Raw genomic sequence first — 123,122 nt, forward strand, 5'->3', positions numbered from 1 at the left:
TGCTGTTCTGTATATCAGAATTCCCCACTAAATTACTTTTCCACTTTCCCAGCCCAACTGATTCTGTGGGATCAGCTTTATTTTGTTGCTGTTCTGTATTTCAGCCTCTCCAGTGGATCTGTATCCAGGGAAGGGGGCAGTGATGGGGATTTGGGGAATGATTGCTGCTGGCCTTGGCTTCCATCAGGATGGATCCTGGGGCAATTCCCCTCACAAGAGAGCCCCCAGCTGTTCTCCAGAGCACTGAAATCCTTCCCAAAAATCTGTCTGGAGATAGGTTACTGAGGGATGAAGTGAGGAGAAGGGCCTGAGGGTGCTGGTGGACAATGAGCAATCCCTGAGCCAGCACAGTGTCCTGGGGGCACCTTCAGGAGGAGCATTCCCAGCAGGTCAGGGGTGATGCTGGAGAACAGCTGGGGCTCTCTTGTGAGGGGAATTGCCCCAGCATCCATCCTGATGGGGGCCAAGGCCAGGGCATCGTCCCTCTTCCTCACCCAGCAGCAATCATTCCCCAAATCTCCATCACTGCCACCTTTCCTGGGCACAGATCCAGCAGGTCAGGGGGGATCCTGCCCTGGGGACACCTCTGGGTGCTGTGTCCAGCCCTGGGGACACCTCTGGGTGCTGTGTCCAGCTCTGGATCCTCAGCACAGCAGGGACAGGAGCTCCTGGAGCTGAGCAAGGGCCTGGAGCATCTCGGTGCCCAGGAAAGGCTGAGGGAGCTGGGGCTGCTCAGCCTGGAGAGGAGCCCCATCGAGAGGGACCTCAGCCCTGGGTGTCCCTGTGTGTCCCTGGCTGTCTGTCCCTGTCTGTCCCTGTGTGCAGGGAGGCGCAGAGCATGGCCCAGGTTCTGTCCCGGGCCCCAGCGCTGGCACCAGAGGAGCGGGCAGGAACCGACACCAGGGAGTTCCCCTGGACAGGAGGCAGAATTTCTTCACTGAAAGAAGGGTGACAGATTGTCCAGAGAGGCTCAGGAGTCTCCTCACTGGGGCTACTCCAGACCCGTCTGGACACAATCCTGTGCCATGTGCTCTGGGATGACCCTGTCTGAGCACGGCGCTCGGACCCGTTCTGTGAAATTGCCGCTGCGTCCCGTTCATCCCGCACACCCCCCGGACCTCCGTTACGGGCAGCGCCGAGCCCGCCCCCAGCCCGCTGGGCTGTCCCGTGTCGTTCTGGGGCTCGGCGGGCCGGGGTCGGGCAGCCGTGAGGGGCCGGGCCCGGGGGCTCCCTCAGGCTGCCCCGGGCGGGGCAGGGCGGGGGCGGCCCCAGCGCCGCGCTCCCCCCGCGGTCCCCGGCGCGCTGCAAGATGGCGGCGGGAGCCGAGCGCGGCGCGGCGCTGCCCGCGGAGCCGCCGCCGCTGAGCGCCGAGGAGGTGGCGAGGCGGCTGGCGAGCACCCGCCGCGAGCTGGGCAACCGCCGCAAGATCCTGCTGCGGAACCTGCCGGCCGAGAGCAGCAGCCAGGTACGGCCGCCAGCGCTGCCCGCAGCCGCCCGGCGGCGTGGCACGCTCCCGCCCGCGCCTCAGGCGGGGGCCGGCAGCGGGGAGGGAGGCGCGGGGCAGCCCCGGGTCCCCCGCGGGGCTCGGCGGCCGCGGGGCGCTGCCTCCCCTCAGAGCCGCCCCTCACGGCGCCGGCTGCGTGGGGCGGCTTTGTTACCTGCGGAGAGCGGCTCCGGCTCGCCCGTCCACGCCTTCACCGGGGGCCACGCCGGGCTGGCCAGGCTGCACTCCCCGGGGAACGGCGGGGGTCGCGGCTCGGGCCGTGAGGGAGCGAGCGGGGCTCGCTGTGGGGCTCGCGGGTAACGGGAGCGGGGCTGGAGAGGCGGCACCTGTGTGCGCACAGGTAGGGAGGGCACTGCAGCACAGCCGCTTTCCGTGCGAAATCTGGAAGAAAAAGCTTCCAGACTGGCTTTTTTTTTTTCATTATTATTGTGAGGTGAGCCAGACGTAGAGAGGGAAAGCGGTTTTCCGCAGTCTGACGGTGGTTTAGGAAAATTCCGCTCAAATTGCTGCTGTTGGTAGATGATCGCTGAACTCTTCAACCGAGTGCTGTGAGTCAGATGCTGAGGTGATTTAGCTGCACAGTCACTTCAGCAGCTCCAAGCACTCAACTTGATGCACGAGTATTAAAAAAAAAAAAAAAAAAACAAACTAGAAAAGTAACAGCGCCTTTTGTTCTGCTCTGCTGATGGTGTGCCTCCCCCCTGTGTGAAGCACAGGTGGTTTTAGTACCTGCGGCTGAGAGCAGACTCTCAGTTTCTGCATAGAAAGGGACTATTCATTTTGGAGAGGCTCTGGGGCGCTCGCAGTAACCCGAGCCGCAGCGCCCAGCTGGCCGCTGCACTTCGCGTTGTTTTGTTCTCTCTCGGCGTGTCTGGCCCGGCTCTAGCAGGTTAAAAGTTTGGAGCTGACAGCTTTGTTAGGGTGCTTTGGGCACCTCTGTTGATAGCGGCCCGATGAGCTGATCTACAGCAAACTCGCAGCTTGGCGAGCGCTGCTAATCTTCGTCTCTTCACGAAGCGGCGGTGTTGACAGAGAGGCTTTGCTGGTGTGTCACCAGATGCTCGCCCTGGATGGAGCACTCTGTGACACTGTGACACTCCGGGTGTGTCCCCTGCTCCCCCTGCATGGGCTCCCATGTGGGAATTCGCCTCTCAGGTTTGGCGGTGCTTGCTCAGCCCGTGTGTGCTACAGGGAAATACCAACGTTAAGGTCAAGTTTGGCAGCCACGGAGTCTTCTGGAAGTTTGCCTTTTTGTTTTGAGGGCTTCAAAGCAGCGCTTAGATGCCTTTTTCTCCTATGTGTCAGATTCTAATGTTGCCCTGGACACCGTGTACAGATCCTGAAGTGCACTTTATAAACTGTCATTTTTATTTTTAACGTTGATGAGCTGCTGGTGGTGGTAACAAAGGCAGAAGAACTGTGCTGTAGAGAGAAAGTTTCTGTCCTGGAGCAGTTTTGGAAAGAAGGGTGTTTGTGGTCAGGCATGTTAAGTCTACCTGTGTATTCGGCTTCAAAATTACTATGAAATTTAACTTCTTTTTTGTTGCCAGTTAACACCCATGGTAAACACGGGTTTGTCTTCTCCTTGCAGTAATTGGTGAGCCAAGTAAAATCAGATAAACTGTTTCTGACCTGGCCAGTTTTATTCACTGTCAAGAGGGAGGCGAACATCACTGAAATGCAGCCAAGTCTCCCAAAATAGGTTTTCATAAATGTAACTATTCATCTCTGAGCGTTGGGGTGTTGGCTTTGCTGCCATTTGTTGTTAAGTGAAGAGTGAGGCCAAGATTTACCAAAATAGTTTTGAAATGAAAAATGATTGTTTTGCTGATAGAGAGATTGGTGGAGATACTCAGTTTTGCCAGAAAAGTAGGAAAAAACTAATTTTATTAATATGAAGTTACATAACGAATATGATTCCTCTACCAGTTGTAGCTACATATTAACTTTATTATTGTACTTGTAATCTTCAATTACCTTTGGAGCCCCACCTGTGTTAAACTAAATTTAAAAAAATAAATTGCCCTTGGGGCCACAGAAGAAATGTCCCTTGGCCATGAGGTTTCTGAAGCAGAAACAGGTTTAGAAACCAGAGCTCACCCTGCAAATAGATGCCTGCAGGATCAGTGTTCCTTCAGGCAATTCCCTCACTACAGCCATGGAGAAAGGATTTTTTGTGGCAGATCTGTTTTCCATCTTCCCTGCTCTTGAGGGCAGAGTCTGCATTTGCTGTTCAGCTGGCAAGTCAGTGGATGCTGAACTCTTCAGAGCTGCCAGCTAGTTCCCAAATTCACCCTCATGGGATTCCTCCAGCACAGTACCAACGTGTGGTGTGGTAATGACCCAGCAATGGCCACAGGCTGCTGCTGGCCTTTGTAACTCTTCAGGGCTTTGGTACCTGCAGCAGTGACTGCGCCTTAAAGGCAGAATTCAGAGCTGGGGGATCATGGGAGGCTTCCCTGTCTCTGCATGGAGCTTCCCTGGGATACGTGCTTGGAGCAGGGGTCCACTCTGCTGCCTTGGCAGGTCCCACTGCTCCAGTTCTTGGTGCCAGAGGAGATATTTCATGTTTCATGTCATACAAATACTGGGATGTGTCCTGTGCTCTTGCAGCAGGCACTTAATGGCTTCATTAGGGCAGGGCAGGGATGTGGGATGTTCTGCACCAAGATCACCCCTGGGTGTCGGTCCTCTGAGGAGCAGCAGGTACTGGCTCTGTCCTGGTGGCACTAACAGCCTCTGATGTGGTGCTGTGGTCAGGCTGATGCTTGCAGAGCAGTCTCTGCCAGGAGACTTTAAAAGGAGCGTGGTTGTGGTGACGGCTTTCATCGTGATCCGCCTGGCGCTGCACCGGGGATCTCTTGGCTTGCCTTGTGTGTGCATCCCCCTGAGCCACATCCCTGATCCGTCATCCGCTCCAGCAGCAAGGAGCACGGCCCCCTGCGATGTTGTGAGAGCAGAAATTGCAACCAGAAGGTCCCAGAACAATCCTAAAGCTGTTCCCAGTGCTCTGCAGGAGGGGCACTGCTCTGAGCAGAGGGAGGGAAGGAAACACCACCTCCTTCTCTCCTTTTCTGCTAAAGAGATGCCAAGAACATCAGGATGACCGGAGTGGAAGTGAAGTTGTACCTCACTGAACAGGAAGTTTTGTTTTGAGTTTGTATTGGTTTTACCCCAGCCAGAAAATAAGCACCACACAGCCACTTTTTCACTTCTTCACTGCCCTGGTGCTGGGGAGAATCAGGGCAAAAGTAAAACTTGGGAGTTAAGAACAGTTTAACTATTGAAACAAAATAAAACATATCTAAAATTAGTATAACACTAATAAAACTAATATGAATTGTAATAATTAATAATTAATTTGTAGCCAGATCTCCAGTGTTCTGTGCCAAGATCAGCTGCCCAGCAAGGGCTGTTGGTTTTTTGCTTCCCCTTTTTGCAGAGAAGATGCTATGGAAGATGCAATTGCTGCCAGCCATTTTTGGGTTGATTGTGTTGATTATCCCTAAATGCAAGCATGTTGCAGCTCTACAAAATAAATCTGGTGGAGGGGATGCTCTACTTTAATGTAGAGCGTGCAGCAAGTAGGGCTGGGTAATTATTTTTACACCCCGTGGTTCTGGGGTGGGACAGAATCAGAGAACAATGAAGCACTGAGATGTTGATCCAAACCTGCTGCAGTCCACCTGGGACAGGGATTTATTTGGCATTTTGGAACCTCGTGGACCCATCCAGTTTTCTCTCTGCTGTGTGTTCCTGGTCAAAAGCCAAATCCCTGCTTAGCATGGTGCTGTTTCTGGTGGGGTTGTGGCATTTTTCCCCCTTTCTCCCTGGATTAGCCATAATTTTCCCTGTTAGATGGAAAGCCTCTAATGAGGTGTGATGGTTTGAGGAAGTGCTCTCTCAAATCTGTTGGATGCCAGAGCTTTAAGTAGAGGGGCCTTTGTGTTCTCATTCCTCCTCTGTCACACTGCCTGAACATGAAAGGCACATTGTGGAGAGGGAGCTGCTCTCATGCCTTAAGATGGAATTTTAAATTTTTCTTTATTACTTTGCTTTTGCTTTGAGCTCTTGCTCTCTCAAGTTACTTCTTTCTATGTCTTTTCCCTCTTTCATTTAGCTCTCACACCATCCAGTATACCCAGGATGATGGAATTAATTTCCAGTCCCATAAAGATCCTCTTAGCAACACTCCCAAAAATCTCTGGAAGATCAGAGGAAAAAGTCTTTCATTCCATGAGAAATTGTTGTTTTCCTGTCTTCACATTTTCTTACATTACTTCACTAAGATCTTTGAGGGCTCTGATCTTACAAAAGTGAGAATCAATTCCCAAACACAGAGGTTTGCCCCAAAAGCAGTTTATGGCCTGGAATGAATGCATTTCGGGTTTCCTGGTTTGGGATTGTGGAGGTGAAGAGGGAATGAGCTGGGCAGGAGCTTTGGGACGCTCCCCAGTGCTCGCTGTTCCTGGCGGGTTTGAGCCCTGAGCCTCCAGCCTTGCCCCCCTGAGAACTCCTTACCTCAGCACTGCAAACCACCTGGGAACCGGGAGGGAAGAGCTGTGCTGAGCCCAGTGTCTGAAATGTAACTTTTTAGGGGATTTATCCAGCAATTAATGACATTTCGAGGCCCTCCTACCTCTCTGATCTCTGGTGGTCAAAATTGCACTTTGCATCAGTCCTTTTGTTTTTTATTAACCTCTTGTTGGTGCTGAGTGCTGCACTTGCTCTCCAGCACAGCTCTGGGTTTTCCCTTTATATTATTTAAACTGTGTCCAAATTTTCTTCTTTACTACTTATTTATTTAATATCTGCAGTGAAATCCATGTGTCATGTCATGAACTCACATATTTAGCAGTCTAAAATCTGAATCAAACGAACACCCTGTTATATCATTTTGTAAATGCAAAGCTTTTTTTCTGAGAAGATCTCATTTTCCTACCCTGCCTGCACAAATGGAACAAAGCCTTTTTCAGCTGGGAGATGATTTAAAACTTCTTGCTTAGCCAAGTAGCTACTTTAAACTTAATTGATTCTCATTTCAAGGATATTCATGTGAAGTTCAGGCCTTCAGCTGCTCAGTGAGAGCCAAGTTATGGACCAGGCTTGGAGAGTGTTTATATTGGAGACTTCCCTAAAGCTCACTGCAGACATCTGGCCAGGCACCCTCAGAATTGTTAAATATTCTCTTGCCAGAACAGCACAATTATTACATTTCATATCAAGTCTAGTTTTGCTTCCAGAGAGAGAACAGTGCTTAGATTTGGTGTGCTGTAGGCTTTATATACATTATTATTTATATCTTATGTATTGTTCCAGGTGAGTACTGAGAATTTCTTGGGTACTTTTCCCTTACACTGTGGCAGTCTGGGTAGGACAAGCTGCCTTAATTAGAAATAAACCACTGAGCTTTGCTAATTTGATAAATGTGCCTGTGAATAAGTCCCTTTCTAATTTGTGTTTAAAACAATGCAGGTACTAAACACAAAGTTTGAGGTGCAGATCTCAAATTGATAATAAAAGCTGAAAACTCAGGTTGCCAGTTTTTCTACCCAAGAGAGGACAGGGCAAGAACTGTGGTATTTCATGACCACATTAACAATAGTAAATAATACACTTCTTTAAAGGATAAAGGGTAATTTCTCTTAAACTCCTTTATTAGATTTGATTTTGCTTTTCCTGCTAATTTGCACGTATAACCAATTATTTCCTAATTACAATTTTAATTTGTATTGATGACAAGATTATCTGCTTTAAAAATTCTAAGGGGCTGTAGAGTGGCTATGCTTTATTGGTTATATTTCTGTTATTTTCTATATATTCTGTATATCTACATCTATCTGTCTATCCATTCTGTTATTTCTATATATTGGTTATATTTCTGTTATTTTCTATATATTCTATATATCTCTATCTATCTATCTGTCTGTCTATTTATCTATCTATCTATCTATCTTCTGTTATTTCTATATATTGGTTATATTTCTGTTATTTTCTATATATTCTATATATCTCTATCTATCTGTCTGTCTATTTATCTATCTATCTTCTGTTATTTCTATATATTGGTTATATTTCTGTTATTTTCTATATATTGGTTATATTTCTGTTATTTTCTATATATTATCTATCTATCTATCTATCTATCTATCTATCTATCTATCTATCTTCTGTTATTTCTATATATTGGTTATATTTCTGTTATTTTCTATATATTATCTATCTATCTATCTATCTATCTATCTATCTATCTATCTATCTATCTATCTATCTATCTAATCTTCTGTTATTTCTCTATATTGGTTATATTTCTGTTCCAGGAGCACAAAATCCTGGAATGGTTTGGGTAACCAACTGGGGGAAGCTGGGGGTGGAACACAGGCAGGGAATACAATGTTTAAACCAAGAGGGGATTACAGGGGAGGAGAACAACTTCAACAAACCAATGGGGCCTCGAAGGATACAAAATGGATGGAGAAGTTTCTAGAGAAAGGGGCAGGCTTGGGGAGGGATTGGTGTTCAGTGGGAGGAGGAACAGGGGAAGGTCTTTGGGAACCTGGACACCTAGGGCAGAACTGACAACACAGAGGGGAAGGAGCAACCCATTGAGAATAAAATGTGCCATAACAGTACAAAATAGGAGGGGCTGTAAAACTGCCTGCTAGGACTGAATTACAGTCAGAACCTCCCACCAGAGCAGGGGCGAGCAGCAGCAGTGGGAGCAGGCAGCTGCTGTTTGTTTGTGCCGTTCTCACGGAAACATCCCCGTGCTTACATTCCTCACAAGGGAGCGGGGTCACAGCAGAGATCTACCTGCCTTGGCTGACCCCAGAGCAAGCATTCCCTCCTGGCCCGGCCTGGGGAGCTGCAGAGGATCCACCTGCCTTGGCTGACCCCAGAGCAAGCATTCCCTCCTGCCCCGGCCTGGGGAGCTGCAGAGGATCCACCTGCCTTGGCTGACCCCAGAGCAAGCATTCCCTCCTGCCCCGGCCTGGGGAGCTGCAGAGGATCCACCTGCCTTGGCTGACCCCAGAGCAAGCATTCCCTCCTGGCCAGGCCTGGGGAGCTGCAGAGGATCCACCTGCCTTGGCTGACCCCAGAGCAAGCATTCCCTCCTGCCCCTGGGGAGCTGCAGAGGATCCACCTGCCTTGGCCGACCCCTTCTCCAGAGCAAACATTCCCTCCTGCCCCTGGGGAGCTGCTTGGAGCACCAGGATCAGAGCTGTCGTTCCCATTGCTTCCTGACACTTCTGCCCTGAGCTGTGGGGAGTGAAACTGGGAACAGCAGCACAATGGGAGCTCTGTTCCTTCTTTTCCACCAGACCTGAGTGCTGGGAGATGCTGGAGGTGAAGTTTAGAGAGGTGCCTGGCTTAGCAAGCAGAGAAATCTCAGTGTAGCACACAGATATTTACAGCTGTTTAATGGAAAGGAATACACGTTTCCTTGGAGTTTGCAGGCTGTGTTTTATCTTTGTAAATCCTCACAAAATGTGTTTATGTGAGAAATGCTTTCACTGAAACAATGCCCAACCCCAGCTCCACAGGTGAAGGTCTCAGCCCTGCCAGGAGCCCACAAGCACCAGAACCTTCCTGGAAGAGCCCTTTGCACAAACCTGGCAGTGTTGGCAGCCCCCTGTGGGAGTTGGTGTTAAAACCTTTACCAGATTTCTATGCTTAAATCAGGCTTTATTTTAAATCTCCCTTACATTCTCATCAGTTTTTATATGAGATCTCATCATTATCCCCCAGACTTGTTCAGTAGGGGCTGTTTTCCTCTCAAAGTTTCAGGGGAATCATGTGGAATCATCTGATGCACAGATGACTTTCAGAAGAGTGTGCAGAGCTGTTTGAAATCCAACTTCCTGCTACCTAATCATCATAGAAAACTTGCAGTGGTGCTCTTGTAGAATAATACAGGAAATCAAAAGGGCAAATATGTCCCTCTTTTGCTGAGTGGGACAGAAACAAATTTTTGGAGTCTTCAGGGGCACAGCACAACAGAACTGCCAGAAGTGTACAGAAAGTGTCTTCTCAGTCTCTTGTGTCTGAGGCAGAACCATCTCATTGTTGTTTGAGAGGTGTCCACACTCTCATCCCCTGCCTGGCTGGAATTCTGGGCATATCTTGCATTTCAGAAACCCCATCCTTATCACACCTTATTAGAGGATGTGTGGTGGCTGCAGAAATGCTGCCATATTTTATTAATGCAGTATTTGACAGCTGTTAAACAGTGAAACCAGAGATTGGTGCTCTCCTGACTAAAAGGTGTGCACCTGATACCCCTCACAGAGAACCCAATTAACCTTTAGGCTCCATATATTCAGTTACCAAACTGGCAGCTCCCCTCAGCTGCTGGAAATCAGCTGCAATTCAACTTTCAGACAAAGCTGCTTGATTATTTTGCTTGCAGAAATCACCTTGCACTCTTGTGTATGGGATTTGTCCAGCTAAAATAATGTAAATATCCAGGTTATTACTCCTGGTTTTTCCTTGGGGTGGTGAGTGCTCAGCTCTGCTTTCTCATCCCTGAACTGACAATAATTTGTGGGGTTTTTGGGGGATGTGCACCTTGGTTTTTTGGAGATAGCTGTAGCAAACTCCTCTTAGACTTGCTCTCAGCCACCCCTCCTCTCTTCCCATTAATTAGTGAGAGCAAATAACACTCTTGGGGTTGATTCTCTGTTGAGCAGCTGTGCAGTAATTGATAGAGGATACTTTCCAGGGGGTGCTCTGGCCACAGTTATCTGCTGGGTGAAAGAATATCCATTATTAAGGGTGAAAATCTATTAAAGTGAACTTGAGCAGGACACCAAAGCAACTGTTGGGTTTTGGGGCAGCATTGTGCCCTCAGTAAGTTTGGTGATGTGATGCTGCAGTGTTCCTTGTCCATGTGGCATTTTAGCTATGCCAGTTGTACTTCAGAGAAATGGAGAGGGTTTTGCTATTTAATGAGCTGTGATGTTATTTGTCTTTATCAAAAGGCAGTTACAGGACAGCCTTTTGTGTTTATGTCACCCCAGAGAATGAAAAGCAAATTAATCAAATTCTGCAAGCCAGTTTTTTATGGGAGATTAAAACATCGCTGCAGCAATGTGTAACCAACTCCTTTAAAAACAAATATTTGATAGTGTTTCTATGGTGAAATTTTCTGTTTGTTGGGAAAGTTTTTGGTTTTGTTTGAAATGAGGATGAATTTATCCACTTGCTTGGTTTGGGGACTTATTTATGTGATGTTATTTGTACTCTTCCCTTGCAGGAAATCCATGACTTGTTTAAAGATTATGAAATCAAGTACTGTTATGTGGACAGGAATAAAAGAACAGGTGAGAAGTTCACACTTCATTTATTTCAATTCTGTGAAGGACATCAAGTGCTGTGTGTGACATCATGGACTGTCACAGCTTGTCTGGCTCCCTCAGTGCCTTTTTTGTCACCTGCTGCTGAAGCCGGTGAAAGCTGGAAACTTTGTGGTGTTGATGTGATTTTTGGTCCCCTCTGGTCTCTCTCAGGAGCATTCCTCAGTGAATGTCCCTTTGGGACAGAGCTGACCCCAGCTGGCTGAATTCCTTTGGAAAACTGGCCCTGAGGCCTCTCTTGGGACAAACCCCAGGTGCCTGAGAGGAAAACCTGCCCAGCCCCATCTGCATTTGCAGTTTGCTCACATCAGGGAGCACTTCTGCCCTGCCAGGGTCACCCAGCGCTGTTGCAGCGTGTCCAGAGAGATCCCCATCCCTTGGGATCCTGGGACCCCATCTGGGTGACCCTGCTTGAGGAGCAGGAGGTCCCTGCCACCCTGATCCAGCATGGGACTGTGTGAAATGCCTGTGGACTGAAAAGCACAAAAAGAGATCTGTTAACCCCAAAGGGAGAGCTTGTGGATGTTGTCATCAAAGAGATTCCATGGAATCTGTGATGTGTGTATTCCACTTCAGTGGAATATTTAATTTACCAAAGAACGGTCTGCTAGTAGAATATTTAATTTGGTAAAGAGCAGTCTGCTAGTAGAATATTTAATTTTGTTCCCCAGATACAGAATTGGTTGGGTTCCAGGTAGTGAAGTTGTGAGCATTGCAACATAGTCACTTTTTGAGCTAATTGCTCATGATGTTCAATTGATAATTGAACAGATTTTAGGTATTATCTATAATAGATATATTTATTTGTTGGATCTTTGGGGTGAATCTGTGGTTTCAGGGGAGGGAGAGGTCTGCTAGTATAATATTTAATCTAGTAAAGAACAGTCTGCTAGTAGAATATTTAATTTTGTTCCCCAGATACAGAACTGTGTTGGGTTACAAGTAGTGAAGTTGTGAGCATTGCAACACAGTCACGGAGTTAATTTTAGTTAATCACTGCTCATGATGTTCAGTTGAGATTTTCGGTATTATCTATAACAGATACATTTACCTGTTGGATCTTTGGGTGAATCTGTGGTTCCAGGGGAGGGAGAGGTCTGCTAGTATAATATTTAATCTAGTAAAGAACAGTCTGCTAGTAGAATATTTAATTTTGTTCCCCAGATACAGAATTGGTTGGGTTCCAAGTAGTGAAGTTGTGAGCATCACAGCGTAGGCACTGAGTTAATCACTGCTCATGATGTTCGGTTGAGATTTTCGGTATTGTCTGTAACAGATACATTTACCTGCTGGATCTTTGGGTGAATCTGTGGTTCCAGGGGAGGGAAGGTGTGGCTGCAGCCCAGCTGGGGTGGGTGGCTGATGTCCCCGTGCTCGCTCTCTCCTGCAGCGTTTGTCACGCTGCTGAACGGGGAGCAGGCGCAGAGCGCCATCAGGAGGTTCCACCAGCACTGCCTGCGTGGCAAGGAGATCTCGGTGCAGCTGCAGCCCACGGATGCTCTGCTGTGCATCACCAACCTGCCCCCTTCCCTGGGCATCGAGGAGTTCGAGGAACTGGTGCGTGCCTATGGCAATGTGGAGCGCTGTTTCCTGGTGTACAGCGAGCTCACCGGCCGCTCCAAGGGCTACGGCTTCGTGGAGTACATGAAGAAGGACTCTGCTGCCAAGGCCAGGCTGGAGCTCCTGGGCAAGCAGCTGGAGGAGAGCACTCTGTTTGCACAGTGGATGGATGTGAACCAGCTCACCACAAACCTCATTCACTCCAAGTGCCTTTGTGTGGATAAACTGCAAAAAGACTGCGCTGATTCCAAGGAGCTGCTCCAGGCTTTCTCCCTGAAGTACAAACCTGTCTTCTGCCAGGTAGGCTGGCTTCCTGTCTGATGGAAAACCAGGGCTGGGATTGCAGCATTGCCTCACTTCACTCTTGCTGTCTTCCAGTTTATTTTTCCTATTTAATTTCCTATTTTTCTTATTTATTTTTATTTTCCTATTATTTTTCCTATCGACTGTTGTGCCATCTGCACAGTGATGGGAGCAGTGATGCTGAACTGCTCTGGGTGAGCAGTGTGATCCATGTTCTCTGGGAATTCTGGGATTTTTGAAGGATATCACTCCTGAACTGCTCTGGGTGTGCAGTGTATCCATGTTCTCTGGGAATTCTGGGATTTCTGAAGGATATCACTCCTGAACTGCTCTGGGTGTGCAGTGTATCCATGTTCTCTGGGAATTCTGGGATTTCTGAAGGATATCACTCCTGAACTGCTCTGGGTGAGCAGTGTATCCATGTTCTCTGGGAATTCTGGGAATGCTGTAGGATATCATTCCAGCAGTGCTCTGGGAGTGCAGTGTGATCCATGTTTCTGGGAATTCTGCAGGAAATCACCACTCCAGTGAAATGCCAGCAAAATGTTTGGAGGACATCCCTCTATATAATTTATTGAAAATAATTTGGTTTTTGAGAGCTTTTGAAGTAAATATTACTGAAAGTTTTATTGCTCAAAGACAGCCAGAGTGTATGGATACCACAAGTGCAACAGTTCAGATGATGCAAAATGCATCATATAATTAATATATTAGTATTTAACATGTTTTTCCCTCACTGAGGAAGGCTTGGGTTCTTGGCTGTTGTCAGGGATGGAAGTGCCACATCTTTTGGAAAGCTGGGAAGCACAGAGGTGGTGGATCCTTGCAGAGGTTTCCTTCTCATCCCTGTGACTTGTGAGATGAGGCCACAAATCAAAGTGGCACAGATAGACCACCATTGTAGTCACACAGATTTCAGTGGCAGGGCTGGTTTTGTGTTGGTTTTGTCCCTTGAGTCTCTGAAAGGCTGCTCAGGGCTCAGCCTGAGGGATGAGCACCCAGATTCCCAGCCCAGGGAGCAGAAATCCCTCAGGATCTGCAGCCTGACCTCCTGCAGGCTTTCCCTTCCTTAGGGCTCTTTCCAGCCCCAGCAGTCTGTACCTGGCCACAGGAAATCCTCACACTTGCCTGATCCAGATCCACCAGGAGATGAATAAACTGGAATTAACTCTTCCCATTCCTGCCTGTTTTGGTCTGGAGCCTGGGAATGTGTCTGCCTTCAGCCTCACCTCACTGATGCCTGAACTAAGGAGTTTTAGCTCCCATTATTTTCCTCCTGTAAGAAGGTATTAAGTGCTGGACTCAAGTCTCCTGCCCAATCTTTGTTTCATTAGCTCAACAGATTGATCCTTTAAAGTCTTTTCCTTCAGGGCTTTTTTTTTTCCCAGCTGTCAGATAATCTGGGGTTGTTATCAGCTCCCCCAACATTTTTTCACCATCCTTTAAAAATTCTGAGCTTCAAAGAACAACAGACTTCTTGGGGAAAGATGAGTTTCACTGACTGGCAGTTAGAAGCACTCAAAAATTGACTTTTTACCTTTTAAATCATAATAAATCTTGGGTAATACTTGGTGTGCGTGAGGAGAGTGTCTGCATTAGGTCAGTTCCTATAAAATACAGGAGGGTGGAGGTAGGAAAAGAAATAGTTCAGATTTGATAGGTGAAAAAGGGAAGAGAATGGATGCTAATTAATTAGGGGTTTATGAGTGAGACAGCCTGAAAATTGAGGGCAAAGAAAGGAGGAGGAGGAGGAAGACCCAAGAAAAGGTGGAAAAAGCAAAGAGGGGGGATGTGATTGGTAGAGACAGAAAAACTGAGAGAATAGGGAAGCAAAAACCTCAGTTTGGGGAGAATTTCTACAGAGAATGACTGAGAAAAGTTGTTTTTTTCTGGAAACTTTAGTGCAGCTCTTGTGGTGCTGCCATGCCTTAGTTCTGCTGGGAGCTCATGCAATATTTCATCACAATCCTTTGCCCAAAATTCTTACCTCAACTCATGAAATAAACTTTGGGTTTTTTCATCTTACTGCAAAGTTACCTTTTTTTTTTTTAAATCATTTTGATTTCTCCTCTACTGACAACAGAAATGTTCTGTCAGGAGGAGCTGAAGCTAAATACTTGCACATGGATATTGGGAAAAATGTGTTTTGTCCTTTGTTTCAACAAAATGGACCAGAAAACCTCATTGCTTTCTTCTGTCAACTTTAAATTGTCACTAAAAGGTCTCCAGCCTGATCTGGAGAGGAGTAAAGAGCTTTTTTCAGTAGCTGTTTACTTAAGGAGTTGAAAAGTTCCTGAATTCTTTGCAAGGATATTGGTGGCTGCACTTGGGACATGTTAGGGGAGTTTTGAACTGTGTTTCATTGCAGCTGAAACTAAAATACAAATGTTCCATAGCTTCAATCCCTTCTTTTCAGCAGTACCTCAGGTCTTTGCTAAACTGGTATCAAAATAGGAAAATAAAATGTGTTTATGTATGAAATATCTGTTCTGCAGAGCTGTGCCCAGAAGCCAGGCAGTAAAGCTCTGACCACCCTCTTTTTCTTCCAAATCTTTGACATTTATATTTCAGTTGTCAGGGGAGGTTTGTGGGGCTGAGCTTGTTTTTATCCAGTGCAATCTGGAGGAGGTTTTGTCTCTTCCACACCAGAGCTGGTATCAGTTTATCATCCCCATTCATCTGGGGACTGGAGATTTTTGCCTAAGCTTCATCCCTCCCTTCCCAGCCTGTTTTTTTGTTTGATTTAAATCTGCTCATTCTCTCCCAAAGTCTGCACACAAAGGCCAGGGCAGTGTTTGCCACGTAAGCCCTTTTCCAGTCTGCTTGATTGATCAGTCTGGCATCTTCTCTTGGCATTCCCCACAGGCACAGCCTTCCCCTGCTCCCAAAAGGCACCAGATCCTGCTGGAATTTGCATTGTTGCATGTTTCAGCAGCTGTCATGCACCCTGGTGAGCAGCACTTGGAATATGGCAGCCTGAAAAAAATGAAGAAGAACGAGTTTATAATTACCCTGCAAAACAAAACTGGCTGTAGCATCCAGCTGTATTTACAGTTTGCTTCTCATTGCTGCTTTGTTGTTTGAGTGTGTGATAAATGCACTCCATGGCTGAGGTGGGAATGGAGGAGATAATGGAAAGGATGAGCAGATAACATGGAGAGGTAACCATGAGACTGTAAACATGAATGCCAAATAGATGAAGATGTGATTTCCAACTTATTTCCAGTGTTTATAGAAAACAACCTCATCCTTTGGGGGAAATACTGACCTTGGTTGTGTCAGCTGTGCAGGATCTTGCAAGGGACAGGTGCAACATTGCAGGGCAGCTGCTGGAATTCCCATTTTCCATGGGGGCTGGGAGCTGTTACTGCTGGAATTCCCATTTTCCACAAGATTTGTTGTTGATGGAATTCCCATTTTCCATGGAGTGCTAGGACCTGTTATTGCTGGACTTGCCATTTCCCTGGCTCTGGAGCTGTTCCATTGCTGCAATTCCCCTTCCCCTGCCTCTGGAGCTGTTCCTTTGCTGCAATTCCCATTTCCCTGGGATCTGGAGCTGTTTTACTCCTGCAATTCCCATTCCCTGCCTCTGGAGCTGTTTTATTGCTGCAATCCCCCTTCCCCTGCCTCTGGAGCTGTTCCATTGCTGGAATTCCCATTCCCTGGTCTGGGAGCTGCTCCATTGCTGCAATTCCCCTTCCCCTGCCTCTGGAGCTGTTCTATTGCAGGAATTCCCATTCCCTGGGCTCTGGAGCTGCTCCCTTGCTGGAATTCCCATTCCCTGCCTCTGGAGCTGTTTTTACTCCTGGAATTCCCATTCCCTGGCTCTGGAGCTGTTCCTTTGCTGCAATTCCCATTTTCCATGGGCTCTGGAGCTATTTTACTCCTGCAATTCCCATTCCCTGGCTCTGGAGCTGTTTTATTGCTGCAGTTCCCATTTTCCATGGGCTCTGGAGCTGTTTTATTGCTGCAATTCCCATTCCCTGGCTCTGGAGCTGTTCCATTGCTGCAATTCCCATTTTCCATGGGCTCTGGAGCTATTTTACTCCTGCAATTCCCATTCCCTGGCTCTGGAGCTGTTTTATTGCTGCAGTTCCCATTTTCCATGGGCTCTGGAGCTGTTCCATTGCTGCAATTCCCATTCCCTGGCTCTGGAGCTGTTTTATTGCTGCAATTCCCATTCCCTGGCTCTGGAGCTGTTTTATTGCTGCAGTTCCCATTTTCCATGGGCTCTGGAGCTATTTTACTCCTGCAATTCCCATTCCCTGGCTCTGGAGCTGTTTTATTGCTGCAGTTCCCATTTTCCATGGGCTCTGGAGCTGTTTTATTGCTGCAATTCCCATTCCCTGGCTCTGGAGCTGTTCCATTGCTGCAATTCCCATTCCCTGGCTCTGGAGCTGTTTTATTGCTGCAATTCCCATTCCCTGGCTCTGGAGCTGTTTTATTGCTGCAGTTCCCATTTTCCATGGGCTCTGGAGCTATTTTACTCCTGCAATTCCCATTCCCTGGCTCTGGAGCTGTTCCATTGCTGGAATTCCCATTCCCTGGCTCCTGAGCTGTTCCCTTGCAGTTTGCCCAGGACGAGGACGGCGGCAGCGGGGACTTTGCGGTGCTGGAGTATGAGAGCGCGGAGCAGGCGGAGAGCGTGCGGGGCGCCATGGACGGGGCCACCATCCACGGCAGGAGGCTCCAGGTGTCCTTCTGTGCCCCTGGAGCCCCGGGCAGGAGCACCCTGGCAGCCCTGATAGCAGCACAGAGGATGGTGAGATCCCTGGGAGGATATTTGGGATGGGCTCCTCACACCTGAGCTGGGAGAAGGAGCCGGGCTTGGGGAGCATTTTGGGGTTTATCAAAGCCAGCTTGGAGCACCTGGGACAGTGGGAGGTGTCCCTGCCATGGCAGGATGGGGTGGGATATAAGGTCCTTCCCAAGCCAAACCAGTCTGGAATTCCATGGGGTCAGCACTGTTGGATCCCTGCCCATGATTAAGGGCTTTAGCCAACCCAAACCATTCTGGAATTCTGTGATTCCATGGGGTCAGCACCATTGGATCCCTGCCCATGATAAAGGGCTTTAACCAACCCAAACCATTCTGGAATTCTGTGATTCCATGGGGTCAGCACTGTTGGGTCTCTGCCCATGATAAAGGGCTTTAACCAACCCAAACCATTCTGGAATTCTGTGATTCTGTGGAGTCAGCACTGTTGGGTCTCTGCCCATGGTAAAGGGCTTTAGCCAACCCAAACCATTCTGGAATTCTGTGATTCCATGGGGTCAGCACTGTTGGATCCCTGCCCATGATTAAGGGCTTTAACCAACCCAAACCATTCTGGAATTCTGTGATTCTGTGAAGTCAGTGCTGTTGGATCCCTGCCCATGGTAAAGAGCTTTAACCAACCCAAACCAGTGTGGAATTCTGTGATTCCATGGGGTCAGCACCATTGGATCCCTGCCCATGATAAAGGGCTTTAACCAACTCAAACCATTCTGGAATTCTGTGATTCTGTGAAGTCAGCGCTGTTGGATCCTTGCCCATGGTAAAGAGCTTTAACCAACCCAAACCATTCTGGAATTCTGTGATTCCGTGGGTCAGTGCTGTTGGATCCCTGCCCATGGTAAAGGGCTTTACCCAACCCAAACCAAACCATTCTGGAATTCTGTGATTCTGTGAAGTCAACACTGTTGGATTCCTGCCCATGGTAAAGAGCTTTAACCAACCCAAACCATTCTGGAATTCTGTGTTCTGTGAAGTCAACACTGTTGGATTCCTGCCCATGGTAGAGGGCTTTAACCAACCCAAACCATTCTGGAATTCCATATAATCAGCCCAGTTCAGGCTCCTTCCCAAGCAGAGATGGCCAGGAAGAAGATTAATAAATATCCATAAAATCCCACAAAGTTGCACCCACGTAGCTCTGGGATTTATTAAATGTAATCTCCTGTAAGAGAAATCATCCCGGCTCAAAACAAAAGTGACTGGGAATGAGTCATTGGACAAGCTGAAACTTGGTTTCAAACAGAGAGGCAAGAATTTGTCAGCTTTAAGATAAATTTCAAGGCAGGAGAAATAGGTTCATTTCATGCTCGAGGTAGAAGAAAGCTCTTTACACCCACATGTCTTATCACATTGTTTCCTAGAAAATTGGATGTGATCAGTGTTCCATGGAGAGGCAGCAGAGTTCCCTCTCCTCAGCCTGCTCAGGCCACAGCTCTGTAAGATGATATGGTGCTCATGGCAACGTTCCTTATTCTCCACTACTGATAACTCTGGGGTTAAAGGAAAAAAAGAAATGTGCTTGAAATTTTGTTGGAATCGTTTGTTAGGTGTTTCATTTGAGGGGAAAAAAAGCAGGAAACAGGGAAGGAAATGGTTTTTCTGTGTCAGATGAAATGTGTACATTGCCATTGGAGTTTGAAATGTATTCATTGCTTTTTGTTGCTTCTGACACTTTTTCTCTCTTCATTGGAGATGAGGAACAATAGGAAAGGTTTGCTTCCAGAGCCAAATCCAGTGCAGATCATGAAAAGTTTTAATAATCCAGCAATGCTGCAGATGCTGCTGCAGCCCCAGCTGCGTGGCCACGCTGTTAAACCTGGTAAGCTGCTCTGAAATAATGCAAAACCAAGCCCTGTTCTCAGTGCTGCAAGACTCTTGCAGGGTAATCAAGTAGAAATAATATTTAAAATCTGTGCAGACCCTGTTTCAGTGTGTTTGTGCAGGTAATTTCACTTTTTATGAAAGCAAAAGCAAGAGGTGCTTTGCTACACTCTTGTGTGTGGGTAAAATTCAGTGTTCCTACAAATACCCTTGTATGAACTCTGTAGGCTCTGAATATTCATCTTAGAAATGGGTTTAGAAAGAAATGTCTTTTGCAAGGCTTGGTTAAACTTAAATCTGATTTTAGATCTGAATTTTGCAGCCTGAATCTTTCTCCTGTTGCCAATGTAAATCTTTATTCTTTTGGCTGCTGCCACAGCTGTGCAGAGTATTTATTATAGCATCAGCCAGAAACATTTCTGTGTTCTAATTAGGATGTGAATAAACATAAACCCTAATTAATCACAGTTCAAACGGTGAAAGTGCTCAGAGCAGGAACAGGTGATGGGGAGAGCTGAGAGTGTGGCTACAAAGAAACCCAGAAATGGGTGTGAAGTGACCACTTCAGGGCAGAAACACTCCAGCTAAATCTGAATTAAAAGCACTTCAGACAAAGCTGAGCCAGCAGTCAGCTCAGCAGTGAAACTCTCAGGTGTGGAGGAGCTCTCACATTCTGTAATTTTACATCAAAAGGTTTCATAACCTTTCCCAACCTAAACGAGTCCCTTGTTCCCTTGCAGTGACCTTTGTACAATTGGAAGTTATCTGGAAAGCAAATTAAAAACTGCAGGATAATTCTAAAGACTTTTACTTGCCTAATTTGTAAAATTCACTAATTTCTTGTGTGTTTCTTAAGCAGTTCTTGGAGCATCTGCAGGCTTACCTCACCTCATAAATTCAGCAGTTGGGCCACCTTTTTTGCAGCTGAATAAAGTTCATCAGGTATGTGACAAAAAAACTGTCATCAAAAGAAGTATCTGTGGAGAGATTCTAAAATTTTAAGGAATTTAAAGCTAAAATGAAGTGTTCTTATTTGAGCTCTAAGGAAAGCTATGAGATGGGGAAGCAGGCAGTGCTAACTGTCCAAAATGCAGTTATTTTATCTAAATTTTGGACTTAAAACCTGCCAATGTAGGCAAAACTTGTCATTACTGGCAGAAAAACCCTCTTTAAATGAGCTCTCAAGGAGCCTGGCACATCCCTTTCCCTAGGAGCAGCCCATCCACACTCCTGGAGGGACTTTATGGTTTATCTGATTCAAATCAATGAGTTCAGCAGCCTTGGCTTCATTTTCAAGCTTGCAGGGACCCAAATGTGCTGCATGTGCCATAAAAAAATAGAGATTTGCTGATGTTATTTCTTACTGATGAATCCCCCAAATTCTCCTGTAACTCCAGATGGGCACCAGAATTCCTGAGAGAAAATGGGAAGGATCTCTGGGATGGGTTTGTGCTAGAAACTGAGAGAGAGAAAATGCACCCACAGCCAGAATTTCTGCCTTGAGCTGAGCTGCTCTCAGGGGCCAAAAATTGAATTTAATATTCATGGTAGGGATTTACACAAATACCTACAAGGGACTGGAGTCCATCACTTGGCCTTATTATTTCTGATATTTCAGAAATTTCCATTTTAAAAATAAAATCCCTTCAGCATCAATTATTCCTGCAGCTCTTTGGACAAACACAGGCTTAGAGATCTTTAAAAAGACCCAACTAAAATGCAGAAATATTCCCTTTGTTATGTATATTGAGCTCTTCTGTTTTTTCTCTAAAAACTGGTAGGTTAATATGTTAAATTTAATAAATTCTGCTTAATTTTGCCCTATATAAAATATACATAATTATTTGGGTTTTTTTAAACTGAAATTACATTTTCAGTTGGTCTGTTTAAGTTCCTGCTGCTCTCTCTGCAGCCTGTACTTCCTTGGGAGGCACTGGGAGTGTTTGGTGCTCCCAACTGGAGCCAGGGATGTTTTCCACAATTAACAGTGGGATTGATGATGATCCAAAGGTTTTTCCAGTGGTTTTTGCCTTGGGAGAGCTGCAGCCAAACAACTCTGTGTTTTCTCTGTCCAGAGATTTAAAAGTCTCATCTCCTTCTCTTCCTGGGAGCTTCCTGTCATTTCATGAGCTCTAAACCTGAATTTTAGAAGTATCTGATGATCCCAATTTCTTCTCTAAGGCACATTTTTCTCTTCTTGGTGGTTTGTTTTGGGGTGTTCTCTAAAGCCAGAGAACCAGGTCACTGTTTTATTTATTTGTTTGTTTATTTGTTTATTTATTTATTTTGAAATTCAGTGTTGTGACTGAAACCCCTCCCCAGTCACGCTGGTTTAGCTCCCTGCAGGTCTCAGGTTTCCCTTTTATATTCAGGGCTTTGTGAAGTAACAGAATGAGAATAAATATTTTAAAATAATCATTTAAAAAGGGTTCAACAGAGAGGATTTGAAAGTTATTCACACAGTAATTTTTCAACTTGAGGTATCCTGATTTTCAATTTGTTTCTCTTTATTTCTTTTAATTATAAATTATCCTGCCCCAAAATAATGCATTTTCAGCTTCCTCAGGGATGTTTTCCTCAGTCATCCAGCAATTTGTTAAATCTTGATTAATCCAGAGCCTTTCCCCTGAGGATTCTGACCAAACTGATTTTTCCACTCTTCTATTTCTGAAAGTTTTGCAATTGAGCCACTTTGCTTTGTTGCTGGAGCCAAGTTTAGAAGGAGCAGCCCCTGGCACTGGTGACAATAACCAGCCCTGCATCATTTCTCCTGGAAATCACTGAGACAATTCAAATAGATGCATAACTGATCTAGATATGGCCCATCTTTGTTTGAAAAACCACATTTCTGAGCCCAGAAAATCATATTTTAGTCCAGAAGATCATATTTCAGTCATGAAGGGTTTTTTCTCTAAGGAATTCAAGCCTGCCACCCAGACACAGCCAGGGCTTGGAAATATTTGGGAGATGTTTTGCACTCTTCATCCCCTGGGTTTGGTGATAAAAACAATAAAGGGTGAACTTGGCATGATCACAATGTCCTGTCTGTTTATTTTAGTACAACAACCTATAGAATAACCTGCATTTTACTGGCAGATGATGCTGCCAGGCACTTCCAGGCCTGTAGAATAAATCATGATGTCTTTTAAGGTTTATTTTAAGCCTCAGAGCTGGCCAGAGCTCACAGTGTTGAATATACCAGTGCAGAGTCTGGAGAGGGTGCCCCAAAGTTATTAATTCAGTGGCTCAGTTCTGGTGGCAAACTGATCCAGAATATTCTGAATGAGCAATGTGAATATTTTATAGACTTGCCAATGTGCAGGCACTGTGATTTGTCAGGTTTTAATGCCTCTGGGGTAGGATTTCATGTAGATTGTTGTGGGGGGAAACATATCTGGGTATTTGGCTGAAGCAAAAGGAGTTCTGTGGAGGAAATTATTGTCCTTAACTCAAAATGTTTAATTTCTTCAAACAGTGCTGTGTGAAATGTTTCTGTGGCTGGCAGCTAACCCTTGTTTTACTCCTTTGTCAGAGCTCACTGCTGGGGAGCACGTCCAGCCTGCTGCTGCAGAGCCCTGCTCACCTGCCCCTGCCCCAGCAGCAGCTGCTGAAGATGGAGAACATGCAGGCAAACAGTGTAAGGCCATCCCTGCAGCTCTGCTCTCCCTGAGCACCCTCATCATCCCTAAAATAAATCATTTATAGCATCAGGTGCCTGTGATCTTAAAGTTCCCTTCCAACCCAACCCATTCATGGTTCTGTGATCCTTCAGCGGAGCTGAAGAGGGTTGAGAGTGTGGAAGTTGTAAAAAAGTAGCTGTGAGCAGATAATTTTAATGATTTACACAGTTTTCTCTTCTTCCTTTTAGAAACCAGGTTTGCTGGGAGAGCCTCCAGCAATGCTGCTGCAGACAGTGCTGGGCATAGGGGTGATGCCAGCAGTGAACTCAGGCCTGGCAGCACGAGGAGAAGCTCTCAAGTGTAAATGACATTTCATTTCATCCCACACCACTAGAAATGCCCAGCTTCACATTCTGCACCTGGATTTCTCCCTGTGTAGCAAAAGCAGCTGGTTAAATACCCTGCTGGCTCAGTTATTCCTTTTTTGGTACACTTGGAATATGCTTTTATTTAGACGTGGCATTTTTTGGGGTTTTTCAAAGCAGGTAAATGGGAGTTGCTGGAGAGGCACCACAAATTTGCTCTTTGCCTTCATTTTATTAAGAAATGAGTTTTAGCAGCCAGTCTGTGACAGGTGTCAATTTGGAATGCAAATTTCTGTGCCACTGATGCCCTCAATATTTATGAGGAAGGATCAGTTGGATCCTGGGGTGCTCACCTGGAGAGGAGAAGGCTCCAGGGAGAGCCCAGAGCCCCTGGCAGGGCCTGAAGGGGCTCCAGGAGAGCTGCAGAGGGGCTGGGGACAGGGATGGAGGGACAGGACACAGGGAATGGATTTAAGCTGGAAAAGGGGGGATTTAGGTGAGATATTGGGAAGGAATTTGTGATTGAGAGGGAGGAATAGAATTCCCAGAGCAGCTGTGGCTGCCCCTGGATCCCTGCAGTGCCAAGGCCAGGTTGGACACCCTGGGACAGTGGGAGGTGTCCCTGCCATGGCAATGGATGATCCTTAAGGTCGCTCCCAGCCCAAACCATTGCAGGATTTTCTGCTCTTGTTTCCTCCACTGCTCCCTGTGCTCTGCAATCCTGGCCTTGCTCTGAGCCATGGCAGTGACCAGGAGCAGGGAAAAGGCATCCAGGGAGGGCAGAAAGCTCCTCCAAATACCCAGGTTGTCATTTTGAAGAACATTTCCAGTTTTCAGTGAAAGAAATTCTTCCCAAAGCCAGCTGAGGTGGGGTTTCCCCCTGTGCTCCCATCCAGCATCCTCCAGGATGTTGTTCCCAGTTTTTCTTTGAAAATGCCAGGAAGCACTAAGAAAGTTATCACAGGGAATGTTTAGAAAAGTCAGAGTTTTATTGAATCAGCTTGAAATGGAGCTGTTTGCCTGTGGGATGGGGAAGGAACAAAAAGCAGTGCAGTAGATCTGGAATTGTTCTCCTCCACCCTCGTTAACCCCACAACAAACCCCTGTGTAATAAATCCCACGTAACAGCAAAGTTTCTCCATTTATGGCTGCCTGCAGCATCTAACCCAGCTCCCATTCCAGCAGCAGCAGCGGGGATGGGCGTGCTGCCATTCTTCCCAAACCAGCACATGGTCGGACAGGCCCTGCCCGGGCCCAACGCCGCCGCTGCGGACAAAGCCGAGCCAGCTCCGCCCTTCGCTGCGGCCCTGCCCGGCCTGCCCGGGGCGCTGCCACGGCCCGCCAAGGCTGCGGGGCAGGGCAAGGGCTGCGAGCCCGGCATCGGGGTAAGGGCGTGCTGCACACACACTGCTCCTCTCTCTTCTCTTCTCTTCTCTTCTCTTCTCTTCTCTTCTCTTCTCTTCTCTTCTCTTCTCTTCTCTTCTCTTCTCTTCTCTTCTCTTCTCTTCTCTTCTCTTCTCTTCTCTTCTCTTCTCTTCTCTTCTCTTCTCTTCTCTTCTCTTCTCTCTTCCTCTCCTCTCCCTCTCATCTTCTTCTCTTCTCTCTTCCTCTCCTCTCCCTCTCATCTTCTTCTCTTCCTCTCCCGTCCTCTTCTCTTTCCCTTTCCTTTCCTTTCCTTTCCTTTCCTTTCCTTTCCTTTCCTTTCCTTTCCTTTCCTTTCCTTTCCTTTCCTTTCCTTTCCTTTCCTTTCCTTTCCTTTCCTTTCCTTTCCTTTCCTTTCCTTTCCTTTCCTTTCCTTTCCTTTCCTTTCCTTTCCTTTCCCTCCTCTTCGTCCTTCCGCCACTTCCTTCCTCCCTTCCTTTCCCTCCTTCTCTCCTCTCCCCCTTCCCTCACCTTCCTCCTCCTTTCCTTTAACCCCTCCTGTGTCTCCCCTGTACAATTCCCTTTATTTTAACCCCTCCTGTGTCCCCCCTGTACAATTCCCTTTATTTTAACCCCTCCTGTGTCTCCCCTGTACAATTCCCTTTATTTTAACCCCTCCTGTGTCCCCCCTGTACAATTCCCTTTATTTTAACCCCTCCTGTGTCCCCCCTGTACAATTCCCTTTATTTTAACCCCTCCTGTGTCCCCCCTGTTCAATTCCCTTGCTCCCAGGAGCATCCTGGGGACACGTGGAGCTCTCAGCACTGGTGTTGATGGGGACAGAACAATGCTCTCTCTCCTTGGTGGTCCAGCTGAAGGAACAAAGCAGCTCCTCAGTGCTGCAGGGCTCTCTCCATGTGTCTGCCTCACAGGGCTGGATCGTGGAATTGAACATTTATCTCAGGGCACTGTCTCCTCTAAAGGGCAAACATTGAACTTGGGCTCGAATTTCGTGATTCATCAGGACCAGTTCTGGTGGTTGGGGCCTGTGGGTTTCCAGGTGCTTGTGTGTTTGTATATAAATTTTCCACTTTCAATTACCAGTTTTTAAAAATATTATTTATTCCCTCGAAGGTGAAGTGTGAGACGATGATGGAATGGGATTTAAGTGGTCTCATTCTTTCAGAATTTTTTTCTGCCCTTAAGAAAATTTACCTTTTTAATATATAAATCTAAAATAATTTAGAACAACGATAATATATAATATATATTATTTTCTTATAAAATAATAAATAATAATTTTAAAGTACATCAATACTTAAACATTTTGGGGAAACATGGGCTTAATTCATGATTGTCCTGACATTTGGCCTTTATTTTCTTGTGTCTCCAAGTGAAAAGATTTGATTTTGTCTTGGCCTTGTACTTAATGTTCACTCCCTGCATCTGGAATTGCTCGAGTGATTATTATTCCTTCACTTGCATATAAAAGGTTTTCTTTTGTTTGTTTGTTTTGTAATATCCTTTAGGAACTTGCAGTCTGAAGAGAAACATTCCTACAAAAACTATTTGGAAGAAAAAAGTGTAGTCAATGTGTCCAGATTGCTGAAATAAAATGGAACTTTTGAAGGATTGACTTCAAAAGTTTCATTTTATTTCAAACGGGTTTTTTTCATAGGACTAAGCTTTTCCCAAGACCCTGCTAGGCCACTGAACTTTATTTCTGACCAGTTTTATATGAATTTAATGCAAACTGTCCATTTTTCAGACTCCCTTGAAGAAACAGACTTCTCTGCTTGGGGAGCCCCCAAAAGAAATCCGCCTGAGCACCAACCCCTACTTGAATTTGGCAAGTGTTTTGCCTGGCATCTGTCTGCCAGGTAAGCAAACATTCCATGGATTTCATTGCAAATTTCCACAGCCAGAGCATGGCAAACATTTCTCCTGTTTGCCTGGTAAATCCAGTGCCCACAGCATTTATCCTCAAGGGAATCTTGTAGTATCTCTCAAAACTGAAAGTCACTTATCCTGATGGTGCATTTGCAGAGGCTCACAGACTTCTAGAAGCCTTTCAATTATTAGTAGCACTGATAATTTGGGGCACAAATCTCAGTTTTAATCCTGGAATAGAACCTAATTGGTGTTTTTTACAAGCCAGGTGTTGATCCAAGCTCTGTTTTTGTGTTCCCAGCAGCAATTGCCAGCAAAGCCTCCAGTCCTCCACAGCAGACCAGCCTTGCAAACAGTGTCGTGGATGCTGCTGTGTCTCAGGGAACTGCACCACAACATGCAATGGAAAACTATTTCAGTTATTCCCAGCAGCCTGGGGAGTACCCACAGGTAGGAACAATCCCACAGCTCAGGGTTCTCCCAGAGCTGCTCCTTGTTTTCTCTGAGTGTTCTTCCTGAGTCTCTGCACTGACACTTTATCTGATCATTTCAGTGTCCAGAGCAGATTTAGCACAAAGAACATTCCCTGCTGAAAGCACAACCCTTGAAAAAATCGTTTCCTGAGAGCCTGAACTGTGGGCACTCACTAGAAATGACTTCTCAGCACTCTGCCTTGACTTTTGTCTCCCTTCAAAACCAGGGGTTTTTCTCCTTGCCTTCCCCAGAAGTTTTTAAGTCCTGAACTTTGGCTGGATCCCAGGCAGGGAGCTGCAGTTGCTGCACACTTGGGGATGTTTGCCAGCTGCTCTGAGGCACAGGATGTGCTCCCCATGTGCAGATCAGAGCCTGGCCAGGAGCTGCAGGCCCTGCAGAGTGCTCAGAGCCAGTTCCACAGGACACTGGCAGAGAACACCCCCAGATTTGCATTAACCATCCTGAGTCTGTGAAACTGTGGCTGTGGTCAGAGCTGAGAGCTGCCTCTCCCCAGGGACACACAGACTGTCCTGGGCTGCTGGCAGGGACAGCTGAGAGCCCACCCTCCTGGCAGCAAGGGTTTGGGGTGGGGAGGGGATCTCTGAAATAGAGAGAGCAGCCTGGCCACAGGGTGGGGGACAGGGTCACTGCACAGGGCTTTGCCAGGGGCCACACAGCCTTGGATCAGATCTGCTGCTAAAGGGGCTCCAGGAGAGCTGAGAAGGACTGGGGACAAGGCCCGGAGGGACAGGACAGGACAGGAAGTGGCTCCCACTGCCAGAGGGCAGGGATGGATTGGATAATGGACAGGAATATCCTTGGGAGGGTGGGGTGCACAGAGAAGCTCCCATCCCTGGAGGTGTTCCCATAACAGGAATTGTTGTCCCTGCCTCTCTGCCAGGCCAGAGGTGCCTCCTGTGTGTTTTAAGCACTTACCATAATTTTAACTGTTTGATTTGAGCTTCACCACTGGTGCTGAGGGTGTTTTGGTGCTTCTGGGAGAGCTCTGGGCTGTGAGGATTGTAGGCAGGCATGGGAGAGGGTTTCTGCTCCTCTCTAGGAGGCTGTCCAGCAGTGGTACCAGCATTATGCTCAGGCACATCACTCTACCCAGGCCAGGGTGGATGGCTTAGAAAATGAAGCCTCTGAGGTGAGAAATAATTTCATTTTCTTGCTGTCTCCACTGGCTGTTGCTCCCATCAGCTTTTGGACACCTGCTTTGTGTGTTGGCACAGGAATGAGGGGCTGCAGAGGGCACTGCATGGGCACTGCTGCAGGGCAGCACCCCCAGAGTCACACCCAAAACTCCCCTCTCTAAAATCCCACCACCCAAAAGCATGGAATGCTCAGCAGTGGGTTAAAACACTCCCACCAGGAACAGCACACCATTCATGGCATTTCCCAGTGCTGAATCTCCCACATTGAAGGGCTGGTTCTTGCCCAAGCTGAGGGTTTTGTGAGCAAGGAGAAAGAAAGACACTTTTGAAAGGAATGAAACAAATTAAAGCATCATCCAAACCCCACATTTTGCTCCAGGAATTGCTGCACCCCCGAGCTGCTGTGAATTGCACCTGTGACTGAGGTATTTCCTTACCTGCTGAGAGCTCATCACAATAGCAGAAAAAAAAAGAATTATTAAACCTTTTTTCCTTCTACTTCATGGATCCCTTTCTGGATTCAGGAACCTGCAGGTGGATCTTTCCCAAACTACAGCACCTGCCTGCAGGTGGTGCCTTCCTTTTTGAGTGGAGCCTCGGGAGCGCAGGCGGGCTTGCAGCCTCCTCCAGCCAATCCCTTAAAGCAGGTGAGAGGAGGAGGAGCAGCGCCTGCAGCCGCTTCTGCTGCCCCCGGGTGGAGCCTGCCCTCTGCATCCCTGCTCCACACAGTTCCTGCAGTGGGAGAACAGCTTGGGCCAGCCCCAGAGCCCTGCAGAGCCTGAGCATCGGCTCCTCTCTGTGCCCCAAAGCCACGCGCAGAGCCAGGCTGGGGTTTTGGTGGCAAATCAAGTAGGAAGAGAGGAGGAGGAGGAGGAGGTTGGCACTGGATTGAAATGGGGGTTTGCCTGACTTGCAGATGGTTTGCACTGGGATTGGATTTCTGAAGTAGGGAGAGCAGCTCAAAACTGCCTGGGAAGCAAATTAAAAAACACAGGATAAATCTTAAGTTTTAGGATGAAAACTAGTCCTTCTTCATAAGTTTAAATAGTATAAATAATAGTATAAATAGTATAGATAAAAATGTCCACGTTGCTAGCCACAAGTAGTTAGTTATTCAGTTAAAAATAAAGTATCATTTCTTTAAAAATCTTATAAAGAAAAAAATACAACTCAATTTTTAGTTCATTGAAATAAAGTACTAAAAAACTCACAACTATAACATACAAACTATAACATAAATTATAATGTAAAGCTAGAACATAAATAAAAACTAATATCTCAGGATCTCTGCTGCTCAGAGTGACCCTGAGATGTGTTAGAAAGTCTCTTCTCCCAGGCCAGTGGTCAAAGAAGGAGTCAGAGCTCTTCAGTTCTCCGTCTCAAGGTTGTTTATTGTATCTTATCTATAAAATAATTGTTTTTCTCTCCTGTCCGGCCGAGGTCTGTTCAGCAGCACAGACAGAGGCACTCTGCCTGCCCCAGGGTGGTGTTATCTTTTTATGCTACAAACTACATGTGCAATATTTACCATAACTTCCCAATACCCATCACCTATGTCAGACAGTGAGCTTCTACTCTAAACCAATCCCAAAGTGCCACCATCACAGCAGGAGATGGAGGCCAAGAAGAAGAAGGAGAAAGGCTGGACATGCCCAGATCCCTCCCTTTTGCCCCTGAACCCTCATTCTAAAAACCCAAAAAAAATTACTTTTCACCCTCTAATAAGTTTACTGTTACTCTACTTAAACTTTCGTGATTTTGTAATTCTTCATACAAGGTTGGTAATTGTTTTTCCAAGGGCTAAATCAAAGGCACAGGGTCTTGGGCTCTGTGCTGAGGTCTCTGAGCTCCCTGGGCAGGGGCTGGAGCCCTCCAGAGCAGCCAGAGGGATTTGGGGGTTCTGACACTAATGAACATCTAAGTTCAACCCTAGAATGGCAGCCAGTGAGCAGTGACAGTGCCGTTGTCACCCGCAGGTGGCCCCCAAGCGCAGCTCCTCGTTCCTGGTGTCGTGCCCCGAGCCCGGCCCCGCGGAGCTGCCGGGCCCCGCTCGCTACGCGGAGTCCTCGCTGAAGAAGAAGCGCGTGTACTGAGCCACGGCCCCAGGCTGCCCGGGCAGCTGGGATCCCTCTGCAGGTATTGCCGCCTTAACTCCCCTCCAGGAGCTCCTGCTGAGCGGGGTGAGTGTCCCCGAGCAGCCACTGCAAGCACACAGGTGACACAGGGGGTGGCCGCTCTCGCTTGGACAGGAGGGGACAGTGCTGGCTTTGTCACCTGTGGACGGAGCACAGGACATGGGGAGCTGGGGCAGCTCCAGCTGAAAGCAATAAAAACCCAGAGGAAAGAAAGCTGTTCCTTTCTCCAGTCCTCAGCCTGAGGAAGTTAAAAGAGGAAGTCGTGATAGTAATTATTTTGTATTTTTTTAACTCAGAATGTGGGGGTTTTTTTCCAACTTTCCTTTTTCCAGGATTAAGAGCTCTGCATTTACAGCCTTTCAATTTTTAATATTTCTTCTTAATCCTGGAATGGAGCGATACCAAATGGATTCCCAGAGCCTCAGTGATGTTCTCAATAAATGCCTGTCCAAAGGGAGATGCTGTCCTGGGCTGCCTTGGAATATCCCCTGAGATTTGGAGAGCTGCTCCTTGGACAGTGGAAAATCTTTGTTTTTACAGCTTTCCCTTGGAGGAATTAATTCCCAGTGTGAGGCAGCCTCCTCCTTCCACAGGTGTGGGACAGCTCTTCCTGGGCCACCCCACGTTGTTTCCCACTTTTGAGTGTATTTTCCTTTTAAAGACTTTTTGTATTTTTAGCTTCTTACCAGCTCTGCCTCGAGCTGTTCTCTTCTGCCCTTGGAGCTGGAGATCAGCAATCCTTCCTTTTGAAAGCCCTCAGTGGCAGCAGATGAGGGCCAGCCCTCATTCCAAGGCTGTGCTCCCTGGAATCCTGCTGCAAATCCATCTGGACCGAGGTCACTGAGGCCAGGAGCCACCTCCTTCTCCCTTTTCTTTGCTAGAGAACACTGAAGCCATTTTTCAATACTGATTTTTTTAAATTAAAAGTCTTAAACTTTTGCCTTTCAAGCTTTGGGATGTGACCAGGATCCACATTTTCAAAGCTTAAAAAAATCCCAAGCAAATTCCCTCTTCCCTCAGCTGCTGGAAGTGCTCCACAAACAGGAGCCAGGAGCTTTTCTGGGATTCTGCCTGTATGTATTGATAAATTCACTTGTAATATTTTGTTTCAACTGTTTGTATATGCAACTTTCTCAACTTGTTACACTTTTCAATGAAAATAAATTGTTGGTACTTACTTCAAGTGGATTTTTTTGTGGGAGGAAAACAGCCCTGGACTCCTTTAATCAGGTAAAGTAGGAAAAGGTTTTAAAAGAACACCATACCTATGGAAATGCAATTTAAAAAACTTTTCCTCTGTTTAATGTATGATTAAAAAGGGAGGCACATGGAGAAAAAAAAATTTATTAGACTTGTTTGTATAAAGAGTAACAAAGTGCTTACAGATTAAATTCAGCTTCCTAAGTGACATACAGAAACAATAACACTGTAAAAATAAATCTGATCTCCTTGGAGCTCATAATTACCATTTTTATATATATTTATATATATATATATATATATAGACCTCTTTCTGTTATTGCCAGAACTGGAGGATCTCTTCAGAGCATTTTCCAGCTCCAGGTGTGGTAGGAAACATGATGGCAGCAGAAGGTTCCAGTTAAATCACTCATGGGCTGAGTCAAAATGTTCCTTAAAAAAATGATTGGAGGGGTTCCCAGTGCCTGGGACAGCCCAGGGTGCCCAGGGCTTTTCCTTTAGGGTAATCCTGGGTGCCCAGACCTTTTCCTTTGGGATAATCCTGGGTGCCCAGGCCTTTTCCTTTAGGGTAATCCTGGGTGCCCAGGCCTTTTCCTTTGGGATAATCCTGGGTGCCCAGGCCTTTTCCTTTGGGATAATCCTGGGTGCCCAGACCTTTTCCTTTAGGGTAATCCTGGATGCCCAGGCCTTTTCCTTTGGGATAATCCTGGGTGCCCAGGGCTTTTCCTTTGGGATAATCCTGGGTGCTCAGGCCTTTTCCTTTGGGATAATCCTGGGTGCCCAGGCCTTTTCCTTTAGGGTAATCCTGGGTGCTCAGGCCTTTTCCTTTGGGATAATCCTGGGTGCCCAGGGCTTTTCCTTTGGGATAATCCTGGGTGCTCAGGCCTTTTCCTTTGGGATAATCCTGGGTGCCCAGGCCTTTTCCTTTAGGGTAATCCTGGGTGCCCAGGCCTTTTCCTTTGGGATAATCCTGGGTGCCCAGGCCTTTTCCTTTAGGGTAATCCTGGGTGCCCAGGCCTTTTCCTTTAGGGTAATCCTGGGTGCCCAGGCCTTTTTCCTTTGGGATAATCCTGGGTGCCCAGGGCTTTTCCTTTGGAATAATCCCCTCCAGGTTCTGGGCATGGGCTGGGTTCCTTCCCAGCTCCAGGAATTCCTTCCCTCAGCTCCAGGGATGCACATTCACCCCTCCAGGGGTTCACCCAGGCTGGGGGCTCCAGGGGAAGAATGTGGGAGTGGAGTTAGGAAAAGCAAATTATTTATCCCAAAATTTGGCTTCTCACTGAAATGCACAACAGTGCCCATGCCTCCACGCTGCTGGGGTGGTTTTTATGAACACTTTTCTTTAAATACCTGTAAGAGCTCAGGACTGGGGCCTGCTGAGTTTATAAAGAGCTGAAAATTTCACTTCCCCTGTATTTTTATGCCAAAGTTGTTTTGTTCGTTACTAGGATTTAAGTGCATGTGAAGGATATTTTGTCAGCCAACTTTATAATTATTAATTGAGCCCTTTTAGAGCCACTGGCTGAGGTTGGAGCTGAGAAATGCAGTGGATTTTCCCAGCTCACATCATCCAGCAGGGCAATTCCAATTGTGGCACAGCCAGAATCAGAGCAGGATAAAACTGCCCTGCAAGAACAGCAGCAAAGGGAGCTGGAGCTCATTTTGCCCAAACTTTTTAAATTCTTTTAATCCAACTCTTCAATCTGTTGGCAAAAGAATCCTTTATAACCACATCAGCCCAGCCAGAGTACAAATTACAGGAGTTAAAAAAAAAAAAAAAAAGTAAGAGCCTTGGGCATAGAGAGGTTGCTGGGCATTTAAAGTCCTGACAGGATTAAAAAAATTATTTACATTTTACTCATAATTGTTTCAAATCCTTGGATCAGGTTGTGGAAGGTGGTGCGCTCGTCGTGTTTGTAGATCCAGCACTTCCTCATCAGCTGATCCACCTGGCAACAGAACCAGGGACAGTTTTAAAGGCATCAAACATTTCTTTGGGTTTGCCAGTGAAAACAGTGGAGCAAAATCTCCCTGAATGAACAGAAACACCTCAGGTGCTGGGCAGGGTCAGCAGGGACCTGAGCAGGGGCTTTGGGCAGTTCCACCTGGGGAGCTGCACCCCAGGAATTGCCAAAATCAGGAGGATTCCCAAGGAATTTCCATGGACCCAGGTACTACAGCAAGTCCCTGCTCCCTCTGAAGGGACACCATGGACTTGGGAATGCTAATATCAAAAACATCTTAAAACAATGCTTGAAAACCGTGGCAGTGCCTTTCCCAGCACTCCTGAAGGTTCTCCTACCTGAGTGGCCAGGGAAGTGTCACCCCTCTGAGGCTGAACCTGTGTCCAGCAGGGACAGATGGACAGACCTTCCTTCCTCCATCCATCATCCATCCATCCATCCATCCATCCATCCATCCATCCATCCATCCATCCATCATCCATCCATCCATCCATCCATCATCCATCATCCATCCATCCATCCATCCATCCATCATCCATCCATCCATCCATCCATCCATCCATCCATCCATCCATCCATCATCCATCCATCCATCCATCCATCCATCCATCCATCCATCATCCATCCATCCATCCATCCATCATCCATCCATCCAGCATCCATCCATCCATCCATCCATCCATCCATCCATCATCCATCCATCCATCATCCATCCATCATCCATCCATCCATCCATCCATCCATCCATCAATCATCCATCCATCCATCCATCCATCCACCCATCCATCCACCCATCCATCCATCATCCACCCATCCATCCATCCACCCATCCACCCATCCATCCATCCACCCATCCATCCACCCATCCATCCATCATCCATCCATCCATCCATCATCCATCCATCCATCATCCATCCATCCATCCATCCATCCATCCATCCATCCATCCATCATCCATCCATCATCCATCCATCCATCCATCCATCATCCATCCATCCATCCATCATCCATCCATCCATCATCCATCCATCCATCCATCCATCCATCCATCCATCCATCCATCATCCATCCATCATCCATCCATCCATCCATCATCCATCCATCCATCCATCCATCCATCCATCCATCCATCCATCAATCCATCCATCATCCATCCATCCATCCATCCATCCATCCATCCATCCATCCATCCATCCATCATCCATCTATCCATCCATCCATCCATCCATCCATCCATCCATCATCCATCAATCCATCCATCATCCATCCATCCATCCATCTATCCATCCATCATCCATCCATCCATCCATCCATCCATCCATCCATCCATCCATTCATCATCCATCCATCCATCATCCATCTATCCATCCATCATCCATCCATCCATCCATCCATCCATCCATCCATCCATCCATCCATCCATCCCTCCATCCCTCCATCCCTCCATCCCTCCATCCCCATCCCTCCCTCACCTCCTCAGGACAGGTGGGTGGCCGTGGCAGTCTCTTGTCGTCCTGCAGGACCCTCACCAGCCGTGCCACCGTCATCTGTCCCTGTGTGGGGCCGATCATCTTCAGGAATTCCTGTGGGGACAGCGGGGTCAGCTGGGAGTGCCTGACCCCACTGCCAGGACAGGCCTGGGTGTTTCCCAGGGTAATCCTGGAGGAAGGTTCTCCCCAGGGAAGGGGTGGAAGGAGATGAGCGTTAAGGTCCCTCCCGCCCCAAATGAGCCCGCAATTCTGTGATTGTTGCTCTTGTTGCCCAAACCAGTAATCATTATTTTAAATGAAGGGATTGAAGCAGCCCTGGGAGCTGTTTCTGTCCCGGCAGGCACTCACGGCCATGGGGCTGCACTCGGAGTCGCAGTAGGTGAGGAGCTCATACAGCGTCACCCCGAAGGACCACACGTCGGAGGCGATGTAGAACTTGCTCTGCAGCAAACACTCCGGGGCGTACCTGGGGACACGAGGGGACAGCGTCACACCCGGGGACCCAGCCCTGCCCACACAGCCTGAGCAGCTCCAGAGACACAGCTGTGTTCGTGAGCCTTGCACATAAATTAAACAGTAATACATGAGGTGTGTTCCACAGTGAGGCACGGTGAAAGCAAGGAGACCCAACCCAAAATAGCGGGGAAATGTGAAGTGCGGGAAGAAATAAACAGCACAAGAGGTGAGTGAACAGTTCACCAGGTGCCTTTTCCTGGTGTATCTCCTGGTGTATCTTTACACCACAAGAGGCCTTTTATAAAACCAGGAGAACCCCGGGGAGTGCAGGAGCAGGGGGGTCCCTGTGCCCAGGCCGTACCAGAACACGGGGCTGTCGCGGTCATCCTTGACAGTGTAATATTCCTTGTCTGTCTCGATGGCCTTGGTGAGCCCAAAGTCCCCAATCTTCACCCTGTTCTCACTCTCCACCAGGACATTCCTCGCTGCCAGGTCACGGTGCACGTACTGACAGGAGCCCAGGTAGTCCATGCCCTGAGAGAGGAGAAAAGAAGCCTTTCATTTCCTTCTCCTTTATTCCTCCAGTACTTTAATCCCTTTTTCTCCAGTTACTGCTTCCTGACCGTGCTCTGCACTCTCATCTCCATCCCTTTAGACTTCACCTCGCTCCTTTCCTCTTGCCAGCACATTCCAAGTGCTGCCCTCCCTCCTGATCCTCATAACCTCCCACAGGAACATTTCAGAGTAAACTTTGGAACCTCCTCATCATTCCCCAGCTGATCCTTGTGCCACTGGCACCCAATGCGTGGGAGAGATTGCTTTAGGATTCTGATCCTTGGGGACAGAGCAGGAGAATGGGTTTGTTGCTGATGTTCTCCATCCCCCTCACCCAGCTGATGGAGCTGCAGGCTCAGGCCCAGCTCACCTTGCAGATCTGAACTGCATATCTGAGCAGCTGCTTGAGATTGATCTTGTTCTTGTTCCGTGGGAGATACTCCTTCAGGCTCCCAGAGGGAAGGAATTCCATGATGAGTTTAATCCCACTTCCTCCTAGAAAACAGACCATGTTTGGTTTGCAGACCCTTCTCAACAGCTTTGGTACAAGCCCAGAGCACCAGCAGCATTTTAAACCTCCCACAGCTCATTCCCATCATCCATCCCTGAGCCAATGCACAGGGAAATCTGCTCCAGGCAGGACATTTATAAATTCTAAAGGAAAACCCATATAATTGTTAATATTCTGCAAGATTTACCATCTTCTGTGCAAATCCCCTTGTATTTGACGATGTTGTCATGATAAAGATTCCTCAGGATTTCAATTTCCTTCTTGAGGTCAGCGATGTGATTCCCTCCACTCTCTGGCTTCAGGGATTTCACTGCCACCTGCTCCCCGGTGTTGTCACCTTCTGGGTCATACCTGCACAGCTCCACCTTGCCAAAGTGGCCCTGGGAGGGAGAGAAAGGAGCCTCCTTGAGGACAACGCTCAGACAGCGACACCCAGGCACTGATTTGGGTGTCTGTGACACAGCAGGGGCTGTGGGGACAGCCAGGCACTGATCTGGGTGTCTGTGGGACACAGCAGGGGCTGTGGGGACAGCCAGGCACTGATATGGGTGTGTGTGACACAGCAGGGGCTGTGGGGACAGCCAGGCACTGATCTGGGTGTGTGTGTGACACAGCAGGGGCTGTGGGGACAGCCAGGCACTGATCTGGGTGTGTGTGTGACACAGCAGGGGCTGTGGGGACAGCCAGGCACTGATATGGGTGTGTGTGTGACACAGCAGGGGCTGTGGGGACAGCCAGGCACTGATCTGGGTGTCTGTGACACAGCAGGGGCTGTGGGGACAGCCAGGAGCACTGGCTGTGGTCTGGGGGTGACACTGCTCTTACCTCCCCCAAATCCCGGATCCTTTTCAAGAACCTCTTCTCAAAGAGCGTGGGATCCACCTCGGTGACGGGTTTCTTCTCCGAGACAATATCGGGATCTGGGGGGGGAAACGTCCCAGGTCAGATTCCTGCCTGGTCTGACACTCCAAGGCATCCTCGCTCCATTCCCACTGTCCCACCTTTCCCTCCTTAGATCCCACCTGCTTTGTGACAGGCAATTCTCCATCCCTCATGCCAGTCTGGATCTGCTTCCACACCCAGATTTCTCTGGGTGACCTTCCCACCCTGGAGCAGCTCCTCAGCTCCCACAAGGTTGGAAGGAGATGCTCCTCAAGGTCCCTCCAGCCCAGGATTCCATGATCCCTCCCTCAGTGTCCCAGGCCTTACTCTGCTCCTCCAGTTTGTTGATGTCCCTCATGATGGCCCTGAAGAAGGGTCTCTGGTGGGGGTCGTAGTTCATGCACTGCTTCATCAGGTCTGCCAGCTCCTTGCAGGACGGCGTGGCCAGCACAAAGTGCCCCTCGTAGAACCTCTCCTTCTGTGGGAGCAAACACACATCCCAGCAGTTTTAACTTCCACAGCTCCCACTTCTGAGCTGGGCACTGGCTGGGCTCCAGGATCTCTGAGGTCTCTTCTGACCTGAGCAGTTCTGTGATTCTACATCAGAGGATGTGACCATGAAATCCTTATTTCAGTGTGGGCATTGCCAAGGAAATCCCCCTGCTCAGCTGGAACTTGGATCTTTAGAGAATTCCTCTTGTGCTGGGTCTGGAGCAACCACTTAACCCATGAAGTGTTCAAAATGTGCTGAATTCACTTTCAGGAATCATTTCCTGCCAGGTTTTCCCAGTTATTTATGCACCAGGAAATGTTTGCCAAGGACACCCTGGGTGCTCCTCAGCCCTGGGAGGTCCCAGCTCCAGGGACAAGGCTGGGATGGGCATTCCCAGCCCTGCAGAGCTGTGGCCACAGGCAGGAAGGGCACAGCAAGAGGGACCCCAGTTCTTTAAACTGCACTGAACAGCAGCAGTGTCCCCTGGGAGACCCTTTGGAATCAATCCAAAAGAAACAAGAGATGTTTGGGAAAATCTCACTCAGCTTCTAACTGGACACAGGGATTAGAAATGCTGGGAGAACTGGGATTGTCCAGTCTGGAGAGGAGAAGGCTCCAGGGAGAGCCCAGAGCCCCTGCCAGGCCCTAAAGGGGCTCAGGAGAGCTGAGGGGGACTGGGGACAAGGGATGGAGGGACAGGACAAGGGGAAAACTGAAGGGCCCAAGAGGATGGACCCAAGTTTGTGTAACAGCTTTACCTCTGCTAAGGTCTTTTCTTTCAGAGGAGTTTCTCCATTATAGCAGATTTCCCACAGGGTTGTACCAAAGCTCCACTTGTCTGCAGCAATGCTGAGGTTCTTGGAATCTTCAACACACTCAGGAGCAATCCAGGGGATCCGCTCGACGCGCTCTGGGGTGAAAATCACAGGGAGAAAAACTCAATTATCCTTGTCTGAAATAAACTGGAGCTGCAGAACTTGTCCTGTTTCTTGATTCTCAAATTCCTGTTTGCAGAAGGATTTCACAGGCTCGTGCCTGGAGCCATCCACAAACAGATTCCTTCTGTCTCATCTCACTGGACACAACATTTTGTAAGAGAAACGAACGCTCTGAACAGCCACTGAGTATGTGCAGATCCATGAAAGATGATTCCTGATACACACAAATACAGTGTATTTGTATGAAATGCCATTCCTGGCCATACCTTGCCTGGAGAGCACTGTGATGGGGATTCCTGGGTCACTGAGCTTGATGAAGGGCCCATACTCGCTATCAATGCCCTCTCTGGCCAGCAGGATGTTCTTGGTGCACACATTGCCATGCACCAAATCCTTGTCCTCCTACACAAAAGCAGGGAAAGAACAGTGAGAGGGATGTGAGAGCTCCAGGATTTCCACACCACAGGGATCTCTAAAGTGCTCCAAGCTGAAATCCAAAATTAGAACAGGGAAGAAACTGGAGCTCTGCAAGTGCTCCAGGATATCCAGACCACAGGGGATCTCTGAAATATACTGAGCTGAAATCCAAAATTACACCTGGGAAGAAATTGGAGGAAGAGAAGGAAAGGAGCAGCAGGGAGATGGAATGTTCCCATTATAGGACTTTTCCTGATGGAGAAATGTATTCCCAGCTAGGCCCCAGTGCCTCTGCCAATGTGTCTCTTACCAGGTAGCTCAGGGCACTTGCAAGTTGTTTGGCCACTTTGAATTTCCATGGGGTTGTGAGAAGTTCACTTTTCTTATGCATGAACAGATCCAGAGGCCCACATTCAACAAACTCTTCCACCATGATATCTGCAGAGGAGGTGCAGAAAGTCAGTGCTGCAATGAGTTGTTTGGAGTAATGGAATTTGTGTTCACACCTCCCAACCCAATGGAAAATGTTGGAAAATGTTTTTATTTCACTTTGCCCAAGGTTTCTTTCAGTGCTCAGGGTCCAGATTAAAAGGCTGAGGGGCTTTGTGTGACAAATGAACATTAAACCTGCAACCAGGCATTCCAGAGGTGGAATTTTAATGCACAGAACAGCTCAGAAAAATCAGCAACAGGCTGCCCCGTGCTCTGGTACCAAAATTCCTTCAGCATGGCCCTGTTTAACGCCCACATGTAACTCCAATTCCTTTCCTGAGTCTGGAAGAGCTCAGGCTGGGGCATTAACCAATTTGTCTTTTAATTTTCTAAAGCTTTGCTCTCCTTCTGGTGCCCACCCCACAACATTAGGAATGCCTTGGCTTAGAGAACTCACATAAAGGTGTATTTATGGTATACATTTACATTTTTTATGTGCATATTTATATTTTACATGTATAAACAAAATGTATACATATAAATGTGTACATGCTTTATATGCATCAATATTACAAATATACATTTATTTCATACGAATGAATGTATATTTGCAGTAAATGTAATAAATTTAATTGTGCAAATTTCACGGGGTGCTTTGTATGCACACTGCCCCTGCCCCTCTGGCATTCCAGCCTTAGGGAAGGCTCAAACACAGAATTGGAAAGGGAAATTCATTGGGAGAATTATTTAGAGCTGCTCTGCTGTCCCAGCTCCACCCTGGGAAGTTCCTGAGGCAGCAGCTGCCAGCCATGTCCCTGTGTCCCTTCCACGTGCCATTCCCTGTCCCCATGTCCCTCCTAGGTGCCATTCCCTGTTCCCTCTAGGTGCTAGCCCTGTCCCCGTGTCCCTGGTAGGTGCCATCCCTGTCCCTGTGTCCCCCCCAGGTGCCATCCCTGTCCCCATGTCCCCAGCAGGTCCATCACTCACTCTCCAGGTCGCGCACGCAGACGCCGTGCAGGAGCACGATGTGTTTGTGGGACACCTGTCTCATCATGCTGGCTGTCTCAAAGAATGCCTGGGGAAAGGGCAGAAACACCTCCAGCTGCTGCTCCTGAGCTGCACCCGTGAGCCCAACCCACCCTGAGCAGCAGGAACAGCAGCACAGACAGCCCTGGGTCAGGCACACACACACAGAACAGCAGCACAGAGCCCTGGGTCAGGCACACACACACAGAACAGCAGCACAGACAGCCCTGGGTCAGCACAGACAGCCCTGGGTCAGGCACACACAGAACAGCAGCACAGACAGCCCTGGGTCAGCACACACACACACAGAACAACAGCACAGACAGCCCTGGGTCAGGCACACACAGAACAGCAGCACAGACAGCCCTGGGTCAGCACAGACAGCCCTGGGTCAGCACACACACACACAGAACAGCAGCACAGACAGCCCTGGGTCAGGCACACACAGAACAGCAGCACAGACAGCCCTGGGTCAGCACACACACACAGAACAGCAGCACAGACAGCCCTGGGTCAGGCACACACAGAACAGCAGCACAGACAGCCCTGGCTCAGCACAGACACACAGAACAGCAGCACAGACAGCCCTGGCTCAGCACAGACAGCCCTGGGTCAGCACACACAGAACAGCAGCACTTTAGTTCTATCTCCATCAGGTATCTGAAAACAAACCTAGTTGTTTTCTAAATCAAAATAATACTTAAGTCACTTTAGCTTAATAATTTAACTGCATTAATATAATTACTGAATTTGTTTTTAAAGAGAACTTAGAAAATTGTTATTTAGACATAATTTTCCAATTCTCTAATTTAAAATTTATCAACTGTTACAGACTCTAAGATAACATACAATGCTTTAATACTTGATAATTATCTAATTTCACATGTGTTATCGATTATGTGTATTATCTAATTAATTCCTAATTACTATTAGTTTCTTCTTTATTACACATATTATTTTACTCTGACGTTTCTTTATACTTGTAATTAAAAATGTTAGTAATAACAACTTATGTCATTATCTCACATATCTCTATATAATTTATAAAACAAAATTAATCAATATTTTATGGCTTATATTAAAGAAAAGACAGACAAAAGAAAAAACTTGCCAAGGAAATGTCCCTGTGGCTGGGGTCCAGGACTTTGAGCAGGACTCGGATCTCTCTCTCGTTCTGATACCCTTCGTTCTCATCATCCTTGAGGCTGAGCATCCCTGAGTAAATCTGGGTCCTGGTGCCTCTCCCCAGGTGTTCTCCCTGAGACACAGCAGGGGTTTGTCAGGCAGGAAGCAACAAGATTTACACAAATATTTACTGGAATCTGCACTTCTTTCTGTCTGATCTGGCTACAGACTGAAATTGTTCCTGTGAGAACCCAATGACTGGAGCTGCTTTTGTTCAGTGAGCTTGGGGCCTCCTGCAGGCTGCCCCAAAGCAGAGGCTGGGCAGAGCTCCAGAATAAAGCAGGGATTTATTGCAAGGATCTCCTCCATGGATCCACCTTGGGCAGCACCAGAGCCCAGCCAGGGCTGCACCCAAGATGAACCAAAATGGCCCCAAAATGCACGAGCGGGCACGGGCTCTGTCCCTGGGATCAGCTCTGCTCCATTTGCACCTTGCAGTTCATTGTCCCATTGCAGCTTTAGCCCTGCAGTCCCACCCTGCTTGTTTTTCTCTCTCCAGCCCACGGGGTTTGTGCTCTGGGCTGAGATTTGGGTCATTTGTCCTTGGTGCCCAGCTGGAGCAGGAATTGTTTTGTCTCCCTGCTCTGTGCACAGAGCTCAGCATCCCCTGATGTGAACCCAGACCCACACAGTCTGAAAAGAGAAAAGCCAAACCCTGAGGTATCAAGCTCTGAGCATCCTCCCCATGTGAATCCCTTGGATATTGCACCTCCACATCACCCAACAGGTTCCCTGGGATTGAGCACTCCCAGACTAAACAAAAGAATAAACAACAGCTGGGGCTCTTATTCACAAAGTGCTGCTGAGGTGATCTTTAATGTGTTTCCAAAAGTGAGAGGAAGTAATATTTCACTGCAAGGCTTTGTTTGGGGAAGCAATTTCCTCCAAAATAACATCCTGCCTTGGGATATTTTTGCAGGATGCTGACTGTAAACACCAACCCAAACCCAATCTCTGTCTGCAGTGATGCAACTAAAAAACCCCCAATATCTTTTTATTTCACAGAAGCAGCCAAGGGCATGACTTAAGAGCTCTTTTGGCAACATTAAATCTGATTTAAGTGTATTCAAGGCCCTGTGTGTTTGCTGAGGTTCATTCAGGTTCATGAATAAGTAACTACAAACAAGGGGAAATTTGAAAATTTGGGGTGGCTAAACACAGAATTCTGACTGCTCAGAGCTTTTGAATACTTCACCTTTTTTATTGTATAATATTGTCTCAAACCTCTGTTTCTCTGGTAAGTCAGGCTTTAAAAAATACACCCACAACAAGCCAGCTCTTAAGACTCCCTTTAAAACCCCTGTTTTCCATTAGAAAACTTAAATATCAATTTCATTTCCAGTGAAAGGCATCACTCCTGAGCTCCTCTTTGTCCACACAAAGCCATACAAGCAGCAGGATTCTGCCAGCAGAGGCCTAAATCCAAACAAATCAATAAAAACTAAATCAAGCTGCAGCTGCAGTTTGCTGAGGGGAGCTGGGAGGGGCAGCTGGGCTGGTTTGGGGTCCCTGCAGGGCTCAGGGACAGCCACACTCCTGCCTCCCAGGGCAGCTCAGCACCTGGGGATTGTGGATGAGTTAGAGATGGGACCTCTGAGCTGCTTCAGATGATGGGATTTATTTTTCTTATCTTCTCCACAGGCAGGAAGGGTGAGCTGGGCTCACATCTTCGCTGCATGGCTCAGAGGGTCACAAGCCCTCCAGTCACAATCCTTTTAAGGGTTTATTAACCAATAAAACACTGCCCACAAGGATATTTATGCTTTTGACCCAATCCTCAAATATATGGTCTTATGGACTCCTGTGAGCTTTCTTAGCCAATCATGTTATAGCAAACCTGCAATAGCAAACCTGCATTCTAAACTCCTTGTTACACCTGTAACTACTTTTATTTTTCCTATATCTTAAACTGAACTTTCTTTTATTTAGCCTAACATGTCTCTGCTTTAAAAATACACATTTATTTCAAAAATCCACATTCTCCCTTCTGGCACCTCAGTTTGGGAGCCGTTCCCAAGGTCTCAGGCCAAACCCTGGGTTTGATTCCAAGCTTTAGATGACCCCCCAAGGCTCTGGGGCTCCCTCGTGCCCCCCCAGGCTCCCACCTGCACGATCTCCTCCTTGCGGATGCGGTGGAAGCTCAGCTGCCCCATGGGATACACTGGCTGCCACTCCTGGGCCTTCTTGGTGGCCACCAGCAGGTTGGAGATTTCTGCAAGGCAGGGGCAGAAAATATCCTTAAAGCTTTCCAGAGAAACTGCATTCCCCCCTCCCAGTACCAACATGGATGGAACAGCATTAAAATCCCAAAAAAAAAGGGAAGGAAAGAGAAACTTGGCCTTGATTTCTGCTCCTCATTTGACAGAGAAATCACTAAAGCACAGTTTCATGTTTATATTTAAATGCAGAGTTATTATCAGCCAGATCAGGGTGATTTTGAACAACTGAACAGTTTTTTCTGCACAAAGACTGAAAGAGAAAATACCTGTGCTGCACATGGGATAAAATGGAATAAAACATCCTCCATCCCCTCCTGCAGCAGGGCCATCTCCTCTGCAGCGTGCAAGGGGGAATCTCATTTCCTCTTCATCCCCTTCCAAACTCCCTCTACTCTGGCAAGCACCAGCAGTGCTCCCAGGGCACTGGGATTCAGCTGGGGATGGGGCATGAGCAGAAGGAACAGACTCAAAAATCCACTTCCCACTGCTGCAGGGCAGATGCACAAGTTCTGCACATGAATTCTGCCCTCCTGGCATTATTTACTGGGACTGGGATGGGAGTGGGCATCTGGCCTTCCTCCTGCTGTGAGCAGAACCTGGCACTGGGGCTAAATCATCCTCTGGAATTCTGGAGTCACCAGGAACCACCACACCCTGCTTCAGTCCTGCATCCCCTGCACTTCTTTGTGAATATCTGATGAAATATTCAAAAAGAAGGAAAAAAAACCCACCAGGGAAGGGACAGAACAGGGAACATGCACTGAATCCTGCTGCAACCAAAGCCAGGGAGGAGCTGAAGTGGACAGTCAACTCCCTGACCCATTTTATTTCATTTTATCCCAAATCCAGCCACCAAAATGAAACCAAAATATCAGAAGTGCAGCGTGCCCCTGCTCCAGAGCCTGACCCACGCTCTGGGTGCAGAGTGAGAGCTCAGGGACTCTCCCAAAGCCCAGAGCAGCAGGTGATTGATGTGGCTCAGTTATTCCCCTGCTCTAACAGGAAACCATTATCAGCTCAGCACAATCACCCCACTGTGCTTCCTCTGTCACCCCAAACCCAGTGCAAGGCTCAGAGTTCATAGCAAACAGCTCCAGAGAGGGCTGGCAGCGCCCAACAGCTGCCCCATTGTCCCTCAGATGGCACCTCACAGATGATTTCCTGCCACCAGGCTCTTCAGGACATCAGTTTAGGGACCAAAACCCTTCCCTGCTGCCTGGTGCAGATGAGTTATTGAACAGCAGCTCACAGGGAGAGCAAACCAGGAGATCCCAACCCTCTTTTCCCCTCCTCAAACCTGCTCACGGCATCTGACAAAAATCCTCCCCAGAGAAAGAAAAATCTTTAAATTTTTTTTAAGAACTTCACACCAGGATACAGCACTAAAAATACACTAAAGGAGTCTGGAGATTGATCCCTTGCAACAAGAAAACCCTGCAAGGTCAGGCTACCTCTGGGTCTGGGCTGGCAGCACCTCTTGAGGGTGAAGCTGATGTTGTCTGTGCGCAGGATCTGCCCCTTCAGGTGGTCCATGAGGTCTTTCAGGGATGCAAAGGATTTGTTGGAGCCATGGAGGAAGTACCCCCCCTTCTTCACCTCGATCTGGAAGTTCTTGTAGGGGCCTGAGTTATTCATCACCTGGGAGCGGAGGGAAAAGAAAGGAAATAGGATCACTGGAGTGAAGGAATTGTTTGTAAAGCCATCAAAGCTTCCCAAAACTTTGGCATCACTGCAGCTCATCCCCTGCTCCTAAGTCAAGGTCCTCTAATCAAACTGCAAGAGCAGAAAAAACCCTAAAATTCCTGGAATTTTCACTCCCAGGAAGGCTCAAAAAAAGAGCAACAACATAAAGATGCAATCAAAGCTCAAATTACAGCTTTTTTTTTTCGTTTTTCTGCAGAGCCTGAGGTTATGCAGAAGCATTGCCTCTTCTGGAGAAATTTTCTCTTTGTTTGGTCAAGAATTGCAGAATCTGGAGCAGGGTTTCAAAATCTCAATTTAAAAATAGCAAAACTTCTCTCCCCCCCCAGACTGCTCAACGAGATTTCAGCTGCTGTTGAGATCCTCCAGTTTCACTGGGGAAGGGCTGAACTCCTGAACTTCCCCATCCCAGGAGCTCTCAGGATCTCCCCTCTGCAGCTTTGGGTCACCTCCCCCTTCCCCCTTTTCCAAGACAAAATTCCTTTCTCGTTTTACTGTTAAAACAGAGAGCTGATCATCTTTTTTTAAAAAAAAATCTACAGGAGATACACCCAGTATCAAATATCCCTTCCTGACTCACCACTGATTCCATGACCATTTTTTGCTAAGAAAAGGATTTATTTTGTTATTATTTATTATTTGTTATCTATTATTTACTACTTCATTTATTATGTATTATTTAATTTATTATTTATTATTATTCTTGTGTGAACACTTTAAATATCCTCCCAAAGCACCAAGCCAGCTGCAGGCTTCCAGCTGAGGATGGTGTGGGAATAAAATCCATGAAAGGAATTAAATCCATGCCCAGAAAGGCTCCAGGGAAGCTGAACCACGCTCAAGGCAAGGTGAAGTGACAAATTCTCCATGTCAGGAGTTTAAAATTCTCTATTTTCATCATGTCCCTGCACAGTCTGACTGGGAGGAATGGAGCTGCTCTGGATTTAATCAATCCCATTTGGAGAGAAGGCACAAAGGGCTGGGAGGAAAAGCCAATTCCCTGCCCGGAGCTCAGGGCGGGTGCCCTGAGGACAATCCCCCTCCCCAGGGAGGAGATTCCTGCTGGGAGCAGATCCCTGCCTGTACCTCTGAGCCCTCCAGGCAGGTGACAGTCATCAGGATGTGGTTGAAGTTGGTGCAGCTCCACCTCAGCACGTACATGCCCACCTCGTTGCCCTCCTGCCTCAGCTTGTTGATGGCATATTCCGTGCTGGAAGGGAATGGAGAGGGAGAAATACAGCAAGGAGCAGCCAAAATTCTCATTTTGGGGTGGGACAGGAGAGCAAACCTCTGTTTGGGGGGTAACAGCAACCTAGAAATATTGATTTTGTTATTAAAGTGGGATTTAAGGGTGCATGGCTCACATTGGGCTGCACAGAGCAAGGGAGGAAGGATTTGATAAAGGGAATTCTGCACCCAGCACTGTGCAGGTGAACTCCTGGATTTCTACAGTTTGTAGCTTAAATAAAGGGAATAAAGTGAATAAAGGGAATAAAGGGAAATAAAGGAAAATAAAGTGAATAAAGGGAATAAAGTGAATTAAAGGGAATAATAAATAACAATAAAGAGAATAATAATAAAATTTAAAAAACAAATTAAAATAAATAAAATAATAAATAATAATCAAAATGTTCTCAATAAAGGGGAAAGCCATAAAGGTTGGAATTCTGCATCCAGCACTGTGCAGGTGAACTCCTGGATTTCTACAGTTTGTAGCTTAAATAAAGGGAATAAAGTGAATAAAGGGAATAAAGGGAAATAAAGGAAAATAAAGTGAATAAAGGGAATAAAGTGAATTAAAGGGAATAATAAATAACAATAAAGAGAATAATAATAAAATTTAAAAAACAAATTAAAATAAATAAAATAATAAATAATAATCAAAATGTTCTCAATAAAGGGGAAAGCCATAAAGGTTGGAATTCTGCATCCAGCATTGTGCAGGTGAACTCCTGGATTTCTACAGTTTGTAGCTTAAATAAAGGGAATAAAGTGAATAAAGGGAATAAAGGGAAATAAAGGAAAATAAAGTGAATACAGGGAACAAAGTGAATTAAAGGGAATAATAAATAAATAACAATAAAGAGAATAATAATAAAATTTAAAAAACAAATTAAAATAAATAAAATAATAAATAATAATCAAAATGTTCTCAATAAAGGGGAAAGCCATAAAGGTTGGAATTCTGCATCCAGCATTGTGCAGGTGAACTCCTGGATTTCTACAGTTTGTAGCTTAAATAAAGGGAATAAAGTGAATAAAGGGAATAAAGGGAAATAAAGGAAAATAAAGTGAATAAAGGGAATAAAGTGAATTAAAGGGAATAATAAATAACAATAAAGAGAATAATAATAAAATTTAAAAAACAAATTAAAATAAATAAAATAATAAATAATAATCAAAATGTTCTCAATAAAGGGGAAAGCCATAAAGGTTGGAATTCTGCATCCAGCATTGTGCAGGTGAACTGCAGGACTTCTACAGTTTGCAGCTTAAATAAAGGGAATAAAGGGAAATAAAGGGAAATAAAGGGAAATAAAGGAGAATAAAGGGAATAATAAATAAATAAAAATAAAGGGAATAATAATAAAATAAAAATAATAAATAAAAAAAATAATAAGAATCAAAATTTTCCCAATAAAGGGAAAAGCCACAAAGGTGGGTGGAGGGAGGAGAATTCTTTTAGGTGTTTAAAAACCCAAGGCTTTGTTCATCCATCCAAAGACTCCTGGGGTGAGTGTAGAGACACTTCCACTCTCTATCTAGAACATTCCCATGTGTCCATGGAGAAAACTCTCAGAACACTCCTTTAGTGCAGAAACACTGAGTTTATAGATGAGAAAGAAAAGAAACACTCATTTTTTCCTTTAATAAAATGAAATTTTGGTAACCACCACTCACCCAAACCCAAATTTCCTCAGTGGATTCACCATGAGAGGAATTATCAAAAACAAAACCCCAAAATGCAGAAGGGACTGACCAGATGGGCCCAAAATGCAGAGGAACTGACCAGATGGGTCCATGAACCCCAAGATGAAGGAGGGACTGACCAGATGGGCCCAAAACCCCCAAAATGCAGGAAGGACTGACCAGATGGGCCCAAAATGAAGGAATGACTGACCAGATGGGCCCATAACCCCAAAATGAAGAGACACTGACCAGATGGGCTCATGACATCAAAATGCACAGGGACTGACCAGATGGATCCATAAACCCCAAAATGAAGGAGGGACTGAGCAGATGGATCCATAAACCCCAAAATACAGGAAGGACTGACCAGATGGGCCCATAACCCCAAAATGCAGGAGGGACTGACCAGATGGGCCCATAACCCCAAAATGCACAGGGACTGACCAGATGGGCCCAAAATGCAGAAGGGACTGAGCAGATGGGTCCATTAACCCCAAAATGAAGAGGGACTGACCAGATGGGCTCATGACATCAAAATGCACAGGGACTGACCAGATGGGCCCATAACCCCAAAATGAAGGAGGGACTGACCAGATGGGCCCAAAATGAAGGAATGACTGACCAGATGGATCCATAACCCCAAAATGCAAGAGGGACTGACCAGATGGGCCCATAACCCCAAAATGCAGAGGGACTGACCAGATGGGCCCATAACCCCAAAATGCAGGAAGGACTGAGCAGATGGGCCCATAACCCCAAAGTGCACAGGGACTGACCAGATGGGCCCATAACCCCAAAATGCACAGGGACTGACCAGATGGGCCCATAACCCCAAAATGCAGGAGGGACTGACCAGATGGGCCCAAAATGAAGGAATGACTGACCAGATGGGCCCATAACCCCAAAATGCAGAAGGGACTGAGCAGATGTGCCCATAACCCCAAAATGCAGGAGGGACTGACCAGATGGGTCCATGAACCCCAAAATGCAGGAGGGACTGACCAGATGTGCCCATAACCCCAAAATGAAGGAGGGACTGACCAGATGGGCCCATAACCCCAAAGTGCACAGGGACTGACCAGATGGGCCCAAAACCCCAAAATGCAGGAGGGACTGACCAGATGGGCCCAAAATGAAGGAATGACTGACCAGATGGGCCCATAACCCCAAAATGCAGAGGGACTGACCAGATGGGCCCATAACCCCAAAATGCAGGAGGGACTGACCAGATGGGCCCATAACCCCAAAATGCAGGAGGGACTGACCAGATGGGGCCGTGGCAGCCGTTCTTGATGTTGTGCTGGATGAGGGGAGGAGCCACGTCCGTGCACAGGTAGTGGTGGGCGTCTGCAGTGAGCCTGAAGTAGCCATCGACCAGCGAGGTGAAGGACAGCGCCTCGGCGTGCGAGCCCAGCCGCAGCTCCTGCCGGCACAGCCACAGCCATCAGCACAGCTCCTCACGCACAATTCCGCTTTAAAACATTTAACATTTCCTCCCAAAACCTTGGGGATGTGTTGGACCAGCTTATCCCTTGCTCTTAAGTGAAGGCTCTTCAACTGAACGGCAACAAAGCAGAAAAAAGCCTAAAAGTCCTGGAATTTTCACTGCCAGGATGAGCAGCAACATAAAGATGCTATCATCCAACAAAAAAAGGTTTTTTTTAAAAAGTTCAAAAATATTTTATTCCATTATCAGTCTCGTTGAAGGGTGATACATAAGAGATGCAAAACTCTACACCTTTCTATCAGAATCTATTTCCTGGTTACAACACCTTATAAATGTTTTTATAAATTAACTTTTGCCACATAATGCTGCTAATACTTCTAACACCAATCACCTATATCTTTATGTATATTTTATTTATATTTAACACCTATCACCTATATTTTTACCTATATTTAACACCAATCACCTATATTTTTACCAATCACCTACATTTTTACCTATATTTACCTATATTTAACACCAATCACCTATATTTTTACCTATACTTTAACCTATATTTAACACCAATCACCTATATTTTTAGCAACATTTAACCTATACTTTTATCTATATTTAACACCAATCACGCATATTTTTGTCTATATTTTACCTATATTTTTACCTATATTTAACACCAATCACTTGTATTTTTACCTATATTTTTACCTACATTTAACACCAATCACCTATATTTTTACCTATACTTTAACCTATATTTAACACCAATCACCTATATTTTTAGCAACATTTAACCTATACTTTTATCTATATTTAACATCAATCACGTATATTTTTATCTAAATTTTACCTATATTTTTACCTATATTTAACACCAATCACTTGTATTTTTACCTATATTTTTACCTACATTTAACACCAATCACCTATATTTTAACCTATACTTTAACCTATATTTAACACCAATCATATATTTTTACCAACATTTTACTTATACTTTTATCTATATTTCACATCAATCATCTATATTTTTACCTATATTTTACCTATATTGAACAGAAATCACCTATATTTTACCTATATTTTTACTTATACTTAATACCAATCACCTATATTTTTTCCCCACATTCTCCTGCTACAATGCATTTTTCACAGCTCTAATTCTCTAAAATATCTGGTGTTTTTGCAAGGCCATCTTTTGAAACTTATTGAAACTTGTTTCTAGTTCATTCTCTCTCAACAATGCCATCTTTATTCTATGGCATTCCTAATCAGCACACTTTATCTCAGAGTTTGCACACAAATGTATAAAACTGTGGGAGCTTTCTGTCAGGTTTTGAAATCCTTTAAAATCCATTTTCCACGTCTCATCCTCTTTTTTGGTCTGTAAAAACTTTTTGATGGTCTCATTTATCATTGGCTGCACACAGTGAAGTGCACAAGGCACTATTACTGATATTAGTAATACACTATATTATAAAATATTGGTGTCAGGACACCAGGAATGCTGCAGCATCCCTGGAATATTTGGATTAATGAGGAATATCCATCAGCCACTTCTGGCTACAGGAGGTTGGGATTTAGTGGCCATTCCCTGCCCTCCCTGTCCTGGCTCCACTGTCACAAATTCTGGAATTCCTCATGGAATTTGTGAGGGAAAATTCTGTGCCAGTGTGGACACAGCTGCATTCACCCACTTTGAGCACCATTTTTGCTGTGCCCAGTGTCAAGTCCAGCACATTTGGTGTTATTTACACTCAAAATGTCCCTCAATTGTCACCTCGTGCCCAACCCCAGCCTGGCTCCCCATGGAAGGGAAAGGATCCATCCAGGGAATTAAGTGATCCAGCAGGGAATTAAATTATCCAGAAGGGAATTAAATTATCCAAAAGGGAATTAAGTGATCCACCTGGGAATTAAGTGATCCACCTGGGAATTAAATGATTCAGCAGGGAATTAAATGATCCAGAAGGGAATTAAATTATCCAAAAGGGAATTAAATGATCCAAAAGGGAATTAAATTATCCAAAAGGGAATTAAGTGATCCACCTGGGAATTAAGTGATCCAGCAGGGAATTAATTAAATGATCCAGCAGGAAATTAAATGATACAGCAGGGAATTAAATGATCCAGCAGGGAATTAAGTGACCCAGCAGGGAATTAAGTGACCCAGCAGGGAATTAAATGATCTACCAGGGAATTAAATGATCCAACAGGGAATTAAATGATCCAGAAGGGAATTAAATTATCCAAAAGGGAATTAAGTGATCCACCTGGGAATTAAGTGATCCAGCAGGGAATTAATTAAATGATCCAGCAGGAAATTAAATGATACAGCAGGGAATTAAATGATCCAGCAGGGAATTAAGCGACCCAGCAGGGAATTAAATGATCTACCAGGGAATTAAATGATCCAGCAGGGAATGAAGTGACCCAGCAGGGAATTAATTCAATTAAATGTCCCAGCAGGGAATGAAGTGACCAGCAGGGACTCCAGCCCAGTCTCCAGGGAAGCTGAGGCAGCCCCAGTGAGGTGAAGGCACAGAGTCAGTGTGAGGGTTTGAAATGCTCCCCTGAGCCCTCCTGGCCATGCCCACCATCCTCTTGTTGTCCTGCTTGTTGATGCTGACTGTGGCCTCCTTGATGACGATGTGGGTGATCTCAGGGAAGTAGGAGAAGCTGTTCCACGTCTCCCGCAGTTTGTGCTTCTCCTCCTCCTTTTTGCCTTTGCCATCGGATTTCTTCTTCTTCTCTTTCTCTGTCTGGACAGGCTGCAAAGGTATTTGGGATAAAAGCTTCAGTTAAAACATGTTTAGCACAGTGGTTTTGCTCTAAAATAAAAATTCATTCTAGAATAGCAATATCAAATCTTTATTTCTTCTTCTTCTCTTTCTCTGTCTGGACAGGCTGCAAAGGTATTTGGGATAAAAGCTTCAGTTAAAACATGATTAGCACAGTGGTTTTGCTCTAAAATAAAAATTCATTCTAGAATAGCAATATCAAATCTTTATTTCTTCTTCTTCTCTTTCTCTGTCTGGACAGGCTGCAAAGGTATTTGGGATAAAAGCTTCAGTTAAAACATGTTTAGCACAGTGGTTTTGCTCTAAAATAAAAATTCATTCTAGAACAGCAATATAAAATCTTTATTAGTTAGAATTATAGACAATGATTATTATATGAATTATAAAATTAATCTTAATTATAGAATAATAAAAATAATTATTTGTTAATTAGGTTTATATAGTTGTATAAATTATAAAATTAATCTAAATTATAGAATAATAATGTAAAATATATAATATAATGTATTGCAAGACAGTTACTCTAAACCAAAAATTCATTCTAGAACAATAATATAAATTAATTACTTATTAATTAGAATTTTAGAACAGAATTATTGTAAAAATTATAACATTTAACTCCATTATAGAGTATAAAATACAGAATATAATGTACTGTAATACATTTACTCGAAACCAAAAATTCATTCTAGAATAATGATATAAATTATTTATTAATTAGAATTCTAGAATAGAAATATTATAGAAATTATAAAAATAATATAAATTATAGAATAATAATATAAATATAATAACATGAAATATATAACATAATGTACTCTAATACATTTGCTCTATACCAAAAATTCATTCTAGAATAGTAATATTAATTATTTATTAGTTGGAATTATATAATAATTATATCAATTATAAAATTAATATATACAATAATAATATAAAATATAGGATGTAATGTATTGTAATACAATTACTCTAAACCAAAAATTCATTCTAGGATAGTAATACCAATTCACGATTTATTAGTTAAAATTATACAATAAAAGTATTATATAAATTATAAAATTAATGTATAGCATAATATAATTATTATAAAATTAATATTAATAATATATTAATAATATAATATATAGAATAGAATGTATTCTAATGCCTAGAATAAATGTATTTAATTCTGGGATGTTTTTCACGGGGTCTTTCATTTTCCTGGTAGAAGGGCTGCCCACAGAGGTTGTCCAGTGCTCAGTCCTGGATAAAATTCCTGAGCCTGGTCTGGTCTCCAAACTAAGCCTAAAAAGGGGTTGGGCTGGAACTCCCTGATCCTCTTCCAACCTGGACAATCCTGCAATCCTGTAAAAGCCCCTCCAACACAAAGCTGTGTCCGAAGCCCACAGGCACCTTTCAGCAGCTGTCCTGTCCCCAAATCCCCTGAAGTGCCACTCCTCAGGGTACTCACACTTGGCTTGAGCCTCCACTGGATGCCGTTGTTCCCTGTCACCATCACCTCGTACTTCTCGTGGTCTCCACAGTTGAATTTATTCATCTCATTCTCAGCAGAGATCAGCAGGAACGAGGTCTCAAAGATCTCTGCCCCATAATACTTGGTCAGGACCTCCATGGTGGATAAATATTTCACCTTCAGGTCCCGGGGGGAGACGCTGTTGTTGCAGATGGTTTTGTTGTTGAACTCCTTGAGGAAATGCTTGAAAACGTTATTGATCCGAATCCTGGTCAGGAAATTCCTCTGCCTGATGGTCCTGTTCAGAGTCTCAGGGATATAATGCTTGTAACTGGGAGGAGAAGCAAGGGATTAAATTAAATTAAATTAAATTAAATTAAATTAAATTAAATTAAATTAAATTAAATTAAATTAAATTAAATTAAATTCCTCCTGGGAGAGCAGCAGAGGCAGCAGGGACAGAGGGTGGATCCCAGCTCACCTGATGTCCTTGGGGAGCTCTGGCAGCTTCACATTTTTCTTGATGGCATCGTGGGAGATGGCCAGGACAGCCATCCCCAGACACTCATTCTCTATCTCATGGACCTCCTGGTCGTTTTTGGGGTCTCGGATGGGTGCCAGGCCCTTCACTAGGTCATACTGGCCCTGAACAGAACAAAAAATCCCAAATTACCCAGTTGGTCTTCCCCAGAGTTTGTCCCTGAGCCAGGAATTCATCCCAGGATCCTTGGGCAAGGAGAAGTTGGAAACTCCTGCCCTTCTTTTATACATCAGCCCACCAAAAATTCATTTTTAAAAAATGAACTACAGAAATCACCATCCTGGCCCCTTTTAGTACCTTCAATATTTATTTTCTGCTCCACAAAACCAACTTTGTGCCTCTGCTTTATCCCTGCCCTTCCCATCCAAAGCATGTCCTGGATTCATCTCCAAGCCAAGCCCTGCTCTGGGACAGCCTGGAAAGTGTTTGGTTATCAAAGAGCAAAGACATTTCTGTGCCTCATTGCTTTAATGTTTCCCTGGAATTCTCCTTCCTTGTGGTTCCCAGTGTGAAAATCCTGCAGGAATTCTACTCAGAACCAACAGTAAATGGGATTTCCTCTGTGCATTCAATTTGCTCTTTCATCAACCTGAATTTTCTCATTTTTTTTTGGTGAGACCTGACAGCTTCTGGTTTGAAAAATCCTTTGGAAAGCACAAGAGGAGAGCAAAACTGCAGAGAGGTTATCAATCTTTATCACCACGGGGTTATCAGTAAATGTTTATCAATCTTTAACACCAACCAGTAAAAAAACCTCATTAAAAGGACCCAGCCCTGCCAGATTCCCTCTGCTGCTGCTCCTCTCCAGCCCCAGCTCTGGGCAAATGTCCCACAAAAGGTGACTGAGAGCATTTAGAAACACAAATAATTCACTTTAGAAGAAAATATCTATAAAAATAAAATCATTTCTGGGTTGGGAAAGAGGATTTACTCCTCCATGCAGCAAATCCTCTCCTCTCCACCAGGCAGCAGCAAAAAGAAAACCCTTCCAGTATTAACAGGATACATAATGTGTGTTTTAGGAGCCTTTTAAAGCAGAATCCCCCAGTTTTTATGGGACAAAAATCCCATAAAATTTTGATTTATGGGAATACAGCATCAGAGAGAATTCCAACCTGTGCAAACATGTATTCCAGGGAATTGGCATCCAGGATGGGGGTCCCCTCTGGAGCCAGCTTCTTGTCACAGGCCTTGGCCCTCCTGGGGGAGTGTCTCCACACCGAGGGCTCGCTCTCGCTCGTCCCGTGCCAGTTGGTGAAATAGTATCTGCCAAAAAAGCCAGAAACTTGAAAAATGCCTTGGGAAAAGCCTCCATTTCTACAAGATTATCTGGGTTTTGAGAAATAAAGCAGTTCAAAGCAAGAATTGGTCAAATTTCTGCCCAAATTTCAAGGTTAAGTAGTGCAACATTCCAGCACGTTCCTGGCCTGAGGAACTGGGGGAAAATATACAGTTATTATGAATTATTAGGGGTTTTTTCTTTTTTTTTTTTTTTTTTTTTTTTTTTTTGGTTAGAGAGATGGAGCACCTCTCCTGTGAGGAAATACAGATTTGGGAATGTTCACCTGGAGAGAAGGATCCAGGGAGAGCTCAGGGCCTGAAGGGGCTCCAGGAGAGCTGCAGAGGGACTGGGGACAGGGACAGAGGGATGGGACACAGGGAATGGCTCCCTGTGGGAATGGCTCCAGAGGGCAAGGATGGGTGGGACACTGGGAATTGGGAATTCCTGGCTGGGATGGAATCCCCAGATTTGCTGTGGCTGCCCCTGGATCCCTGGCAGTGCCCAAGGCCAGGCTGGAGCAGCCTGGGACAGTGGGAGGTGTCCCTGGGATGGGATGGGATGGGATGGGATGGGATGGGATGGGATGGGATGGGATGGGATGGGATTTAAGGTCCCTCCCAGTCCAAAGCAGTTTGGGACTGACATTTATGAAGCCCCAAATCTCCAGTGTCAAGGCTGGAGGGGCCCAGCCTCAATGCAAAGTCAGGATCTTCAACAAAATAAAAAGAATATTTTTAGTTCAGCTCTTCTTAGGCAGGAACTCCAACCCAAAACTGAGCCAGAAACTCCTGACAAGAACCAGAGGAGCCTCCAGGACTGCTGGGGCTGAGGGCTGGAGAGCAGAGCAAAGCAAACCCTGCTGAAACCCAGAGGAAATGACTTTGCTTCCCTGTTCTCCTGCAGAAGAGGAGTCAGAATTAATAACTGCAATTCTTCTGTTATTTCCTGAAAACAATCATGGGCAAGGTCTGTGCATTGTTTGGGACTGAGAGGAGACTCTGCTCCTTTCCCTAATTAACTGCTCTGATTAACACCACAAGAACAATTGGGGCCCCATTGTCTGAGGGATGGGGAAATCAAGGGGAATCTTTTCCTTGGAAAGCTCCAGGGCTTCCTGGGAGACATTTTGGGGATTTCACTTCCACAACAGGAACAGGAACATGAATTTCCCCATTCCCAATGAGCTGGGGAGGGAATTGTGCCCCTGAGCCCCAGCCCTCCCTCAGAGCATCTTCCATCATCATTCATCATTGGCTTACATATCTCTATAAAATTTTACAAAATAAATTTAATCCATTTTTCATTATTGCATATAATATTCTTAATATAATATAATATAATATAATATAATATAATATAATATAATATAATATTCTAAATATAATATAATATTCTAAATATAGTATAATATAATATTCTAAATATAATATAATATAATATAATATAATATAATATAATATAATATAATATAATATAATATAATATAATATAATATAACATATAATGTTATATGATATTGTATTACATATTACATTATTTATTATATAATATCTTATTATAGATTATATTATTTATTATATTATATAATATTTTACTATCAAAACCCATTCTTTGCTTCCAAAATTTAAAAAAAATTCCTCCAATCCCTACAAAACCCATAAGTTTACCTGTATTTTAACAAATACAAAATCTAAGCACATTTCAATAAAAAATATAAAGCTGTCAAGTAACAAAAACACTAACCACTCCACAAACAAAAAATACACCCACACAAATACAGATTGCATAAAAATTACAACCCTTGTATTTCACCCACCTATATAGTTATATAAAATGTATATAATTTTATATAATTTTTTATAAAAGTTTATATACATTTGTAACTTTATTTATATAGTTTATAAATTTTATAAAAATTTATAAGCTTGAAGTTCCTTTATAAGGATAAAAATCAGTAGTATTATAATTTTTTTATAAAATAATAAGTAAATAAAATATAAAATTCAGTCAAATATATATACAACAAATAATTAGCAATGTTATCAATACAGTATTCATAATTCAAACAAGAGGGGGAGATGTTAAAACTCTAGGTATTAAAAATTTTAAACTTTCTTTACTAAGAAAACACAAATCCACAAAATACCACAAAAATACTACAGAAACCCACAAACTACTACAGAAATACTACAGAAATCCACAAAATACTACAGAAATACTACAGAAATCCACAAAATACTACAGAAATACTACAGAAATCCACAAAATACTACAGAAATACTACAGAAATCCACAAAATACTACAGAAATACTACAGAAATCCACAAAATACTATAGAAATACTACAGAAAGCCACAAACTACTACAGAAATACTACAGAAATCCACAAAATACTACAGAAATACTACAGAATCCACAAAATGCTACAGAAATACTACAGAAATCCACAAAATGCTACAGAAATACTACAGAATCCACAAAATGCTACAGAAATACTACAGAAATCCACAAAATACTACAGAAATACTATACAGATAATAGAAAAATACTGTGGAAATCCACAAAATACTACAAAAATACTACAGAGATCCACAAAATACTACAGAAATCCACAAAAATACTGCACAAACCCACAAAATCCCACAGTCTGCCTCCAAAACCCCTCCAGAAAGGAACTGGATCCCTTTCCCACAGCAAAACCCAAACCCACCCATGCAAGAGTTAAATTCTCCTCCTCTCTGAGCAATGACTCCAGGATATTACAAAATCCTGGGGTTTCTCATTTTTTAAAAAATGCAATAAATAGAACTTGAGGCAAGTGAGAAAACCACAGGGAACTCAGAGAGTTTCTGTGAAAAGTCCTTTTAAACATCACCAAAATGCAGCAGCATCTGGCACTGATTTAGGGCAGGGGAGGAGAAATTCACACAGAAAACAAAAAGTTCTCAGCAGAGGGAGAAAAGTCAAAGCCCCACAAACATCTCAGCCCAGGCACATTGTTCATTTTAGAGATTTCATTAAAAAGGACATGACAAAAACCTATCAATGTAGGCAAAAATAAAATTTCATTTCTGAATTGTCATGTACAGTTAATCCACTCCTCTATTTAAAAAAGAAAAAAAAACAAATTAAATTTTTTAAAAATTAAAATTTCCTTTTTGAATTATCATGTATATTTAACCCACTGTTCTATTTTAAAAAATTAAAAATTAAATTAAAAAATTAAATTTCATTTCTGAATTATGATGTACAGTTAATCCACTGCTCTATTAAAAAAAAAAAAAAAAAATTAAAAAAATTAAGTTTAACATTTAATTTTGTTTTTACAAATTCATTTCTGAATTATCATGTAGAGTTAATCTACTGCCCTTTTTTTATACTAATTTTTTTTAAATTAAAACATTTTAAAAATTTAAAAAATTCATTTCTGAATGATGATGTACAGTTAATCCATTGCTGTATTAAAAATTTTAAATAATTTTTAATTATTTTTTTAAATTCACTTCTGAATCATCATGTAGAGTTAATCCACTGCTCTATTAATTTTTTAATTAATTTTTTTAATTAAAAAATTTTAAAAAATTTTTTAAATTCTTTTCTGAATGATCATGTACAGTTAATCCATCACTGCATTAAAAACATTTTAAAAATTTAATTAATTTTTTTTTAAAAATTCATTTCTGAATGATCATGTACAGTTAATCCATCACTGTATTAAAAACATTTTAAACAATTTTTTAACTTTTTTTTTTTTTTTATTTCATTTCTGAATGCTCATGCACAGTTAATCCACTGCTCTGGAACACTTCAAATGGAAATTCATAAAAGCACTGACACAAACCCAGTGGTTTAGAGCCAATTTTTCAATTAACTTTGACCTTGCTCACTCCCAGCTTTGTGAAAACAACTTCTCATGCTTTTCCAACTCTTTTTTTTCAAGATTAAACCCCAAAGATGCAAAGAAATCAGGAGATGTTTGAAGCTCCTGCTGCTCATGTCTCCTCTAAGCTGTGCAAACCCAGCTGCTGATTTTGGTGTTGCCTCCCTGCTTCTCCAGGGAGCTCAGAATGAATAAATCCCATTTTCCGGGTGTTTCCTTACCTCATGCGATAATGGAGCCTGAAGGATGACTTCTCCTCCACCTTGAAGACCTGGTTTGGTGCATACCAGAGCTTTTTGTTCTCATCATACAGAGCAAAGAGGTTGTGGCACAGAGGGGACACAGCTGGCACAAAAACACACAAATGGATGAATCACAAAGCTCCAGGGCACATCCACGCCCCAAAACACAAAAGCATAAAGCAAATATTGGATCATGAAAAGAAACTGATACTGGGATCAGCCTGAAACACATATTGGGGAGGAAAGGTTGAGGTGGAGCTGTCACCTGGGTTCAACCCATGGGGTTTGGGGTGGATTAAACAGAGATTGCTGCTCTTAAAGTGATCCTCAAATCCTGATTTTGCCCAAAGTCTAAGCTCCAAAGAAATTACTTAAAACCTTCACTTTGTTCAGGTCACAGAAAAGAGAGTTTTACCAAACCCACAACTCTGTTCTCAATTTTATTTTGTTAATAAATTCAACCCCCAGAGGTGAAAGGAGGTTTTGGCAAACCAGCAGAAAGCTTTGGTGGTTCCACAGAGAAAGCTTTGGTCTGTTCCAGCTAGGAACAGACTGCGACACCAACGGGCTAATCTGATTTAACTCTGGATTTACTCCATCCCAGATCTCTTTGGGATGGATGTTTCCTCCATCCCAGATCTCTTTGGGATGGATGTTTCCTCCATCCCAGATCTCTTTGGGATGGATGGTTCCTCCATCCCAGATCTCTTTGGGATGGATGCTTACTCCATCCCTGATCTGTTTAGGATGGATGTTTACTCCATCCCAGATCTCTTTGGGATGGATGTTTCCTCCATCCCAGATCTGTTTGGGATGGATGTTTCCTCCATCCCAGATCTCTTTGGGATGGATGTTTACTCCATCCCAGATCTCTTTGGGATGGATGGATGGATGGATGGATGGATGGATGGATGGATGGATGGATGGATGGATGGATGGATGGATGGATGGTTACTCCATCCCAGATCTCTTTGGGATGGATGCTTACTCCATCCCTGATCTGTTTAGGATGGATGTTTCCTCCATCCCAGATCTGCTGGAATTCCTTGTCCCAGCTCTGGAGCAGCTGCACCATCTGTGGGTTCACAGCCCCCAGAGAGCAGCTCCTGCACACCAACATAAATAGGTGGGTGTTAAATACCCCTCACTTCAATCTCTTAAAGAACAATATCAGCACTCCTTTGGTGAGGTTTGTCCTGCAGATTTCCATCACTTCACCCATTCCCATGGAAGAGGAGCAATTAGGCAAATGAGCTGAAGGGGATTTCAAGAATCAAAGAAAACATTTGAGACCTGCAGGAAAATTCCTGCTCAGTTCCCCCATTCTCACCCCACAGCAGCTGGGTAAGGTTTGGTGTTCCATGGGGAAAGAACCTCAGAACTGTAAATACAAAATCCCACCGGGCTGTGAGATCAAAGAGAGATGAAATCCACTTTTCCTGTGGAATTCCAGGTGTTTGCTGAGCCCCAGCCCAGAGGGAAGAGCACAGCACAGCCCTGCCACGTGAGGGATGCACACGAGGTCAGAGCAGCTCAGTGGGGATTTACTGGGACAGGGAGGCTCTTCCTTTGTCTGCCCCACAGAGGATGCCTGACTGGCTGCTGCCAGGCCCCTGGGAGCTGAAATGAACCCAAACACTCACAGCACTTCTGGGCAGCCTCAATGCACAGCTCCTCCGAGGTGAACTCCCCGCTGGAGTAACAGAGGGGGGCTTTGTCCTGCAGGTAGAAGAGGATTTCCAGCCCCTGGTGCTGAGCCTCCAGGTTGAGCTCATTTCTCTTGGTGCTCCTCATTTTTGCACAGAAAGCCATGGCTTTGCAATCTTCTTTTACGTTGAGATACTGGGAGTGCAGAGAAAAGAGCAAAGGGAAACGTGAGGGGAGTTGGGATTGTCAGGACACAAACCCATCACTGCTGGCTGGGCACCACCATCCTCCAAACCCTCAGGTGAGGATTTATCCAAAACCAGGTGAAAACAGGAAAAAAGAAATGTCAGTGATTATTCTGGTTCTGGGAACTGTGCTCCAAACCATTCCCTCCTCTTCTGGTGGTGCCACAGCTTTCCTGCAAGGTTTCTCTCCTCAAAGCAGAAATAACTTCACATCCTTCAGCACCACCTTGGCTGGAAAACAACACTTGAGCCTGAGTGATTTAAACAGCTCATTTGATGTTTCCTTCTTTAAAAAATCAGCTTCTATTTTTACAGCCCCTTAACAGCAAAATATTTCTCATTGTTTTCTCCCCTCTCACCCTTTGTGTTTGAAACTGCTGATGGTTTATGAGTCATGGTGTATTTTATAAGATTTATTGGCATTTATTTTTTATTACTACTTCTCTGTCTCTCCAGGAGGAAAGGGTAGCACTAAGTAGGTTTAATGCGAGAGCTTTTAGATTGCCAAGGATGCACAACAGGGCAGCTCTGACTCAAAAGAAAATTGGTTTTCATACCCAGTGCTTAAATAGAAAGAGCAGAAAGTTATTTGAGTTATTTGGGTTCTTTGTTCTATGTTTTTCTAAGCTTTAAAAAGCCCAAACCACCAATTTTATAGTTTATAAAATTAATCCTCCCACCAAAAAAACTATAAAAAATGAACCCCCAAAGCCAACACACCTGCATTTATATGCCTGTGGGATCCTCTACACAACTGAAATGGGTCTTCACTCTCCCCAGGAGAAGCTTCACTCTCACTGAAAAAAAAAGGGAAAAATAAACATTATCAGGAATGGCTTTGTACAGCTGGAGGCACAAATGAAATGGTCAGGCTGATAAAATTCCACCTGCAATCCTAGGGAACAGATTAATAATAATAATTAATAATAATGAAAATTATGATGATGATGATGATGATGATGATGATGATGATAATAATAATAATAATAATAATAATAATAATAATAATAATAATAATAATAATAATAACTGTAATAATAATAGTAATATAATAATAATAACTGAGACTAATAATAATAATAATAATAGCCGTAATAATAATAGTAATATAATAATAATATTAACTGAGACCTGGATCTGGCCTCAGCCAAGCCAGCCCCAGGAACCACCCAGGAGAGGAGTTTGGGCACACCCACTGATCCCTTCTGACACTTTGGGGGCACAGCCTGAGGAGCAACCAAAAGCCAGGGAAACCTTGGTTATTCCCTGGATTTCCCCCTGTTTTCAGTCTGGAATTGTTCTCCTCACAAGCCTCAGCTGTGACACCACAGGGACATTTGCCTCTGTGCTTCACCTCCTCCATGCCTTCATTCCTCACATTTTTCAGCAGATATTAATTCCAATTTCATCAGATATTAATTCCAATTCTCCCCTGCTCTCTGTTTTTCCCTGCCCTCCCAGATTATCATTTAAAATGTGCCCAAACTAAACCTGACAGTGCTGCTGCTTTGGGAACCCTCACCATCACTCATCTGAGGCTGAAGGTTCCTCCTCTTCCAGCCTCCCTCCCTCCTCCCCATCCCTGCCAAAATGTGTTTCACATAAATGGGTGTTTATTATTTTTGCTCCAGCAGTGTGAGTTAATCTGACCTAGCAGACTTCAGCAAATATTGCTTTAAAAGCCTGAGGCTCAGTCTGGGAGACATCAGACAGAGCCACACAACTTCCCTGGTGCTTGGGAAGAGCCAAAAAAAGCCTGATCCCATCCCAGAAAAAAAATTATATTGGAGAGCCTGGCACACATTCCCAATTAAGTTGCGTTTTTCTGCCATCTCTGCCACTTGAATGCTGAATTTGAGGTTCCAGACTCATTTTCTTGGCAATAATATGGGGAACAAGAAATTGAGAGTGTGATTTTTGGGATATGCCCACAAGCCAGGAATTATTTCTGAACAGCACCATAAAACTGAAATGCAAAAGGTGAAATATATTAATATGAATCAATATTATAATAATATTGTTTGCATAATAAATAATATTTATAAACATTTTATATTAATTTTATTTCCACACAGCACTGTAAAATTGAAATTAAAAAGGTGAAATATATTAATATCATTAAAATGAATTAATATTATATTAATATTATTTATATAATAAATAATATTTATACATAATTTTATATTAATATTATTTCTGCACAGCACCATAAAACTGAAATGTAAAAGGTGAAATATATTAATAGGAATCAATATATTATTTATAAAATAAATAATATTTATAAATAATTTTAATATTAATATTATTTCTGCACAGCACCATAAAATTGAAATGTAAAACGTGAAATATATTAACCTGAATCTCATTAAAACCCCCTTTTAAATTACATATAACTGCAGCTCAATAGATTTTAATGTCTGTGTGGGCCTAATGTTAAAAAGATGGTCCAGATGTTTTAAGATGTGAGGGGGAATATAAAACCACTGCCTTTTACAGATCCATAAATCAAACTTCTTGTTTTTCAACAGGGCAGCTTTGCTTTGGTTAAAAGCTCCTCCTCTTGGTTTTAGTCACAGCAATTCCCAGAATGCTGAAACCTTAAAGTGCTGCTTCATTTACAAAACCTTCTGGGTTTGAACCAAACAAACCACCATCCAACCCATGATTTATTATTTCCTAATGGGCTTCCCAGACATTCCCTGCTCATTGTCAGGGATTCACCTTTCAAAAATGCATTTTCATCTTCCACAAAGGCTCTTCGAGCCAGACAAATTCCTGCTCTGTCTGAGCATCCTTCTCCACACCTACACAGTCAAATGCTTCCTCTCTGAAAAGTGATTTTTATCCTTTGCCACTGTCTCAGAGCCCCACAATTGTTATTTGTGTATTTTTTGTCTCTTCCCTACCCCAAGGGATGTGCTCAGTCCCTGCTGCATTTGCTTTTTTCAGGCATATTTTAATTTCACTTCATTTCTGTTTCTCCCAGTGGAAGGAGCTCTTTGTGATGCATCCTCCAAAATATTTTTGGGAATGCAGGATGGCTTTTCTTGAGCTCCCACTCCCCCAGCAAAGGCTTTTCCTGCTTATTTAAAATCCTGAGCCACCCATGGCTGGCCAAGGGAAGCCAGGTGAGGAATTATACATTATCCAGAGCCCTCAAAAACTTCTGATATCACAAAGAAAAATGAAATAGGGGGAGGGAAGTCTAAAGGTAGGTTGTTAATTAGTTTGGCCATTAATATTAGGATATTTGAGAGAGAATAATATTTGGTAAAAACTCAAGTTCCTGGCTATGATTTGCTACTTTTGAAACCCAGCAGCTCCAGCATTTTTAAGGAAAAAACCAAATGTACAACAGTATTTGTTAAACACCACCTTTAGACTAAGAAAAGGCAGATGAAGAAATTAAATATTTTTGAAACTCTGTGCAGATCTCCCTTGGGCCAGAAGGATGCTGCTCCCCCAAGCCCACAGTTCACCATAACCCAGGATATCCTGGAAGCCAAATGCAAAGATGGAAGGTCCATTGCAGGGGCAAAAGTCCCTAAAATACGAATGCAGGAAAATCCCAGCTAAAATGTGACCAAGCCAAAACTCACTCTGAAGCATCATTTGCAAGTTCTTCCTCTTTTTTGCCATCTCAGCCAATCTAGTTTCAGGTTTCCTAACCTCTTAGAGACTGAAAATTTAGATACATGAGCACGTGCTATTTGTTTTCCACAGGATTCTCTCACCAAATGAACATTTAATTTGTATTAATTATTTATTACTGTGTTTATTCCATGCTTTTACTCAGAGTGATCACATCACAGGCTGTTTATCCCAAACCAGAATTAACAATTCCCCTTGGGTTTTTCTGTGCAATCCATGCTGTGCTATGACTGATCCACGCTGTATAATTGTGTTTTAAAACAGGGCCAGGAGGGCACAGAATGGAAATTTTCACCAGGAGTGGTCCATGTGCAGTGAAGTTCTCAAGAACTGAAAACCGGCCAGCTTCACTAGTGTCACACTACTATTAACAGCTATTAAATATTTCCATTTTTAGCTCTCCAGCCCTGAAAGCAGAGGAGCCCAACTCCTGGTGTGCTCTGAGTGCTGCCCAAACCCAGCCCTGCCCTGCTGCACCCTGAGGACTGACCCTGCTCCTTTCCTGTGCCTTTCCAAGGCATTTTCAGCCACTTCTCTGAACTCCATGACGTGTCACCAATGTGGGAAAAGGTTTCCCAGCCCTCTCAGAGAGCTGGGTGTTCATTTCCCACCTTTATTGTTCTGCCTGCAATGGCTGGGGCAGATGCAGGAGGCACAAAAACACAAAATGCCATTTTTTTTCTGTATTACCTGCTCCTTCCAGCCTGGTTTTCCTTTGGATACAGACTGGGCTGCTATAATGGCCAATTTTTCATGGTTGGTCGGGTGGGAAGTGATGTTTAAAGGTCACACCCTGTCTGCAATGAGCAGAGGCATCTTCAGCTATGTTTTTATATCTTATAAATGTGTGCTTAATTCTCTTTCATCCCCAATTTCTGGTATAATAACTTTAAATGATACAATTCTTGGGGTTTACAACCAATTATTCTGTTTTTGTACAGTCAACCCCAAGCACTTCTCTGCTAAATCCAAATCAATTTCCTTGGAGGCAAAGGAAATTTATTTGGGTTTAGCAGGGAAGTTCAATTTCCATGAGGCAAAGAAAGCCTCAAGAAACCTTCACAGAAACCTTCCAACAACAACCTGATCTTTCTATAATTAAGTTTCAATTAGAGAATTAATTTAATTTGGTAAGTTTTTCCTCACAACTATCTAAAACCAGCTTTATTGCTCAGGCTGATGCTGACGGGGCTGAAGGGGCATTCCAGCGCTAAAGTGATTTACATGGACAATTTGTTTTTATTCCTGCCTGGGACGCGGCATTAATGATCCTTTTCCTTCCTTGATGTTCTCCTCTCTGCTCCCATGCCCAGGCAGCTTGGGGCTGAAGATGGGATGGGAATTCTCTGGAGAAGAGCCACGGCCCCTTCCCAGCAGAGCAGAGCAGGGCTCCGGGAAGCGCGGCCCCTTCCCGCTGATTCCAGCGTTTCCTGAGGGCACCTCAGTCAGACCTGTGCAAGAGCTTCCAGGGAAACCATCCTGACACACATCCCAGGGGCTCCTCACAGGAGAAAGTGTAAAGGGCTCTGCAGGGCTTCTTCCTGAGGCCTGACGTGGCACCGACCCCAGCAGGTCACTGCAGCAGGATGTGGCAGCGCTCCGGAGAAAAGTTAAACTTCCATGGGATGAAATTAATGGGAATGAGGCACTGGGAGCGGGGAGGGTCACACACCCCGGCCCTGCTTACACACACAGAGGAGGGCTCAGCACACACACAGACGAGGGCTCAGCACACCCCAGCCCTGCTCACACACCCCGGCCCTGCTCACATACACAGAGGAGGGCTCAGCACACCCCAGCCCTGCTCACACACACAGAGGAGGGCTCAGCACACCCCAGCCCTGCTCACACACCCCAGCCCTGCTCACACACACAGAAGAGGGCTCAGCACACACCAGCCCTGCTCACACACACAGCAGGGAGGGTCACACACCCCAGCCCTGCTCACACACACAGAGGAGGGCTCAGCACACCCCAGCCCTGCTCACACACCCCAGCCCTGCTCACACACACAGAGGAGGGCTCAGCACAGAGCAGCCCTGCTCACACACACAGCAGGGAGGGTCACACACCCCAGCCCTGCTCACACACACAGAGGAGGGCTCAGCACACCCCAGCCCTGCTCACACACCCCAGCCCTGCTCACACACCCCAGCCCTGCTCACACACTGCAGCAGCTCCAGAGCGTCAGTGCAGCACACACTCAGCAAGAGCTGGATCCAGGGAATGGCTCTGCCTTCTCCAAGAGAGCAGAACACGCTGCAGTCAGGGTGCAGATCCATGGAATGGGAAGAGTGGAGAAGAAGGGGGAATGGAAGAAAACCCACCCCAAAAGGAGCCATGTCTGTGCTGACTGGGAGACCAGAGCAGGCCAACATCACCACACAGATGGACACGGAGACACTGGAGCAGCCCCTCACAGGGTTTGTGTTCCCAGCCCCATGAGGCTGGAGAGGGGCTGAGAACACAAACCCTGTGAGGAAGCCCTGAGGGAGCTGGGGGGGCTCAGCCTGCAGAAAAGGAGACTCAGGGGTGCCCCCATCACTCTCACAGCTCCTGGAAGGTGCCTGTGCTCACCTGGGGCTGGGCTCTGTCTGCAGCAGCACTGACACAGCCAGAGCACACAGCCTCGAGCTGCACCAAGGGAAATACAGGCTGGAGAGCAGCAAAAGCTTTTCACAGAAAGGTGATAAAGCTCTGGAATGGCTGCCCGGGGAGGTGGTGCAGTCCCCATCCCTGGTGTGTTTAACAAAGCCTGGATGTGGCACTGGGTGCCAGGGGTGAGTTGGGGTGTGGGGCTGGGTCGGACTCGATGGTCTTGGAGGTCTCTTCCAACCCAGTCATTCTGTGATTCTGTGAACTATGTGTGGACACAGCCAGGGCAGGCTGGAGCAGCTTTCCTAAGCAGCAAAAGCCACCAGGAAGGAGGTGAGGCAGTTTCATTGTCACACCTTCCACATGCAGGTCTGTAACTGGAGAATTCCTCCCCTCTTTAACCAGGAAGGAGCCAGAGAGGTCACTTCATCCTGTTCTCCTGAGCCTTAAGATCTCAGAGATCCCATCACGCTGAAATGAAGGATGAGGAAACCTCTGGGGACTTGTTATGCACCTACAGGCTCCCAGAGCTCCAGGTTCCCCTAAAAGCCAGGCTTTAATAAGCCAGAGTCCATCCCACCTCACCTTACTCATCGAACAGGATTAATTTACTCCATGTGTGCATGTGGAGAAGGGATGATCCCCAGGTCCCAGCTGTGCCATCCTGGCACCAGTTCCACTGGGTAATTCCTTAGACGATTCCATGTTGGCTTTCTTAGTTTTTACAGAGATGAGGTAACTGAGAGGCGTTTTAAAAGATTTTATTCCATTAACAGTCTCGAGGAACAGTGAGACACAAGAGATATAAAACTCTCAGTGTTTACATACAAATGTCCAAAACTGTATCAGCTTCCTTTCAAATTTTAGAAATTCTTTAAGAATCCATTTCCACAATTCCAAAGGAGCTGTGTGTACCCCACTGCTCCAAAACAACCTCCATGACCCACAGGTGCTCCTCAACAAGGGAATCCCACATTTCACCAGTTTTTAAGGAAAAAGCAAGCACAGATTTATTACATCAGCACCCAGATTTCTGATGGTGCCTCAGATCTTGTAAGAAACAAACCAGAACAAGCAACCAGCTGAGGTCCAGCAAAGCCAAGGCTGGTGAGAAACGTTCTCAGGGTGTCCTTTCTGCAAATGAGGAGCGATGGAAGGAGCTGCTGACTTACCCAGGATATCAGTGCCAGCCCTGGCAATGCCCAGCTCTCCCCCATCCCACCCTAACAGAGCTGGAAGCAGTTCCTCCAAACCCCCCCAGCCCGAGCAGGTGAACTTCTCTCAGGCTTTGCTTTCTGAGGGTGTGAAACGTGCACAGGGGCTGGGCTGGGTGACCACAGAGCTTGCACAGGTCCCTCCGGCTGGCTCGTGGCCACCCAGCTCACAAACCACGCAGGGTCACTTCCCTCCTGCCCGGCCCCTTCCTGGACAGCAGCTCCAGATGCTCTTCCTGACCTTTTTCACTTTCATGTCTTAGCACGAAATGGAGACTCACAGCCTGGTTCCCTCCAGCCCTTCTTGGCTGGGCAGCACTAAGTGATCACTGTGAGCACAACTGCTCACCCCCTACAACACCCCCAGCACACAAGCACAGATTTGGGGTTGGAGGGACCTTACAGATCATCCCATTGCTGCCCCTGCCACCGTGCATGAGATCACCAGGGTCAGAGAAAGAACAAGCAACAGGGGAGGGCTTGCAGCAGCAAAATTCCTTTTGAACGGAGAAGAAAATTTCTCTAGGACAGCAGCACCATCCTGCACTGGAGCTGAGCTGCCCAAAGCTGTGAGGGCATCCCAGTTCCTCCCACACAGCAGGAATTCCTGAGGGCAAGACCAACCCCAGCTTTCCCTCAGAAGAACAAACTGAAACAGTGGCACCTCTTACACTCAACATCTCAAAATAAATGTCACCCACCTGCTGCCATTTAGGTCCCTCCCAAAGGCCTAAAGAGGTTCTGACTTTGTGGTCAACATCTCGTGTGAGAAGGGCAGGGCCCCCGAACCCCCAGATCTGGCAGTCATGTGCTTCCTGTGGTGGCTTTGCACCTCAGTAAGACTTTTTTGATGGTTTGCCTTTTTCTTTTTTTGTTTGGTTGGTTTTTTTCTTTTTTAAATGTGGTGAGAAGATATTGTTAAAGTTCATTCTGAAGGGATCAAAGTTTAAAACGAGGCCCAAACAACAGCAAACAAAACTTCACCAGTTTTGTTTACCTGTTAAGGACAAACCACCAACCACCAAAAATATCCCCTAACCAATAAACATTCCTGCTATAACAGAGTTGAAAACCACGAAATTCCATAATAAACTTGGGATTTATTACTGACATCAAGAGAAATTAGATCTTCAAACCCCCTCTCTGTGCTCCTCTTTTATTAAGTTAAAATTCTGCTCTAATGCTGGTAGCCCTCATCTGTATTTAGTCACAAAGGTGCACAAGATATTGTGAGGCTCAATGGAAAATGGACAATATGAACTTTTCCAACCCAAAAACTTCCCAAGTGGAGTTATTGGGCTGCACTGGGTTGGTGTGCATAGAAAAAAATGTTTTCAGTTTAGAAAAGTGGGTGCAGAATGAGCAGCTCAAGCACTTCATGCTAAAAAATGGACAACCCAAGGAAAAACCAAATACCACTGAGACATGATTTTTAATATAAGTGGAAAATACAATTATTTATTACCCATCTGTTGGGATAAACACACACAGCAATTTCTCTTTATGATAATCTAATCACCAGAGAGCACCTGCACTCATGGCTGGCTGTAAAGACATTTATCCCCCTTGGTCAGGGGAAGGAAGTGGCACAGTTAATGGACTTGTCTGGACCAAAATGAGGTTTGCAAGTCCTGGGACTGAGAAGGGATCCTACATCTGCATCTCAGCTCACCCCTTTAAACTGCAGGCTCAAATGTGGATGAGTGAGCCCTCCCCTAGGACATGCTTTGGTTTGCCTGCAATTACTTTTGTATTTTCAGGCTTTAAAGAATCCTCGTGTTGCCTACTCTGAATTCTCATTGCCACCTTCAAAAAGAGGAGCTAAGCCCTAAATACCACCTGGAAAGATGACAAAGAAATGATGTGGTTCAGATCTCCCCTTAAATTGATTTTCTCTGATCCCAACTGCAACAAAGATTGGGAAAAAACCACTTTTAATTTCTCCCAGCTGAAGGCTCTTTTCTTCTCCAAAAATCACACACAAGGAAACTGGAAGAAAACACTTGAAACAGAAGAAGCCAATCAGTGAGAGCCCAACAAAGCCTTTAGAAAGTTGTCTCAGTAAACAACTCGAGCCCTGCCAAAAGCCAGGATGCTTGTGCTCCCTTCCGTGGCCAAAAGCAGAACTCTGGCTCCTCTGGGACACCAAGGACACTTTTCCCAAGGTTTTCTAAGGATTCTCCTGTAGAACATGAGCAGCCAGCTGCCAGCTGCTGCAGTTAAAGTCTTATCTAACAGCTGCTCTCTGCCTCAGCCGGAGGAACACCCTGTTGTTTGTCTGGTATCAGCTTTATCTCTGAGACAATCCCGTGTTTGAGCAGAGCTCTGCCACCAGCAGCAGGAAGGAACCTGCAAATCCAGTCCTGTCCTCCAGCACCACCCCAACAAACCTCAGTGCTTCCAGACACCCTCCACACCATTACAGGCTCTTTGTGCAACCACCCAAAGTTGTACCAATGGTTCTCAACCATGAACTTTCACTGCCAGTTTAGCTGAGAATGCTCTGCCACAATTCAGAGTTGGCTGGCGTGAGTCTCTGCCAACCACGAGCTGCAGCCCAGCATCACCCTGGCAAGCAACCCAAATATTTACCCTCCATTCATTCAACCCCTTGGACAAACACACCCCCACTATTTTTAACTAACTGCCTAAATAGGAGTCAACTTTACATATTTGCACCTGAGAATTGTGTCAACAGTGGTTCAAAGGTGGTGAGACGTGAGTGGCTTCAGAGTACAATGATGAGCAGTGGGACTTCCCTTCCTTTCCTTTCCTTTCCTTTCCTTTCCTTTCCTTTCCTTTCCTTTCCTTTCCTTTCCTTTCCTTTCCTTTCCTTTCCCCTCTCTTCTCCTGTAATGGATTTGAAACTTCATCCTGCATCTTGCACACTCCTCCTGTCACTGAGGGTTTGTCCCAGAATGCCCAAATTTGCCTTTGCATCCATCACAGACTCTGCCACACTTCACACCTGGCACAGATCTGACCCCAACAGCAACTCCAGCCTGGCACCAACAACTTTCCTGCCCTAGAAAGCCTCACACCTGTTCCAGGTTAACAATCCAAACTCACTCTTCTATGCACTTCTGGAAGGGCTGAATCATCCCATTTTTATTTACCATTCACTTGTTTCTCTCTTTTTAGGAAACATTTGCTTGTGCCATTTCTGCAGTGGCTGCCTGGTAACTCCAGGTCTTTGACTCCAGATTCATTGTCCTATCAGTCTTATACCATGCAGAAAAACTGAAAAAACCCAACTTTGAACATATAGTCTATATTTCAGAATTCAAAGTCAAAAATTATGAGAGGAATGTGAACTCTATCTGCATTCCCAGCACTGTCTGAGTGTTATGAAAACTGATGGGAGCTCAATTTCTTGCTTTGGCCAAGAGCAGTTTCATAAGAAAGTTAGGGGCCAGTTAATTTTTCAGTCCAGCTGTGATTTTATTCCAGCTCTCCAGAAGCCCAAAGCAGCAAACCCTGCCCAGCTGCAGCTCTGCCTCCCTGTCTCAGGGATGCAGGAGCATTTCCCTGCTGCTGGAGGGATCTCGGCCACACAGGCACAGGGAGATAACAGGAGTGATCCCAGCTGTCCCAGTTTATCCCCATCCAACCCTAGAGAGGCTGCCTGGCACAGGGGCTGGGCAGTGCTAAAGGATAAAGAAGGGATTTATTAAAAGCCCTCACAACCTGGGCAGTGCAAGAGCCTGGCTGGGATGATGCCTCAGGTTTGGCTTTTCTATTTTCACACTCTGTGCTGCTTTAGTGTGTGGGGCTGGGTTCACATTCAGGGATGCTGAGCTCTGTGCACAGAGCAGGGAGACAAAACAATTCCTGCTCCAGCTGGGCACCAAGGACAAATGACCCAAATCTCAGCCCCAGAGCACAAACCCCGTGGGCTGGAGAGAGAAAAACAAGCAGGGTGGGACTGCAGGGCTAAAGCTGGAATGGGACAATGAACTGCAAGGTGCAAATGGAGCAGAGCTGATCCCAGGGACAGAGCCCGTGCCCGCTCGTGCATTTTGGGGCCATTTTGGTTCATCTTGGGGGCAGCCCTGGCTGGGCTCTGGTGCTGCCCAAGGTGCATCCATGGAGGAGATGCTGTGAATAAATCCCTGCTTTATTCTGGAGCTCTGCTCTAGGGCAGCCTGCACAAGGTTGCACCCTAAGGATGGTGGGCACTGCCAACAGCAAAGTTGGTATTTGTTCATTCCATCGTGGCTAAAACCTTACAATGTTTCATTCACATATTCAACCATGGCCCTCTGGAGACAAAATTCCACCTGGTGAGGTCAATAAACACCTCTAGGCTCTACCAAGCTGCTCCTGCTGCTTTTAAAGTCCCATTAATCCCTGTAGGTGCAGAGGCAATGCTGTGAGCACCACACTGCAGCACTGCTGGAAACATCAAGCACGAGAATTATGCCCAGACCTTAAAAGCTCAGAAAAAACAGGACAGAAGACATCACTCCTAATTAATTAAAGGAGCTGCTGCCATGGAAAGTGGCTTTAAGAGCTTACTACAACTCTTAACTACCTTTCCTGTAAAGAGCTTAGTACAGTAAATGTGAGTAAGCAAATATTAAAAATAGCTAAGCTGGGCCACTGTTGCTCAATGGCTTTTAGCACTGACTCAGACAGGGGTGACTCATCCCCAGGCTCATCCCAAATCCCTCCTGCCCTATCTCTGTCCCCAGCAGCTCCTGCTCCACTCCCTGGACACCACTGGCCACTCTGAGGAGCTCCAGGACAGGAGGGGTCATGGAAACACCACGAAAAATTCACCAGGATTTGCTGCTCCTTCTTTCAGACTTCAAGTATCACTTTGGCAAAGATCATTCATGGGCTCATGCTGCTGAAATCCAGTATTAAAAAGGACTTAAAATTAGGGGTTGTCACGCTTAATTCACTCTCCAAAAGTTTAACAGGCAACTCCCAAACATTTGGCTTCAGAAAATAATTTCTGACCCTCTCCCCCTTAACTGCAGCCACCATGAACTACTGAGTTGCCCTCTAAAACATTGAATTCCTGAGTTACCCTCCAAAACATTTAATTCCTGAGTTACCCTCCAAAATATTGAATTCCTGAGTTACCCTCCAAAATATTGAATTCCTGAGTTACCCTCCAAAATATTGAATTCCTGAGTTACCCTCTAAAACATTGAATAACTGAGTTACCCTCCAAAATATTGAATAACTGAGTTACCCTCCAAAATATTGAATAACTGAGTTACCCTCTAAAACATTGAATAACTGAGTTACCCTCCAAAATATTGAATTCCTGAGTTACCCTCTAAAACATTGAATTCTTGAGTTGCCCTCTAAAACACTGAATTCCTGAGTTGCCCTCTAAAACACTGAATTCCTGAGTTGCCCTCCCAGACCATGCCCAGAAATCCCAAAGCTGTCATCACAGACTTTCTGAATGCAGGATCTCTGCCCTTTATTGTTTGAACCCCACAAAAAATCAGAAAAACCCCTCTTTGTCTTATTTACAGGAACTGATGGTCACATAGAGGGAATTTCCACAGAGTTAAGTTGGTAATTTTTATACTTTGACTCTACATTTACCATGAAAACAGAGAACAGAAAAGCCTTTAAAAAAATCTTCATGACAGATGTAAAGTTTAATAAAGATTAATAAAGCTAATCAGCTATCAGTGGTATATAGACACTAGAGACAGCAATATGTGATCTTGTACACAAAGATTTTATGTACACAAGTAGGTCTCCAGAACTATTTATGTGCTTAAAAATTGTATAAACCAAAGTCTTTGCCAGAATTGCAGTGATATTGAGACAATAATTAAATTAAATTTAATAAATAAAATAAGTCATGCCTTAAAAGAGATCATAAATGGCAAAGGGAAGAAGAGAGAGGCCAGGGGGAGCAAAGCAGAGAGTTAATGTTGTAATCATGTAATTAATCCTCACATAAACCCTTCAGAAGTTACCTCAAGTTTTTATTGCATCTTCCCTTCAATGCCAAAATAACAAATTTGTTTTGAGGATGAGTGGTATTTTTTTGGACATCAAGAGAAAAAAATACAAGAGGAAAAATCCTAAAACCTTTAGGAAAAATACTTAATATCTTCTGGATATTAATATATTAATATTACACTTGCACTCCTCTATTAGGTACCTATGAATGAATTATTAATCTTTTCTCCCCATTAGGCTGTGCCAGCCATAAAAAAATTACCATTTTCTGCTCCTTTTTTCCCCAGAAAAAGCAGAACATCACTAATTTGGGTGAAGTTTTCACCTTAACTCATAAAAAAGAGAGGACAGATAAATGTTAAGCCCAGCCTAACTCACTTATAAATTATTAAAAGCCATTTGCCTTTGTCCAAACTAAGAAAACCCAGCAGCAACAAAGTCCCAGCTCAAAGTGTCAAGTCACAAAAACAGGAACTGGGGTTTTGTGTTTCCCCTTTTGAACTTGATACCAGAACTAACAAAACATTTTGTGCCTCAGACACCATGAGACACGAAATTTTCTGAATTCTTTTTTCTTTTTTTGGAGGGGGGAGGGTAAATTTAGAACTCATTATTTGCTGCAAAAACTTGGGTTTAATTTTAACTGAGCTGTGAGTGTAGCTTCACACCCCCTCTGGATTTAAATTTTTTTTATGCCTACAAATGAGGAAAGAGAGGAGTGAACACAGCTGGAAAAGAGTTCCAAGGGAAATCTGTGAATCCCACAGCCAGGAAATTTGGAAAGACAGAGGAAAAGAAAAAAAAAATTAAAAAATAGGAGAGAGACAAATCTGAGGAATTTAAATCACCAATCACACCTTTCCCCTTTTTTATCCACTGTGATGAAACTGGCTGGTTTACAGTCACAATTCCAAAGCCTGGATTTCCAACCCAAAATCTATGAAAAAAGAACTTTTGTGAAGCATCTGGACATCTCCTGCTTGGCCCCAAAGCTGCAAATACAGTGCAGCTATTCTGGCAATAAATATTTAACTGCAGTGGGCAGCACTTCCTACAAATCCCACTGTGGGAAGCAAATTGCCCTGCAAAGCACATGGAATCCTGGAGAAAATTATATATATATATATATATATATATATATATATATATATAATATATATATATATATATATAATATATATAATATATATATATAAATATATATATATAATATATATATAAAATAAAAGATAATAGAAAAAGAAAATTATATATATATATATGTATGTATATATATATATGTGTATATATATATATATATATATATATAAAAGTATTTATAATAACAAAGATCCTGGAGAAATAAAAGCAGAAGGTGCCCTGTGCATGCACAAAACTGAGGACACCAGAGCCCAAGTTTTCAGCTCTAAATTCTCTTCTCCATAAAGAACTTCCTTTTTTCTGGCCTTAAAAACAACCCAGAAATTGAACTGTAAGTTATCACACAGGAATCTGAACAACAAAACCTTCAATTTCTTCTTGTTGTTGGTTCACCCCTTACAAAAACAAGCAATCCCACATCAGGCATTTCCAGAATTGACAGAAACCTCTGGATTTTTGGGAGGTTCAGAAACCGCTGTAATTCCCAGAGCGTTGTTATCCCATGAAAGCTGACTCAAAATGCATCAGCACATTAAAAACAAAAATAAATCAAAATGCTTGAATAGCTTCAGAATTCAAAGACCTGAGAGAATATTTTAGTACACATTAAATAAATATTAGGGACATGAAGCAGATCTCTGTGTTGAAAAGTTAATCACAGACTTAACAAGACAAAACTTATAGCAATCAGTCTTAGGATAAAATATCTGTAATTCCTGCAGTAACCTGGATGTATCAACCCCCCAGCACTTTTCTTAAGCAATCTGAGAATTTCCATATGCACCTCCCAGAGGGCAAATACCTGAATTTCCAATCCAAATATTGCCCTGGGTGTCACAACCTGGACATCTGACCACAACCATTTCTGCCTTGGTATTTATGTCACAAAGCCAAATTGGTTCGTTTCTCAAATAGAAATGCACATAAATTATATTTAACCAGCAATAAAAAAAAGCCAATGTTTATTTTTATGCATTTAACTTTTGTGCATACACAGTGGTTATCTTTATATAAAAGATTATTTGCAATTAAAAACTGCCTGCTGCATCTCTCCACACAACTCCAGACACATCTTTCCATGTAAATAGAAAAAAAAGGAGTAATTTTCTTCATTCTTAAAGGAAAAAACCTCAACAAATCCATCAGTGCACAGTCTATTTTTGCCCCCCTTCAATGCTCAGTGTACAATTAATATCTGACATTTTATTGGAACAACATGCAGAAAACATTCCCATGGGCAAATTCACCTGAATTTAAAGAAAAAAACCCATAATCTTGTTCTACAAAACCAGCATGAGGAGAATTTGATTCCCAAGAACCAAAATTTGCATGGCACTATTTCCTCATCAATCAGAGCAAGGAAATCTAATTCCACTCAGAACACTGGCTCTGTACATTTTTATTTTGATGATATTCAAAGCCTTGATTTATTAAGCGCTGAACACTCCAGAAATACCATCCCACTTCTTATTTTTGTCTCAAGAAACCCAGAGCTAATGGATTGTGAGCAGAAGTCACTGAAATCAGGGCAAAGGGCTTCGTTCAGGCTGCTTTAAACTCTGTTTTCTGCCAGTTCTCATCACATGCTTGGCCTGGAACCGTGGAATGGTTTGGGTTGGGAAGGACCCATCTCATTCCATGGGCAAGGGCACTTTCCCCAGATGAAAAATGCCTTTGATAAAAGCTCTGGAAAAGGCACCCTGCCATTTCAGCTGGGAACAATGGCAGTTTGACTGAGAATTACAGAAGCCAAAGCCACAATTTTAAAATCTTGTCAATTCTTTGCTGTTTACTGTAACAAACAGATGGGGCAAGGGAAGAATTCCAGATATTCCAGGAACGGCCGTTCCTTGCTGGTTATCAATAGGACTGAGACACACACATTTAATCTGGAAATAAATCAAATTGTAAGTTAAAAATGGATGTCTGAGGTGTTAATTGTATTAAAAATTATTTATTACTACAGTGCTGCATGAAAGATGTTCCAGCCTCTTAATGACAGGACTGGTGTACTAAGTATTTATTTTCTTAAGCATAAAATGACATTTTGTCTTATTAAAAGCACATCCTGATTAAATCACCATTTTTCTCTTCCTAAAACCAGAGTCTTTGACTGAGAACAAGACCAAGCTACAAAGTGAAAGAGGAAAGAACACAGTTATTGCATAATTAATTGTTCTGACCCCCACATTACTCGTGCTCACAGATAAAAACCCATCCTGGTTTATATTTTTAGGTTCCAGCTCCAGGAAACAATCAGGACCAAATGCAAATCAAAGCAGGAAAACAAACCTGAGCTGGGAGCAGAAAATGATGTGAGGCTCAAAAGGAAAACTCCAACTGAGCCAACTCCACAGCACAATTCTGGGCCACCAGTCCTGCTGAAGAGCCCCCAAAAAGGAACTTTTCCCTCCTATCCCCATTTTCTAGCTCACCCTTGACTCTGGGCGAGGCTGAGACTGATGGGGGGAAAAGGGAATTACCCAATTTTGGCCCATTTTATAATGGGATGCTCATGGAGCAGAGTCCTGGCCTAAACCCCATCCTTGAGAGTCTGAGTCTAAACTAAATGCTAAGAAAATAAGCTACGCTAACACAGAGAGATAACACACAAAGCTGCTCCCGAAGCCTTTGTGTGGGGCTTAACAAATTTGTTAACATTTGTGTTTCAGGCTGTGCCCTCCCAGCGAGTACAGACATGCAGAGAAGTTTTATGGGGTTTATAGGTACACAAAAGTGTGTATTTGTTCAGAAGATAGGGATCATGATGTCAGTTCTCCCTGCTAATTAACCACTGCCAACTTTCCCTGTCTCTGGAACTGAGCAACAGCAGGGTTTAATAAATAAATATCCTGAGACAGCCTGGGAAAGCTGCTCAATTCCACTAATTTAGAAAACTTCTAAACCATACTGAAGAGAGATTTTTTAAATTAAAGCATAACTTGGTGATTAGAACATCCCTAAAACATTTCTAAAATTGCTGTGGCTGTGAGCAGATGTACAAGAGCCTGGAGAAGGCGTCACTGCTCTATCAGTGGTGGCTATCAGTGTTTATTGGTGAAAAAAGGGATTGTGCCAGGCAGCAGAGCAGGGATGGGACATTCTGAGGGACCCTGTGCACTCCTGCCAGCTGGCCTGCCCTAAATGCAGAACTGCTGCACATTAAAGAGCTCCCAAAAGCTCAGCTGAAACAGGCAGGAAATCTTTTCCCTGGAAAAAGTTGTGGTTTGAACAAAAACCTTTGCAATATCAGCAAAACTATCAGGAAGAGTGGTTTGCACCTCAGCTGTACTTCCAAGGCTGAACTTGCCACAAAGCTTGGAGAAATCCAGTTTTTATGTAATAATTTCAGTGATAGGCACAGTGTGTGCAAAGCTGAGATTTTGCAGAAGCCAGGGGCCAAAAGGGAGCAGCAGAGTGGGCACACAAACAAGCCCAGCAATTTCACTGCTAATTAAACTCCATCAAGCTGTTGAGTAACAAGGACTCAGCAGCCTGAACAAGTCCTGAGGAGTTTGTTCAGCAAAGCATGAAACAAAATCAAGGAGGGGTCATGTCAAGAGTGAAGGTGAGGCAGAATACAGATTTATAGGCTGACAGGTCCTGCCTTGATCAAATAAAATTAATATTTACATAAAAGTCATATCACATGAAATAGAAAATGAAAATAAATTTGTCTAAAATGAATATAAATTCATCTAAAATAAATATGAAATTAATATAAAATTCAGATTTAAATTATAAAATTAAAATATACAATTTAAAAATACATAAAATTAATATACAGAGAGTTGGTGGTGCTATAGGAAAGGGAAATAAAGCACAGACACAGCAGCAGGCCCAGGCTATAGTGCACGTGTGGGGAGAACAATTCAGTGAAAAACTCAGTGCCTGATGGAGCTAAACTGCTCCACCTCAGCTCAGCTTGCTGTTCCTCATACAGGATTCTGCCAAGTTCTACAGAAATGAGGAGAAACCTTCTGCAACTCCAAGGATGCCCCAGAGCAGCTCCGCTGCCCCCCCACACACCATGAGCCAAGGAAAATCTGGGGGTTTTTTTCACTTAATTCAACAGCAAACTCCAAAGAACACAGAGTGATTAAACCTGGAGGTGCTGATGCCTTGTGCAGGCTGTCCCAGAGCAGAGTCCCAGAATAAAGCAGGGATTTATTCCAAGGATCTCCTCCATGGATCCACCTTGGGCAGCACCAGAGCCCAGCCAGGGCTGCACCCAAGATGAACCAAAATGGCCCCAAAATGCACGAGCAGGCACGGGCTCTGTCCCTGGGATCAGCTCTGCTCCATTTGCACCTTGCAGTTCATTGTCCCATTCCAGCTTTAGCCCAGGCAGTCCCACCCTGCTTGTTTTTCTCTCTCCAGCCCACGGGGTTTGTGCTCTGGGGCTGAGATTTGGGTCATTTGTCCTTGGTGCCCAGCTGGAGCAGGAATTGTTTTGTCTCCCTGCTCTGTGCACAGAGCTCAGCATCCCTGAATGTGAACCCAGACCCTCACACTAAAGCAGCACAGAGTGTGAAAATAGAAAAGCCAAACCTGAGGCATCAGCAGCACACTCTAAGTGCAAGGTAAACAGCAGTCAATCCCAGCACGGGTGAAGAGCTGATCTCACAGCCCAGTTAATCTGATCAGCACCTCCGCTCTGAGGTGTTTGAGGCTGCGCTGGCACGGGGTGAGCAGGATTTAAACGGTGCCTTTTCAAGCCAAGCCTGTTTGCTGATGTATCTTGGTGATGTATCTGGAGCCTGGCTGAGCTGTCAGTCACATGTGCAGGAAGCTGAAAGCACTGTAGAAGCCACAGGGTTGTTGTTTTTTTTTAACTTGGCAGAAGATAGCTGTTCTTTGGTTAAAATGCAGCTCTGAGCCAGCCATCCCTACTTGTCCTTTCATTCGACATCCAAACCAAACCCAGGCCCTCCTCTGTTAACCAACCCCACAAGTACAAGAAAGTTGTTCAAGGCCATGAATTCCTCCCATAACAACTGCTGGTGTAGAACAAGGCAAGTTGATTTTTTCCACTTGGTAAAACAAAGGTTTCCAGGGGAGAATTCCAGCTACAAAGCTCTGCCAGCAATTTGCATCTCCATGGGATGCATCCATCAGGGTTTGCTCTGTATCGCCAAGAAACAACCCCCAAGTTCCCCTCAGGACAGTGAGCACAATTGGCAATGAATTGCTATGATCCCACCAAAAATCAGGGATCACACGGGTTCCTTGTCTCTGACCATTCTAGATGAGCTCTGGGCTATTCCTTGTCTCCAGAGCCTGGAGTTATTAGGAGACTCCTACAAATCAATACCTAAGTCAAATAAAAGACATTTAAGCCAAGCCCTGAGGTTTCTAACAGAAATTTCCAAGGTTATAACTCCATTTCTGAAGCACCTGGTGCCCATTACAACCTGCAGAGCCCAAAGAGACTTTTCCACCAGGAACACTGGAAGGCAGCAAGTGCTAAATCTGGGAATTGCAGCTTCATTACCAAAGTCAAATGCACCTTTCTCTTCCTTCAGCATCAAAAACAAGAAAGAAAGGTAGAAGAAAAAAATACATCATTTAATATAAATGCAACACAGATCAAGAGCAGGAAAGAGCAAAGTGGCATAATGAATTTGTAATCCTTTTTTTTCTCAGAGGGAGGGTAATTCCTGTAGCACAGAGTGACAGAGCTGTCAAAGGTGACAACGCACAAAGGTGTGATACACACAGCTCAGGCCCCCTGACCTCTGGTGCTTGATGAACTTTTAAACTCTTAGCCCCAGCAATTTCAAAATTATTGGTGCCTGCTTTGTTGTACTTTGAGGAAAAGTGAAATACAGAAGTGTCCAGGAAGTGAAAGGTTATTTCTTGTGCATCCTCAGTAAACACGAAACACCGAGTGCACAAGAACACATCACACAAAGTGACCTGCAAATGCCACCTTGCAGCTGCATCTTGGATTTTGAATTCAAAACCCCAGCACCGAGGGCAGCCACCCCTTTTTTCCATGCAGGAGGCTGCCAGCTTGAGATAAAAGGTGAGAGTTTGAGATCCTGGGGAGTAAAAAACCAACCCATGCAAAACAGATTTAAATACTAAAGACTGAGCCTAATGCAGTACTTAGGTGGTACCTTTAATTCTTTTTTTTTCCCCTTAAACATGTGATGCTTTACAACTAATTTATCTCCACGAAAAGATAAAAATCAAACAGAACAAGGCACAGAAATATAAAAAGCTGCTTTGCATTTGTTATCATACTTTAGTAAAATGCAGAGGAGAGCAGAGCCAGGTATTTATGGATGGCAAGCACCAGGAAGTCATTTAGACTCACCAAGGGCCAAGGCTTTAAGGCTTGTTTTGTTTATTGTATCTCTCCGTGCTGCTGGTGGCTCAAAACGAACATAAAAGTCATCTCTGCCAAATTGATTTCCTGAAAATCTGAGTCCATACACAAACAAATTGTGCTCCCCCTCCTCCCTCCTGTCCCACTCATGGAACGAGCACTGTCTGCTCCATTTTCCTTACCTAAAAAAAAGTGGAAGGTTTAGATCTGTCCTTTTCCTGACAAACAAGGTGTCGAGGGCTTTCCCCAGATTTCCTAAGCTGAACAACAATTTTTTCCTGTTCCAAATGGTATCAGTCAATACTAGCTCAGTGCCAGCTCCCAGCCAGGAAAATGGTCTCAAAGATCTGAAGACCAATAAACTCATTTTGAGAGAATATGTACTACGTTAAAGGGTTATTATTAGGAGTATCTCTAATACAATTTAATATTTCAATATCCTGCTAAACTCCAGCTGGGCCCCCTGATGAGCAAGACAAATTCCATTCAGTCCTGGAATAGCTGGAAGAGACAGGAAACACTCAAGGAACAATCTAAACAGCACTTGGAGTCCAAAACTGCTACAAGTTTGAACTATATTCATATTCCGGGGCTTCAACAAGCCAAAGCCCCTCTCAGATCCATTCTATAAACATGGGAGGAACGTGCAAATTCCCTTTAGGAGTTTTCTCCTGGAAGGAGGAAGAGCAATTGTCAGATTTTTTGTTCAAAAAGAATTATGCCTTTGGGAAGTGGGGCCAAACTCTTGACTCACAGAAAATCCCACACAATTCAAAATTCAGAGAATACTGCATTAAACACTGGATTAATTCCCTTTATTAGCACAGCCTCCCTTATGCAGCAGACATGCTTCAAAGGAGTAGCAGTAAGATCTATCATAAAGCAAAGCTACCAGAGAAATGGATTAATGACAGCTGAGTTTCCCAAAGCAAATCCCCTTGTAAAGGCTCCTTCTTGCTATTTCCAGAAAACTGCACCAGATCCAAACAGGACCAACAGCAACAACAAACCATTTCAATTTCACCATTTTCCTACTCTCTGCTTATTTCCACCTTACTCTGCAGCTTGGTTCCTCCTCATATAAAAACTCATTTTTTAATTCCCTCAGGTTTTCGCCACTACCTTTCTCCACAGTTCAGGATAATGCATAAATCCACTGCTTTTCCCTCAGCTTCCAGCTCTTTTCCTTTATTTCCTAAATGACCTTTTACAACCCAGAGGGAGGAGAAGGAAACCTAAACTAAGTTAAACAGAATAATTTAATGTGCCAGCAGTTTCAAGGCATTACCATGATCCCATCACACACGTTAACATCACTGTTATCAAACCGCCCACACTGTGCAAAAGGCATTATTGATTTGCAGAGTAAGTGCTCCAGACTTTACTTTTCCATGTGGAGGCTGCTCTCCCAGTTTCCTGTAGCTCAATTTTTCTGTCAGTTATGCAACTTACGTTACATTTATATAACTAGCTCAAGGAAAAAAAAAAAAAAAAAAACAATAATTACTCCAGCCAGCAAAACTATTTGCAGTTTTATAAAGCCCTTCAGCATGAAGAAAATGGTCATGGCATGTTCCTTAAAAATCCACCTGCCTGCAACAGGCCAGGACATTCAAACCACTAAATTATACTTCCTCCTCTCCACTTTCAGTCAAGAGAAACTTGCAGCCATTTTGCCCAAGAAAACCATCAGCAACAACTTCTTCCAGCAGTTTTCTGCACTGATTCAGTTTTTTGGAAGGATCCATATGAAATGAATCCTGGATGGGAGCCCCCAAGTGCTGCTAAAGAAATCAAATGAGAGAAGAACCCCGCCTTCATCTGTCACTTCTGCACAGAAGCTACAGCAAGAGATGGAAGCGGCAACTGAGCTGCCAAAACCCCAAAATGCTGATTTTTTTTTAAAGCTCCACTTTCCTTCTTGATGAGGCTGAAGCATTTCTGTCTCACCCTGCCAGCAAAACCGAGCTGCATCAGGCCATGAAAAGTGTTATTGCAGGCAGGCTCTCAGCATTAACTGCCTGAATTACGTGCTTGAACTGTAAAAGCCATTTTCTATCAATTTAGCAAGTGTTTGCCATCACCAATACCTGAAATCTAATTGCATATTAAGTGCTTCAAAGGTCTGGAGCAACTCTGAGTGTGTTTACAGGAATAATGCCTGAATTGCAACCTGTCAGCCAGGCTGAAAGATAACAACGTGGATATCGCCAGTTTTCCACCCAGAAGAAAACACTTTATCATTTTTAATTGCTGCTGGACACCAGACAAACCAGGAACCGAGCCCCAGCTCGATGTTCCCTCCACAATCTGGCTTTTCTCCTTCTTGGGTCAGAAATCCTCCCAAGAACCCTTTTCACACCTCGATAAAAGCAGTCCTAAGGGTTTGCTGTTATGTGTGAAAGCTTTGGTCTCTCCAAACAATGCAAACACCTTTGTCTGTAAGGAATCAGAGCAGCTCTTTCTGCTGTGATTCACACCCAACACAAGGATTATCCATCTGGCTGCTGGATTCTGGAGCTCCCTTCCTCATTTCGAGCCTCTTCCTCAAGCCAGATCAGGCATCAGAAGGTGCCAAGGAAAGTTCAGGTGAAGAAAAATGTTTGTTTCAACTCCAAATCCAGGGAGCAGGGGGAAAGGGATGAGGCCGGCACGATGCTACCTGTGAAAATAGAATTTTTTCCCCCTCCACACAAAAAAGGGAAGCTGATTTCTCTGAATTGTCTTTATTTGCAAGACTAAACAACTAAAGAAATGTCCATCTAAACTTCTTCAATTTATACCACTTGTAAGAACCCTGCCTTACTTCCAGCCCTGAAGAGGTCAGGCAAAAGAATAAAACTAACTTGAAATTGCAGACTCTGTTTGACCGAGGGGAAAATGAGTTTAAAAGGAATATTGATTTTACCCCCTGAGTGACTGTTCAGGTGCACTTCAACTTTTTGCTTTGCAGCTGATACATGTCGGCTTTTCAAAGTTTTTCCATTAAATATTCCTGATTTTTTTAAAAATTAAAATCATTGAAGAGACAACTTGAACAGACAGAAACAGCTCAACATTTAGAGAAGTTACCTCTAAGAAAAAAGCCACTTTGCAATTAATTCTGAACTAACTGTGCAGTGCACAGCCCTTCAGGAGTTCACAAGCTTAAAAATCGTTCCTGTTTTGTGTTTATATTCTATTGCTTTGTGTTTATATTCTATAGCACATTCCATTATATCCTAAGTTTAGAGCCACTCCCCGTGGTCTTTTACAAGCTTTTTCACATCACCTTTCCCAAAGGGCAGAGCCATGCTGCGCCACCAGGCCTTGGGACAGCTTGCAGACACTGTGACACTCAGATCAGTAACATATTTAACAAGTGAATCACCAAAAATGCACTGACAAAAGCATTTGTAGCATCTGCCTGCGATGACAAACTTGAACATCTCAAGCCTGGCGGGTTTGTGGCTCAGCCTGAGCTGGCCCCGCATTTCAAAGCACCTGTGTTGCTATCACCTAACACAGACCCAGATCAAGGTGCAACTTCCTGTGTGTTTTAAAAACAAGTGCCAGGAGGAAATGCCTCCCAGTCCCCTTATAAGGGCAAAACTGAACTTGATAGCGAGCTGCAGCACCCGAATAAAGCAGCACCCAAAGAAATCCACTCCGCTCGGGAATAAATGTGCAGGAATCTTCCCCGAGCAAAGTTGGGTTCTTTGGAGTTCAGTTTAAACACTGACACGACTTGGAGTTATTTCCATCTGCCTCCCCCAATAAATGAATCACAAAATAAAACAAATCCCGAAGTTTTCTTGCATTTAGCATTCTAGACATGCCTCAAATTATGACTTGTCATTGCTAATCCCTTGGAACAGACAGTGCATCCTCCTCAGCACAGGGCCTGTTCAAACAGAGCTGGATCCATCCTCTCCTGACACACTGAGCTGTCCTTCTACCCTCAATCTGCATTATTAGCAGCAGCCTTGATGTGCTTCAGATTTATTCTGGTTCTCCTCTCCTCCTTCATGGGTTTTAAAAGTCCCAATTCAACACAGTTATAGAACCATAGATTGGTTCGGGTTAAAGAGACCTTAAAGATCGATTTAGTTCCGACTCGCAGCCATCATCCAACACAGCAATTACTCTGTCACACACACACAGAGCAGAATTCTGGTTTAGGCATCTGCAGAAGGTGCAGAGCCGGCACACCTTGCCGGGCTCCCTGCTCCTCATCCCTGCGCGTCCTTTGGGGTGATGGATGCAGCCACGGCTGGGAAGGAGGGAAGGGGCAGAGGGGTGGCAGATGCCCCCAAGTGTCCCTGTGCACAGAGAAACAGCTGCCGGACAGACAGCCGGACACCATCAGCTGCCCGGCAGTGGAAGGCAGGCATGTCCCCGGCACAGAGAGCTCACGGTCAGGGCTCACCCGGGGCTCCCAACTCCTCCACACCCACCGGCGGCCACAACCGGAGCAGTTTCACTGCTGTTCCCCCTGCCGCCGGCCCGGGGCCGAAACGCGGCTCTGACAGCCGTGCCTGAGCGGCACCAGAGCACCAGGGGCACCTCCATCGGCACCCTCTGGGACACAGGGGACCCGGCGGCCCCGCTCCCTCTGGGACACAGGGGACCCGGCGGTTCCTCACGGGCACCGGCCCCTCTGGGCTCAGGGCCCGCAGCCGCTCCGCAGCCCGGGCGCGCCCGCCGGGAGAAGCCCACGCCGCCCCCGCTCCGCTCCGCTCCCCGGGAAAGGCGCCCGCCGCCCGCTCCGCCCTCCCCGGTCCCCCCAGGCCGAACCGGGGCCGCGGCAGCCCTGGCTGGCTCCACTCACCGCTGCCGTGGCGCTCGGCGGGACGGGGCGGCGCGGCCCCGCAGGGCCGGGAGCGGCTCAGTGCAGGCCGGGCCGAGCCGGGCCGGGCGGTGCGGTGCGGACAGCCCGGGCCGGGAGCGGCTCAGCCCGGGGACGGCCCGCGGCGCTCGGCGGCGGAGAGCGGAGGGCGGCGGTCCCGGCACGGCGGCGGACGCGCACGGAGCATGCGCGGGGCCGGGCCCGCCCCGGGGAGGTGCCTGGGCCCGGCTGAGGCACCGCGGGACGGAGCGGAGCGGGCCGGGGCGGGAACGCTCCGTGTGTGGGAGCGGCCCCTGTGTGGGAGCGGCCCCTTGCAGCCCAAGCCGTACGAGCGTTCTGTGGTTACCGCTCGGACAGTGCCGCAGCTGCAGGTTCTTCCCCACCCCAGCGCCGAGGCTGCGGCTGTCACCTCTGCAGATGCCCAGAGTTTGTCACGGGGCTGTTTGAGCTAGAGAATTACGGAATCACAGAATCATTGAGCTGGGAAAAGCCCTCCAAAGTCACCGAGCCCAACCAGTGACCCGGCCCAGAGCGCTGAGTGCCACGTCCAGAGATGGGCACTCCAAAGCTCCTTGCACAGCCCCTGCCGAGGCCTGAGCACCCTTTCCATGGAGAAATCCCTGCTGCTGTCCAATCTAAACCAGCCCTGGCACAGTTTACGACCACGTCTTCTTGTCCTATTGCTGCTTACAGAAAAATCCACCCCTCACCTGGCTACAAGCTCCTGTCAGGTGTGTGTGGATCATCTTTTACAAACCCACAACCTTGTTTCCATTCTCACGCCGATGCGAGCGAGGCAGTGTAAACAACTCACTGAAATGGGGAGATGCTCACAATCCTCCCGTCTGCACAGAAAAGAAACTGTTTTTTTCACTGCGGTTTCAAACTCTTGTCAAAGTCACAGGAAACAGCACAAGTGGAAGGAAAACGCGTAAGAAAATGATTCAGTTCAACGAAATCATTCGCCCCTGCTTCCCACACATCACACGTATCTGGCATTTTCTTCTGAGAGAAATCTGCTGCTGCCTTTTGGGGGAATTGTCCTGAAAGATTAATAGGTCATTAGAAAACCCATTCTGATAAATATTTCCCGTCGGTGTAACTCAGACTGAGCACACTGACACCATTTTATCAAGGCTTTCTGGCGTGTGGCAGCACCAGGTGTGAAAGGCCCCTCGCTGTTCTGAGGTGTTTACACACACACCTCTGCAGCTGCTCTGCCCCGGCTCGTCCACCTTGTGCCTCAGCAATCCCGAGTTTTGTCCCTTTTCTCCAGGAAATGGAGCTGGGAGCAGCTGGGAGTCAGGTGCTGCTGGCCCGGGAGTGCACATGTCCAGGTGGTTGTAATTTACAAACTGGAGAAATAACACTGATTCCATTTTTCCCGTCTCCTGAGAGGAATCCAGCCAGCCCTGTTTCCACAGCTGTCAGGGAACCAGCAGGGTGGGATTTGGATGATTTTGCACCATGATAACCTTTTTCCTCAGCTACATGGCCACTGGGTCTGGATTAACCATGCGCTGTGGGAAAGCGCTGGAGCCTCAACCTGTTTCCATCACTTTGGTCATCTCAAGAGTAGAAAAGAGCCTGAGGCTGGAAGAAGAGAGGTTAAACAATGCAAATCATGGAATCATGGAAGGGTCTGGATTGGAAGGGACATTAAAAATCATCTGATTTCATACCCTGCCACTTTCCACTGTGCCAGGGTGCTCCAAGCCCCATCCAGCCTGGCCATGGGCACTGCCAGGGATCCAGGGACAGCCAGAGCTGCTCTGGGCACCAGTGCCAGGGCCTCACCTCCCTCCCAGGGAAGAATTTTTCCCTAACTATTGCACTTTTTTCTTTTTCTGCTTTGGTCGGGGTCAGGATTAAATGCATAGAGATGCTATTTCATGTTCAGACTCAGATGTTTATTAATTCTTATCTATATTGTAGTCTAATTTGTGACTTCTACAGCAATTCACTGTCAAGCCACAAAATGGCCTCACATTTATCTTTATAAGGTATTTTAAGGAAAAACTACCTAATAAAGAAACGACAAATTATTTTTACTTTTAACCTAATAACTAAACACTCATGATCTGCAATGTGGATTTTTCTATCTAATGACAAAATACCACCTACACTCATGAAGGAGAAGGTGAAGAAGAAGAACCAGCCACCACCTTAAAACTTCCCTCTTGCCTTATATCTATTACTGTACTCTAAAACTTTAAACTCTAATTTCCCACCATGTGATGTTACACACTTCTGTTCAAACTCCACCCCCACAATCCCAGTTCTGTCATTTAATTTTGGAAGCTTCTCCACTGCCTCAGTGTTCTCTTGGGGGTCAGTGCCTGCAGCACAGAAAGTCTGAAATTCTCAGCACCCAGGGTTCCAGCACCTAACATCTAAGATATGTATGGATGTGCCATGGTTCCCAGCACTGACCTCTTCTTGTTACCTTTTCCCCACATTTTACCTGCAGCAGCTGCTTCCAACAATTCTCTTTCCTTCTCACCAGCCCTTTCCATGGCTTTGCCTTGACAAGGATTAAATCATTTTTCTTGGTGGGTTTTCATGCTGAAAACCACCCCAGATCTGCATTATTTGTGCCTTACAGGCACAGGCAACTGATGCTGCAAAGGTTCTTAAATCCTGGAGCTGCCCAGCCCAGCCAAGGTTGTGACCAAGGTTTGCATAAGGGGCTTAGCCTGGGGCTGCTCGTGGAGCAGAGCAGCTTTACCTCTGCTCCATCTAAATCCATGCCCAGAGCCCAGGATCATGTCCAGGAATGACCCAAAGGCCATGTCCTTCAGCCAGAATTAAATTCACACACCTCACTTTAAAAAATACTGAGCTGCTCTGGCACTTGGATTTCACTGAAATTGTGTGCTCAGTCTCCCAGTCCTGTCTGCTATGTGAGCTTTTGCCTTCTTTTCCTTGATTTTGGTTGTTCTGTGACATGAAACTGGGATGAAATCAATGTGCTTCTAAAAATTCCTCCAAGAACTATGTTAATAACAGGGGGGCATTTCCAGCCTATACCCAAAATTGTCTGTGTTTACCACAACATTCCAGCCTATAGGAAGGATGCAATTTTCTATTAAAACTCTTAAAGTGGTTTTCTCTAAGGAATTAATCATCTGTAATTGTGGCTTTGTTTCTTGCTTAGAAAGAGAACAAGCTTGCAAAGAGCTGCAGAAAAGTAAATAAAGAAAAATAAACCTTTTTTTTCCCTCTAAGTACTGGGGTGCAGCAGTGACACATCTGAAGAATTATTTTGTATCTTACATCCTTCTTTATTTTCCAAATTCCAGGATGCACTGATATTCTCCACAAAAAAAAAAAAAAAAAAAAAAAAAAAAAAAAAAAAAAAAAAAAAAGAGGCAAAGGCAAAATACAGAGGATGAGATCTGACTGTCTTGGTATTTGTGATTTAAAAATTAAACTAAATTCCAACAAATTTCCTCTTGTAGCCTTCTTTAAAGAAGGAATGGGGATAGATACATGGACTATCCCCTCCTTGTCCACTTTGTCCACTCTGCAGTTTGATTTCAAGCTTCACCTTTCCCTCTGAAATGGGATATTTCCACTTCACTTTAAACAGTTTAAATGTTTTAAAAGCTCTTTTTTTAATGTATTTCAAACTACACTGAGGGGTATACGGTAAAATGCTTTAAATCACTGATGGCATCAGCTTGGGACTGACAGGACTTTTATATAAAGGTGATTTAACATCTCTAAGTGGTTCCAGTTTGTCATTGATTTGCTCCTGGCAGTAGCTCTGGGGCCTGGTTCTCCTCACTCGTATCAGCAAAATTCAGGAGGATGCAATGAGGTCAGAGATGAGTAAAAGGAGATGTAAAATTCCCTAACCTGTAGTAGGATTTGAAAGCATTCTGAGAACAACTCTGTGTCCTCACACGCTTCTGCAGAGCGCTGTGAAAATTAAAAATCATTTTATGAATGACATTTTTGGTTTTCCCCATGCCAGGATGCAAGGCCAGGAGGAGCAGGAGGAGGGGGTCACCCAACCAAACGCTGGGTGCTCCAAAATCCAAAGCACCCTTTCAGGTGGGTTTGTGGGTACCCCTGCCCCCCATCCCCACAGCACACCTCAGAGCCCGTGGGGTGTATAAACAGACAGCCAAGGGCACAAGTTCTTCACATCTGATCTGTCGCTGAATTTATCTTCAGCTTCCTGTGCTCACGGAACATGCGTGAACCCCCGCTGCTGACACGGTTTTCAGAGAGCTCTGCTTGGAAAAGCAAGCCAGAGAATTTATTTTGAGACCCGGGGAAGGTGTGAATTGCTTCCGAGTAATTATCTACTTCTAAACATGGTGCCTAACCCTTCATTTTACAGCTAATCATCTCAGTTTGGGAAGGAGAGCCCCTTCACGTCAGCGGTGCAGGGTCCTTGGCAGAACGGAGATTAGATGTGGTGCCCTGGTTGCCGGGTGCCAGGCGGGCTGCGGGGGATTTCCTGGGCAGGCTGGAGCAGTGCCAGAGCCGTGGGTGGGAGGTGGAACAGGAGCTCAATTCCCGCTTTCCTGGCCGGGGGGATGAGTTCACTCCCTTTGCTCCCGGCTGGGGATGCGAAGGTGCTGCTGCCGTGTCCCAGCCCTGCAGCAGGCGTGGTCGTGTCGCTGCTTGCCTTCACTGACTGCTTTTCCCGTTGCCATCTCTCTGCTTCTTCATTGTTCTTACCCCAAACCAACAGTTTTATTTTCATTTTCTCCCCAGATTTCTCTGTTGAAAAATATCCCTTCTGCTGCCTCGCTGGGAAGCAGAAACTGGGTTTGTGTAGAGTTCTGGAGCAGCTGCAGAGGAGGAAGATGGTGATGGTGGCCAGCTCCAAACCCCACTTCTGGCTCCCCCTCCCCTGAACTCCGACTCATTCCACCAGCACGTTTTTATTGTGCTTCAAGCAGATGAATAAAATACATCAAGACAAATCAATAGTGCCCAGAAGCTCAAATGCATTTTCTTGAGCTCATCCACTTCCCAGCACAGCCCTTTCCAGAAGGATGAGCTTGCTGCTGGCACAGCTCACAGGTACCCACTTGTGCCTGGCTGCCTGCCAGCCACACCACTGGGGCTAGACAATGCTGCTCTCATGGACTGGCTCCACATCCACGGGGATATTTATGGATATATATGAAGATTTTTTTTCTGGGAGAGATATATATATATATATCCCAGAAAAAGTTGTATGTGCAACAGCTGGGTTTTATAAGGGCAAGTTTGGAAATGGAGTGTGCTGGTGGGGAGGCACAAAGCACAGCAGTGACCTCAACCTGAGCAATAATTAAATATTTTCAGATGGGAAATGTCACGTTTGTCACCAAAATGATCCAATATTGATCGTGTCCCTCTCTGTCCACACAGCCCAGAGTTTGTGCACCTGGTTGAGGCATTTCTCAGGTCATGCCCAGCACTGTCCAGGTTCCCTGTCCCATTCAGGGGCACACACATGACACAGAGCACGTAGCATTCCTAAAATCTTTAATGCCTGGACAAATTCCAAAGCTCACTCTGCTACTGCTGTTTTCCTCATGTGTACTTTAGGAAATGACAATTCCTCACTCTGGGTTAAAAAGCAGCATTTTGAGGTGGGGTTTACATATTCTCCCTTCCTCTGTCATAAAGAGATTGGGAATTAAGGTTGTGTTTCCAGGAGGGGTGTTGTTCATAATGGCACAGAGGGTTCAGAAATCCAGGCAGGATGGCGAACAAGCTCCAGATCTGGAGGAAAGTGGAGTTTTTTGCCATTAAGGATGAGCTGAGTGCTGCCCCAGTCCAGCTGTGCTGGTTGAATGGAGTCAGCAGGACCACATGGCTGCTGTGGGAAGGGAAAAAAGAGAGAGTCAGAGTCAGTCACCTTAGAGAAATGTGATGTTCTGGCTGGACTCTGTCACCCTGGGTGGCCTTTAAATGGCACAGTCCACATTAAGAGGAGAATTGTCACAGTGCATTTGAATATGGTTTCTAACCTGCTGAGAACATCCAGATTGCAACACAAAGTCTGGTGGAAATAGCTGAAGTTCCCATTCCAGTCCAGGAAAGCCATGGAAGTGAGAAGCAGTGCAGGAATTTTCTCCCATCTCTCTCTTTTCTTCATTTCCTCCTATATTTCAGGCAGCTGTTTTAAAGGCTGTGACATTTCACTTAACTTAGCTGAGTTCAAGAGGTGAAGGGAGAAGTCCACAGTCTAAGAAGGAGCTCAACAAACCCTGTTCCTCTGATAATTTTCAGATAAAACTGCTGTGAGTTTTCCTTTAATGGGGCTGCACACAACTGCAGAAGCTTGGCACATTTACATCCAAAATTAATTAGGCTTCATTAGCAATAAATAGGTGGAAATTTTCATTTTCAGAGTCCCCTGGATCCATTTCAAACCAGGATGCAGGAGATGGAGATGTTCTACACAGGGAGGAGATTTTGCCCAACGACGTGATGATGTTATCACTGTGGGAATGTGAGCACACAGAACACGCCAAACCAGGCACATCCTCGTGGAGCTTCTCACATTGTCTCTGTGATTTGTGTCCATCTCATCCAGCACAGCCTGTGCTTCTGTGGGAGAGGGGTTAACTCATCCACTTCCCTCTGGAAGATGCTGCTCCAACACTGACACTTTTGTGTGTTATCATCAAGTCATGCTGTATTTAGAATAAGCTGCAGGTGAGACTCCCATCATGGAAAGCAGCTTTCCCTGTCCCAATTAAACCACTGATTAAACCACTGACCCCCCCTGCTCCTCTACCAGCCCATTCTCCAGGGCTCTTTGCCACCACCAGAGCCACCCTGCCTGTGCTGGTGCTGCCCTTGTGTGAGCAGCCCTGGACTCATGGCCTTGGACTTCCCAGCACCCTCAGCCCCAGGCTGGTCCAGGCAGCAGGGATGAGAGCCCTGGATGGGTCCTGGCTGCCTGGAGGGGGTCCTCAGCTCCATTCTCCATCCACACCTCCAGCAGGAATCATTTGCTCTCTGCCAGTCTTATTTTTAGGCAGGAGGAATCTGAGGCTTGTGCAAATGTTGAAACACACGTCTCTGCTGAATAATTCAGTGTGCTCTGCCTGCTCCTGGAGTTCATTCAAAGGGAGGGCAGTCCACAGAGCTCTGACATTCACTGTGGACAGGAGGTGCCAGAGGGAGCACCAACAACTCCCTGCCCTCTCCAGCCCTCCTGCCCCAGCTCTGGGCTCTCCTGGCACTGCTGTCCAGCACCTAATCTGAGCAAATTTGCCTTAATTTCAGGTGGCCCTGTGTGGCACAGAGCTGGGGACTGCTGTGTCCTGAGCTGTGGGTGAGGCTGCAGTACCTGACTTAAGGAGGTCCAAGGAAAAACCTGAGCAGCTTTAAATTTTCCTCCATTTTCTGCTCTGGTTGAAAGAGGCTTTTTCCAGGGGCAGATGCACATCCCTGTCCATCATAAACCCCACAGTGCAGCTCTCAGCCTCTTGAAGTCAAAGGAGAACTTGAGATTTGAATTTTAATTTCACCTATAAACTGAAGCACACCTGGGAGCCAAACCCTTTGGAGCAGAGGGGTCTTTCCTCTGGTTCCACCCCTCCCAGAAAAATTAGAACATTTGCCCAAGATCAATTAAAGACCTTGTATAAGAGTATATTAATCCACATGTGGGTCTGTGCAGCTCTCCTGCTCCTGTGAAATGCTATGAAGAGCAAATTATGTACCAAAACTCTGCAATCTTGGCTTGCTCATCTGCCCAAATGCAGCAATTACAGCAGTAACTGACACTGCACCACACTGGAACACTCAGCTCCTGCTGAGTACTTTTGTCCCTGAGCAGCCATCACATAAAGTCACAGTTTTCCTTGGTGAATCAAGCTAATGACAAAATGCAGGGTTTCCATATGACCCAACAACTCAGCAAGCAGCTGTTTCCAAAATGTGAGATACAGGCAGAAATATCTCATGGAGAAAGGAGAAGGGATGGTGTCACCCTCTGCTCACACACTGCTTTTCCCAGTTCCAGGGGAAAACAGGACAGTACAGACTCCAGCAGAGTTCATTGCACATTGTGCAGCATCTCCAGGCTCACACTGAGGATTTCCTTAATCAGACATAAACTCAAGTTGCTTTCTGGTACATCTAATATTTGCATGGGGACATTGTAAGTAGGCGTCTCGGTTTGCAAAGATGTTTAATCACGAAGGTCTGGGTTAGAGTTCAAGTTCAAGTGTCTGCACTAAGCTGGAGAAGGTCTAAATAAGCAGCAACTGAAACAGTCTGACTCATGCAGGGCACTGCTGGACTTTGAATGGCTGAGTGCTTAAAGCTCTGTTGGGAACAATTTTTATTTTAGTCCAATAGCAACAGAAGGTACATTTGGAGGGGGAAAAGGCATTTTGGGGGAAGGCAACATCTTCATCTGGTTTCAAGGGCTGCAGACAGGGGATGCCTTTAATCCTGCTGCTGTCAGAAGGGCCAGGCTGCTCCAAGCAGCAGCTGCCACCCTTAAAAGGCTGAGCTGGGGCTGGGAGCCAGAAGCAAAGCAGCCATTCCAGTGTGCAGCCTCACAGCCCTGAGGAGACATCCCAGGAGCAGAAATGCTCCTCTCCCCATGTGGAACGTGGGTGGGAAGGCAGCAGAGTCCAGACAGGAAAAGGGACTTTCCTGATGCAAGAGCCTGAGAACTGCTGGGTGAGAACAGACCCATCTGGAATGGCAGCTGAGACACAGCACCAGGAACTGCCCTGCCTTGGGATCAGTCCCAGAAATCACAGAGAGAGAGAGGGGATGGGCCTTGTTTCTGTACCCCTGGATGCAGGTTGTTTGTGTCTTGCTTCAACACGTTGGTAGGAGGAAGTGCTCCAGTGGCAAAAGAAACTCTGAGAGTTGCATTGTTCACGTGCAGCAATGTTTGGATAGCAAACCCACCAGTCTGTCCCATTCCCATATCAGTAGGAAGCTACAGGAAAAAGAGATGGACTCTCTGCCCACTGTGCCAGAGAGGGAGATAAATTCAAGTGAATGTGACTGGAGAGGGGCTGCTCTGAGGCACAGGCTCAGTTCCTGTGCCATGGCAGAGCTGAGGCTGCGCCTGTTGTGACAGGAAATGAGAGGCACCAGTCACTGGGGCAGGCTGTGCAGCCCCACAGGAGTGTCCCACACACAGCTCTGCTGCACGTCCCTAAAAACAGCACAGGTTGGTCATTAACCTCAAACCTGAGCCATGGCCAGGCAGGTGAGCAACTGTACTCCTTGGATCTGATCCAAAACGAACCTTGGATCTGCCTTTGAGCATTCATCTTGCTTTCTGTGGGCAGGAAAGGACTTGATGGTTTCCACAGGGAGTCACCAGGCTGTTCCTATCAGGGAGCACCTGGAGCTGTGCCTGGGGCAGCACCACGAGCACCTGGCTGGATGCACTGCCTTTCTGCCAGGAAAGGGATTGCACATTCTCTGAGCACCTGAAATGGTAAAGAGAGAGCCCTGGGCAGCTTTCAAACGCTCCCATGGCCAGGATTCCCCAGCTCCTCCCTCTCCTGCCCATCCTGGAATGCTGGTGGCACAGGAAGGAGCAGCACAGCAGTGCTGTGGGACAGCCAGCAGAGATGAGCACTGCTCCTTTCTGGGATAAGCACATTCCTGCCTGGAAGAGGTGCCTGTAACCTTCGGAAAGTGGAAGCTGACGGTTGACTCTGCTCAGATTTTAATCCAGAATTTAAACTCTTGGTAGCAGGATGTCTTTTTTCATTGTTTGCAGTTTCTGGTGAGACAGAGCCCTCCTCCAGAAGCAGCCTCGAGCCTCTGTCCCAGCACCAGTAAGAATTTCCCCCCTTTAAGTGACACAGGCTGGCAAAACGTTCCATGGTGGCTGCACAGCCCTGACCCCACCAGGCTGGCCCCAAAAACTTCCAGTGAGCAGCAGGGAAATGAAAAACCATCTTTTTACCATCTTGGGGCTAATCCCTGTCCTGTCCCCCGAGCAGCAGGGAAGCACAGGGCAAAGCCCTGCTGGACAAGAATTATCCAGCCCAGAAAGAATTTCTAAACACCACTGGGTCAATGACCACGCCGAACGTCAGGATGGAGAGTAAATAGTGACCTCTGCAAAGTGCTGCATCAGCCTCGGCAGCCTCAATGCCACCAGCTCCTCGGGGAAGGGCAGGAATCTGGGAAACGGGCACTGCACCGACATTCCTGCAGCTTTCCGGTTACTTTATGCAAAAATCTTGGGATTTCACAGTCCCACCACAAGCCGGCCCGCGGGGCCCCTCTGCTGTCGGGTCCCAGCACTGCAGAGTTAACTCACACGGCACAAAGATCAGCACAGGCCCCCTGAAAACCGCCTCATTTCCAGGGATTTTGATGACATCGCTGTAAAAACGACCCAGGAAATTCAGTCTCCCACTCACAGAGCAGAGAAGCCCCGAGGAAACCCTGCAAGGGGCTGTCCCCGATCCACCAGTAACTCACTGCTGGGAAGAACCCATTTCCCACCTCTAATTCCCACGTAGAGACCTCTGAGTTACAGTAACCAGCCAAGATTGTGGTATCTTAACAAAAAAAAAAATATTAAAAAGTATCTTTAAAGGGCTTCATTTTCTCTATTGCTACAGAATAATTTGTTCTGTTACCAAGTAACCCCCCCGAGGGGCCACTGTGTTATTTAATATCCACCAGGCTGCACAGGACCCTGCTTTGGGAACCATTCCTGACCACTTCCAAAGCACAAGCATTTCTGGAAGCCCTCCCCAGAGGAAACAGCCAATACCGAGGCAGAGTGTGTAATATTTTATTGAACAAACGTGACCTTTATGCCAAGGGCTCCAGGTGAAAGGAGCACACTCCAGTGGAGCAGGACGCCGTGCGTGGTGGCTCTGGTGGCCCCAGGGTGCCGTGAAGCTCAGATGGCTGCCATCCTTCAGTTATCACAGTACTGTACCTTTACAAGAGACAGCATCAGCACTGTGATAACTGAGCCAGGGCAGCCTGGCAGTCATTGGCCCCTCCGTGGCACTGCCGAGTCCTCGGTGTCCTCCTCCCTCAGTGTCCCAAAAACCCCATGTCACCCCTCAGGTGAAAGCCTCAGGAGCCTTAACGCAAGTGGCTTTGCAGCTGAGGTTCACTCCAGGAAATCATCCACATAATTAGTGTTAAATCTTAATGACCACGGCGGCTTCCGAGTGGTTTTAAGCGGCAGCGCCTTGTGGGCAAATCCACCCACGCTGGCTTTAATGGAGAGAGAGCACCCACCCCTGCTCCAGGGGACAGCCCTTCCTCCCCCTCAAACCCAGGCAGGCAGCAGCTCTTGGCTCGTGCTGCCAGGGCTGGGTGTCAGGAGCAGTGGGGACAGTGGCAGGCAGCCAGGAGAGCGGCTGGAGCCGCTCTGGGACAGCGGGATCACGGCGGGCACGGCCCCGACGGCGGCACCAGCCCCGAGGGTGGCACCGGCACCGTGCCCTGAGCCCGCCACGCTCCTGCTGCCTGCTCTTCCTTCCAGGCATGCCTGGACTGCCCAGCCCAGCCCTCACCCTCCTTGGAGCCTGGCACGTGTGTCTGCACAGGCAGCACGGCCGATCCTGCCGTGCCCACCGCGACTGCAGGCAGCAGCCTCCAGGTGCCCCAGCTGGCATTTTTTGCTCATCAAATCCACATAAAAACATTTGAAATGCACAATCCCACTAATTTGTTAAATTACAAGCTTCCATCAACCTATATTTACTGCCCTCCATTGTTTTTTTTTCCCCTTCCTTAAAAACAGGCACTGCTGAAAAGATCATGGAACTATTTCTCCACCCACCACTTGGTTGTGCACGTCTGCAACTTTACCCCCTCTTGGCTTTTTTTTTCTTTCCTAAAACCAGGCATTCCTGAAAACATCACAAAATTATTTCTACCACCCCCACGTTGCCTGAGGGAATTGGATACATCAAGTTCTGAAATGACTTTAAGAAAACACAAGGGTTCCATGCTGCCAAAGTTAATGTGTTACTAAGTTTCCAATAAAAGTCCATTTATGATGTTGATGGAGCAGCACAAGGAGCTTCCATGTTTCCACCAGCAGGAAGCAGAAACTCCAAAACTTGTTTGTGTGTGTTTTTTTTTTTTTTTTTTTTTTTTTAACACTCTAAATAACTCACCTGGCAAAGAGAAGGTGCTGAGATGTCCCAGAGGCTGTTTTGGGGAGACAAACACAAAACGCTGGGCTGGATCCAGCCGTGAAAACGCTGCCTTACAAGTTTGCAACTCCAGAGGGCAACGGAGAGGCAAACGTGGAATATGGGAGCAGCAGCACGCAGGGGAAAAAAAAAACATTTGCACATTTTAAAACAAACTCCAAACATACATTACATAAAAGGGGGACAGTCAACAGATTATGCAATGCTGACGTCAGGCAGCACAGATGACTTCAGCATGCATCCCCAAATTTGCAGATTTGCCACAGTTTGGGGATTAATCATTAAGGAATTGGCTGTTGCTAGGAAAGCACAACAAAAACTTGCTAAAAATATTAATGGATTCTGTCCGTGCAAGGGTGGGTTTTGAAAAGGAAAGGAGCTGCATGAGCAACGAGCCCTTGGCTCTCACTCCCAGGTGCTCTCACACCACCATTGGTATTCCAGGTGAGGAATCCTACTGATTTCAGCATGGCTTAAGTGTGGGGTTGGGAATTCTACATCTCACAGGCTGAGGTGATGAGAGAAGAATCACTGCTTTGCAATTCAAGCGTGCTTTGATCACTCTATCAGGATTTTACTGCTCCAGCAGTTCCTTATCAGGGTTTTAAAGGGAGAGGGGGAACAATTCCTCCCCAGCACCCTCTGCAACAGCAGCTGCTGGAGTCACACCCGTATTCCAAGGGCTGATGCCATTTTATCTGTAGGAGCCAGCTCTTCCCCCAGTTCAAATACAGTTTGTTGTGTTGCATCACACACACACACACTGATTTTTGCTTTGCTTCAGCCAGACTAAAGCTACACAGACCTGATGCAGAAAGCTCAAGCAGGTTCTCCATTTATCTGGAAAAAACCCACCTTTTTATAGCAAACCCCACATTAATTTTGGAGTCCAGCATACATTTTTGTTCTTGTTATTGCTAAGGCCCTGCAAATTTCCATACACTTTTTAAAAAACCCCTCCAGTTTCCAGGGTTTGCTGCCAGTTCTCACCTTTGAAACCCGTTTAAGCTGGCCTGGTTGGTTTTTAAACTCCAGTCCCACGTCCAGCCCCTTTGGGGCTGGTGATATTTTTGCAGTTGTTTCATAGGAACCAAAATTCCTTCGGCATCGCAGCGATGGGGCTGGGGACATTCCCTGCCCACAGCCCCACAGGGCTGGTCCCTCCCCACCCCTACGCACGGGCCGAGGATCTGCGGGCGCTGCGAGCCGCTCTCACCCCGCGCGGGCTCCTGAGGGGAACAAACCTCATCTCCATCTTCCCCGGCGCGGTTTGAGCGCGAATCCCGCCAGCCTGAGGAGGGAAGAAAACAAACAGCTGGTTACGGGGATGCAGCGGCGTGGGGCGGTGACACGGCCGGCGGCGGGCACGGCGGCGCTGAGGGGCGGCGGAGCCCGGGCCGCCACCGCCGCTCCTCCCAACTTCGCTGCCGGGGCGCTGCCCGAGCTTACCTGGAGCGGGGAGGGGGAAAGCCGGGCAGCAGCCGCGGACGGGACGGGATGGGGCAGGACGGGGAGCCCCGATCCCGCGGAGCGCCCCCCGCCCGCTCGCCCCTCAGCAGCGCCGGGACCCGCCCGGGGCAGGGGGGGGCGGCGGCCCCGCCCGCGCAGCCCCCGAAAATGCGAGTGCGCCACGGGGCAGCGCCGCGCCCGGCGCCGCCGGCCCCGCGCCCCCCGCCGCCGGCCGCCCACCCCGCGGTGCCCGGGGCCGCGCCGGGCCGGACCCACCTGCGGGCGCGGCGGGGCCGGGGCGCGACATGACGCAGCACGGGCGGGCGGGCGGCGTGAGCGCCGCCATCTTGCCGTGTTTATGGCAGCGCCGCGCGCCCACGTGACCCGCGCCCGCTTCCGGGGGCGGCGCGGGGGCGCGCGCGGGTGGGGGGGGGGGGGGGGCGGGGGGAGAGGGACGGGAGGCGGCGCGCGCCCCCGAGCGCGGGCACGGCGGCAGCCGCGGGGGCGCGCACCGGGAACGGCACGGCGTGGATACCGTGTGGGCACGGTGTGGGCACGGTGTGGGCACCGTATAGACATGGTGTGGACACGGGGCTGCGCCCGCCGGGACAGTGACACACACACAGTGACACACGCGGAGTGACACACGCACAGTGACAGACACACACAGTGACACAGACAGCGAGACACTCACACAGAGACACAGTGACACACGCACACACAGTGACACAGACCGTGACACACGCACAGTGACACACGCACAGACACAGAGAGAGTGACATTCTGCACTGAGGAAGGGACACACACACACACACACACACACATACAGTGACACACACAAGGAACGGCACCCGCGGAGCCACACACGCAGAGGGAGTCACCCACAGACACACAGCGAGTGACACGAACGTCCACAGTGACACAGACACTCCCCGCGGAGTCACCAGCGCCGAGCAGCTCCTGGGCACGGCGGGCTGTGCACCACCTCCAGGCTCTGTGTGTGCGTGTGTGTGTCTGTGTTCGCGTGTGTGTGGATGTGTGTGTGTGTGCCATCCACAGGTTGTACCCGCTCCCCGGCCGTGCTTTCCAGCTGTACATCCACAGGTTGTACCCGCTCCCCGGCCGTGCTTTCCAGCTGTACATCCACAGGTTGTACCCGCTCCCCGGCCGTGCTTTCCAGCTGTACATCCACAGGTTGTACCCGCTCCCCGGCCGTGCTTTCCAGCTGTACATCCACAGGTTGTACCCGCTCCCCGGCCGTGCTTTCCAGCCGTTCATGCCCGTCCCGCACGCCCGCGGCCCGTGTTCCGCCCGTCCGCAGCCGGGCACCCTCCGCCCGCCGCCGCCGCCGTGCCCGCCCCGGTGGTCGCGTTCCCCCGTGGGTGCCCCCCGGCTCCCCGCGGGCTCGGCCGTGCCGGGCGTGCGGGACGTGCCCCGGGAGCCGCTTCCATGGGCGGCGCGGCTCGGGCGAGGCGGGCGCGGCGAGCCGGGATGTGCCGGGCCGGGGCGCGCCGTGCCGGGCCGAGCCGAACCGGGACCCGCCGGGCCGGGCCGTGCGGGGCCGCGGGGGCCCCCTCGGGCCGGGGGATGCGCGGGCGGCTCCGGGACTACAAATCCCAGGGTGCCGCGGCCCGAGGGGGCGGGCGGGGGAGCGGCCGCGGGGTCCCCCCGCCCTGCTGATGTGTCCGGGCGGCGCGGGGGGAGCGCGGCCGGGGCGGCTGACGCGTGTCCTGCCCCGCAGCGCTCCGGCGCCCGCAGCCGGCCATGGCCTCCAAGCTGCTGCGGGCCGTGGTGCTCGGCCCGCCCGGCTCGGGCAAGGGCACGGTGTGCGAGAGGATCGCCCGCAGCTTCGGGCTCCAGCACCTCTCCAGCGGGCAGTTCCTGCGGGAGAGCCTCGGCGGCGGCGGCGGTGAGTGCCCGCGGGGCCGCCCCGTCGGCACCGGCACCGGGAGCGGCACCGGGGGGTCCCTGCCCGCGCATCCCCGGCGGGGCAGCGCTGGGACGCGGTGGGGACGCGGATGGAGATGGGGGTGGGCTGGAGACGGCGATGGATGGGATCCGTGTCCGCGGCGGGTGCACCACAGGTTGTTTTCTTGCCGTGCGTTTGGCACAGCTCATTCATCGCCTGCTCCTCCTGCCGGGGCTCTCGGAGCCGCTCGGGAGCAGCGGGATCGGGAGCCGCGGGTGCCGGGGATGTGCCGTGGCTCTGTTATCGCTGTGCGGGGCGGTCGCGGCTCCGGAGAGCCCGGTGCAGACCCCAGGGAGATGGGCGCTGTGCGGGGCTCGGGGCTGTGCTGTGATTATCAATAACCCCATCCTGTGATTATCAATAACTCCATCCTGCCCCGGGGATGCACGGCAGATGGCCGGGATGCTGCGGCATTCCCACGGCGGCACGGATGGATTGGGAAGGAGCGTCTGTCCGGAGGGAAAACCTGCCGGGAATATCGCCGGCTGCCCTGGCCGGGTCCCAGGAGCGGGGAGCGGCAGGAGATGGGCTCAGCACCCACCTGGCACAGGCACCCCCGCACTCCCGGCTTGTAGGGTTGGGCAGCGCTGCCCATCCCGTGTCCGACACCCAAACCCAAACCCCTGGAGCCGGGATGAGCTGTGCTGTGTCCCTCGGGCAGTGAGGGGCTCCTGCTCCGGGCTGGGCTCGGGAGCGGCCGTGCTGAGCCCCAGCTCGGCGGGATTGGGCAATCCCGGCGCGGTTCTTTCCCCAACGCTTCCTTCTGTCCTCCGCTAACGTGTGAAACACCGACCGGGGGGAAGCTGACTCACCGGGCAGGGAACGGTGAAACGGCCTCGGTGCAAAACAAACCGAGAGGATTCAGAAGTGATTTCTATTTTAGAAGGATGGCAAAAACAGGGAGGAAAATTAGGCAGGGTAAAGTTTTGGAGAGGTGCATGGTCCGACAAGGGCGTTGCACACAGCTCTGCGCTGGTCATTCATGTAAAAATACCCAGATTTCCTTTTGTAAATAAAAAGGACAATAATGTTTTCTTTAGAAAATTTGGAAAATCTCGGTGAGGGCTTTGGCTGAAGGACAGAAATCTGGGCTGGAAAGCGAGCAGAGGTGCAGTGTGTGGAGAGGGGCAGGCGGTGCCCACCCAGGAACTGCCACAGCCAAGCTCTGAACCACCAACTGTCCCAAACTTCACTTTTCAGTCCGTGCTCTTGCCACAGAGCTCCTCCGGGGACACTGAGAAGCAAGAAGAGTTAGCTGAAGGTGTTTTTGGTACATTCAGAAGGAAACAACACGGAGAAATGCAGGGAAAATTACTCAGAAGGAAACCAGCCGTGGTTTGGTTCATCTGGCGTGACATTTGGGTCCCACCTTTGACTCAGCCTGTGTAACAGCTCTCAGTGAGCTCGAGTTATTTGGGTTTTTTTAGTTTTTGTTTTTGTTTTTTCTGCTGTTTGCTTTGGACAAGCTGTTACATGACTGTGCTCCGGGGAAACGAGGTGGAAGCAGCTCCTCTTCCCAAGTCTGTCAGCTCAGCTGCATCACCAGCTTTGTGCTTGTGGGGAGCTGGGGCTCTGCAGAACCAACAGACCCATTACAGCCTCATCCTCCCAAAGGCAACTGTGAATGCTGTGTTTTCACAGGGATCTTGGCCTGCTGCGTCAGTGCTCCAGGGATTTTCCTGCTGGCCACTGCCAGGCATGAAGTGGTCACAGCTGAGGGTTTGGGGGGCTCCTGCTGCTGGAGGAAAGCTGAGTTCCAGCATGGAGAGCATTCCAGGACGCTGCTGGAGCTGGTGGTGGTGGTCACAGGGAGCAAAGACTCATTTTTGGGGCAGGTGAAGCAGCTGAATGCACGGCTGCTGCTGCTGCTGGAGGGCTCTGAGTCGTGCTCCAGGCACATCCGCCCCCAGCCGTGAGTCCCCTAATTAGTGCCTGTCAGCAGTGGCCGCTCTGCTCCAGGGAAAGGCCTTTGAAACACCTTGGAAGACTTTCAGGCTGTGTTTTGGTGCCAGGCAGGGGTGCTGGAGGGTGGTGAGCCATTTTTCTGGCCAGCATTTGCCCCGGAACCCAGGTGGTTGTCTCTGGTGTTGGCAGCATCCCCAGGTCTTAGCAGGACCCTTCAGCTCATTTGCCAAACAACTGAATTGCTTGTCCTGGCTTTGGCTGGGGATCTGTGGGTCTTGTGTCTGTCCCACTGCTCCCTGTCAGGTGCTCTCTTGGAGCCAGGAGTGGCTCCTGTCCTTTCCTCGTGACAGATTTCCTCTGTGAGCGTCCACCAAAGCACGCACAAAACAAAATTCCCTGGGGGATGTGGGCTGTGCATGGCCTCACAACCCTTCTCCACATCCTCCCCATGGATTGTGACCTTTGCTGGCCACACTGGCCTGCTTGGTGGCCAGAGCTGAGCCCAGGGATGCAGCCTGACAGTCCCTGCTTTTCCATAGATCCCTGCTGCATCCCTGATCCCTGGGATCTCTCCCAGTCCTGGCTGTTGCTCTCCAGACAGAATTCACAGATTCACAGAATTCACAGAATTCACAGAACTCACAGAATCACAGAATGACTTGGTTGGAAGAGACCTCCAAGATCATCGAGTCCATCCCAGCCCCACACCCCAACTCACCCCTGGCACCCAGTGCCACATCCAGGCTTTGTTAAACACACCAGGGATGGGGACTGCACCACCTCCCCGGGCAGCCATTCCAGAGCTTTATCACCTTTCTGTGAAAAGCTTTTCCTGCTCTCCAGCCTGTATTTCCCTTGGTGCAGCTCGAGGCTGTGTGCTCTGCCTGTGTCAGTGCCCAGCCCAGCTGAGCACAGGCACCTTTCACACCCCACTGTCCACCCTGCAAGCCCAAATTTGGGGCCCCATCAGGCTCCTGCTCCCTAAAATCACCTCCTGATGCTGAGGGCAGGGTGGGTGCAGCATCTGTGTCAGGAAAAGGGTCCCAAAACTGGGGTGACAAGTGCTGTGGTTTAACTGTGGTGGTGCATTGGTGCCCCATTCACCCCCAGGGTTCCTCCTCTGTCAGCTCCAGACTGGGCTGCTGTAGCCTAAATAATGGGAGAAAAAAACCCAAAAACAAACTCCTGGAAAAGGCTTTGGACAGGGAGAAAGTCCAGGGTTGTGCTGCAGGCTCTGGAGGCTGCCCAGGGCTGTGTTTGGGAACAGCTTCTCCTCCAGCCTGTCCTGCCTGGCCCTGGGTGGCTGCCGGGTGGCCTTGGGGCTGGGACACGTCCCCTGGGGCTGGAACATGTCCCTTACAAATACCACATCCCTTACAAATACCTTACAACTTACAAATATAAAAAATACCACTCTATACCTGCAAAGTAAAACCATAGTTACAATTAAAAAACTAATAAAACCCCAGCAATTATGCATGCTCTATTATAAAAAATCCCATTACAATTAAAAAAACCCCACCTTATTATCTCAATAAAAATAAAACTAAAAATAATTTTTTTTTATAAAAACCACAAATACACTCACAGCTCTAAAAGTAACTTAAAAAATAAACAATCCCAGCCACCCCAGGACACCATCTAAAGAATCCAATAATCCCTAAAAAAATCTAAATGCCAAAAAAATTAATTAAAAAAATTACAAAACTCCACATTAAACCATCAAACAATCCCTAAAATTCTCCAATATTTGTCATTCACTAAAAAAATTCAAATTCTTGAAAATTACTTCAAAATCTCGAAAATAATTAATAAAATAATTTAAAAATTTGAAACCACTACAACCTAACTCCTTTCTCCTTCAATAATCCCAAAGAAATAACCTGTTATTATCATCAGTTGTCCCCTGGGGCTGGGACACATCCCTGGGGACAGATCAAGGCCACGTGGGGGGAGCCACAGAGAGCTGGAGTCCCGTGAGTTTCAGGGCAGATTAAACCCTCAGTCATCAGATTAATGGGATTAGAGCAGGAGCTGGAAGGCTGGCTTTGAGCTCAGCACACCGAAAAGCCCTTTGCTCCCTGGAGTAAGTGCAGAGTAAAGCCTGCACCCCTGTGACCAGCCCAGCAATGGGGTTTGGTGCTATGGGGTGAGCCCCAGCTCCTTATGGGGGGCCAGGATCTCCCTCCCTGCTCAGGAAGGGCTCCCAGACCCTGCTCCCCTTTGGAATGGAGTTTTCCATGGGCTGGGGGCTGGGAAGGGGACGGCAAACGTTAAATTTGGAGTTTAAACTGCCTGGAAGGAACCCCCAGGGCTGGGATTGGGGATGGGGTGATGCTCTCTGCACATCCTGGGGGTCTGGAGAGCCCTTCCTGCAGATCCAGGGCTGTTCCTGCTGGAGAGAGGGGATGGGGCAGTGCTGTGGACGAGGGAGAAGCTGCAGGAGCTTCACACACAGAGGGGACAGGGGAGCAGCAGGGATGTCCGTGGTGGAGCCGTGGAGAGCTGTCCATCTGTCCTGGGCCGTGGGAAAGCTGCACCCCGGGGCTGTGGGGCTCTGCTGTGTTCCCACACTCCCTCCCCAGCCCCGCTGTGCCTCGGGCTGCTCTGGCCTGCAGCTCCAGGCCTGGCTCCAGCAGCCCTGCTGGGCCACAGCTGCTCCCTGGGGCGGCCAGCTGGCCTCAGGTGACAGCCAGACCTGCTGTGGCCTCTCCCGGCTCCTGGGGTGGCCATCCCTGCTCAGGGTGACAGCCAGACCTGCTGTGGCCTCTCCCAGCTCCTGGGATGGCCATCCCTGCTCAGGGTGACAGCCAGACCTGCTGTGGCCTCTCCAGGCTCCTGGGGTGGCCATCCCTGCTCAGGGTGACAGCCAGACCTGCTGTGGCCTCTCCAGGCTCCTGGGATGGCCATCCCTGCTCAGGGTGACAGCCAGACCTGCTGTGGCCTCTCCCGGCTCCTGGGGTGGCCATCTCTCCTTGGGGTGACAGCCAGACCTGCTGTGGCCTCTCCAGGCTCCTGGGATGGCCATCTCTCCTTGGGGTGACAGCCAGACCCTGTGTGGCCTCTCCAAGCTCCTGGGATGGCCATCTCTCCTTGGGGTGACAGCCAGACCTCCTGGTCCCCTGGATGTCCATCCCTCCTTGGGTGACTGTGGTGGTGTTCGCAGGGGTCCCAGGATGAGGGAAGACATGAGAATGTGGACTCCATGTTTCAGAAGGCTTGACTGATTATTTTATGACATATATTATATTAAAACTATACTAAAAGAATAGAAGAAATGATTTCATCAGAAGGCTGGCTAAGAATAGAAAAGGAATGATAACAAAGGCTGACTGAGACAGTCTGGACAGCTGACTGTGATTGGCCATTAATTAGAAACAACCACATGAGACCAATCCCAGATGCACCTGTTGCATTCCACAGCAGCAGATAACCATTGTTTGCATTTTGTTCCTGAGGCCTCTCAGCTTCTCAGGAGGAAAAATCCTGAGGAAAGGATTTTCCATAAAACATGTCTCTATGACAGGTGACAGCCAGACCTTGTGTGACACCCCCTGGTCCCCTGGATGTCCATCCCCCCTCGGGTGACAGCCACACTTGCCCAGCAGCTCCTCCTGGAGCAGCCCAGCCCCTCAGCGAGCTCATTCCCTGCGAGCCTCTGGCACTGCACACACCACGCCAATAAATATAAAAAAAATCCCAAATCCTGTTTTTGTAGTGCTGCTGCCCTCAGGGCTCCGTGCTGTTTGCACAATCCGCAGGCTGCATTTTCCATCCCCGTGTCCTTGGCTTTCCCAGGAACGTGGTGACGTCTGGGAGGTGACAAAGAAGCTGTCATTGGGAAAAGGTGTTTTGTGCCCGGGGCCAGCTGGAATTCCTGCTGCACGGAGGCAGGGGGATGATCCCGGTGACTCAGCCGTGAGTCAGCGCTGCTGCCCCGCTCCCAGGCAGGTGGGATGCTGGATTCCAGCACCCTGCACTCCTGGCCCTGCTCCAGGGAGAAGGAGGCTGGACCTTCCTTCTGTGCCGGGAGAAGGACTCGTCACACACAGCAGGGAAAAATCTGAGCGTTCTCCAGGCAGACTCTTTGGATTCTGGGTTAAACCTGGGAGCGTGTCACAGAATTCACACAATTCACAGAATCACAGAATGACTGGGTTGGAAGAGCCTTTCAAGATATCAAGTTCAACCCAGCCCCACACCCCAACTCACCCCTGGCACCCAGTGCCACATCCAGGCTTTGTTAAACACACCAGGGATGGGGACTGCACCACCTCCCCGGGCAGCCATTCCAGAGCTTTATCACCTTTCTGTGAAAAGCTTTTCCTGCTCTCCAGCCTGTATTTCCCTTGGTGCAGCTCGAGGCTGTGTGCTCTGGGTGTGTCAGTGCTGCTGCAGACAGAGCCCAGCCCCAGGTGAGCACAGGCACCTTCCAGGAGCTGTGAGAGTGATGGGGGCACCCCTGAGTCTCCTTTTCTCCACCAGGGGTTCCTCACAGGGTTTGTGCTCCAGCCCCTCTCCAGCCTCGTTGCCCCCTCTGGATGAGCTCCAGTGTCTCAGTGTCCTTCCCAAACTGATGGCCCAAAAACTGGACCCCTGCCCAGGCTGGTTCTTCCTTAGAACAGATGAATTCTCTCCAAGAATTGCTTACCTTGCAGAAACCCCCTCCTGCAGCTGAGGAGTTCACCCCAGGCAGGTGCAGGTGCTGGAGAGCCGGAGCTGCCTCCAGTGCAGGATCCTGGGGTTATTTTTAGAGAGGACTCTCACTTGGAGAGGGCTGAAATGTGCTGTCCTCACCAGAAAGGGTGTAAAAAATAGATTAGGGGATTGTTCATTTCTGGTGACAAATGCAATTTCAGCTGCTGTGGGAAGACAGCAGAAGGGATGTCCGTGGGGTCCTGGTCCAAAGGGAGAGGGGCTGGAGCTCTCCTGGGGCAGGAGCAGGGCTTGTCACACACAGGGACAAAGAATATTTCCATTTTCCAAATGTTTTCTTTGTGTTTCTGAAGGGCTGAAAGAAAATCATGGCAAACATCCATCATGGAGTTGTTTGAGTTGGAAAGGACCTTAAAGTTCATCCAGTTCAACTCCCTGCCATGGCAGGGACACCTCCCACTGTTCCAGGGTGCTGCAGCCTGGCCTTGGGCACTGCCAGGGATCCAGGGGCAGCCACAGCAAATCTGGGAATTCTATTCCAAGTCTTCTACACCCTCCCAGCCAGGAATTTTCAATTCCCAATCTCCCATCCATCCCTGCCCTCTGGCAGTGGGAGCCATTCCCTCAGTCCTGTCCCTCCATCCCTTGTCCCCAGTCCCTCTCCAGCCTCCAGAAGCAGCTGAGGCTGAGGAGAGCCAGGCAGGAGGCCAGCAATGTGCACTTACCTTGCAATTACCACAATTATGTTCTCAAGGATGTGATCTTGAGGATAATTTTCTTACCTGAGCTTATCTTAAGTGGAGGCTGGGAAATCCTTCAGCCCTGGGGATGGGAAGCAGGCTCAGGTGTTTGGGGCAGTCCCTACCTGTGCCCACATTGGAGCCATGTCCCAAACCACAGGAGCACACCCAGGGCTTCTCTCTCCATCAGTGTGGCTTGGCTGAGGCCCAGCAGGAGCATGCTGCTCCCAGGTACCTCAGGAATTCCCACTCCTCTACCCCAAAAGGACCCTGTGGCCTTTCCACTGTGAGCACAGCGACGCTGCCAACAATCTCCCGGGCAGAATTTGAGGGGGTGCGATATTTTTGAAGTAGAAATGTCATGATTTTTTTTTTTTTCCTCTCTTTTTCTTTCTTGTCTGGAGCAGAAGCTGGAGCCCTGGCCCAGCAGTACCTGGAGAGAGGGCTGCTGGTGCCTGACCACGTCATCACCCGCGTGATGATGGCCGAGCTGGAGAAGCGGCGGGAGCAGCACTGGCTGCTCGATGGTGAGTGCAGAGGGGGATCCCGGCCCCTTGGGGACATTCCTCTGTTCCCCATGGTTTGGCAGCCCCAGGAGAGAGGAGGTGGGAGCAGAGGCAGGAGCTGATCTCTGCAGAGACGTGTCCCGCTGGCCTCGGCACGTGCGTGTCCAGCTGAGCCCTTGGCTCGTGGCCGGGAAAGGGAAGGGCAGGGAGAGGAGCTGGGTGTTCCACAGAGCAGGGCAGGGCTGGAGACACGCCGGGAAAAACTTCTTCCCTCCTTCACGTGCGTGTGTGTGCAGCAGCTCCTCGATCCCCGCCCAAAAGCCACCTGAGGTGAAGGGATGGGAGGAGCTGAGGGCAAACATGCACGGCCTGGGGTCCCTGGCCATGGCTGGAAGGAGAATCAAAAAATCCAGAGTGGTTTGGATTGGGTGAGACCTTAAAGCTCACCCAGGTTCATCCTTGCCATGGGCAGGGACACCTCCCACTGTCCCAGGTGCTCCATCCCCAGTGTCCAGCCTGGCCTTGGGCACTGCCAGGGATCCAGGGGCAGCCACAGCAAATCTGGGAATTCTATCCCAGGGCCTATCCACCCTCCCAGGAACAATTCCCAATATCCCAATATCCCATCCATCCCTGCCCTCTGGCAGTGGGAATCATTCCCTGTGTGCTGTCCCTCCATCCCTTGTAAAAGATCTTTCTCCATCTTTCCTGTGGGCTCCCTTCAGGTCTTTAAAGTCCCTTCCTATCCAAACCATCTGGGATTCTGGAATTCTCTGCTCCAGCTGCTCACTGGCTGTCCCAAGGAGGACAGGATCATTTCACTGCAGTCTCCCTGATGTCCTCACATCAGCCAGCAGTTTGTCCCCAGTCTGTGCTCATCAGTCTGTGCTGTCCCTTCACATTTCCCCTCATCATTCCATCACTGATCCCTGTTCTGCCACTGCCCGTGTCCCCCTGCCTGCCCCCAGCCCCCGTGCAGGGCCAGCTGAGCCCCGGGTGTCACATTTCGGGAGCTGTGGCTGCTGCAGGAGCTATTTTTTCCCGGAGCCATATGGCGGTGTCTGCCTTTCCCCGCCTGTGCCGCAGCGGGGCCGGGCCCGCGGCTCCGGAGCTGCCTCGGGGATGGCTCCGGCTCCATCCCGCTGCTTTCCAGCCGCTCGTTCCCCTCCCCGTGTCCCTGTGCCCGCCCAGGTTTCCCTCGGACGCTGGGGCAGGCGCAGGCTCTGGATGGGATCTGCCAGCTGGACCTGGTGATCAGCCTCAACATCCCCTTCGAGACGCTGAAGGATCGGCTGAGCGCCCGCTGGGTGCACCCGGGCAGCGGCCGCGTCTACAACATGGACTTCAACCCTCCCCACAGCCAGGTGAGGGCCTGAGACACCTGCAGCCCCCCACAGGGGGAACACGGGACAGGGGCCCTGTCTCTGCAGGAGCTGGGGTGCCGAGGGAGCTCTGAGGTGAGATCCTGGCTGGAAGGGATGGGAGCCGTGAGGAATTGTGCTAAATGTTCTGAGGGGTTGTGCTGAACTTCCCTGAGGAGTTGTGCTAAACATTCTGAGAAATTGTGCTAAACTTTCCTGGGGGATTGCGCTAAATATTCTGAGGAATTGTTCTGAGGAATTCTGCCCCTTTCCTGAGGAAAGCAGGACTTGTACAGACAGTGCAGGCTGTCCTGGAGAAGAGGCTGGGCAGAGTCCCAGAATAAAGCAGGGATTTATTCACAGGATCTCCTCCATGGATGCACCTTGGGCAGCACCAGAGCCCAGCCAGAGCTGCACCCAAGATGAACCAAAATGGCCCCAAAATGCACGAGCGGGCACGGGCTCTGTCCCTGGGATCAGCTCTGCTCCATTTGCACCTTGCAGTTCATTGTCCCATTCCAGCTTTAGCCCTGCAGTCCCACCCTGCTTGTTTTTCTCTCTCCAGCCCACGGGGTTTGTGCTCTGGGCTGAGATTTGGGTCATTTGTCCTTGGTGCCCAGCTGGAGCAGGAATTGTTTTGTCTCCCTGCTCTGTGCACAGAGCTCAGCATCCCCTCATGTGGAGCCCAGACCCTCACACTAAAGCAGCTCAGAATGTGAAAATACAAAAGCCAAACCTGAGGCATGACCAGGACGAGGCCTGTGGCAGCTGCAGGGCAGGTGATGGGGTGGGTGAGGTCCCTGTGTGCTCTGTGTCCCCTCAGTGATGGGTGCTGATGTCCCTGTGTGCTCTGTGTCCCCCAGGGTGTGGATGACCTGACGGGAGAGCCGCTGGTGCAGCGCGATGAGGACAGGCCCGAGGCTGTGGCCGCTCGCCTCAGGAAGTACAAAGATGCTGCCAAGCCCGTGATAGAGCTCTACAAGTGAGTTGGGCACGAGCAGAACCCCAGCAGGGCTCTCAGAACCCCCAGCAGGGCTCTCAGAACCACCACCAGGCTCTTTGTGTCCTGCCCACATCCCAAAGAGCCCTGGCAGATTTTTGGGGCCAAGCCCTGAGCCTGGACGGGGCCTCCCTTGGAGGTAGGAAGATGATCCAGAGAAATTCCCAGCTCCTGTTGGTCCTGCTGGGCTCAGCACATGGGAGGGGCAGTTTGGCCTAGATCCAGAGTGGGACATGCCATGAAAAATCCATCCAGGGCACCGAGGGGTTTGGGTGAAGCACAGGGAGGTTGGCAGGAGGGCAGGAGAAGGGAGAGACCCCAGCACTGGCTCAGATGGATCTGCTGGGACAACAGGGGAGTTCCAGGGTTTGTTCCCCTTGTGGGGCTGCCGTCCCTGGAATTGTGGGGCTGCTGTGCCCCTGGCCAGTCTTGGAATGATGGATTGCTGCAGGGTGGTAAATCTGCTGCTCAAAGGGAGTAGAAGTCCAGGTGTTTTTAAGCACATGGTGGGGACCAAAATTGCCCTTGCAGGAGAAGGGACAGAACTGCAGAATCCCAAGCAGAATCCCAAAATGGTTTGGGTTGGAAGGGGCCTTAAAGCCCATCCCATTCCCTCCCCTGCCATGGGCAGGGACACCTCCACTACCCCTGTCCAACCTTTCTTGGTTGGGATGGCTTCTCCTGACTTCTCCCACCTCTTTTCCAGGAGCAGGGGCATCCTTCACTCCTTCTCTGGCACAGAGACCAACAAGATCTGGCCCTACGTGTACAGCCTGCTGTCCAGCAGGATCCCACCCATCCTCTCGGAGGAGGAGCACTAACCAGCCCGTGCCAAGCACCAGGATCTCATTCCATCCTGGATTTGGTTCCCAGTGCAGTGCCAGGGCTGTGCTGGGCTTGGGTGCTCATGGCTGGGTGACATTGGTGGGCACCAGTTACAGCCAGGATCAGATCTTTGTTTGGAAGGTCAAGTCTGCTGGAATAAGGGGTTTTTCCCCTCTTTTGGGGCTGTGGAGCTTTTCTGCCCGTGGTCCATCCTGGATTGGTGGTGCTGACAGGGCCGTTGGTCATTCCAGGTTTGCACAGCTTTGCCATGGTGTCCTTGCCATCCCTTTCCAGCCCCAGTCCCTGGCTGAGCCCACATGTGCCATCCTGCTGCTCCACAGGACCATTTACTGCTGAGGACTCTCTAGGCTGAGGTGGTTTTTTCTATAAATTATTTTCTACTAAATGTATTTCTCAGAGAAATAAAGCTCTAGAAAGCAACACTCAGCCCAGTGGGAATTTTGGGAGCAATGTGGAAAATGTGTGTACTACAAAGCTGAGAGATGTGGGGCTCACATTTCCAGCATGAGTACACACAAAAGAGGAAAAGCTTGGAGGTGAAACTCTCCCTTGCACCCCTTCCATGGGGAGAGCTGAATTCCCTGCTGGAAAAGCTGCTGTACAGGTTTTTATGGAATGCTGTGACACTCAGCACGATCTGGGCTGGGGGTGAGTTGCACTCCTTTGTGCTTTCCTGGTTTATAGCTTTCAACATTCCAAGACAGCAAAGTCCTAAGAGTTTCTCCCAAAGATTTATCTCCACTTGTGCTTCAGTTCTGGGGAGGAATCAGCTCATTCCATCTTCTGTGCTGACTTTGTCCCCGAGATCCCCTGGCCAGGGGTCCCTTCAGCTGCTCCTGCTGTGTCCCCCAGCAAAGCGACTCCTGCCCATGAAACCCCAGAGATTTCCTTCCTTGGGATGCAGCCAGGGCCATGCCCAGGTGTTCTCCCACAATTTTCAGCATCCTTGGGTTGTGGTGGGGCTGGGCTTTTCTCAGCTGGAAGTACTGTCACTCTCTTTTTGTAGGAGGCAGTACCTGAGCAATGGGGACAGTTCTGGTCTCCTCGAGTTGCCTTATTTTATAAACTATATATTTAAGAAAAAAGGAAAATAAAAGCAAGATGTGTATTTGTAAAAGTTTAAAACAAACAAACAAACAAACAGAAAGTGCTGAATTTTAGCATCACCTTTTGGGAATTGTGCATGGAGCTGCTGGATCTGCAGGGAATTCTGCTTCTGCCAGGGGGGCTCACAGGAGGGCAGGAACCTGGCACTGCTGGCACCTCTGGGGTTAATCAGAGCACCTTTGTGCTCCTGCATGTCCCTGGGATTATTTTTCCTTTATTTTCCCTGTGTCCCACAGCAGGGAAAGGGGATTGACTGGATCTTTAAGGGATTTTTTCCAGGTTTGAAACTCCAGCTCCTGCCTGAGTTTGTTTATCCCAGCTGAGCATCCTGGTGCTGACCAAGGATTCCCTAAAATCTGCTTCATCCTGGTGCTCTCCCCAGTGGACCCAGAGTGGGATCCCTGCCCACATCCCCCTGCTCACCCCTGCCTGGGGCGAGCCCAAAGTGCTCCCACCCTGCTCCAGGTGGGAATTTTCCAGGTGGGAACAAAGGCATTGTCAGCTCTCACTGCTGGCCCAGGAGGCCTTTCCATGCCCTGGTGCTGGGAGGCTGCAAATCTTCCAGCTGGCAGGGAAAGCCTATTTCAGAGAGATTTGGGATTTTCCCACCACCCTGGGATGAAGGTCTGGGCTGGTTTTAGACACAAATCCCGACACAGCCAAAACCTGTCTGCTGCTTTCTTTGGAACAGCTTTGGGCAGGAGGGGAGGAGGTTTTAGGGGTTTTTTTAGGCTGTAAAAGCAGCTGAGTGCCAGGCAGAGGGGCTGATCCCTGCTTTGCCTTGTCCTGTCCTCATGTCCTGTCCTTCCCCGCTGCAAAATTCCTCCTGAAGAGAGAATTCCATGCAGCCCAGCACAGGACAGGTCTGCAGATGCCTTTTCCAGGCTTCCAGCCCTATAACTGGTGTAGAAATCCCGTGGCTGTGCATGCCTCCGGCCCTCGGGCTGGAATTTTCTACCAGACCTGTTGCATTTTCCGAGACCAAACTCCAGCAGGGAATTTGTCCCTGGCTGTGCCCCTGCCGTGCTCCCCGTGGGTGTTTTACTGTGAACCCCGAGCCTTTTGTAAAGCCACAGCAATTTTGTACCGACCCGAGATACTGTGTGGAGGGAGGAGCCCCTCTCCCCCCAGGAATGTTGCGCCGAGTTTTCTTCCCGGAGTTTTCTTGCCAGAGTTTTCTTGCCGGTGAATCGCTGCAGCTGTGTTACTGCTCTCTCTTGAGATGTAAATAAAGATTTTCTCCTGCTGATCCCTGTGCTGGCACAGTCTGTGTGGGCAATGCCTTGCCAAGGCAGCGGGGCAGTGTTGACCTGGAGTTCCTTTGTGGGAGCTGAGGAGGAGGAGGAGGAGGAGAGGGGAAGAAGAGGAATCAGAGCATCCCTGCAGGAAGGTGGGAATTGATTTGATTTCCCTCAGGCTTTGGGTTTGGACACAGCACAGCTCTTTGGGTCCTTTATCTGATATAATGCAAAATATTAGTTAAAAAGCCAGTTTGGATGCAGCCATTTGCTCCAGTCCTCCCATCTTTAACCTGGAATTCCAGAACCCCGGAATCCCAGAATTCCAGACTGGTTTGGGTTGGGAGGGTCCTAAAGTCCATCTCCATCCACCCCCCTGCACGAAAAGTGGTTTGAATTCACTTTTTTAACTTCTCCCTGATAAAAATCCCGGGGAGCATTAGGACAGGGAGGCTCTGGCCATGTCCTGTGCCCCAGGAATCCATCACGAGTGCTGGGAACTGGGAACTGGGAATTGGGAACTGGGAACTGGGAATTGGGAACTGGGAACTGGGAACTGGGAATCAGGAATTGGGGACTGGGAACTGGGAATTGGGAATCGGGAATTGGGAACTGGGAATTGGGAATTGGGGACTGGGAATTGGGAACTGAGAATGGGGAATTGGGAACTGGGAATCGGGAATTGGGAATTGGGAATCAGGAATTGGGAACTGGGAACTGAGAATTGGGAGTTGGGAATTGGGAATTGGGAATTGGGGACTGGGAATTGGGAACTGGGGATTGGGAACTGAGAATGGGGAATTGGGAACTGGGAATCGGGAATTGGGAATCAGGAATTGGGAACTGGGAACTGAGAATTGGGAGTTGGGAATTGGGAATTGGGAACTGGGAATTGGGAATTGGGAACTGGGGATTGGGAACTGGGAATTGGGAATTGAGCTCCCGGAGCTGCAGAGCCTCCTCCCAGTGCCACAGTTCGCTCGTTGCTGTCATTCGAGTATCAGCTCGGGGCACTCCCAGTTTGGAGCGAGCAGAGCCTCGGGAAGGTTCGGAGAGAGGGAAAACAAGGTGATAAACCGGGGAGGTGGGGGAGAGCCCCGGCGGGCCGGGGGGATGTCGCGATTCAGGGTCGTGACAACCCGCAGGCGGAGCGGGGACGTGCGGGCAGAGAAACCCGAGGAGGAAAAATATCAGCGTAAGCTGGAATATGAACTCGGTCTGAAAACAAAAGCTGGGAGGTGAAAAAGCAGAGGAATGTGAGCCAGAATCCAGCTGGGATCAAAGGCTTGGCTTCCCCCAGGGGCACCGGGGGAGCCGGGAGGGCACAGGGGACACGTCCCCACCCCACAGCCTGACCCCAGCCCCGCTGGAGCGGAAAGCAAAAGGAAACGGCCTCAAATTGCACCGGGGAGGCTCAGGTTGGACATTCGGGAACATTTCTTCACGGAAAGGGTTGTCCAGCCCCGGGTGGATGAGTCCCAACCCCTAGAGGGATTTAAAACCCCTGTGGATGTGGCACTTGGGGACATGGGGCAGTGCTGGCCTTGGCAGTGCTGGGCATGGCTGGGTTCGATGATCTGAGAGGATTTTTCCAGCCCAAATGATTCCATGACTGCAAATATTTGTTTACAGCATCACTGAAGTGTTGGTCTGCCTGGTGCCCTGGGAAGTGCCCCAGGTGTGCCTGGGTCAGCCCCATCCCCGGGGCTGCAAAGCTTGGACAAGTGACATCCCGACATCCCTGCTGGGGACAATCCAGCAGCATTTAGCATTCTCCAGAAAAAAAAAAAAAATCAAAGGGAAAAAAGAAAAAGCAAGGAAAAGGAAAAAAAAAAAAAAAACCACACAGGAAAATGGGGAAAAAATAAAACGATGAGGAAAAGAAAAAAAAAAAAAGAAACGAGGAAAAGAGGGGGAAAAAAGAGCAAGGAAAACGGGGGGGAAAAAAGAAAAATAGAAAAGCACGCAGTCAAGGGAAAGAAAAAAAACCCAAGGAAAACAAACAGAAACACCCCTGGTGAGGCTTGCGCCGCAGACTCCAGATCCCACTCCAGGCCACATTTTAGACGGTGTGATATGTCTGCCTCCATCCCCATCCCTCGCTGAGTGTCTGTAATCCCCAAAATAACCCGGGAGCGGCACGCAGCTCGCAGCAGCGGCGGCAGCAGCGCCCCGGGCGGGCCGGAGCGGCCCCGCCGCCGGAGCCGGGCCACGAGCGGCCGCGGGACGCGCTCGGCACCGCTCCCGCAGCCCCGCAGCATGCACGGCCCCGAGCAGCCGGGTAAGGAAACCTCACCGGGGCTCGGGCAGCAGCGGGGAGAGGGAACGCGAGGAAACTGGGGGGGTTGTGCAGGGCCCGTTTGTGCTGAGTAATTGGGAAGGCGGCTGGCATCCCGGGATGGGGAGGGTTCCCCGCTTTGCAGCCGGTTATGTAACAGGGAACAGGGAAGGGATGGCACCCGAAAGTGCCCGGCCGGGCAGGGAGGGCGAGGAGCCGGGATTTGGGGATGGGGACCTGGCAGTGGGGGGCTGGACACCCCCGGGCTGCGCCGGCCCCGCGGTGCCCGCCAGGAGCTCGGACACCTCCTCCGGCACCCCAAAATTCGGGGTTGCGCTTTCAGGGCTGCCGGGGAGCTCTGCGGGCGTACGGAATGGAGAGAAGGGGATTTTCCGGTTTAAAATCACAAGTGCGGCTTCTCCGCGGCCGGAGCCGGACCTGCCGCAGGAGGGGCATCGGCGGCGATGGCAGCGCACGAACGCTGCCATCCAATGCTGATCCCGGCCTTTCCCTGCCAATCCCGCGGGAAGCTGACCTTCAACCCCCCCTCTGCTGTGCCGAGGCAAACACAGGGCTGCATTGCCTCTAAAAAAAAAAAAAAAATCCCTATTTCGGGCCAAAAAATAGCCGAGATCCGTAGGTAAATGCGGGCATCGCTGCCTCGGCTTCGGCGCTGCTGAGGCAGCCCCGGGCGGGCGCTCCCGGAGGGGACGGGGCTCCCCACGGCTCCAGGTAGGTGTTGATCCCCCCACGGCTGGAAAACAGCCCATCATTCCCGTCTGGCTGCTGTGCCTGTGCCTGTCATTATCGTAGTCTTGTTTTGGATACTGCCGGGGAGAGGAGGAGGAAGGAGGAGAGGGAGAAAGAGGAGGAGGAGGAGGAGGAGGGTGAGGAATGTTTTGGGCGAACCCTCAGGTCTGCAAACTCCCGACTTCATTCTCCCTCCGCAGCTGGACCAGGGCCTCCATCTTCTGCTATGCCTCCAAATGTGGATTTCTCTTAGTCATAGCCTTTCCCTGAGAAGAGAGAAAAATAAAATAAAATAAATCCCCTTAAAGGCAGAGTTGGGAGCGATTCCGGCGGCACAGGCGGCGTGACGGCAACACCGGCGCCGCTAAATTTAGCCAGCCGTGGCACAGCCGCCTTGTTTGCATCCCGGGAACGCTCCGGGCCGAGGGATGCAGCATTTTGGAGAGGCTGCAGCCCTCAAGGAGGCACCGGCTTTGTCCTTGAGCCGGGCTCTGAATTGCTGACCCAACTAATCCCCGGCGCAGCCTAATCCCGGCCCGGAGCCGCAGGTTTGGGGCAGGATTTGCTCCAATCCCTCCTGCTCCGCTGGGAAAAGGTCTGGGAGAAGGGGGATTGTAGCAGGGAGAGTCTAGGAGGTGCCAGGCAGCTTTTGGGGTGGGAGTTGGGATTTTGGGGCTCAACCACCCCAGGCACACACCCGGCCCTGCTCAGGGGCTGGAATTGCCCTCAGGGTGGGAATTGGGATTGGCACCACAACAGGGATGTGGCAAAGGATGCAAATCATCCATGGCAAACATCCCGACTCAAAGAGGGGGCTGCTCCTCTCCCAGAATCCCCAAATCATCCAGGCGGGAAAAGCCCTCTGAGACCATCGAGTCCAACCATTAATCCAGCCCTGCCCGAGCTCCAGGGATCAGGAAACCTCTAAAAACCACTGGAGCTGCCCACAGCTCCCAGATTTTTGGGAATACAGCCTGGAAATCCAGATTTCTGTGGATGTAGCAGGCAGAGATGATGTAAATCCCATAAAAATGGGATTATAGATGATTCTTCAGGGGTGCATAAAGCAGCCGTGGGAAACTCTCCAATTAAAGTGCCATAAATAGGGAAATAAAATTATACTTATATATAAAATATAAATTTATAATTTATATTAAATGATAAATAATTAATGGTTCCCACTAATAATTCTATGATGTTAATATTTTTACAGGGGTTTAGTATTTTATTACAATTTTAAATATCATTATACCAAGCTAGAAACAGTATTTTATGAGCTCTCACAGTCCCAAAAGTGGATGAGGCCTGCGTGATGGACACAAACAACATATGGATTTCTTTCTCTTGAATAACTCCTTGTCCTCAGCAGCCAGAAATAATAAGGATGGGAATTTAGATCCCTGAATTAAGGCTGGGAAAGGGAGAGATGGAGAAATTGGGGGTGCAGGGCAAAATCAGGCAGGGAGACTGAGACCAGGGGCAGGATTTGTTCCAAATCCTCTGAAATGGGACTTTTGCCATGCAGGAAAATTTGAATTTATTCACTTCCCCAGGTCACGATTGGAAGCAAAAAAGAAATGATCCTAAAAACCATTTGAGTTCCTTTTCCAAGTGAGAGTTTTCATGGAAAACTTTGCAGGAAGCGCAGGTTGCTCTCATCCAGCCGAGGTTTCCCCGGTGTCTGTGAGGGGTGGGGTGCACCAGGCTCTCCCCCATTCCCTCCTGGCATTCCTTCCCCCCCTGCCAGCTTTGGGAAGGGTTTGGGTCCCCACAGAGCTCCCAGTGCATTATTTCAGAGTTATGTGGCTCAGAGCTGAGTCAGCACTCTCCAGCTCTGTGCCCACAGGGTTTTCCATGGATTTGGGTCTTGGGGACACCCCAGGAGAGCATTCCCAATGGGATGACCCTGAGGAACCCACCCAGTGCTCAGAGGGGGTTTGTCACCTGTCCTGGTGGAAATGGACCCCAGGAGAAGAGAGAGGGACAATCCCAGCCTGATCCCTGGCTGGGGTGTCCCCAAGGATGCCCCCAGGCTGAATTTTCATCCAAAGCCATGGAATTCTGGAATGGTTTGGGTTGGAAGGGCTCAAAGCCCACCCAGTGCCACCCCTGCCATGGCAGGGACACCTCCCACTGTCCCAGGGTGCTCCAGCCTGGCCTGGGACACTCCAGGGATGCAGGGGCAGCCACAGCTGCTCTGGGCACCCTGTGCCAGCTGAAATCCATTCCCACACCAAACTGGGTGTCTGTGCCTTGACCAACACCCCAAAGCTCAGAGCACACATGGATTGATACCAGGATGTGGCAGGGAGCACGAGCAGCCCTGTGGGGTCTGCTGGAGGAACCCTTTGGAAGTGATGCTCATTTACAAACCTGAACCCAAACTGCCTCAGCCAGAACCTGTAAGTCACCACAAGCTGAGGCAAATACAATTTCAGAATATTTTATATCAGCCAGAGTAGCAAAGCTGTAATAATATCATTTTTCTTGTTAGTTTTAGGTGAAAACCTAAATTCTGGCAGGAGGTAGAACCACATCAATGGGGTTGTGTTATTTCTGGCCAACTTTCCTGTGCTACCAGAGCCTTCTGTATCTTCCTGCCCAGGGCCTCTCTCAAATATCCACCCAGGAAAATCCATCCCAGTGATGCCTGGAGTGAGAACACACCATTCCCCCTCAGGAAAACCTCACCCTGTCCCTCCTGGGGAAGGGATGGCAGCCCCAGCTGTGATCTCCCTGAGTTTTCATGGAAAATCTGATTTCCCTGAGGGCTCAGAACTACCTGAGACCATGTCCTGGCCATTCCCATGGAGTTCTCTGCTGCTGGGGCCTGACCCTGAGCTCAGCAGCTGCAGCTGTTGCAACCCCAGGATGACACTTGGTTGTATAATTTTCCTCCCTGTTTTCCCCACCAGCCATTTTCCAGTGCAGACAGCACCCAGTGCCCAGATTTTCCTCAGGGTTTAACCACTTACTTCACAGTGAATGGGAAATGATGAACAAACAGCAGTTAGGCCACAAAATATCTGATTTTTACCAAAATACCTGATGGTGAATGGCTGTGCTGCCTCTGATTTTCCAACATTTTGCAGGCTGGGGACTTCCTGAGCCAGCATTTCCTATTTAATGGCCTCTTATAGATCCACTTCCCATCCCTTTCTCCTCTTCCTTTGTGAGCCATGGATGTTTTTAGCAGCTACAGCAGCCCTTGGCAGGCAGCTCTGCAGCTCAGCG

General features: G+C 47.4%; 3 protein-coding genes across 3 annotated transcripts; 2 read left to right on the forward strand and 1 right to left on the reverse strand.

Annotated features, from left to right (window-relative positions):
- The first annotated feature begins 1,299 nt into the window (after positions 1-1,299).
- On the forward strand, positions 1,300-31,712 carry RAVER2 (ribonucleoprotein, PTB binding 2). Its single transcript, XM_059477881.1, has 12 exons — positions 1,300-1,465; positions 10,761-10,827; positions 12,251-12,720; positions 17,294-17,485; positions 19,193-19,319; positions 20,178-20,263; positions 22,854-22,958; positions 23,190-23,301; positions 24,489-24,691; positions 26,437-26,548; positions 26,863-27,008; positions 30,166-31,712. Exons 1-12 carry the CDS (start codon positions 1,310-1,312, stop codon positions 30,280-30,282), a joined length of 1,893 nt encoding a protein of 630 aa, XP_059333864.1. The 5' UTR covers positions 1,300-1,309; the 3' UTR covers positions 30,283-31,712.
- Positions 31,713-32,419: 707 nt separating this feature from the next.
- Positions 32,420-88,112, reverse strand: JAK1 (Janus kinase 1). The gene is made up of 25 exons (XM_059477880.1): positions 87,923-88,112; positions 62,962-63,038; positions 61,993-62,191; positions 60,329-60,452; positions 56,061-56,211; positions 54,886-55,049; positions 54,402-54,735; positions 52,745-52,918; positions 49,969-50,126; positions 46,880-47,003; positions 45,544-45,730; positions 43,979-44,085; positions 41,800-41,946; positions 40,650-40,737; positions 39,541-39,668; positions 39,080-39,215; positions 38,634-38,785; positions 37,710-37,860; positions 37,326-37,420; positions 36,688-36,880; positions 36,360-36,484; positions 35,796-35,968; positions 35,327-35,444; positions 34,961-35,071; positions 32,420-33,473 (listed from the first exon to the last, which is right to left on the reverse strand). The coding sequence occupies exons 2-25, from the start codon at positions 62,965-62,967 to the stop codon at positions 33,372-33,374; spliced, it is 3,447 nt and encodes a 1,148-aa protein (XP_059333863.1). The 5' UTR covers positions 62,968-63,038; positions 87,923-88,112; the 3' UTR covers positions 32,420-33,371.
- Positions 88,113-103,296: 15,184 nt separating this feature from the next.
- AK4 (adenylate kinase 4) lies at positions 103,297-116,871 on the forward strand. Its single transcript, XM_059478752.1, has 5 exons — positions 103,297-103,441; positions 111,210-111,329; positions 112,500-112,672; positions 113,533-113,651; positions 114,376-116,871. Exons 1-5 carry the CDS (start codon positions 103,297-103,299, stop codon positions 114,488-114,490), a joined length of 672 nt encoding a protein of 223 aa, XP_059334735.1. The 3' UTR covers positions 114,491-116,871.
- Positions 116,872-123,122: the final 6,251 nt, after the last annotated feature.

This window comes from Ammospiza nelsoni, chromosome 9 (assembly GCF_027579445.1).
Source record: "Ammospiza nelsoni isolate bAmmNel1 chromosome 9, bAmmNel1.pri, whole genome shotgun sequence".
NCBI lineage: Eukaryota > Metazoa > Chordata > Aves > Passeriformes > Passerellidae > Ammospiza > Ammospiza nelsoni.

Bases quoted from the DNA above. Each gene is read 5' to 3' on its own strand.
- RAVER2 (XM_059477881.1), top strand. From the start codon at position 1,310: ATGGCGGCGGGAGCCGAGCGCGGCGCGGCGCTGCCCGCGGAGCCGCCG. The intron at 17,486-19,192 runs GTGAGATCCCTG...TCTTCATTGGAG, and splicing joins TGATAGCAGCACAGAGGATG to ATGAGGAACAATAGGAAAGG. The intron at 26,549-26,862 runs GTAAGCAAACAT...TGTTCCCAGCAG, and splicing joins GCCTGGCATCTGTCTGCCAG to CAATTGCCAGCAAAGCCTCC.
- AK4 (XM_059478752.1), top strand. From the start codon at position 103,297: ATGGCCTCCAAGCTGCTGCGGGCCGTGGTGCTCGGCCCGCCCGGCTCG. The intron at 103,442-111,209 runs GTGAGTGCCCGC...TGTCTGGAGCAG, and splicing joins GAGCCTCGGCGGCGGCGGCG to AAGCTGGAGCCCTGGCCCAG. The intron at 111,330-112,499 runs GTGAGTGCAGAG...GTGCCCGCCCAG, and splicing joins GCAGCACTGGCTGCTCGATG to GTTTCCCTCGGACGCTGGGG.
- JAK1 (XM_059477880.1), bottom strand. The intron at 56,212-60,328 runs GTAAGGAAACAC...CTTTTTTGGCAG, and splicing joins AGGCTCCATTATCGCATGAG to ATACTATTTCACCAACTGGC. The intron at 36,881-37,325 runs GTAAGAGCAGTG...TCTCCCTCCCAG, and splicing joins GGATCCGGGATTTGGGGGAG to GGCCACTTTGGCAAGGTGGA.